Source organism: Notothenia rossii (assembly GCF_949606895.1).
Source record: "Notothenia rossii genome assembly, chromosome: 5".
Classification (NCBI taxonomy): Eukaryota; Metazoa; Chordata; class Actinopteri; order Perciformes; family Nototheniidae; genus Notothenia; species Notothenia rossii.
The window spans coordinates 70,673,939-70,816,390 of record NC_136903.1 but is presented as its reverse complement, the minus strand read 5'-3'; the positions used below and the strand labels follow the sequence as shown (position 1 = coordinate 70,816,390).

At 39.6% G+C, this 142,452-nt stretch overlaps 11 protein-coding genes across 15 annotated transcripts; 8 read left to right on the top strand and 3 right to left on the bottom strand.

Annotated features, from left to right (window-relative positions):
- Positions 1 to 2,187: 2,187 nt before the first annotated feature.
- avil (advillin) lies at positions 2,188 to 12,573 on the top strand. Its single transcript, XM_079680662.1, has 20 exons — positions 2,188 to 2,275; positions 2,559 to 2,668; positions 3,010 to 3,084; positions 3,549 to 3,745; positions 3,821 to 3,929; positions 4,088 to 4,198; positions 5,403 to 5,608; positions 5,714 to 5,792; positions 6,410 to 6,508; positions 6,659 to 6,812; positions 6,931 to 7,031; positions 7,570 to 7,707; positions 7,888 to 8,046; positions 8,152 to 8,331; positions 9,651 to 9,808; positions 9,928 to 10,072; positions 10,777 to 10,965; positions 11,051 to 11,119; positions 11,207 to 11,317; positions 11,693 to 12,573. Exons 2-20 carry the CDS (start codon positions 2,609 to 2,611, stop codon positions 11,804 to 11,806), a joined length of 2,454 nt encoding a protein of 817 aa, XP_079536788.1. The 5' UTR covers positions 2,188 to 2,275; positions 2,559 to 2,608; the 3' UTR covers positions 11,807 to 12,573.
- LOC307038979 (uncharacterized protein) lies at positions 12,567 to 18,068 on the bottom strand. Its single transcript, XM_079680663.1, has 6 exons — positions 17,822 to 18,068; positions 17,484 to 17,558; positions 16,529 to 16,567; positions 16,132 to 16,293; positions 15,889 to 15,972; positions 12,567 to 15,365 (listed from the first exon to the last, which is right to left on the bottom strand). Exons 1-6 carry the CDS (start codon positions 17,918 to 17,920, stop codon positions 14,865 to 14,867), a joined length of 960 nt encoding a protein of 319 aa, XP_079536789.1. The 5' UTR covers positions 17,921 to 18,068; the 3' UTR covers positions 12,567 to 14,864.
- Positions 18,069 to 20,449: 2,381 nt separating this feature from the next.
- gdf11 (growth differentiation factor 11) lies at positions 20,450 to 45,629 on the top strand. 2 transcript variants are annotated; one of them, XM_079685298.1, is made up of 3 exons: positions 20,450 to 21,377; positions 33,246 to 33,619; positions 42,284 to 45,629. In XM_079685298.1, exons 1-3 carry the CDS (start codon positions 20,963 to 20,965, stop codon positions 42,662 to 42,664), a joined length of 1,170 nt encoding a protein of 389 aa, XP_079541424.1. In that variant the 5' UTR covers positions 20,450 to 20,962; the 3' UTR covers positions 42,665 to 45,629. The 2 variants fall into 2 exon arrangements, with proteins under 2 accessions (XP_079541424.1, XP_079541425.1); XM_079685299.1 differs by having other exon boundaries at positions 20,454 to 21,377; positions 42,287 to 45,629.
- Positions 45,630 to 60,366: 14,737 nt separating this feature from the next.
- Positions 60,367 to 62,255, top strand: gpr25 (G protein-coupled receptor 25). The gene has a single exon (XM_079685385.1). It carries the CDS (start codon positions 60,402 to 60,404, stop codon positions 61,515 to 61,517), a length of 1,116 nt encoding a protein of 371 aa, XP_079541511.1. The 5' UTR covers positions 60,367 to 60,401; the 3' UTR covers positions 61,518 to 62,255.
- Positions 62,256 to 65,773: 3,518 nt separating this feature from the next.
- Positions 65,774 to 83,745, top strand: inavab (innate immunity activator b). Of its 2 annotated transcripts, none has more exons than XM_079680661.1 (10): positions 65,774 to 66,054; positions 72,874 to 72,988; positions 75,650 to 75,783; positions 77,553 to 77,675; positions 77,809 to 78,040; positions 78,206 to 78,259; positions 78,785 to 79,091; positions 80,289 to 80,417; positions 81,096 to 81,801; positions 82,087 to 83,745. In XM_079680661.1, exons 2-10 carry the CDS (start codon positions 72,934 to 72,936, stop codon positions 82,165 to 82,167), a joined length of 1,821 nt encoding a protein of 606 aa, XP_079536787.1. In that variant the 5' UTR covers positions 65,774 to 66,054; positions 72,874 to 72,933; the 3' UTR covers positions 82,168 to 83,745. The 2 variants fall into 2 exon arrangements, with proteins under 2 accessions (XP_079536787.1, XP_079536786.1); XM_079680660.1 differs by lacking the exon at positions 65,774 to 66,054 and adding an exon at positions 70,708 to 70,824.
- Positions 83,746 to 85,072: 1,327 nt separating this feature from the next.
- adipor1a (adiponectin receptor 1a) lies at positions 85,073 to 91,351 on the top strand. Of its 2 annotated transcripts, XM_079683389.1 has the most exons (8): positions 85,073 to 85,189; positions 86,742 to 86,957; positions 87,039 to 87,152; positions 88,766 to 88,937; positions 89,027 to 89,213; positions 89,821 to 90,008; positions 90,115 to 90,308; positions 90,978 to 91,351. In XM_079683389.1, the coding sequence occupies exons 2-8, from the start codon at positions 86,811 to 86,813 to the stop codon at positions 91,104 to 91,106; spliced, it is 1,131 nt and encodes a 376-aa protein (XP_079539515.1). In that variant the 5' UTR covers positions 85,073 to 85,189; positions 86,742 to 86,810; the 3' UTR covers positions 91,107 to 91,351. The 2 variants fall into 2 exon arrangements, with proteins under 2 accessions (XP_079539515.1, XP_079539514.1); XM_079683388.1 differs by having other exon boundaries at positions 86,742 to 87,152.
- A 2,680-nt stretch (positions 91,352 to 94,031) lies between these two features.
- On the top strand, positions 94,032 to 96,148 carry rabif (RAB interacting factor). The gene is made up of 3 exons (XM_079685435.1): positions 94,032 to 94,190; positions 94,683 to 94,828; positions 95,695 to 96,148. The coding sequence occupies exons 2-3, from the start codon at positions 94,685 to 94,687 to the stop codon at positions 95,941 to 95,943; spliced, it is 393 nt and encodes a 130-aa protein (XP_079541561.1). The 5' UTR covers positions 94,032 to 94,190; positions 94,683 to 94,684; the 3' UTR covers positions 95,944 to 96,148.
- A 2,002-nt stretch (positions 96,149 to 98,150) lies between these two features.
- kdm5ba (lysine demethylase 5Ba) lies at positions 98,151 to 118,273 on the top strand. 2 transcript variants are annotated; one of them, XM_079682130.1, is made up of 27 exons: positions 98,151 to 98,458; positions 103,071 to 103,148; positions 103,456 to 103,578; positions 104,733 to 104,903; positions 105,392 to 105,517; positions 105,789 to 105,882; positions 105,994 to 106,094; positions 106,232 to 106,390; positions 106,828 to 106,947; positions 107,456 to 107,614; positions 108,184 to 108,365; positions 108,533 to 108,695; positions 109,022 to 109,141; positions 109,498 to 109,692; positions 109,869 to 110,050; positions 110,634 to 110,758; positions 111,030 to 111,180; positions 111,501 to 111,621; positions 111,741 to 112,096; positions 112,564 to 112,702; positions 112,934 to 113,113; positions 113,205 to 113,366; positions 114,338 to 114,757; positions 115,347 to 115,437; positions 115,528 to 115,715; positions 116,370 to 116,717; positions 117,144 to 118,273. In XM_079682130.1, the coding sequence occupies exons 1-27, from the start codon at positions 98,306 to 98,308 to the stop codon at positions 117,279 to 117,281; spliced, it is 4,545 nt and encodes a 1,514-aa protein (XP_079538256.1). In that variant the 5' UTR covers positions 98,151 to 98,305; the 3' UTR covers positions 117,282 to 118,273. The 2 variants fall into 2 exon arrangements, with proteins under 2 accessions (XP_079538256.1, XP_079538255.1); XM_079682129.1 differs by having other exon boundaries at positions 105,350 to 105,517.
- An 801-nt stretch (positions 118,274 to 119,074) lies between these two features.
- nelfcd (negative elongation factor complex member C/D) lies at positions 119,075 to 125,576 on the top strand. The gene is made up of 15 exons (XM_079681586.1): positions 119,075 to 119,288; positions 120,301 to 120,407; positions 120,713 to 120,822; positions 120,944 to 121,053; positions 121,359 to 121,466; positions 121,939 to 122,091; positions 122,171 to 122,301; positions 122,391 to 122,556; positions 122,642 to 122,776; positions 123,351 to 123,490; positions 124,051 to 124,165; positions 124,244 to 124,339; positions 124,644 to 124,784; positions 124,900 to 125,029; positions 125,246 to 125,576. Exons 1-15 carry the CDS (start codon positions 119,226 to 119,228, stop codon positions 125,278 to 125,280), a joined length of 1,740 nt encoding a protein of 579 aa, XP_079537712.1. The 5' UTR covers positions 119,075 to 119,225; the 3' UTR covers positions 125,281 to 125,576.
- A 242-nt stretch (positions 125,577 to 125,818) lies between these two features.
- Positions 125,819 to 130,288, bottom strand: ctsz (cathepsin Z). Its single transcript, XM_079681587.1, has 6 exons — positions 130,005 to 130,288; positions 128,914 to 129,077; positions 128,533 to 128,712; positions 128,138 to 128,288; positions 127,078 to 127,240; positions 125,819 to 126,501 (listed from the first exon to the last, which is right to left on the bottom strand). The coding sequence occupies exons 1-6, from the start codon at positions 130,127 to 130,129 to the stop codon at positions 126,376 to 126,378; spliced, it is 909 nt and encodes a 302-aa protein (XP_079537713.1). The 5' UTR covers positions 130,130 to 130,288; the 3' UTR covers positions 125,819 to 126,375.
- Positions 130,289 to 131,554: 1,266 nt separating this feature from the next.
- Positions 131,555 to 140,934, bottom strand: npepl1 (aminopeptidase like 1). The gene is made up of 12 exons (XM_079680953.1): positions 140,718 to 140,934; positions 138,433 to 138,618; positions 135,533 to 135,703; positions 135,304 to 135,393; positions 135,116 to 135,197; positions 134,832 to 134,974; positions 134,450 to 134,527; positions 134,262 to 134,362; positions 133,941 to 134,064; positions 133,590 to 133,766; positions 133,003 to 133,113; positions 131,555 to 132,184 (listed from the first exon to the last, which is right to left on the bottom strand). Exons 1-12 carry the CDS (start codon positions 140,865 to 140,867, stop codon positions 132,026 to 132,028), a joined length of 1,572 nt encoding a protein of 523 aa, XP_079537079.1. The 5' UTR covers positions 140,868 to 140,934; the 3' UTR covers positions 131,555 to 132,025.
- Between the last annotated feature and the right edge of the window lie 1,518 nt (positions 140,935 to 142,452).

The following is a 142,452-nucleotide window of genomic DNA, read 5'->3' as shown; positions in this document are numbered from 1 at the left end:
TGTTTAAGTTTGCTGCAGGCATTGCTTTTGGTCCTTTATTCATGCTCTCATTATGTAAATTGTGGTAAATTGACTTTGCAAATCAAAACAGTATTATTTTTATTCTTAAAAAAATATGATGCAATAGTTTTGCATTCACATTTTCAGCATCCCTGCAGGATGTCTTTCAGCTCCTGCTCGCTCCTTTCAGCACACAGCCCATTGGCACTATTTTTAAAGCATGGTGGTTTGTTCTGTATCACTGATGCAATCAGAGCGGGAACTGTGACTCATAACATCTGCTCTCACCTCTCCAAAAACACACTCCTCTAGATGAAGAAATATATAAAAGCTTTAAGAAGTTAGAACGTTTCTGAAGCTTTGACATTACAGATATAAAGCTATATATATTTATTTAAAACAACATGAAGCCTTTATACATTAAGGGTTAACACGGGAGATCCACAGATATACAGTTGAATTCACAGAAGTCACACTCCACCTTTTTCTTAAATCATGTATAAAATAAGCGTGAGTGAGTCTTTAAAACTTTAAACATGACTACAATGACACTGTTCAAAAAAACATTCAAATCTGTTCATCAAATGTAACTGAACCAAGTTGACGTGTTTATAATCAGGCCACCTCAACTTCATACACAGGAATAAAAGCCCCTCTGATGATTCTGTTTGATGCTGCTACAACCAGACGTCCATTGTATTTGCCATCTTTTATAATATGGTAATTATTTTTCGTGGTATTGCATGGCACCTTTATGACTTCTTTACTCCACGCTGTGCCGTCATTGAATAAGGTTTGTTTGAACAAGGATTTGATTATTTGAATATACATCCTTTTTATCATTCATTTAGGTTTCATTACATTAACAGGTGGTTATGAAACAGTGTGTGTGTGTGTGTGTGTGTGTGTGTGTGTGTGTGTGTGTGTGTGTGTGTGTGTGTGTGTGTGTGTGTGTGTGTGTGTGTGTGTGTGTGTGTGTGTGTGTGTGTGTGTGTGTGTGTGTGTGTGTGGGTGGGTGGGTGGGTGGGTGGGTGGGTGTGGGTGTTGTTCATATGCTGTGTATGTAAATGATTCTGAGGAGTGACTGTGTGTTTTTAAGGATAACAAAACAAACACGTTGAAATTCTCTTGTGTGTTGACATGCACGCTATGAAGTAACTTACATATGATTAGTTATTGCATTGTTTATACATTAGGAACAATATATTTTCCTCATTCCTTTTCTCTGTCAAAGCCTGCCGCCTAAATAACCCACGATGCAGCTTGACCTCTTCTACGCTCACATCTGTCTAACTCCACAACCCCAGATTGTTTTCAAAGATGTACTCTTCAGACCTTCAGACTTTGGGCTGACCATTGTTTAGTCTACAGTAGTAGTCTTGTACTTACTTGAGTATTTCAATGTTTTGCCACTTTGTACTTCTACCCCACTACAAATCAGAGTTAAATGGTGTACTTTTATTCAACTACATTTACGCAGCTTTAGTTACTTTGCAGATTTGGATTAATGATGTGAACTATAATCAACTATTGAATCAGACTTTAGTTACACCTGGAGTACATTTACAAGCTACCCTGCAGTATTCAAAGTCATTAAAACTAGCTACACCTTTACCAGCTCTGATAACACTACATATAATATGTATTATTCTGAAATAGACCAATTTGCAGAATTAGTACTTTTTAATTTTGATACTTTAAGTATATTTTAATGCTAATACTTTTCTACTGTTACTTGAGTAACCTTTTGATTGCAGGAGTTTTACTTGTCACAAGAATATTCCTGCACCCTACTTCTACTTTTACTCATACCAGATCAGAGTACTTCTCCGACCTCTGCTTTTACAGTATATGTCGCCATAGAAACCCATCTCACTGTATATAAACCATTCTTCTCAAAGCCCATTAACACTAATGTATTATTTAAGAACATTATTTCCACTCATAGCTGTGCATTAGTTCATACCGTGGTGGTACAGGGCCGAGTGGGTTGTAAAATATACAGACAAGATGGCGGGGGTCAGAGTGACAGTGTGTGTTTGTTCATTTGAATATGAGTCAATCCTTTTTCTTTCAGAATATTTGCCTACAGGATTGTGTTCCTTCCTTAGTGATTGGATAGAATACCGTGTGAGGTCCTGAAAGATGCAAAACACAGGCAAATGATTTAAAGGCAGAGAGGGGAAGAGGATTGAGGGCTTTTGTTATCAGAGAGAAGATCAGCTGTTGGCACACCATACACGCGACAAGGGAAGTCATCAAACAAGAATACCAGGTATGTTTGATTATATATGAACTATAAGATTTAAACATGATGGCTTGATATTAGTTTGATAGAAATCTAGAGAAAATAGTTTAAAATATTGTTAACATTTGTCTTCTCAAGGAAATTGCATCCTTTAACATTTAATGTTCTTAAAGCAATGCTATAATCTGGTGCAAAGCATCTTATCTCTTTGAGATGTATGTTCTTTTTGTACCCTGACAAATAAACAAATACACTAAACTAAGGACCAAAACAGTTATGTTTTCATAACCATTTCCTCTTCCAATTTCAGAAAACAAAGCATCAAAAGTCTACATTGTCACTCGAGTGCATCCGAGCAACATGGAGTACACATTCAGGGCAGTAACTCGCAGCGCGGGGATTATAATCTGGAGAATTGAGGTAATTTGATTTTATGGTATATGGTTATGGTAATGGCCTTTAGTCTAACGTTTTTATCAGCGGTCAGGTTTCAAGGGGAAAAAAAGTCTGCTTCTCCGGGAGGAAATGACTAAAACAGCAGTGATGATGTGTAGAAAGATGGCTGGTAACTTCAGACCTGAAATGTAGATTTTTCCTCTCTCTCACTGTGTGTGTGTGTGTGTGTGTGTGTGTGTGTGTGTGTGTGTGTGTGTGTGTGTGTGTGTGTGTGTGTGTGTGTGTGTGTGTGTGTGTGTGTGTGTGTGTGTGTGTGTGTGTGTGTGTGTGTGCGTGTGCGTGTGTGTGTGTGCGTGTGCGCACAGAACATGGAGCTGGTACAAATCCCAGAGAAATCTTATGGAAACTTTTACGAGGGTGACTGCTACATACTTCTGTCTGTAAGTCTGAGAAGGTGTGGTTTTAGAAGATATGGCTGCTTGTTTGTTTAGTAAAGACTGCTGTTGTAATTGCAGACTTTTTACAGGAAGTACAGACAGATGTGCTTTTAATTAACCACTTTGAAATAGAGTAACTCAATACACATTACAATAATTGCAATAAACACGGTAAACCATTAGTATATTCTTATTTATTTAGTCTGAATAACTTTGCATTACTTTAAAAATAAGGATGCAGTCATAATGTGGGGTGCGGTTTCATAACAAAAAAAAAGGTAAATGTTTCTGTGTAATGATAAAATGTAGTATAAATCATAATTAAAAAACACATTTTAATTGTAAGCTGGGCTGATTATAGATACTCATTTTTGGTAATGTGATCATATATCCTGCTTAAATGTATTCTGTTACTAGCCCTGATAATCAGATAACGTCCTGGTCCACACACTGCTCTCTACCCACAGACTCAGAAAGTAGGCAGCTCTCTCGCTTATGACGTCCATTACTGGATCGGCTCTCAGTCCTCTCAGGATGAACAGGGTGCAGCTGCTATTTACACCATCCAGCTCGACGAGTTCCTGGGCTCCAATCCGGTCCAGCACCGTGAGGTTCAGAGCCACGAGTCTGATGCCTTCAAGGGCTACTTCAAACAAGGAGTAATGTAAGTCAGACTGCCAAAACAGGGGGTCAATGTTAAAAATAGAGTGAAATAAATCTCATCTTCTCTCTTGTCTAGCTATAAGAAAGGTGGAGTTGCATCAGGAATGAGGCACACTGAAACCAACAGCTACGATGTGAAGAGACTGCTTCATGTCAAAGGGAGGAAAAGAGTGATTGCAAGAGAGGTGGGCAGTTTCCTTACAGGGTTGCACATGTCATAATCTTAAGAATATGTTGTTCAAATAAACTAATGTGACAGACATTATGCATACATTTGTCATGAAAACTGATGCAAAGACTAATTCAATGCTGATGTATTGCTCTATGTTTTTATTGGTTTCAGGTGGAGATGAGCTGGACGAGCTTCAACCTTGGAGATTTGTTTTTGTTGGACATTGGGAAGACCATTGTTCAGTGGAACGGACCCAAGTGCAACAAACAGGAAAAGCTTAAAGTAAGATTTGTTTTTGGGTTCCTGTGTCGACTCTTTGGAGCGGATCCATAACGAAACACAGAAAGATACTGGAGCAGAAAATACACTAAAAGCATTCACTCAATATTTGTATTCTTAAATAAGATAAGATACAAATGTATTGTCCTTTCACATGAAAAGGTGTCTTGCATTAACAATGAACCAAATAGCATCAAGAAACCTCCAGCAACTATCATTAAGAGATGACGATATGCCTTAAACATGACAGAAATGCAGCTTATAAGTGAACACATTTGCAGCTATATTTTCCTAAGTACAGGAACAGAGTTGGAATTACGTAGAAAATCATTACTTACTCTTTGAGGTTTTCATTCCATCATATTTCTGGATATATATAATAAACATTTGTAGCACAGATGCTGAAACAAGTCTTTTTCCATGCTGGACTCTTCAGATCTAAATACCATCATTAGACCAGTATGGAAAGCTCTGGGAGGGTGACGTCAAAGCTCATTTCCTACTTCCTGTTAACAGGCCTGAGGGCTCTGAATGATGCATTCACTTCAAAACTTTTTAACAGCAAAGCAGTGTGGACTAAAACTTACAGCTAATTTATTCATATTCTAGGTGTTGACATCATTTTGTCAATACCACACACTTTTTTTGTAAATGTAGCTATTAGTTTACTCTTGGTTTTTGTGCAAATAGTATTACACATAACAGCTAGTTTGACACATACAGGTGGGGATTTAAAATACTACAACATGTAAGAACAGACAAGAACTAGAATATTAACAAAATGTGGCAAAACTAAAAACAAGTAAAATAAATACATTGTTTTAACCAGTTGGTGTTTCTAAGACTGTGAACATAAATGAATAATAATAAATATATTGTAATATGAGTAATGTTTTTATATGAAGCCAATATTTAGGTTACGCAGTTCTATAATTATAGTCGGATTTAAGAAAAAATGTTACATGTCCAAGAAAAGACGAACGAATAGAAAAGAACAATTCATATTTAATCATCTCAAAATTCTGTATGAAATGTATTTTTAATGGAAGTAAGACAAGTAAGACAGAAAGTTGACTGATACAATTTTTATTTTTATTAAATTATTGTTTTGTTAGATGTATTTGTTATCACAATGGTGTATCCGATATAAAGACAGTTTGAAGTCTGAGGTTTCTGCATTGTGTCATTTCTTTGAGTTGTGCTTCAGGGCATGTTGTTGGCCAAGGACATCCGGGACAGAGAGAGAGGAGGCCGGGCGGAGATCCGAGTGATCGAGGGGGACGCAGAGAGCGACTCCCCTCAGAACATGGAGGTCCTGGAGGGCGTTCTGGGCAAAAGAAGCTCCAAGCTGACGGATGGACCTCCAGATGAAACTGCTGACCAGGAACAGAGAGCAAAACTCACTCTTTACCAGTGAGCTGCTCCACCTCTGTGGCATCCCGTGTTCCATTCATGCTTTTCATTTTCAGGTAGAGAGTTGTGTCCTTCTTCTTTTTATCTGTTTTCAACTTTGTTTAGGGTGTCAGATGATGATGGAAAGATGAAGGTCACAGAAGTTGCTTCTAGACCTCTGGTTCAGGATCTCCTCAGCCATGAGGTGAGTTTGTCATCAAATAAAGGATACAAATGTTATATAATACGGCCACGCCCAGACGGGTGTCACTAGAGCAATAACAATTTGAATGGTTGTACAACAAGGGACAGAGGTTGTCAAAGTGGAAGGCGCCAGACTTTTTAGGGTGGGTGTTAGTAAATGGAATTGAATATGAAATGAAATATTCCATCAGATATCAAATGAGGATGACTTATAATAGCCTAAATGTGTGGGATTTAACAGAGAGATCTAAGAAATAGTATTTTAGGAAGTATTTAAAACTAGAAAGTGCAAAACTAAACATATCATAGGATACACCTCTTTTATGTATTTGGTGTAGTCTAAACTTACAACAAGCAGCAATATTAGGGCTAATTCGTCTCAATTCTCAGCTGCATTTCAATTAACCGACATAATCATTATGTTATAGTCATTCAGGAATTGAGTTGAAATAAAAGCAAGTAAACTAGGGGGGGGGGGTTAGGAGGCATTTTTCTAAGGTTAGTCTTAGGGGGTCTACTGTGACATTTCACCAAGTCCTGCACAGCTTAGGGCTTTAAACTCTACTGTTTGGACACAAATGATTTTGTCATGAATATTTATTGAAACTATCTGTTTAGGACTGCTTCATCCTGGATCAAGGAGGAACAAAGATCTTCGTATGGAAGGGGAAGAAAGCAGACAAAGCTGAGAGGCAGGTTGCCATGTCCAGAGCTTTGGTGAGTGACGTCCACTTAGATCCTTATCTTCTGTCTGGTTGCTCTTGTATACACTCAGTAATGTAGACACCTAGAATGCAGTATTATTACATAGCCCTGTAATCATTTCTTATTGACTGTATTTCTTATTAAGTTGTGTGGCTGTTACAGGAGTTCATCAAAGCGAAAAACTACCCTGTGACAATAAATGTGGAGACGGTGAATGACGGGGCGGAGTCAGCTCTGTTTAAGCAGCTGTTCCAGAGGTGGACTGTGAAGGACCAGACTCAAGGTCTGGGGAAAGTGCATTCAAGAGGGAATGTGGGTATGTGTGTTCTTAAATTAACCCAAACACAAGCACAGACTAAAATAACCTATTGCTTTTGATAGATAAACATATCAAGTCTCACGTTTTTTTTTATTTTGACCATACTTTGCTTTAGCTCACATCACACAGGAAAAGTTTGACGCCTCTGTGATGCACGCCATGCCAGAGGTGGCTGCACAGGAGCGCATGGTGGACAATGGCTCAGGTGAAGTGGAGGTATCTGTGGCACTTTAATCTTTTGCAAAAACGTATGATTGAATAATGTCAGCTTCAGCATTACAAGGTACAGATGCCCGGAGAGACCAGTGAGGAAAACCTTTTTCTAAGTCTGATCTGAATTGTTTTCTCTCCTGTGTTTATGATTAGGTAAAAATACATAGCAATAACATTACTTCACTTCCTCAGACGCAATACATGAATTTGTGTTTGGAATGCAATGTGAAATTCTATTTCAACTGGAAGAAACAATGAATGCTTTTAGTATTGTTTAGGATATTGGATAGTGGTGTACTTCATTACAACAGAAAACACTGATCCTGACTATTCCACAACAATGTTTGTTTCACAGCTTTGAACGTTTATTTCACTGTTTTACAGATGAGAAACATTTCAAATTAAATATGTTCCTCAACGTTGATAGACTGATAGACAAAATGAATGCTTTGTATTACTTAAGGTTTCTCCCTGTATGTAATAAACATGATCACATCATCGAATGCATCTCTGTGGTAATACACCTTTGTGATGTGTTCAGATGTGGAGAATTGAAGACCTGGAGCTAGTCCTCGTGGACCCTTCATGGCACGGATACTTTTATGGAGGAGACTGCTACCTGATCCTGTATACCTATCTGGTTAACAACAAGAAGAGTTACCTGCTCTATATGTGGCAGGTGAGAATTTGCTTTAACACCCAATGTCTTACACAATAAAAGTCGTTCCTGATCATACACTGACAATTTATCATTTCTTACAAAGCTCCATACAAGATGGCGGCCCTTTGCTGTCCTTGCATTAAATGTTCCTTTTATTACTGTATCAAATAATGAAACTACTACTACTTATTGTTTCAGGGGCGTCATGCAACACAGGATGAAATTGCAGCCTCAGCATTTCAGGCAGTAATCTTGGATCAGAAGTACGGTGACGAGCCAGTCCAAGTCAGAATAACAATGGGAAAGGAACCAAGACACTTTATGGCGATGTTCAAGGGCAAAATGGTCATATATGAGGTACAACTGCATTTAAATGATGTATTTAGATATATATATATATATATATATATATATATATAGTTTCTTATAACGATACAGAATAAAAACCTGTTTTGATGTTAGGGCGGCACATCTAGAAAAGGGGGCACTGACCCAGAGCCGCCCATCAGGTTGTTCCAGGTTCACGGTTCTGATCTTTCCAACACCAAAGCCATGGAGCTTCCTGCGCTGGCCAGCTCTCTCAACTCCAATGATGTGTTTCTACTAAAGAGCCAATCAGGAATCCACCTGTGGTGTGGAAAGGTAAGAAAAGAGGTGTTTAAAATCATATAACTGATCATTCACCGACATGCAGCAGCAGGGTGACCAAACATTCATGATGATACTTTTCATAACATTTGTCACTGTTTCTTGTATGTAATTTATTTGTTCACATTTGTATGTAGTTACATAAAGTTAACATATAACTACATTATTTGTAGATCTGCTACAAAATTGAATATGTTCTTTAATGGCGGCTGCTAAACATTCCACCAAGTGTAAGGAAAATTGGGTTAGTAATTTGTCTGTAATCCTGCTTTAAAACACATAACCCTTTCTGAAAACAAAACCACCTTTGTAAGGGAAACTTCTGAAGCAATGGAGAGTCAGGAGGACTCAGAGAGACACGAGGAGAGTTGGAGCTATGATGTCAAACACTGATGGTTTATTTGGAGTTATGGCCGGAGAGTTGACAAGACAGGTGGTGTGTCACGAGTTGACACAGCGGTTGCCAAACCAATTCTAAAGAACTCCTTCTGTAGCTCGAGGTTTTAACTAGTTCAGAGTGTAATAATCAACATTCTTCATCAGTGAGACTACACATTATGGACCCTGAATCTAACTAGAGCTCTCGTCCATAGAAAAGAATGCGCGCCAGGGAACCTTCGTCCCTGAACAGTTAACTACCTCATGGCGGCTTGTGCTCTGTCATAGACTGGCAACAACAATGCGCCCAAGCTGCCCCTCCTTAAAAGAGATAGCATTAATACCCAAGGCCGTAGACCTATGCCATGGGAAAGGAGACAGTGAGAGGAGAAAATGATGAACTGTGCCGAAGGTTGAATACCTAAGCAAATTATTTCTTTAACAACCTTGATAGAGGCAAAGATGCTAAGGCCAAAATGTTACAGTAAAGGTAAAAAATACATTATACGTCTGACGACAGTGTGCCTCCGACATTGTGCCAACAGTTAGAGGAGGCCCTTGTGCACAAAGTCAGGTCTGGAACTATAATGCAGACTGTGAGACGGGCCTTATCGCCCAACTCATGTAATCATTAATCCCTGCAGCCAGGTTAAACAATTTGTTTTAAAAGTCTAAGAATAATGGAGAATGTGAGAGGGGCCTTATTGCCCAAAATCATGCTATTGTGGCTGAATGGCAGAGAATCCCGGTAGCCAGGTCAAACAATGTATCTGAAAGTCTTAATTTAATGAAGAATGTTAGCATAGCTGCAGGTTAATATCCATTGTTTGAGTGATATAATCTAGAATCACATTTGGTTTTTAATAAAATGTGGATGTCCATATAATGTCAGCCATAAAGTGTATAGATCAAAGTAACCAAGAGTTTGTCACCAGGGATCCAGTGGAGACGAGAGAGCCATGGCTAAGGAGGTGAGCTCTGTGATTGGCCAGAAGTCAGGACAAGGCTCTGAGGAGATTGTGGCAGAGGGTCAGGAGCCCTTTGAATTCTGGGAGTTGCTTGGAGGGAAAGCTCCCTATGCTAATGACAAAAGGTGACGATGACACAAATACAGTACTGATATTTGCAAATGGATTCATGAAGGAATTGGGTGAAAAGCTTATTTCCTATTATATGACTTATATAAATATATGACAATATGATTTATTGTAGATTACAGCAGAGCGTTTTAGACCAACAGCCGCGCCTGTTTGAATGCTCCAATAAGACGGGACGCTTCATCGTGACTGAAGTGACCCAGTTCATGCAGGACGACCTCAACGAGGACGATGTCATGCTGTTGGACACATGGGACCAGGTGTGAGGCGACACTGTTCATGGCGGGGAAACTGACTTCATTTAGTGCCAATGTACTTTAGACATTAATCATGCAGCTTCCTAGTACAAAGAGTTCCTCCCAAAGAAACATATATTCATGATGTTTTCTAAGAAATGTCCTTACATTTTAGACAAAACCCTGTTAACGGTCAAAGTTATCTCCTTTGTTAAACGTCCTCCTATATGGAGGAGGACTTTAAAGAGCCTTAATAGTTTCTTAAGCAGAGAAGAAAATGACGGAAAGACAAATAGCTCAACTAATTAATTAATGGTAGAAACTAAAGCCACTACCAGCATGATAACTAATCATAAGCAAGTTAATATAACTCAACATGTGAATAGGCTACAGCGCAGCCTTTGTTTTCAAACATTTTGAAGGCCACTGTTAAGTATGCCTTACAATTTAGTCAACAGTTGTTTGTAACTTGAAATAGTATTCATAATTAGACATTGTATTAATAGACACTAAAGTCTATGATATGGCTGTTGATCAATGAATCCCATCTTTGTTTATAACAGATACATGTGTGTTATTGCTAGCAACAGGGTCCTTGCTCAGAGACATTTTCCATAACCACTCCAGAGTTAGGAGTCCGTGCTGCAACGTGTGCCCCCCCTAAGGTTGTTTTGTGCAATACTACTTAGGGAAATATAATATGTTTCTTTGCTCATCGTTGGCCTCAGGTGATTCTCTGGATCGGTAAAGAAGCCAATGAGGTGGAGCGTAAAGAAGCAGTGGTGACCAGCAGAGAGTACCTGCGCACACACCCCGGCGCCAGAGACCCAGACACCCCCATCGTCCTGATCAAGCAGGGCTTTGAGCCGCCCACCTTCACTGGGTGGTTCACAGCGTGGGACCCCTCCAAGTGGAGTGTGAGTGGTTCTGAACTGAAATGAAGCATCATAAATGCATGAGTTAAAAAAAACATACACTTAACATCAAATATCTTTCTTTTAGGGAGGAAAGAGCTATGAGGAGTTGAAGAAGGAGTTGGGAGATGAAGTATCACCTGTTAGTGTTGCATTGGTATGTACAATTTCTGTCTACCACCATCTGAGTGTATGACTGCAATTCATCTGTTAACCCTAACCTGAACCTTACTGTGAGTTTTAGGAGCAGAACTGTGTGGAAAGTGAGAAAAGCTTTCAGTGTTTTCCACCTGACGACTTGGTCAACAAGCTCACCAATGAGCTGCCCGAAGGTGTTGAACCAACCCAGAAAGAGGTATGTGTGTGTGTGTGTGTGTGTGTGTGTGTGTGTGTGTGTGTGTGTGTGTGTGTGTGTGTGTGTGTGTGTGTGTGTGTGTGTGTGTGTGTGTGTGTGTGTGTGTGTGTGTGTGTGTGTGTGTGTGTGTGTGTGTGTGTGTGTGTGTGTGTGTGTGTGTGCGCGCGCGTGCATGCGTGCGTGTGTGCGTGCGTGCGTGTGTAATAATAAAATCTTTAAGGGCCTTTTTCTTACAAAAAAAAGCAACTGCAATGTTTATTTATTATTTTATAAAGCACAAATGTACTCTTTAATAACAAAAGGTAATTTATGTCTGAGGCCTTTGCACCATAGACTGTTTGTGAGATGTAAACATGTACATTGTTGCTTTTTCAGAAATACCTGTCCGACTCTGACTTCAACAACATTTTTGGGATTAACAAAGATGAATTTGCCAGCATGCCACCGTGGAAACAACTGAAAATGAAGAAAGAAGTGGGGATGTTTTGATCAGATTCACATCTGTTTTGTGTCAGCCCCTCCTGATCTATAACTAGCAACGTTCCACTTTAGCTCAATCTGATTTCAGATTAAATGTAATGCATATATTCATCTTTTTATATTGTAATTCATTGTTCCAAATCAATGTAATACAATCTTCAGTACTTAATTGTATCCTGTGTTGATGTTGTAAAATCAACAGATGAATTATTTGTGAGATTAATTGAACTCTCAGTTTGTAAAACCTATCAACTGCGTTGCTTATTTATCTGTGTGTTACTGAAAACCTATAAGAAGAATTTCAGTACTGATGAAAACACAAGATAAGATGTAGACATAAAAACAGCACATTTCAATGTGGTTTACTTTTTTTTCCAAACAGATACTGCTAAGAACCTGAATAGTAAAAACGGAACTAAGTGGAATATGTTAACAGGTTCAAATTATCAACATCACCTACTGTAATAAAAAGAAAATGCTATCAATTGTATTAAATATGAGTTTCCCACTTAACAACAAATCATTTAATGTAAGGAGGCTCTGACTCCTACATTTAATAAAGGTCTGCTCTGCCATCTATTGGACAAATGTCCGGCGTCCACAATTCAGAGAGCAACATAAAAACATAATTTTAAAAGTTACTTCCAACCTGATGTGAATGTTTATCACTGCTGATAAGCTTGTGGCTTGTGTTGGAAAATAACTGAGTGAAAATGTGTGATCAGATTATCATGTCAAGAATATGTAAGTAAAAATAAATCAGCATCAGCATTGTTCACCTTTTTTATTTTTGACATGTCTCAAATGTGATTTCCAATACAGGTATACATTGTTGTAACTTATTGATACATTTGAACTTTAAATACAAAGCTCAGGTAAACAATATATAGAGCAATAAAATGCACCAAATTACAGTAAGAACATTTTGAGAAATTGTCACCAAAAGAGTCTGTTTGCCTACAATGCTGAACAGCGCTGTATAAGGAAATGAAGTTCATCATAAAAGATGATTGATCAGATTTAAAGTCAAAGTAACTTCACTTTACTGGTTTATTACAACAAACCAAGTCCTTTGACCTCCTAGACATAAATCATGACATAAAAGGAATTGTTGATGACAAAAACAACAAATGATTGTGTGTTCATGTAAAACCATCTGACCTGATCAAGAACTGACTACAGTGCCACCACACAGCAGCACCACAGTAACATCTGACTCCCATCTGAAAGCAGTTGTTTGTGCATCATGGCCGCCCAACATAACCAGTAATCAAGTATTCTCATGTGAGCCAGCATTATGTGATAACACTTTGTGATGAAAGTAGTACAAAAGATTAAATACAAATATTAAAAAACCCACAAAATGATAAAGCAGCTAAATTCTGAAAACATTCAACCCCCTTTTTGAAATGACAGTAAAAATGTTGTTCCCGTTTTGTTTTTCTTGTAACTCACATCAGATATGAAAATTGTGATTTTATTACATTGGTAGTGTCATGTAGTTCTCTCTCCCTTTAAGTAAACAATTTGTTAATTTTGCCTTTCACCATAGAAACTAAGAAATGACGAAGTGATACATTTGCAACAACACAAAGGTCCCTTCAAAATCTTTGCAGTATATACCTTAGATCAAAGTATGATTTAATATGTGTGTACTGCGTGCAAAAGTACTAATAAATGACGGATTAATTAATGTGCAGTTTGGAAATCGATATACATTCTTAGGTGCTCATGCAAATTATCACAAATGAGGTGAAAGGGTCCACTTAGATTTAAGCTTTTAAGGAATGTAACATCACATAAAAATTAAAAATTGCGTTTAAATACAAAGTGTTGACGGCAATCAGACATACAAAGAGACTAGTTTTCAGCAAGTTTCACTGCAAATGTGCAAATACAGTGTAACCATGCAGGCAGCCTGCCGCAGGTCAGCTGATCACTTCTCGCTGACAGGTTTGGTTGTTAAGGGAATGTTGCTTTAATGTAATCGGACACATGTATGCCACAAGAACTTTCGAAAGTGCAAATGCAGCCAAATCAATTTCCCTCATTTCAACGTAAAAACAGGAAAAAGGGACGTTTATATAAAAGATAAAAAAATAAATCTTCTTTTAAAGATTAGCAAGGCAGCAAAAAGATGGCATTTTCCCTTACTTTAATTTGTATCGTGTTAACCCTTCCAACAACTGCCTTGGATTACCTGTAGCCGCTCTTAGCTTCCAAAAATCGATAAACATGTCCTACACTTTCTTTACAGTGAGCTCTGCAGCTGGGGACAGAAACAACACATATCTTTACATGCATTGAATAACTGCGTGTGTCTTAAATGTCTCTCCAACTGGAATTACAAATGTGATGAACATGAACTGTCCCTGTCCAGTTCCTCAGAGCTCACTGTGTTTTGTCTACAGGTAAATCCTGATGTTGTGTCCTGGCAGCTGTTAGTATACAACATAGCTTATTTAAAGATTAAAAGAGGTAAAAAGGTCAAAGCAGCATGGACTTTTTTTCCATGTCTATCAATGTATAACAAAGAAAAGTTAAGACAGATATTAAAAATAAACTATTGGCAGATAGTATTAAGTAGTCATTAGTGGAGCTGGAGAAACACCTGAGTCCTTAGTTGTTTTGTTGTGAATTTAAAACGTACAGTGTATTACAACTAGGGCTGCCATTAACCATTATTCTCATTATCAATTAAGCTAAGGATTCATTCATTATTAAGTTGGAAAATTACAAAAACTGGTGGGAAACTACCTTTTGGTCTTTGGTGACGTTTTCAAACTCCCAAAGATATCTCTTTGACATTTTAGAATGTGAAACTAGCACTCGTTTTAGCAAAATGTCTGCCTGAGACAATGAATAGATTGTCTAATTAGTTACAGATACAGTTTCTATTGATCAACTAGTTAGTTATAACTTTTGAGGTACTTTTTAACTTTGAGGTTATCAAAGAACAAAACTATCGATGTTGGTAACTTTCAAATCAAAGAGCTCTTGAATCGCACCAAATGATTAATAATCAATAACCTTTGACCTTTTGCCCAGTAGTAGTAGATGAAACAGATTAAGACACAATGCAAGCTTCAGGGTTTTTGGGGTCTTGGGGATCCCCATTGACCGGAGCGTTGTTAGGAGAACTCTTTTCTGAATCGTGAGGCAGATCCAATTCGCCCTCCTCACCCGGAAACTCCCTGTCCTGCTCTGGAGTCTCGGCAGATGCATCCTCGTAGGCACTTGTGCTGTCGGAGTCTCTTCCTTCCTCCAACCCGGTTTCGTAAGACCTCTGCAGGACCCCGTCTGCGAACGAGTTGTCCACTGCGAGAGAGGGCATGTGGCCCAGGGGCTTATGGACAATGATACGCAGCTTCGTTTGAGGGCTCTCTTCCTCTTTCCCGCCGCTCTCTACCACTTCCTCTGACGCAATAGCTCTGGTTTCACACAGCGACGAGTCTTTCATCAACTCCTTTGAATCATTTTCCACCTCTTCACCTTGTCTTGTTATCTGGTCCACCTCGTCCACACCTTCATGTGTGTTTTCTGGAGCAGATGGCTTGTTATTCCTCTCCTGCAAACACACATTTCATTGGACATTAAATTAAGATTCTTTGAGTTAGAAACTAAATATGGTTCTATTTGCCATTTCTTATCAATATGGCAGCAAAGAAAAGCCATTCATTTATTAGTTTATAGGCGACTAAATACATGATTGTGAAATGTTATCTCTACTGGATACTTAATGAAAAACCAACATCACTGCTAAATAATTTCAGATTTATTTTCGTTATGCTAAATATATTTTTGTATGATCAAGATTAATACTGCATGACTTTAGTGTACCTTTACAGTACTTCATGCACTGCCATGGCTAGTAATACAGTCAGTAACTTGTACAAGTTGGTAGAAAAAGGGGATTACTATAAGATATCCACGGGGAATAAAAACATGCACCATTCCCCCTTATTTGTGTTAAATAAGAAATGATCTAACTCCAAAAAAACTGCAACATAACAAGTTCCATAAGACTTCAGATATTTACATTCAGAAACCTTGTGCTACTGTAAAGTTTGCAACATTAATTGTCCCATTACCTCTTTTAGTCTCTCCACCTCTTGCATCAGAGAGCTGACTGTGCTCTCCAGTTTCCTTTTGGCCTCCCTTTCTCGTCCCAACTCCTAAATAGAGGAAAAACGCTTTTAGATCTGATACAAGGAACAAAAAATAAACGTCTCATTAGATAGCATGGGATAGGGTGGAGCCATATATATTGTTGCTGTAGTCAAATGTTTTAATTGTTTTGAAGCTAAGCAACGTTTCAGAGTTATTGAGCGTACCGAACTAGCCTCCCCAGCCTCCCTGTGGGACTCAGCCAGCAGCTCCTCCACACCCTCCAGCGTGTCCTGCAGGACGTCCACCTGGAACAACAGAGTCTCTCTCTCCACCTCCAGCCCACGCAGCTCCTGCACCACCTCGTCATAGCTGGCCTGCAGCTCCAGCTACACCACAGACACACATACAGATCAGTGTGGGCAACTTTAGGGAACAAATGCCAGTCAGTGGGTGGACAAGTGTTTAATGAGCTCTCATAGCTATCAGTGGGAGGAATCCTCTGGAAGCACGACAATCCCTCAATATGTAACGGAAAAGGCAACACTGATCTAATCAACCTGATAGCACTTTACTTGAAATAGTAATATTGAAATAAATATACAAACAGTAAGAAATACTCACCATTTCTGGGAGTCCCATGTAGATGTCCTGGTCCGAGTGCTGAAAGGAAAACAAACTATTTAAAAATAGTTCATTTGTAAACAATGTTTTTATATTAAATTCATGCATGATCTCAAAAAGACCATATAGGATCTTCCTCTTTTGCTCCTCTAGTTTACACATAGAAACTATAATATGACCCGAACAATAAATAACAAAACAATTATGGCAACGTTTAAAGCTATCAGTCTGTTTTAAGTGCACTAACATTGCCTACCCTTTGTTTTATCTTTGTGTAGTTCATTCTCTAGTGTCACATAATCTGACAATTTATCACTGAAAAAGCAGCTATCAAAAGTTGTGACCTCTAAAAACTGCCCTGCACCATGTTAGATAACAGCTCTCAAAAAGTCAACATGGGATTAAGTATGATAAAAAAAAAAAAACATTAGCAATATAACTGACATTTCTATTCAGGTCATGCAATGTGATGGTGGACAGAATTGAGTCTAACACCAGCTTATGAGGATTTATATCCATCAAACTCATTGCCATCAATAATAGTTTACATCAGTACTGGTAAATGTATAAAACAGAAAAGAATGCCAAACTGAAAGACAACATTATCTTCAATGTTCAAGGACAATATTAAACTGATTTAAACTATCAGTTAAAATGTAATAAAGCAAAATTACCATTACATCCCTCTGAAATGTAGTGAAGTAAAGGCATAAAGTATCAAAAATAAAGATTATTAAAGTACTTCAAAACTACACTTTAGCACAGTGCTTACATTTTAAATATACTAAGTGACTTACATGTATTTATCATTATATTGCAATGCGAATGACACATGAGAGTCATACACTGTAGAAATCCAGGACAATGAAAGTGATTGCAGCTAGAGATCAATACACTATTTAACTCGAGGTGTTTTTGATCTGCCTGTCCCCTCTTCATGTGATACGGATCCTACCTGGCTGTCGGTTCTCCTCTTCAGGGTGCCTGCTCGGCTGTCGCTTCGTGTCAGACGCCTGGAGGAACTCTCGGTCTGAAAGAAAGGAAAACACACCTTAAGTCGGAGGAAGAGCCTAGCATCAGAACGTTAGTCAGAACCACAACAAGCTAATGTTAGCTAAGGAAGTGAAGTAAAGCTGGAGGCCTGACGGGTTATTTATGCCGTTGGATAGACGTCAGTGTTAAACCTTAAATAGATTCAAAACGTTGTTAACGGTATATGGTTTTTAAAAGTAAACTGACTGTCTAAAACAATAGCTCTGAACAAAGTTCGGTATCGTCGCCGTGATTTCTCACCTCTTTTATAATGCTTCGGAGAGACTCATCTTCGCTCAGTCCCCGCGATATTGTCCGTTTCCTTGGCGAACCATTGCTTTCCAGCGTTACTGAATGCATTTTTTTTTAATGTTTTAGATGAGGTTTACGTAAGAAACACCTCCGAGCTCTCAGTGGGTGAAGAGGTGTTTTGTTGTTTCCTACGCAGCAGCAGCAGTGAGTGAACTGCCGACGCCCAGGCCGTGATCTACGGAGAGCCGCTGGGACCAAACTCCCTTAAACAAAACGCCCTCACTCCGCCCACGGAGGAGTCAAAGGTTAGGCTTTTATAACTGTCGGTGGGCCGGCATTTTAATGTAAATTGTTTGATTTGAGGTAATCTCAGGCACCGTGGCGCTTGTCAAGTCCTGAAATAATTGATGACAACAAGGCTAAACTGTTTTCAGGAGAGCTTGATGGTGTATTAGTCTAGGTGTAATGTGTACAAACTTGAAGTAGCCTATCATAGATGAGGGAAGTGTGCATGGTTACAATAACAACACAAAAACTAATCTTCTTTTGTGCTAATCCTCATACATTTATAGTGTTATCAAAATCATAACAAAATCAAGTTGTACTGCCAAGCACTGCTCATACCCTGGACCCACCCCCAAAGATACCCAAGGCTGAAGATAAGATAAGATATAACTTTTGAACCTATTACTTTACTTTTCACTTATCTTACTTTTTGTGAAATAGTTAACAGTTTGATCTACAGACTTATTATTATTATTATTATTATTATTATTATTATTATTATTATTATCTACTAATTTGATCTAAATACAATTGAGCTAACAGTTAGACACAACTATGTGAAATAATATTGCTTGTAGGTGGAACAGAGACGTCTAATCTGTAGCAAGGGGCCCGAACACACACTACTTTTTTTGTCAGGGTGGACAACAACAGATACATCGAACTACTCTTTCAAACACACGCTACAGTGAGTACATCCACCACTGCTTGAGAGCTGTCAGTTTGATTGATTGTATTCAAGTGAAGAGCTTGGATGAACTGCTTCACATTTCTCTCCTTGTTCCATAGCATCATCATCATGGCCTGAGTTTCTTGGTAATTGTGGTTCGTGACAAAAGCTCAGCATCAGAGGTCAGAAAGTTAAGCGCCGCCTGATGCCTGAGTTGTTTATGTGCTGATGTGCATTTTGGTTAATATTCATACATATAAGCACATGTAAACATACTGTTCAATATACATACAGAAGTTGATGCTTATCATGTATACAATGCAAATCACAACTTAATATTTATTTTCCTTTGTAGAAGAGTGTATTCAATGAATGGCTATATTCATTATTTGAATACTCCAAAAATTACCATTTATTTCATGGTGTGGGCCAGGTGCTCTGGGTTGTGACTCTGCTAATGAGATTGTTGGAGAGAAAAATCTGGACCTGGATCTTCTGCCTGTCGCTGTCTTACATGTGTTGTACACTCAATGTAAAAAATATTTCAGCATCATGGGTAATACACATATTTAATTGCTTACTAATAGTAAGATTAGAAGAATGCTAGCCTACCACTGGTTTTCTGTTTGTAATATGCAACTTTTATTCTACAAAACTATTTAAATATTACCACCCTTTGCTGCAAAGATAACTCAAGTTGTTTTATTATTTTGCTCAAAGTGGATTTCATATATCCATTCACTTATATTCAGACAGTGGTGGAAGATTGCTCATAATATAACTCAAACATGATCAGTTCTGCAACTGCAACTGTGTTTTCCTCCAGCAGGTGACACTAGTGGGTCAGTAATGGTTCACTGAGGGCAGGATATAACCTTCTTATTATACATCCATGGAAATAACTGGTCCAGTGAAGTACATTAAGAAATCAGTTCCATCACAACTTTTATTTAGCAGATATAAATCCATGAATACAGCATCTCTTCATGGATGGTTGGGATACATTCTGGTCTGATCCTAAGGCATTCTGGCATGGATAAAGTGTGAGCCAAAAAAGAGTTATCTATTATTCACAATGAATTTGTTTTAATGTGTTACATTTTCGCAAGGATTATAACAACTATCAAATAATTGTCAACTAGCTATGTATACATTATAAAGACTTATAAAGTAGCCTAAGCAGACTTGCTGCTACTGAATGACTTTGATCAATATATTAATAATGACAGTTAGACGTATTTTTCACATTAGCATAAGAAGCAGCCTTTTTAAAAGCACACTTGAATTTTATAGGCCATGCTTTAGAATGAGGAGGCCAGTAATTACTTAACTGGTTTACACGAACACTCGGACGCTCAGTCATGCATCAGATAGGCACGTGCAACTTCTTAATAATTTGCATCTAGTATGGGTCTATGAACAATACCCATCAGTCGGTTTCTTGTTAAAATGCACCGTAAATATTAAGATGTGTGTGATTTACGAGAGGCTGTGCTGCATCCGTGTTGAATCCATTAAGCTTTTTCCCTAATTGTACACCATAATAAAGCTTTTTTAACAACAGGCGCAATGACCCATAGTTTTTGCCATCATCATAATAACCTAATTGGGCAGTATCTCTAATGTGAGACATTGTTTGTGCACTGTAAAAACATTTATACTCTCATAACAGTGCGTGCACCCTCCCTTCGCTCTGTCCCTCTTGACTTGGTGACAGACCTAAAAGCCTTTTGTTGCAATCTTAGCCAATGGAGACGGATTACGACACCGGGCAGCTGAGATATATAAAGAGCCCCTTTTTGACCGCACTTGCACATTTTTCAGTGACACTTCTGAACATACACACCTCCATGGACTAAATTGTACAGAAGAACCCAAAACAACAATTATACAACACGTGAGCGGGCTATGCATTTAACAAGCAGATAATTTGTTCACTTTCAATCAAGACAGCCTGCACCGAGACACACTGGGACGTACTTTTTTCTTTTTTTAAATTGATTGCAAAATCTTATTTATCGCAAAAACTTCGGGGTGATTGTATTGGATTAGATGCATGCCACTGATACCCTGCCTGTTGTAGGATAAGGCAAAGAGCGGCGTACATCCGAGAGAGGGGATATAACGGGATAAAGCGATTGAATAGACAAAAAAAGAAAGAAAAAAGTTGCATTGCCTGGTGTCCACGCATCGTCATGCCGAGGTACAACTTCATGCTGTGCTTGATGGTGCTCATCTCTCTGGGACAGTCGGGGAGCGATGAGCCCAATCTGCTGCTGCCTTCGGCCAGCGAGACGCCCACGGATGCCGGGCTGTCCCTGCTGGACGAGGACGCCGGTTCTCACGAGTGTTCCGCCTGTGTTTGGAGGGAGCAAAGCAAAGTGCTGAGACTAGAGACCATCAAGTCCCAGATCCTGAGCAAGCTGCGGCTGAAGCACGCGCCCAACATCAGCCGGGAGGTGGTCAATCAGCTGCTGCCCAAGGCGCCTCCGCTCCAGCAGCTGCTGGACCATCACGACTTCCAGGGAGACGCGTCGTCCCAGGATGAGTTTATGGAGGAGGATGAGTACCACGCCACTACGGAGTCCGTGATCACCATGGCCTCTGAGCGTGAGTAATAGTTTACAACCCAACAATATTGTCTCCAAATGCGTCATGCGCGTAATTGTGGAGAAGTTAGGCTCAAGTGACTCAGGCCTGCTGCGTGGACAGTGGAGCTGCTGGTGCTCATTCAAGTCATTGACCTACCCTACTTGTCTTTTTTGAGATTGGGGCTCTCTACGTTCCTAAATCAGAATGATGACATTAGACTAAAAACTGTGGTCAGCTGCTGGCCACGGCTGTCAAAATAGGGATTTCACGTGAAGCTGATAAATCAATAATCAGCAGCATATATGATGAACTTTTGTTTTCATGGTGATGATAGAGTCCTGTTGGAGCAGCAGTCTAATATGAAGCTTCTCAGTCCACCTGCTGTCATGTTCAAACTTTCCCTCTTTCGGATGATGTGTTTCTGAGTAAACGCATGACAGAGCCGTGTGAATGTCAAGTGCATTAATGATTAATGATAATGCAGCATTTGGCTAGCAGTTGCATCACTTTATCCTTTATGTCTTTATTTTGCATAAAGGCCCTAAATTCTGGAGTTATGATCACGTCGTGAGGCCCTCTGATTATTGCCCCTCTAACTATTTGCTCGCCCTCTTATAGTTCCCCATAAATCCACTGATAAACCGCAGGCAGGCCCCTTGGAGACATTTTATAAAATTACTGTTGAACCCTGGCAGCTGTGCTCTATCGGTCTTTTATAGGAGGCTCTACCGGTTTCCCTGCTGTTCATCGCAGTGAGAAAAAGTGTGTCCAAAAAGCTGCTATTGTTCCCCTCATGCAGCGGCCCCCCTCGGCCGCACTTGCCTTTTAAATGCGAAGTTTATGGGCGCAGCTCGGTTTTTTTTTTTTCACCACGGGTACACAAAGACAGAGAATCACTTAGGGTCGAGGGGAGTGTGTGACCTTTCCCTTGCGAATCGTGGGGTTCAGCCACATTAAAACACGTAATATATTCTGCAAAATGCGGATAAAACACACTCCTAATAATCAGTTTTTTTCTCTCAGAGTGAACAAAGATACGCCTGTGTGCAGGAGCCTTCGTCCTTATGTGCTGTTTGACATTATTAAATGCTCATTATTCTAGATATATATCTATACATCTACATCTATCTGTACATCTATACATATCTATACATCTATATCTCTGTTTATCTGTACATATCTACCTATACATCTATATATCTATCAATATGTTGACAGTCCCACCTATCGTTCTGATAACAGCAAATCAACCTGCACTTGACATAACAACTGCCAGCTCTTAATGTCATCTGAAAGTAATCTCATTTGCCACCACTCTTTATCTTAACTTTTCACTTTTAGTTTTGAAATACCACTTGCAAACATCTCTGTTCACCCTATTATTGTTTCCTCTGAGAGTTGTGTCTTCTTCCTGTAAACAATGCAGTTCATTCACTCTAATGGAGAATGGTGCACAGCTACATCTAACAGGTGAATTGAAGAGTCCTCGTAAAGCATTTGACATGTCATTTGTCAACCGTTTTCTTTACCTATAGGCTATTTTTGTGATATTTAAACAAAAAAAATGGTGTTAGTGCTTCAAGCTCTAATGCTGATCCTCATCTATATCTCCCTCTGTTCCTATTTTCATTACTTGCTGAAAAACACATAAATGTTATGCATGCTGACAATTGAGATAATGTATAATTTCTTATCTCTCTGATTTGCAGATTGACCCTACATAGAGTTATTCCGTCTCCACCTGTGCAGATACAATGAAACTGCATGCTTAACACACTTAATCTGCATATTACAAGATACACCTACCATCTCCTAAATGTGAATTATGCTCTTTGCTTCCCACACTCACACACAACACACCATGCAAAGTGATATGACACCATCTCAAGCCAGAAAAAGGCATTATGCATGACGCTGGCTAATTGCATATTTTCTAACGGCCTCATGCAGAGCCAGTGGAGCTAATGTCTGACATTACCGCTGTATCTGTCATGTTACAGCACTTCCTGTTCTGTATTGTTTGCCTCATCTCTTCACGTCAGCTGCAGTTTTTATCATCTGCTCCTTCTCTCCATCTCTCTCTCATTGCCACCCCTCCCTCCCTCCCTCTACCCCCCCACCTTCCTCTCTGTTAGCCCGCTCTCTCCTTCCTCTTCTTTTCCTCCGGTACTCATGGAAGAGTTGAGAGAATGAGTGCATCTCTTTTCGCCTGTGGCGCCTTAGTGATCCCACAGGATTAAAAGTGCCTTTTCTGTCTCTCTGATAGAAGGAGGACTTCAAACACTATTCCCTGCGCACCTCGAACCCAATCACCCTTTTCACGGTGGTGCACACTGCCTTTGATGGGCCATGTGGGTTCACACAGTACATACTGAACTGGACCTGTGCCAGAGTTGCTTCTTAGTATTCACTCAAGGTACGTGGGTGTCGCAGTGGGGGTTGAGAGGGTCCATGCTTCCTGGTCTCTAATTACTATGACATTTCATGGAAAAGTACAGCTATTTATATCATAGTGCAGCACTAAAACATCTCCCTCCATATGGTGTTGTGTAGGTAACCGCACCGCTTGCTGTACATACAAAACGAGTCAGTTTGGAGCAGTTCAACAGGGTTATTCTCCAGCGCAGCATTGTGAATGAGTGATGATTTTTATTAACACATGTTATTACATTTACATATGAGTCGTTTGTTTTACGTTGATTTGTGTGTGTTATTGTGCGTGCATATGTGTGTTCAGTTTTGCCTGAGGTGGGGTGACAATCTGACCCCAGTAGTCTCTCATTTGTCACCTGTCCACATTAAGCCCTTCCTCTCCCAACAGTGACCTTCTCCTTTTATTCTCCCTGTCTCTGTATGCATGTGGTGATGCTGATAAACTGACACCCACTATTCAACTGTTCTATTTAATACTAATAAGCAGGACAAATATGTTAAGAAAATACTTCTCATGGGTATGACTTAGTTTGGGTTGTCTTGGAAAAGCTTTATTTATTTTTGTATCATGTCTTCCCTTGAGAAAACGTATATGTGTGCTGTGACATAATGAGTAATGTTGAAACTGCCCAGTAAGAGAGAATCCAGCTGAGAGCAGCAGGCCCTCTGAGCCTTATTCCACGTTTACATTTATACATTGCATTGTGTGCAAAGCATATGAAATCAGTAATGATCTGCAAGAAACACTTTACCCTTTTAAAGGGTTGAAAAAGCAGTTTTAGATATAAAGAAGATCACGCGTGAAACATTTCTAATGACCAATCAGCTAATCTTCCTTTAAGCAATAACTTTATAACAAAATGTGTTATCTTTCCTTCATGATTTTATGTACACCAACATTAGGAGGGCTGTACTTGTTTCATTATGTAATGCTGTTGAGAAGAGGCTCTTTCAGCTTGAGCATAGGCTTAGACAACTCTTGAGTTGAAAAACGAACATCTACATGTAAAGGTACGAATGTACACATTTCCACATGTGCACACTTGTGAAGACACATGAGGATGCTCTCCCTCTCTCACATACACACTCTCACACACACACTCCAGAGAAAAGTTCTCCTATTGACAAAAAGGGTCACAGAGTTCACAGCTATGTGATATATTGGAAGAGGAGACTATTAACCTCATCGGGTCTCTTTCTTTGGCAGCAAAGACGAACCGGTAGTAACTTGAACACTTATCCCCCACCACACACTCACACACACACACACACACGCACACACACACACACACACACACACACACACACACACACACACACACACACACACACACACACACACACACACACACACACACACACACACACACACACACACACACACACACACACACACACACACACACACACACACACACACACACACACTCACTCATCCTCTAACCACTCCCACAAAAAAACAAGTCTTTTATAGTGTTGACCCTATAAAAGGGTCATTTCCTGAAGGTGCAGGAACCATAAAAATTAAGAGGGAGAGCGCTAAAAGGACAGACCAGCAGAAGCCGGACTGTCTTCAACTCACTGGCCAGTGTTTGCTAGAAGTTGATGACTATGTGAGGTTTTTATAGATTTATTTATTCCGTTGAGGTCTCAGTTTGACGATAACACCTGTTCTCCCTGTGTAGTTGCTGCCATCAGTTGAGGAAAAGTAAACTTTGTGTTGAATTGTTTGGACACTTGGGGGCACGAAAGATTTGTTTAAAAGAAGTAAAATCTTAAGAAAAAAAGGTCTGTAGAAATTGCACAACATACTGTCAACTTTATGGCTAATAAAATTTCAAAGGGACCAAAGTCTATTAATACGGGGACAAAATGTCCCCAGGACCTCAGGAATCTCACTCCTTCCCCTATTCCCACGCTCCTGTGTACCAGGCCCTGCAGCCGGTCTTCTCTCCTGCCATTTTAAAGTATGTTGCTGAAGAATTGTATGCGTGCCTAACCAAAATACAACCCTGAGAAGTTGAGATACTGGATGAAAGAGTGCACTGATGTCACTTTGGAGGCATGGCTTTGCATGAATATCTTCAGTTTTCCTATGTAAAAATAATATCTGCCTTCGCTGCCTGTGAGCTACTCGTTGCTTCTTTAAAGGACTTCAGAGAGAGATGGAGTTGGGTGCACCACGGCTCACACAGCGGGTATGAATGGGGGGGAGGGAGTCCGCAGGGAGCAAAAAGCATCCCAGTCCCATCCTAAAGGGACAGAAATCATGCAAGGGTTTTATAGGTACAATTAAAAAGACCTGAAACAGATGTTACTTTTCACTAATAAAGGAAATAATTACTTCACACCAGTAATTAAGCCCTGTGTAGGGACATGAATGATTAGGAGGAGGGGAGTGAAAAGATAAAATGGAGATCATTGAGGGGATTATTGTTGATGGATGCGCCAAGGCTCTGTGTGGTCGTGTGCGAGGAGCTGCTGAGGATCAGTTTATGAAAGAGTCCATTAACTCTAAGAGGCGTTTAAGCAAAGGAAATGCTGCATTGGCATAATGCTTGATCCCTCGAGGGAGCCACTGTGTCGGATAGAAGCACAATTAACGATGGATTACCTCTTGATTACCTACATGAAAATGTAATTAGCCTCTTTGCTGTGGCAAGGGAGAGCAGCTTCTCGCTGTATTTATCACCTGTGGTTGTGTTTCTGCTGCCATACTCGCATCACCCCAGGAAGTTCATTATGGAAAATGCACAGTCGAAGTGATTTCTTTAGGGACAGGAGCCAAGTTTGATTTACATGCTGTACAACGCGGCTCATTAAGGGAACGATATGTTCACTTTGCCTAGGAAATCTCAAGGAAGCAGTATAGAAGAGAAAGCTTCCTACGGGGAGGGTTGGTCACACTTCTGTTGTCTGCTGGCCCAGATCGGTCGTTTTGGAATACTTCAGGAATTGTGCTAAAATAGAAAGACGTCCAGGAAGAAATATGGCACTTTTTTTGCAATTAAAGTGATGAAAAAAATCATAATAGTCCACGTGTGTGTATTCATGTAAGAACAAAAATAATACACAAACGTTGGAGTTTGAGATTACTTTTGATTAAGAAACAGTAAATGCATTTCACTCCATAGTTAGGTGCATGTTTATGATTTCCTTTGCTGAATTCGAGGAATCGTTTTTCAAGTGAGCATGCTAGTTGCTCAGTAGTTCATTTAAACACCAATCATAAAAGAGGCGTGAAGACATTCATTACAGACACTCATTAATTGAAAGTAGGAAAATAGTGTCATGGTTGAAGGTGAGCAAATTGATATCGAATTGCTTTAAGAGGTGGACTTTATTGTCTTACATATTCTGGTAGTTACTTCCAGCTACATGGAGCATGGACATTTAATAAAAGACTACACCTGTTTAAAATGAACACTACTCACTAGAGAGAAACATGATCTCAAATTCGAACTTCAGTCCTTTTGAACTACAACAAAGTGATTCTACACTATGTCATGTGTGGCATGTGATACTGTAAGAGGATTTTAGATATGCAGTTTTCTGTTTCAAACAGTGAGCAGAATATCATCAGTCTTCCATTTTCAAATTCTGCCAAACGTTTTTTAGCAAAACTACTGAGATAAACAAACAAAGTGCAGAACCGGGTTTGTTTCTATATTGTTGTTGTTTTGTATTCTATAAATGTTGTTGAAGGGCTTTTGTGTTGGGTTAGCTGTGCTAGTTACTTCAAGCAATAGTTCATATGTAATAACTAGTAAGAGACCCAAAATGCATGCAGATTTCCTTGGTAACAACATGCCTTGTTTCTATCGTATGAAATGGTAAATGCAATGCTCTAATGTGATGATCAACACCATTGCATTTTCTATTAACAGTACCATGGTTATTTAAAGGCAGGTTGTGCAGATTTTGTGTCTCACAAGTGACTTTTCTCTCTGACCAATCAGTGGTCTGCAGTATTTTAACTCCTTCTTCTGGTATAAGCTCACCTCACTTGGATCCTCGACCAAGGGTAAAATGTTTGCTAGTTGAAAACCAATGCAGTGGACACGCACAGCATCTTCATGACCAGCAATAGGGGCAGGTTTTGTCTTCGATTTGATTAAATGTAATTGTGAAAAGATATATTGCACATTACCTTATTCTGTGACATATTTAGTGTGTTTTTAGTTTCTATCCTCTGAATGGCTGAAGTGTTTCCCACCTCTAAAGTGTTTACTCCCCTCCTTCCGTTTCCCATCAGTCACCTCTACGTCCCCGCGGAAGCCCTCGCCTCAGGCTGCAGTTGTTTCTGAAACAATAATCTCTCAAGGGTCACTGCCAAATTGAAAGCCATACACACTTGGGTATAGTTACACAACCTTAAGTCACCGCACATTTCAGTTGGAGTCCAAGGCTAAGAAATAGGTCTTGAAAAACACATTGTAGTTTGCAGTACGTTTTGGTCAACAAATTATCCCTGTTGACTAAAAGATTAAACCCGTTAAATGCAATATAATCTTTTTTGAAGATAATTTCCACTTCAGGGCTTCATCATACCACAATCAGCTTCTTTTACTTTGAATGATATACTAATATGTACTAATTTCAGTTTTATTTGTGCCTTATTAGTAAAAATACTTTCGCTGTGCTTATAAATATATGACATTGATAAACTGCAATGCATGGTGTGCATTATAGTTTGTTTACTGCTGTGTTGGATTGTCAACCTTGCAGTGGTGTTTACTTTAAAAACAGTAGCAAAAAACTCATAATCTGAAGCCTGTCATCAGTCCAAAGCAGCTGTAATAAAAACACATTAACAGTCTTTAGATATCTGCTAAATACAAAATGTGTAAAAACTAAGTTTGGATTTAACTTTTGGAAACATCCTTGTCCTTGAACGTTAACGTCTTACATGTATGTGTGGATGCACACAAACACAAGCGGTGAGACCCCAGCATGCTTCCTGCTGTCCAGCTGTCCATCTTATCGCAGTTCACTGCACGCTCAATCTTTTCATACTCCGGCCCCATACAACGTCCGCAGACATCCCCCTCATAATACTAACACATACAACCTCATCACCAAAAACAATAAGTCTGTATGCAAAAGATGGTCAGTTTGGAGCAATGTGTATGTGTTTTATGTGTAGTTGTGTGCTTATGTGAAGTTGAATGATTGTGTGTGTGTGTGCGTGCGTGTGTGTGTGTGTGTGTGTGTGTGTGTGTGTGTGTGTGTGTGCGTGTGTGTGTGTGTGTGTGTGTGTGTGTGTGTGTGTGTGTGTGTGTATGTGCGCGTGTGTGTGTGAGTTCACTGAGCTAGAACAGGGAGCATTAGGAGGTGTCTTTTGTTGCTCCTGGGGGGCTACTGTGCTCAGTCCTAATAGGAGTCTTGTGCCTACCGTTGTCTCAAGGGAGGGCTTCTGAATGAGGGGGTCTAACTTCACACACACACCCCCTCCTCTCTATCCCCAGCTCGAGCCAGGCCTCCCCCACCACCCTCTCCCGTCCCTTGGGACTGACCGAGAGACAAAGAGGGAGTGGGGCTGGGGTGGGATGGGATGTTTGAGGGGGTGCACTGTGGCCCCTGTCTTATTAGAAGGGTCGTGAACGTGTCACGATGATTAATATGCCGAGGTGCGTGGGGATACCCTAGAGTCACATTTATTCAACATGAGGGCTCCCAAACACACACTCACCACAAAATATCACATTTGCATTTCCCATTAAGAAAAAAATATATATGCAAATCAAACTCCTATCTAGGTTTATACCATTTTGCATTGTCCTTTTGGACATTAACAATATATGACCATTTCTTTCCCCACCTCATTTTAGCCACAGATTTTCACCTGATGGCACATGTTACATACTATGTACACAACATGCACACCGCCACCTTTCAAGAGTTTGCATGAGGAAGTGAACTCAAAAATACGTTTTTAATGAGAAAGGTGTAATTTTCTTTTTAATTCAGAAACATTTTGAGATGAAACAAGGTTTATTTATAAAGTCCTGCCAAACTGACACCATTCATTGTGAAATAGTTTACTTTTGTGCCTCACATTTAACAAAGAAAATCCTGTAATTTAGATTTCTTAAACTTTCTTTCTTGTATTTCTTGAGTATTTTATCATGTTATGTTTACTTTTTCTCTTCCTTGGTAATCAAAGATAGAACCATTTGACTAGAGTCTACCATGTAATACTGCCAACATAACATACAGCCCCCTCACTTGTAACATGTGTTAACTATTCAGTGAATAACTGCATCTTAACTCTCCCTCTCCATCTGTTTTTTAACTGTTTAACTGGTTCAACATTACTGCATTTGATTATTGAAAGCATTTAACTTTGAAACAGGCTACGGTCATATTAAAACGGGCAGATGGCATGCTGAATAAACCCTTATATGCTATATGTTTCCCCATAACATGCATGTATAGGAGGCTCGGGGCTCACTATGGGACACAGGTACCCAGGGAGCCCACCAGATGTTTGATAGGCTCACCTGCAGGCCTGCTGCGCGCTGGCAGTAAAATTAATGCGCTGCATATGCAGCAATTATACCACAGGGAAATAAGCGTCTGTAATAATGAAGTAGGCTGGAAACATGAGAAGGAAAAGCAAACAACCCTGTTTCCTTTGGAAAAACACAGCCTGTGTCCATACTTCACCTAACTTGTCTTTTGCTTTTAAAATAAAATAAGTTGTATTACTGTATAGGGACATCTGTCCCTCTGCATCTCCAGTTTGGCTAAGGAGAGAGGTGTCGTTGCTCCAGTAGGTGGTGCTGAATGCAAAATCAGAATTCATGTCCTTACTGCAGGACTGAAATCAGTTATGCACTGAAGGATAACTGAGCAAATGTTTCAGGAAATTAGCCATAAAAACAGTCCTGCAGTTGCAGTAAAAATATGAGCTCTCTAAGCAATATTGTGTTATGGCAGCAGGAGATGAGGTATTTCAGGTAGAAGCTTTAAATGTCCCACTGGTTTCTGATCTTTACAAGCTAGCTCTGCTCGTGTTGCAGAAGTGGAACGCTCTGCCAAGACGTGGGTGTAATTAAGCTGCAGGCATTCATCCTACATGGTTTGCCTCTTACTTGTAACTTACAGGATCTATAAAGGCCCAAATTGATTCCACCTATCAATGCAGTCATTGTTTAACATGACGTAGCTCACATGTTGTGCATGTGTGTTTAATAACCCAGGTCCTAACTGGATCACGGTGTATGGGCCGGGCTTCTCAGATTACTCCTTAAGAAAAGGCCTCTGCTTGTGAAGCTGAACCCTTTCAGCTCTGCTGTGTTTAGTGGTTTGTTTCTTTTATCCTCCTGGAAGCCCAACAAAAGCAGTACAAACTGTTTGCAAAGGAAGAGCTGGTGTGTGTCAGTCCCCATCTGCAGCGATTAAAAACAACAAAAAGTAGTAAACACCAAACAAACTGCAGAATGATTCATTCCCAGTTTTGTGCTGATGAGCAAACACAACACCATCCACGTTAATTGCTGTGACCCCAGCAACCCACCAAAAGGAACATTGACATATTGTTTGTCCAGCGTGAGACACTGTATAATTTACACTCGCTAATGACTGTCCCTGGAAATACAGGCTGAAGGACCACGTCTGTCTCCGGCTTGGCCCTTATTCAACGCTCGCCCTGGACTCTTCTAATGGATAGTCCATCTGTACCTCGGTGAATTCATATCCCTCAATGCATGACCATAATTCAATTACAACACTTGTTTGGTGTAAAAAAAACAAAAACAAAAAAACAGCCGGGTGCAGTGTTCTCTCTCGGTCAATTGAGGTTTGATAAACAAATCACTATTGGCTGGAGAATCTCCTCCCTAATCAAAACAAAAACAAACTGTTTCTGATTTTGCGTTGATGTATCTTTGGGATTTTGTTTTGTTTCTCTGGTTCGAAAAAAGGCTTTTTACAATTGCCATGGGGTCGACCTTGACCTTCAAACTCAATCTGGCTATTAGGGCTGCCCCTCCCCAGCACCCCTGAGATGTAAAGAGGCTGACGGTTTTGACCCCTGATCCCATTTCTTAACTAGGCTGAGGTGCCAAATAACCTTTTGACCCAGGAAGCATTTGCAGGTTGCCTGAGCAACCTCAGATTTAGCAATGATTGACAGGTCCGAACTGTTTTTTATCTGCTTTTTTCAGGAGGAGAAACAACTACACTCCTCTACAAGATTATTGACAAAAAAAGGTGAAATGTTTATTTTTGCACAAATCTAGATTTGTGATATGTCAAATATGCTCAGAGAAAATGGGCAGATTATATATTCTATTGTATTCAGTTGGCACATTATTGTGCCAGATAGATGCAGAATACATTTCCCTTCATAAATGAACGCTTTACATGGAAATTAATGTATGAATGCAATGGATGGATGTCATTATATCAGATGGAAGTATATGTAAATGAACCATGAGCAGATTTGACATGTGGTGCAAATCACAGAAACTCCAGAGCCGAGGATCATGACAGGAATAAATCTGCCTATTTTAGGAGAAGGCTAGTGTTCTTTGACATAACCCTTAATCCACACCCCAAATATATTTTCAGCAAGTGCGAGCCATTAAAAAAACGTCTTGCTAGTTGTGATGTGGGGTAGACCATTTCATTACGATTGACCCAGGGGAATCTAAGGTTACCATCTGGCCACTGGCCACCATTACTGATCCTTTTTTTAATATGCAAATAGAACTGTTCTCCAACTTTGATGTGATCACAAATGTAACTTGACTGAATGGACCAAACAACACCACCGTGTGCTCATCAGATAACGTAGCTAAAATCTGAAGTTAGACAGAGTATGGCAATCAAAAAGAAACTGTGAGTTGGGCATGTACGTTTATAATATTTAATACAACTACTTTGAACACTCCATGATTTGTGACTTGGAAATGTACATTGAGTGGGAGTGGATGAAAGAATATATATATATATATATATATATATAGATAGATAGGTAGATTCTTTATTGATCCCAAATTGGGAAATCATTTTGTTACAGCAGCAGTGTATTATGCCTTTGCTCTTCTAAACACAGTGCTTTGGACCCCTCTGACGCACAGTGTGATGGGCATGGATGGATTGGAAAAAGCACAGCCTGCTAAATTCCAAATTCAATCAACAGAAACTCTGGTGAAAACATTGAAGCCTTAATGTTTTTTACAGAAGAGCAAAACTACTTAATACAAATATGTTGGCACACACATTGAAACAAAATGCATGTTGTGATAAAGTTATTTGTAACATTCTTTTTGGGGGTGTTTGTATGCCTTTGAAAGAAGACATACGAAAGGAATTGAGAAGAGACAGAAATTGGGAATGACGTTATAGAAACAGTTCTCAGTGCTATTTCAATGTTGATGATCTTAATGATATATTATGAAGTATACTGCTTAAAGATGTTTACATGTGTCCTCTTGTCCACAGCGGAGCCCCTGGTGCAGGTGAATGGGAAGCCGAGCTGCTGCTTCTTCAAGTTCAGCCCCAAGCTGATGTTCACCAAGGTGCTGAAGGCCCAGCTGTGGGTCTACCTGCGGCCGCTGCAGCAGACCTCCACCGTCTACCTGCAGATCCTCCGGCTGAAGCCCGTCACGGATCAGGGCAGCCGCCACATCCGCATCCGCTCCCTGAAGATAGAGCTCAACTCCAGGGTCGGCCACTGGCAGAGTATTGACTTTAAGCACGTTCTGCAGAACTGGTTCAAACAGCCCCACACCAACTGGGGAATCGACATCAACGCCTTTGATGAGAGCGGCAATGACCTGGCCGTTACCTCGCTGCGACCCGGGGAGGAGGGGCTGGTAAGCACCATCAGACCTGTCCCAGGGGCAGGGGGGGGTTACTTCCCTTTAAGCTTAGATCAATGCAAATATATTGTCATGTTTTAACCAAAGGAGGACAACCAAAATTCTTCATGAAAAGAAAGAAAAATAGATCTAAAGACAAATGTGGTCCTGTGTTGATACCTGGACTGAACTAAAACTCACTTTAACAAATATTAATAGAAAATAGAATGATGGCATAACCTCACCTCCACATTTCTCTCAATAGCTTTTTCTTATTGTCTTTAAAAAAATAGGTTAGTTTTAATATTAGCTCAAAATTGCTAGCAGTCGCTCTCAAGTTATAATCCAATACACAGGATGCCGTACTGATATATACAACTATTTTCCTACAATATTCTTGCATGCCTTGTGGTTTTTCAGTAAAGTTAATAGATTCTGAAAAATATGATTCATTAATAAAACATATAGATGCAGTATATAACCTATACAACACACTAGATCAGGGGTCGGCAACCTTTTTTATATGAAGTGCCATTTAAAAAGAAAATTGTTATCAGCGTGCCGACAATCGAGAATGATCAACGGCGGGGGGGGAGGGGTTGAGGAGCTTGACGCTCGTGAACTATCAGCCGGAGGGCAGGGGGAGCCTCGCTGCGGGGAAGCAGTGTGTGGACCTGTCAACGAAACCTACACATTTACCACATTTAAATAATTGGTTTAAACGGCATGCTAATAATAAGGACAATCGTCCGTTCTGTGATTCTCCAGAACACACATGTTATGATATTAGGGTCATGCAGAGTGAGATGAGATCGCTGTCCCTTTAAGAGAGAGAGAGAGAGGTGTGGCTTGTGCATGTGTGTGTGTGGATGGCAGAGCGACAGTGAGGGGTGAACGTGTGTATGTTTCTGGGAGTGAAACGAGGCAGCAGAAAAACAGAGTTCTATGATGTATTTTGTGAAACAGAAGAACAACTAAATAAATGCAACGGCCTCCCAAGAAGAGCTCGCCTCTCTCCAGTCATTTAAGCTAAAGTGGGTTATTGAACCTTGTTGCTGCTGCCCTCCTCGACTACGGTCTGGGAGCCGACAGGAAAGTTCAACACACAGATGGCCAATCCGCCCCTTTGTAGCATATTATTTCGATGAGCAGATCGCCACTGGGCTTTCAACTAAAGACACAGCCACGCAAAAACTGCGGCATTTGTACAGCTCCTTATGGGTAGGCCTACTGCAATTTGTGAAGTGCTTTCCTCTGTGGTGAAACGATCAGCACTGCACCACGGAGGAAAGCGGCAGAAAGTCAGCGGGGCTGCGTTGCGTGCCGTGCATGGCTTCCTTCTGCAGGTAGACGCGCTCTGGCGGCGGTCTCGTTCAGGATCCGAAAATACAATTTAAATATTATTGCACATTTATTCCACTTATTCCTAGTGTGCCACTGGTTACGGTGCCGCTTGCCAATGCTGGCACGCGTGCCAGGGGTTGCCGACCCCTGCACTAGATAATGGAAACCCCAAAAAGCAGAGAACAGCTTCCCTCTTACTTATTGCGGAGGTTCACTTCAAACACAAACACAAGTGTGTTGTGTCAATTAAAAACCTTGATTGTAAATTTGGCATGAAACAGCTCAACTTGTTGAAGACTGGACTCAAACCCTTCATTTCCATAACTTCTGGGTTAATTGGTCTTTAAAAGACAAACCTTTAGTTTGTTGTTGCAAACTTAAGAGTTGAACATTCATTCTTTGGAAAAATTCCACCATCTGTAACAACCCAGCTGGACTTCAACTGCTTCCCAAGTGACAATATTACAATATAAGACAAGACATTTAAAAAAAAAGAAGCAAACTATACTGTCTACATATAGAAACAGGAACAGCTGTGATTTGTCATAATTGTGGATAATTTGTTTCTATCATATCCATATTACCAGATGGAGGATTTGACATTAAAATAAATACAACTTAAAATATAGTATTTATTAAGGCATCATGTACTTTTGACCCTAAATACGCCACCACTGCAGTCTTTGACATGTCAGTCATGACTATGCTATATTCAGTTCTGCTTTGTGTGGATGCAACCTCACCATTCACCATCCATCCATCTTCTAGCTTCACACCATTTACATATTCTTCATACTTTCCTTCCAGAGATTGACGAAAATTATAGCCACAATGGGAAATAGAAAAAGATGAATAGTTTAGACACTTCTTTTAAGATTTGTACCATGAACCATTGAGCTGAAGGACTCCTCTTGGCCCTAAAACCCTAAAAACAGGATTTTAATATATATTTATTTTTGATTTACTGTGTTTATGTCTATTGGAATAGACTCGTTTGCACATGAGTTCAAACTTCAGTCTGAAAGCAAACAAACACCCGTAAATCATTAATCTGGTTAGTAATCCCAGAGTTACTGCTACTGACAGAATGCAGATATATACTACATTTATGTTGAATTATGTAGGCCACTCACCCCCATTAAGCAACACCAAATATGTACCAAGTGGTCATTTGGGTCATGTCTTCACAAGACATATCAGAGGTCATTTCTGGTGTCTTGGCCAATAAATCCATGCCCTCTGATCGCACAGCAGTGTGCAATATTATTCTTACATTTCGAAAAAAAGGGAAAAGATCCAAAACCCAGGCAAGCGTACCAAAATAAAACAAAACACAACAAGCAAAGAAAGACTCAAACTCTGCTTCTCCCTGTTCTCTGGGTCTTTTTTCTACAACAAAAGCTTTAAAGGCCAAGCTGACATGGTCTCACCCCAACGGCCTTTCAGCTTATTTCCTCTTTTGAATGCGTCACAAAAACTGTGCTCGGGCCCAGCTGGAATCACTGTGGGGAGTAGAAGGCTTTGTAAAACAAACATGATGGAGTAAAATATTTGATCTGCTTGCTTTGCCCAAAGGTCAAGGTTATGGTAGCCTGCAGATGACCTCCTGGGTCATGGATCAAACCAGAGTCATCCATGGATGGTTTCTGTCAATGCTCTTTGAATCGCTGCTCAAATGTGGCATTGTGTTCGTACTTTAAAAAGACCAAATAATTCATATGGTCCTGTAAACCATCAGAGGATTAGTTTTATTTCATTTTAACCAGTTTGATATCCAATTCTTTGTCACTTTCAGCTTCTGATTCATATAATTTGTCCCTTTGGCTCTTTTCTGGGTGTCAAGTTTAAATATTTTTGTTTGGAGAAAAAAAGTAGGTATTAGCAACTGTTAGTTATGTTAGTGTAAATTAGATTAAGTACCTTTTATATTGTATCACGCTGTTTTAATGTTTATCTTGTAACGTCTTAGTTGGGGGTTTTACCACAGTTTGCAACACATGGCCTCTTTCCTGTTAACGGCCAGCTGTGTGCGTTGAGCAAACCAACTACAGATATGCATGTCGGTACTCAGGCATCTTAAATCAATACTTAAGTGTTTAACGCTGAACTATCAGAAGAAGTTTGTGGCTTGTAGTCCAATCTCTCTGAGTTTATAGAGTAGCTGACATATGGAATGACACGTCAAATGATTTTGTCTGAGTTTTCTTTGTCTTTGCTTGAGAAACTAACAAAACAACATTTACACTCTGCCTATTTTAATCCATAGGAACTTTACAAAGTTATTTGCCGTATTCAACCTGTCAAAGACATTATGTACTTAAGAATGAATTGAGTTGCAGAAAAAGCACAGACCGTTGTGCACGGTAGCTGTGAGCTACCGTGCACAACATTTCTTAAGAATCCTGTTCTCTCTTTCTTCTCACCCCAGATCACTATTCTTTAGATTATAAACCATTCAAATCTGTTAAAGAATTGTAATTGGTTTTACAGCTGCTACGTCAGGATTTAAAGGACTAATTCCTAATTTTTGGAAATCACACAAGAGATGAGAAGATCGATGCTACTCTGTGTGTTAAATATGAAGCAAAAGCTTGGAGGTGATTAGTTTAGCATTAGCATAACGTTTAGAAAGAGTAAAAACAGTTAGCCCAGCTCTGTTCAAAATCTGCCTGCCAGCACCATTTCAAAGCTCTTTGTTTGACCTGTGCACAAACAGAACTGTAAAAACGGGATTTTGAGGTCTTAAGGAGACTTGAATGCTGTAACAATTTATTTGCTAACAGCTGCAGGGAGCTGTTACTACCCAGAGGCTTGTGGTTGCTCTGAGGTTGCCAAGGGGGGGGGGGGGGGGGGGGGGGGGAATAGGCGTTTGTCCGTCAGGAAATAGTTACAGTAAGAACGTAACTCCCACTTTATACTTCAACTACCGGATCTCGACAGCGTCACAGATACCTGCCCCTCTCTGGACCCGCACTGTCAATCGTCTCAATCAACATCGAAGGTTTCTCCAGATGCAAGGCAGAGATATTGGCAACGATGGCCAATCGTTTTGACATACTCTGCATGCAGGTAACCCACATCGGCCCTTCACAACATCGACCTACCATCCCTGGAATGAAACTGGTCGCTGAGACCCGAAACAGACAGTATGGATCAGCTGTTTTCAGCAGACCAAACCTCAAGATTGAGGAAGTCTGGACCCACACTACGGAAGGAAACATGGAAACCATCACAGTTGCCCTCCCAAATGTCTCTGTCACATCAGTCTACAAACCACCCGCAACCCCTTTTCTGTACACAGAACTATCAGAAAGATGCAAGAGGAGGTTCTATATCAGCATCGGCGACTTCAATGCCCACAGTACATCATGGGGCTATGAGAACAACAACCAAGATGGAGATGAAGTTGAGACCTGGCTTGAGTCCAAGCACCTGACCCTAATCCATAATGCTAAACGACCCAAATCCTTCCACAGCGCCAGATGGAAACGAGGATACAACCCAGACCTTGCCTGTGTAAGCAGTGACATCACATCCAGAACTGAGAAGGAAGTCCTGGACCCTATCCCCCATACCCAGCACCGGCCAATTGCCATTACCGTTAGATCCGCTCTCCAAGCAACCACCGTCCCATTCCGCAGGAGGTTCAACCTACGGAAAGCCGACTGGTTGTCATTCCAACAGGAGATAGAGCATTCCATATCTAACATACCACCACTTCCCAATAACAACTCCAACTTCACAGACTTGGTAAAAAGGTCAGCTAGGCGCCACATACCCAGGGGATGCCAGACACAGTATATTCCTGGGCTATCAGAAACATCCAGCAACCTGCTGAAAGCCTACTATGAGGGATATAATAGGGACCCTTTCTCCCCCACCACCATGGAACTTGGAGAGACCCTGATCAGTGAAGTTGGGGAAGAACGAAGAGAACACCAATATGACAAATAACAGCAGGAAGGCCTGGGCTACAATCCGCCGTCTTGGCGAAGACCACACCACACCACCCATAATCACAACGGTCACAGCAAACTTGGTTGCATCACAGCTGGTGGCCAACGGCCGTAACCAACACCGCCGCCAACCCACAGGAGAACACCATTGCACAGGGGTATCAGACCAACCAAAACCAGCCAGCCCTCTCACCAAACCCTTCGACATAGAAGAACTCAAAACTGCAATGGGTAAGCTGAAACCCGGAAAAGCAGCAGGGATTGATGACATACTGGCAGAAATGATACAGCACCTGGGACCTAACGCAAAGACCTGGCTCCTGGAGATGCTGAACACATGTATGGCACAAAAAAACATCCCTCCTGTCTGGAGAAAGGCCAAAGTGGTTGCAATCCCCAAACCCGGCAAAGACCCATCATCCCCAAAGAGCTACCGACCCATTTCCCTCCTCTGCATCACTTACAAGCTCTACGAGAGGCTGCTACTCCAACGCCTCATGCCACTTATAGACACCAAGCTGACTAAAGACCAAGCTGGTTTCCGTCCTGGCCGCTCCTTTGCTGGACAGCTACTCAACCTCACCCAACACATTGAGGATGGGTTTGAAGGAAAACAAATAACTGGAGCAGCATTCATAGATCTTTCTGCTGCCTATGACACTGTCCAACACCGTACAATGGTCAGGAAACTACTGGACATGACTGGTGACCTGAATCTGTGTCAAGTCATCAAAAGCCTCCTCAATAACAGGCACTTCTGCGTCCAGTTAAATGACCAGAGGAGCTAATGGAAAGCCCAAAAGAACGGCCTCCCACAAGGTAGCGTACTGGCCCCCCTCCTGTTCAACATATACAAAAACGACCAGCCATTACCCCCAGAATGCCAGCGTTTCATCTACGCAGATGACCTCTGCATCACCACCCAACAAGTAGACCTCCAGAAGATTGAGCCTGTCCTTGAAAGTGCCCTCCAAGAAATGTCAAGCTACTACAATAACAACCACCTGAAACCCAACCCATCAAGAACCCAACTATGCAGCTTCCACCTGAGGAACCGAGACGCTAAAAAATAACTGAGCGTCACCTGGGATGGCCACAAACTGTCCAACCACACGCATCCCATGTATCTTGGTGTTACACTGGATAGGACACTCTCTTTTCAAGAATCACCTGGAGAACACCAAAGCCAAGGTCAACACCCGCAACAACATCCTGCGCAAACTAGTGAACTCCAAGTGGGGCGCAGATCCACCAACAATCCGTGCAACTGCCATGGCCCTGTGTTTCTCTACAGCAGAGTATGCCTGCTCAAGCTGGAGCAGATCACGTCACACCAAACTGGTCGACACAGCCTTGAATGACACGTGCCGCATCATCACGGGATGCGTTAAGACAACACCTGTCCCGTGCCTCTACGCGCTAGCCGGCATCTCTCCCCCGCACATCAGACGACTAGGTATCGCTCAAGATGAACGGAGAACACAGGAGACAGACATCAGACACCCCTTGCATGGCCACGTAGCACCCCCACCAGGCTCCGATCCAGAGCCAGTTTTCTGCAGACAGTCCTGCCCCTCCAGACAACCAAACAAGCAGCAAGGACCAACATCTGGGAAGATGAATGGCAAAGAAATTACACACAAGCTCTTGAATGGCTGGACAGAGGAATCACACCAACGGAAAGCCTCGCTAGTGGCTACGACCTTGGCTGGACAACCTGGAAGTCACTTAATAGACTGCGTGTGGAACAGGGGAGGTGCAAAGCACTGATGAAAGTGTGGAACTACACCACAGAAGACACATGCAGCTGTGGATCAGTGCAGACAATGTCCCGCCTACTGGAATGTGCCAATGCCCCCCGGTGCAGTCCAGAAGACCTGGCAGAACCTACCCCATCAGCTGTGGCCTGTGCCCGATACTGGCAGAACGACATCTGAGATTGCTACGGACTCGAAGAAGAAAAAAACTTCAACTACTTTAACCATTAATGTTCTATTCATGCTTTAATGTTCAAAAAAGCTCTTTATTTTTCTCATACTGCCTGTGCTGCAGCACCTTGTTTCACCCTCTGTCTGAAACCAGAGCCCAGTCTGCTCTGATTGGATAGCTGGCCGGCTCTGTTGTGATTGGTCAACCACTTAGAGATGTAGCCCACCACAATGTGTTGGAGCGCTAGTCAATAGAAGCACGAGTGCTACCTTGTGATGTCACTATGTCGCGGAAGTAAACAAAGGAGTCCAATGGAGGTGTTTCAGGCAGGGGGGGATTGCAGTTATATTGCTATATATATTGATACATCGCAGTTGACTTGACATAAGTTTGGAGCTTCCAGTAATCACTGCCAAATGGGCATTGGAAAACTAGCTCTTTCCTCCTACCTAAGCTAAGATAATAACCTCCCAACTCTAGGCTCTAATTGAAACACACTAATGGCGCATTTCCACTGCAGTGGGTAGCCCCGTTTAAGTATCCTTAATCGTCCTCAAGCGGCCAGGCCAGTTTTCGGTGGCCTTTCCATATAGCGTAGCACCGGCTAGCGGGTACTTTTTCCCTCTTTTTCCGGCCCCATAAAATCGTGGTTCTATCAGGGCAGGGCCAGGGCTGAACTAGTCAACACTCTCGACTGCTGATAGGTCAGAGAGAATCGTCACAAGATCGCGCGCAAGATCATGCCTAGCGTCGCATATATATCTAGAAGCAAGCTTGCAGCATTTTTATACACAGCATTTTTGTAAACGGAGGAGCTACAAAAATGGCAACGTCAAAGAAAAGCACACCGTGGTCGACCGAGGATGTAACGACGTTCCTACATCTCATTGGGGATGATAAAATCCAGCGGGAGCTCGACGGAACCACTCGAAATGATCCAGCCGATTGCCCCGCCTACACTGCGTTGCTACCCCAGGTCCTAAACTGTAATGGAAATGCGCCACGGCCTCGGACGGCCAGCAAAGCAGCCCGAGGCCTGAGCGAGGACGCTTAGGGACGCTTAAACGGGGCTACTCCGCTACAGTGAAAATGTGCCATTAGGGACACTTAAATGGGGCTACCCCGCTGCAGTGGAAATGTGCCATTAGGGACGCTTAAACAGGGCTGCCCCGCTGCAGTGGAAATGTGCCATAAGAGGTGTACAGATATTCTCATCTAACGCTTGAAAAACAGCTAATTAGTGTATGTCACTTTAATACATGAGGTGAACAGTGGCATTAAGTAGTGATGTCTTGTAGATGTTTTGTATTTGGGTTGCCCAGAATGTTAAAAAAAAATCTGTAACTTCTTGTCAAGTAAATGAATTTTCCTCAACTGCTATCAGCTGTGTTGTTGTTCTCTTATAACCACCTCTTTCTCTCTGTCCTGCCTCTCCTCCCCCTGATTCCAGCAGCCATTCCTGGAAGTGAAGGTTCTCGAGACGACCAAGCGCTCTCGGAGAAACCTCGGCCTGGACTGCGACGAGCACTCTACCGAGTCCCGCTGCTGCCGCTACCCTCTGACTGTGGATTTCGAGGCTTTCGGCTGGGACTGGATCATTGCCCCCAAACGCTACAAAGCCAATTATTGCTCAGGCCAGTGCGAGTATATGTTCATGCAGAAATACCCGCACACCCACCTGGTGCAGCACGCCAACCCCCGAGGCTCCGCAGGGCCCTGCTGCACCCCGACCAAGATGTCCCCCATTAACATGCTCTACTTCAATGACAAGCAGCAGATAATTCACGGCAAAATCCCGGGGATGGTGGTGGACAGATGTGGCTGCTCTTAGGCTGCAGGGGAGACACACACTTGTGTACAGCCACCATCGCTTCAAAACACCCAAAACCCTTATGGAGTCTCCCCTGGTACCAGAACCCACTCCTCGGAGCCAGATTTCACTTTTGCTCAGCAACAAAATCATCCCACTTGGTTTCCATGTTTCCAGTAATTAAATTGATTCAAGGTGTTGAAAAAAGGAAAAAAATTATAATTTAAACATGAATCAACAAAGGACTGAGTGATGGAAATACATCATGAATGATTTAAAGAGGTTGTCTTTGCGAAGCAGCTTCCGAAAACAGTAAATGAGACACAACTATGTTATAGAGTATGTGTTAGTTTTGTGGGTTTTTCAAAGTTGATTTTTTTAACGGCATCTTTGTGAAATGTCCAGGTTAGTGGGTGGAGTTGACAGGAGACATAAGCATATACAATATTTTTAAAGTAATTTCAGTCCTAAGGTGAGTTTGGAAGAAACTTAATTTTACAGATACATTTACTTGAGAATGAGAAAAATGTTTACAACGGGGCATGATCAGAATTATTTTGCAATCTTTCACTTTAACAAAGAGAACTAAATCCACACGTACGTGAGGAGGGTTTACCTATAGAAATACTGTTAGTATAAATCCAAAATCTTGTTTACAGATGTTTAGAAATGTGCTCTAGAGATTTAAGTGTTAAAGGAGATCCGAAACCAAACCTATACCCTCTATTAATGTATAACACCCCAGTGTGACATTCTCGAGTGTCCACAAAACCTTTCACAGTTACTTTGATCTTTTTTATTTGCAGTCTTGTAAAACTCAAAAAGAAAAGAGGGAGAAAACAGCTTGTGCTATTTTATCTCTATCTTTCAAAGTGAATACATGGAGCCAGTGTAGCTATTTCTGACATTCTGCCAAAGTAGATAAGACTTATTTAGGTTTTACTTCCACATTAAAGTCTCAAACTAAGAAGTGTAATGTAGGAACACTCAAGTTATTCGGCACTGCCTGGGAGAGGAGGAGGAGCAGGATCCCGCGGGATGACGAGAACCCGACACATTTTCTTTCTTCTATACGTGACAAAAGGAAAATACCAGTCACACCTTCAACTTTTGCCTGAATGAGATGCAAATGCACTATTTCATAACTTGCAGAGGCTTGAGAGTGAGAGTTATAAGACAAACAGAGGGCAAAGATCCTGAAATAAAAACACAGAGTGACTGTAATGTTCAGCCTGCTGTGAACTATTGAGCTGAAACATGATAACATAAATATCACTTGAACTTTTCACACTCATACTTGTTTGCATCCATTACACTTGATGTTAATTAACTTTTTCTCAATACTAGTTTCAAAAAAGATAAAAATGCAAAATCCTCTAACTCTAGTACTGTGCTCTGAAATAATAGCTTTTATCACAACAAACCACATAACACAAGGAAATCAAGAGAATGTAACTCAACCACAGACTTTAGATTAGAAAACATTTGATTGCATTTTAAAATGCCCGCCTCCACCTCAACTGTTTTGTCATCATCGTAAAATATTGTTAGTGCTTGAACACAGAGTAGATTAGAAATGCTAAAAGTCTGTCTTTGTCTCCTGGATGTCAAAGCAAAGATATCCTTTTGTTGTAAACGAAAGCACTATGCTGTTGGATAAAGGAAGAGCCTTCTGACATTATATATAAATGATATATGTATATATTAAAAAAGGGGTACAAAAACCTTTTTTGGGGCACTCTACCTTACCAACAATAAATTTTGCACTATGGAACGTTCATGGCTTGAGGAGGTAAAGTGTTGTTTGTGTTTTACCAAGCACAAGAGAGCTTGTCCAGTATAGCATAAAAAAGAAAAAAAATATTCAAGCTTCTGTTGATAAACCATGAACTAGAGAGGTTATCACTTCTTTTTGATACCATCACGCTTTCCTGACTTTTGTCTGAAGCGGGGGCCTGTCCATACACTCACACACTTTTATCCAATCTGGAACCTGGACGTAGCGTACCAGCGGCCTGAAAGGCCTCCTTTCCCACTTTGGGTGATAAGTCATGTGTATCTTAAGTGTCTGGATCAATAAAAATAGAATGCTTTAACTGGAAATGGCCCGCCCACAAACTTTAATTTGTTACCATGTTAGAGAGACTACGTCCTTTTGACTTAAACAATGTTTTAACGGTCTTGCATAGACATGTTTTTGCCTTTGTGTGTATTTTAAGTGAAAGCACCCATGCAAGAATGGGAGGAGTATCCAGGGATTGTTAGCCAAAGTAGAGGATGACATGTTGTGTGCTGTAACTTTTGTGATCGCAGGAATATGCTAGAACATTTCAAAGGGAGGAAAAAGCTGGTTTAGGGGCAGTGGTTGGAAATAATTCAACTGGTCAATTATCTATTTATTAATAATAATTACAATGCATTTCAAAGTCTGTCTACCTCACTCTAGCCTCCTAAAAACCTTGCTTTTTTAAATTTGTCATCAATTAATCTGTGCAGACATTTAACCTATAAGAAAGCCCCCAAAAATGTAGATGAAAACCACAGGGTCTCCTTGCTCTCAGGTTCAGATTGAGTTATTGACGGAGTGACTGATGGTAGCGGCTCTGGTAATGTGTGGTCAAAATAAATAATTAGCTGTGCCCACATCTATGGCTCGTTGAGAAGTTGCATTTTGAATTTTAGTGTTTGTATACTGGTATGTGTGAGAGTGTTTTCATATAAATATATGAGAGTAAGAAATCTCTATGTAAATACCTTCCCAAATGTTGACATTTATGATATTTTGGACAGGTTCGCCGCTTCTAATGTTTTTCTCACTTTCCCCCGTCATTCCTCCGTTCATTGTGTAGTTTAAAAAAAAGAAATCACCCCAACTTTGTAGTTTAATGGTTGTGCATATGAATAACTGTTCAATTGTTATTTTTGCCTTTTTGTTGTTTATTTACTGTCATTTTTCTTTTGTACAATAAATCATTTATTTAGCTTATGGGATTGGCTGTTTATTTATTTTTTTAATTGAAGACTGGTGAACAAAATGGAGTTTCTAAAAAAGTGTTGGGCTTACAAAATACGAGATTTAAGGACATCAACTTGGACTTTGAGAAACTGGGATGGGATAAAAAAAAATGTATTGAACAAAGGAAAAATATTTTGCAGTAAAACGAAATGTAAGCCTAATACTTGTGTTTCTCCATGGCTGCTGTACTGTAAAGTGTAGTAACTAAAATGTTATGCACACTTGTTTTTCCTGCTGTAACCCAAGGCAAGTTTATTTATATAGCACCTTTCAACACAACCCACAGGCAATTCAAAACGCTTTACAACATTTTTTAACATTAAGAGCATTAAGAAATATGGCACTTAAAAACAGTCATTAAAAAGCAAAGAGAATCAAATAAACAGAAACAGGGTCATATAGAATAACAAAGGCATACAATACAACAAGCCAGTTGAGTAACCCCTGGAAGTCACCAGGTGGAGTAGAAATAATACAAGTATGAAAATGATCACATTACATTACTGTATGTTCCCTTTATGACAATCTCAAATATGTCTGTTTTGTTACGACTGTCTTTGGCGACACCTATGGCAATAAGCAGTTATTGCAATTATTATTAGATCTCTCATCCCAGGGAGCACTGATTGGAATTTTCCTTGAGAATAATGCCCAGGTCATATTACTGATAATATTGCAATATTTCATCATAGGCTACATCATCATTGTCATCTCATGTGGCGATAGATTTGAAATTAGAAATGTGTAATAAATATTTCGATATCTGTGCAGATACTTTCTGTAAATCATAGTCTATCAACATAGGTGATGTTTTAAAACTTTCATTTTCTTATTTATTTAGTATGTTGTCCTTAAAGTAGTCAAATTCAAACAGTGAATCAATGGTTTCAGTTTTTGAAAATTAAATATTAATTTGTTTTTATTCAAGAATGTGAACTCCCCCCAGGTTGCTCTGACACCTTCAGAAGCACACACACACACACACACACACACACACACACACACACACACACACACACACACACACACACACACACACACACACACACACACACACACACACACACACACACACACACACACACACACACACACACACACACACACACACACACACACACACACACACACACACACACACACACCGGTGGCATCCTGATTCTTAGAAAACAGTAGCCTAACGGGCAGCAGAGGTGGCAGCAACCAGATGCACCGCGAGGCTAATTGGTGAAAGAGAGCGTTCAAGGGACAAAGGTTTAGTCTTGGGGTTCGGGTTGCCATTATTTGGATGTCATATAAGATCCAGCCTGACCCAATTAATATGCCACCTGATAGGAGGGCCTCTCATCAACCTAATTTAGAGAATCAATAGGGGACAAATGAGAGTGAGAACGAAGCTCTTTACGGATGCAAACACACAAAGACCACCCAGTACAAACTCGAGGAGACTGATGCCAACAATGACATAAACCTTTTGACAAATCCTCACTTGACATAAACAAACATTCACACAGTCCCCTGCCCCTCAAGTGCATCAATGTGCCGTACACATCATCAGTCATACCCGCCCTACATAGACAAGGGAGGACATTGATGGATGTTTTTATTGTTTTGGCACATAAGGAGTACAAGCTGGACATGAAGTGTTAGGGGCTGAATGCTGCACCCAAAGCTGTATGACTACTAACATGATGAACTCTGACCCAACTTCATAAAATAAAGACCACACTACGCAATGGAGGCACTTGTGGAAGAAAACAGTACAGAACAATGCTAATTATGGAAGATTTTACAAAGCCTTCAAGAAAGGCTGGCGGGGGCTGGCGGGATTTGGGAAGAGTTTTATGGCAATTATAGCCATAAAGTTAAGAAAGAAGGTGAATTGGGGGCAGCTCTCAATAGCTTAAATTGCTGGACACAGTCATCAGTAACACCTTTTTTTCAAGCTCAGTGACCGGCTATGTTTAGAGAGGGGACTCAGGGATGAAAGAATCTCACATGACAATAAAACAGGGGAGACACAAGATGTAAGTATTGAGAATCCAAATCCTCAACAAGGAATAATAGTGAAGCGTGTGGTTCATTGCATATTGAATTTCTGTTTCACTCTGTTGTACTTAAAAAAATCATATATTATGCGTTTATTCTACCTTCTCAAAGTAGACACAAAATCATGTTTTGGGGTAGTAAACACAACACTAATGTTACATTAGCTACTATTTCTTGAACAATGTCCGATTTGTTTCATTTACTTTTTTTTTTAAATGTTTTTTTATTCAAAACACTCAACAGACAACATGTTACAAGTATTGTTTTGTGTCTTCAGCTTAAAATCCAATTACATTTAACTGTGATTTAAAAAAGATTACATTTTACTCTGAGAAATCCTATTAATGTTGATCCATTTTCATTTTGTTCCACTCTGGTTAATCAGAAGGTGGAGTTCCCTGCAGAGTGTCACGGTCTCAGTGAATGACAGCTGTCACTCTTTTGTGCTCGCAGCGCACCATCTGGTTTGATGCTGACTCTGCTGTAGATGCTGTTGAGGGGCTGCATGTCTCTGAGCCGTCCCACAGATCTGAGAGTATACATGGGGACAGGATGCCCATCCCTACCCTGGAGGATTTCCTTTCTCACAGTCAGACCTTAATTATACTCATATCTATACATCCTGTTGTAGATTTACAATTTCGATTCTGTGGGGCATGCAACAACATTAAAGATTCACCAGTACAGTTGATACCCGTGATAGATGGACAACAGTGATGAATACACAGATTTGTTTCAAAGTAAGAGAGTGAAATCGTATCTGAGTGAAATCGTATACCTGAAAATAATTAAAGGGAAATTACATGACATACAGCACAGGAGCAGTGAATATTTGTCTACTGACTATAGTTTAATGAAATAATTTGTTCCTAGAAGTTATTCAAATCCTTACCGCAAAGGCCCAGGTTTGAATCTGACATCAAGACCGTTGCTGCATTTCCTCTCTGTCTACAGCTGCCCCATCCATTTTGACAGAAATGATGAAGAAATGGCAAAAAAACATAAAAAAGTCCCAATATGTTATTGATTTTATTTTATGAGTCTTAAAAAAGAAAGGAATGTATTTACGGTATGTATCTACAATTATATTCATATGTAAAGTAGATTTATTTTTTAATACAAATCATAATCCTTAGATGTTACAACTTATCCAAACTAAAACCCACAGAGGTCATGAAATTGAAACACCATATCAAAGAGAAAAATCTTTCATTCAGGATGTGAGCAATGAACTCTCTGCGTGTTTCGCACAGGTACAACATCTTAATGATGACTGAAAACACGAGGCCACTTTTCCTCTGCCAATACTCGGCAATCTGCACATTCCATCCACTTATTTTGAATGCTCCTCACAGCAGTGTGTGATTACTTGAAAGTCAGTCGGACATCTAACTTTTGGCAACAACAGGAATCAGCCTGAGAGTGAAAAACAAAACCTTTTGTCCCACGCTGTCGTCCTGCAGCCCGGTAATAATCCTAAATCTGACTTGTTTTTGGAACAACATCTTCAATCTGTAGCATATCACATGCAGTGCAGTTAATATTACAGATGTAGGGTGGGGACACAAAGGTAATGACAACCTACAAAAACATCAAGATGTTATTTCTCTCAAAAGTATTGTTAAAGCTGTTAATTCTCCTATTACATTTATGGGGATGATATAATACAAAAATTGAGAAGGTTATATGAGGACACAGCTGCACTCCCTCTCTCATGGGCAGGACACACTGAAATAATCCAGGTCACTGATCAAACCTCCAAAAACACAACCCTTGATCAAGTGAGTTTCACCCCCCCTTCACAGACATCAGTGTGATTCATGCAAGAAAATGACAAAAAACATTTAAAAAAGGAACAATTTACTGTGATTGTAACATGTGTACTTTAATGTTCCACAGAAACGTTGAGAAAAATAAAATATGACAATCTCATGTTAATAATATATTTTTTTTATTCAAACACGTTCATGAATTAATTTCTCTTTGTTGCTTGCTTGTCTAATTTTAGGAAGCTTTTATTTAGATTTTTCCATATTTGCATATCCATATTTGGTTTAAATACAAGATAAATTGCTACAAAAATATCAGGTACATTTATTATTTAGCATTAATGTGTTTGCATTTTCTCCCTCAAATATTTTCCTTTAGAAATGTTCTTTAAAATACTTTTTTTTCAGTTCATGTAAAGTATGAATTGTTCTGTTTGAATACATTTGCCTTTGCATACCCTAAAAGTTCAAATTATAAGGATGAGTGAAAGAGAAATGCAGAACTAATGCTCTATCGCTCACATTTATAGTTCATATTGTTTGTTCTGATTCACATGCCTCGCAGATTGTAGTCCCAGTTGTGCAGATTGTGAGGGTTTAATGCAACATGGCAGCAAAAACAGCAATAACTAGTTGCCAAAATATAGAGCTTGGGGCAGAGATGCTGTCGGTTACAGTGCTGGCCTATAAAAAGGGGCTGTACATTTCTTTGAGGCCTGAGCAGTCAGTGAAAGGCACTGTGGGGTCTCCATAGTTCACATGGCAAACTCTCAAACACCCACAGGGGGGGTTGCGCTCCCTCCCTCCCCTGTCATGCCTTAACTGAGGCTAGTGTTGACACAGTGCTGGCCAATCTAATTTTGATTGTCAGGAGCAAGGAATGGTGATCCTCCCCCCGCCCCCCTGAGATCATCAAGTTCATTTCTCTGGCTGCATAGGGATTTTTTTCCTTTCGGCCCCCCCTCCAGCTCCCCATCTCCCCACCACTAGAACAATATTCAGCCGTTCCTGGGCCTCTCAGAGTGAGCTCACTGGAGTTAATCTCTCAGGCCTCTCTCCTCTCTATTGCTGCCTCTCTCTCCCTCGCACTCTCTCCCTCTCTTTCTATTCAAAAAGCCATTCGAGAACAGCTTGAATTAGTGACAGTTATTATTCAGACTAATGAGTAAAATCTCAAAGGCAACAAAAGTGGACTGTGACATCAGCTATAACAGCATTCATAAATCATTCATTCTTGGCAAGAGGGATTTATTAATAAGTGGATGACAAATATAGTTTCTGTAACTTATAAGATTTTAATTGATCAAATACAACAGCGAAAACAGCAGAGATCTGTGTGTTTGAAGTGTGAAGTGTTTAGAGGGAAATCTGTGAAATGTCACGAGACCTTCATTGTTTTCCCAGATCTGTACCATCAGAAAAGACAGATGGCCCTCTGCACCTTTGTTTGTGGGTGCGTGTGTGTGTGTGTGTGTGTGTGTGCGTGCGTGCGTGTGTGTGTGTGTGTGTGTGTGTGTGTGTGTGTGTGTGTGTGTGTGTGTGGGGGGGGTGTGTGTGGGGTGTGTGTGTGTGTGTGGGGGGGGTGTGTGTGTGTGTGTGTGTGTGTGTGTGTGTGTGTGTGTGTGTGTGTGTGCATGCGTGCGTGCGTGCGTGCGTGCGTGCGTGCATGCGTGCGTGCGCGTGCGCGTGTGTGTGTGTGTGTGTGTGTGTGTGTGTGTGTGTGCGCGTCTCAGAGACCATGGGACTAAAGAAGGTCAGGCTTATTGGCAATATTAGTTCAAACTTAAAAGCTATTTATTATCTCGATCACACAATCCTTAATTTTTAGGCCAAAAATCATTGTTTATTTGGATGATAACAGACCATAGCTGTGATTTCATTCATTATTCATGCACTTTCTGATTTTGACACTCCTTTGGTTCAACGCTTTCCATCATTTTGGATTTAAGTATGCATGATGAGTTCATGCAATAAAGGGTAACTCAATGTCTTTTGTTGTGTGGTGCAGAACGAGGGGGAAACTGCCCGGTGACAAACTATGACATTTGGTGAGGGCCTCTGAGTCACAGTAATCAAATTCAAGCCGCCGCAGACACTAAGACAGACATTAATTTTCTCAATGAATTCCGAGCCAATGAGACACACTGACAGTCCAGCATTGTGTGGCTTTGTGCTGTAATTGAAACTGAGATGTAATAACAGAGAAGAAATTAGGGGACAGAGGATCAGTTGACATGAATGGATCAGTCAAGCTACCTGAATAAAAAGCCAGCATGGAAGAATAATTGAGATGATCAATCATAATAGTTTTAAGCATTTGCAAGGCATTGCGGGATGCTGACATTTAAATAATGGACATATTAGCTATCCATAAAACATATAACACAATTAAAATGAATATTTTTAATTGATATTTGCCTTTTTTACCACAGTAGTTCTCAATGTTGCACAAAGTATCAGGGATACAACTTTAACTGCGACTTGCATGAACTGTGCCTGTACATTTCTAATGCAATATGACAAGTTGGCCAGATGGGGGCACTACATCTAAAGGTCAAAGTTTAAATGTGTCCCAAACACTTTTTGCACCCTGACATCAAATCCCTAATGTTCAACTTTTTGAATTATCAGAAAATTAACAGATTTGTTTTGTGGACTAATGCTTCAGAAAAAATAACAGCAAAGCCCATCTCAGCCTTATCAATGATCCAAAACAGTTACAAAAGCTCATTCAAGATCAACATTGAGTTTGTGTACAAAAATATTCTAAATCAATCCCTGTGGTATTAATGAGCAACCGGGAAAAGCTTAACAGAGAGTTTACAGAGACATTTTTGAAAATAAAAAAATATGTTTTATTTGTATTTAAAAATGAAACAATTAAGTAAGGTTTAACAATGAAACTATTACTTCAAGTTTGACTTTACCTTTCACATGTTAGCAAGTATTAGACAAAAACGAAATGTTATTTTCAAAGTTTAATCTCGGTAAATATTTCCCTCTCAATAGCAATTTAAAACTAAAGTTCAAAACTCAAAATAACGCACAGGATCAGCTAAGGTTTTAAACATGCTTTTAAACATTGAAGCTCCAATTCCAAAACCTTCAGACTCCCGTTCTTGAAATTGGCAAATAATAATTTGCACTTGAGGGGGCACAACTGCAGCTTATCAGAACATAAGTAATCTTGACATTACAGAAAACAATTTCAAATCGATCAAAGATCAAAGGTGAAAGGTCGAAATTATTCTGTCAGGGGTGTTGGGTTCAGTGAGGGGGAAAACTGACCAAACCAGAGGGCCCCACATTAAAAAACCTACAAACACAAAACTAGATTAGATACACATGTATATCTCTAAAAAACAATTACACACAGCGCCTTAGGTAAATAAATGTATGCTTAAAAGCTAGAGACAGGGTGAGATTTAAAGAGGGGGCAGGGTGTGTTGGCGTAGGTGCATGATTTGCAAGCTGTCAGATGACAGCCTTGCGGATGAAGAGCAGTAGCCCCCCATTCTCTGTCCGGAGCCCGGTGCTCCCCACCCCCTCACTCAAACGCCTCTCCATACCCCATGGGAGGAGGTCTGTTGCGCTGCGGCCACACTAAATCAACATCGTCCTAATGAGGTGTCACACTTGACCCCCAGCAGCCTCAGCCCCTCACATGGGTGTCAGAGCCACAATGAGCAGCCCTCCATCTCCAGCGCCTGGCTGACACATTTTGATTCATGAGGGAGCCTGGGCCCTGTCAGGTCAAAATTACCCCTATCAAAATGCCACCATCAACACATTCATCACCCCTTCCTCTAAAGCCACCCCTTTTTGTTTCTCTTTTAAAAAACAAACAATCTTCTCTGAAAATCAACAATGCTTTCTTGCTCCTGCTCTGCATGCACAGTTCCCTCTGACCCACACACAATGTTACCTCTGAGCACCTTACAAACGAATGCATGTTCTCGCTGATGACCTCTTATTGCAGCCAGGAGTGATACGCCTGCCTGTCATTGGTTGGGGTTCAGCCTTTCTGCTCCTAATTGCTCTCTGAGCGATGAACTCTGTCCCCCAGGTGTTGGTAAGCCTGTCCTCTGACCTGCTGACCCAAAACACTCCTAATGTGAACAGGTCCTCACAGCTAATAACAAACTGAGAATGAAATCTGTGTGGGCAGCCCTACTGAGTCAACACAAAGTGAGAGGCTCACTCATAGCAAGAGGTGAGACATAGTCTTGACACATTTGGTTGTGTAGGCGGATCAATCAGCTTGTCGTAACCAAAGATGTGACAAGTAAACTGTTAGTGGTAACAGGGCCAAGAAATACAACCCTCAAAACACAGATACAACTATAAAGATGAGGATTGGCTTCAGAGGGGACCTGCGTGCCCCTCTCCCCCTGGAGATCAGGTCCCTCATTGTGAACACAGCTGAGACTTTCACCTTTCTGGGATCACCCCGGAACCAGATCATCTCCTGATCTCCTAATCAGCCCGGTGGTAGCAGATGCTCTTCTCAGCTGTAATGAGGAGGATCAATGTCAGCCACCAATCCCAGCCCGCTTTGTAGATCATGATGATTTTCATCATTCTTCGTTTACAGTTTCATACAACCTTGTTCTTCGCTTTACAAGGACAAGCCGTAACACAATGGCCCCTCGCTGAGAAGATCATTTACTGTCAGCTGACACTCAACGCTGCCCACTGAGGCAGCCATCTGCTCCAAAAACGTTCCCCTGGGAGACAAGGGCAGTCCAGTCACAGCAGAACACCTGACGGGTCGAGTCTGCAGCCTCTACAAATGTCCATGCTCTCCTTGTCGTTATCTTTTCAAAAAGAGGATGTCACTATTTATTACTCAAACTATCAACTAGCTTCTTAGGGTTAAACCAAAGTGTTTCAATTCATAACAAGTCTTGGTATTATTGGGTTGGGTTAACAAATTCTCTGCATCATAAAACAACTAGAAAATTAAAGCAATTGTATTGACTTTACATTATGCCTCTAATGAAGCTCAGATGTTAAGACTGGATTGTAGACTGTAATTGATGCAAATTGTTAGTGAAAGTGATAAAGCTGTCATTGTTACAACCCTACTCCCGTAAGTTAGTGTGTTAAAGCAAAAGTCTGTTGTGCCTCACAAGTGTCCAGATTTAGAAAGTTAATTGTAATGACATGATAATTAGGCCAATCTTTAATTTTTAACACATGTGTGGCATTTGAAACACAGAAAGTCTGGATTCTGGGATACGTCACAGTTCAATTTTAATCTAAATGAGGTATGTTTTTTTTAATGTGAGCTGATGGTATCTTTAGCTGAAAAACATCCCAGCAAAAAACATGCATGAAAACACAAAAGTGACAAACAGTGTTCATTTTGACAACCTATTTCATTAGGATATGTGACTGCATGCTAAGAGATATTGTTATTGTGGGTTAGGGATGTAGTAGACCTTTATTCTCTACGCTGACGTTTGAGCCTGGGCTGCAATTGTTCTACTTCCCCTGTGCTTGAATCAGGTCGGTTTGACCTTTTGTTTTTGTAATGTCATGACTAATGAATGGGCTGTTTTAATCAAGCTTTGAGCTAAGGCAGAAGAACGTGGAGCATGGACAGAGACGGTGCAGGTTCATGTAGAATCAAGCCTGATGTTTTGGGCCATGTTTTGACATCAGTGAATGTTATCTGGCTAACAAAGGCCCATTGTATCAGACTTAGTGCCATATAGCAGTGACGATGCAGATTGCAGTGTTGCTCCGCTTACCCCTCCCTGTCAGAACACCTCATAAGGCTTCAGGTAACCTAAAAACATGAATGGCCCTTGTTGAGCCAGAGTTTGGTTTCACTGAGGAACATGATGGCGCAAGATTGGTGAACCCCATGGAAGACGAATAGCTCCAATGTAGATACAAAGGGCTCATTCAGCAAAAGAAAACACATTTATTCATAATTTAAGAATATTATATTTTTGGTTTCTGTAAATACATTTCCCAAATCCTACACACTCCTACTTTAAGACGACTGCAAAAAGTTCCTCTTTAATAGCTGCAGAATGCAATTACTGCTATCTAACACAATTTGCGGCTTGAAAAACCTACTTTAGAAATGTAATATATGCAGGACAGTGTCATATCGCAAACATGCATTTTCAGATCATCCACCTCTTCCATGTATCAGCTTATGTTTCCTGGTCTTTCACGCTCCTGCCACCAGCTACCAGCAGTGCTAGTGCAATAATGATTTCCCTACTTAATGATTTAGCCATTATAGTCTCCCTTCCACACAAACCTGATCCCGCCGCAGGGCCAACAGGCTTCTCCTGTCTTCTCTCAAAGCTGCTCATTAAGTTCTCAGCAGCAGATGAAACATGACTCCTCTCTGAGTAGTTAAGCCGTGTTTACTAAATGCACTGACGGATAACCTGCACTCTGAGAGACACATTTAGACTGAAAGCCTCTAGTTTTTGTCACGAAAAGTTCAATTAGCAAATAATACATCAGATTCAAACAGCAAAACAAGAAAATGTGATATAAGTATGCAAGAAACAGGATTAGATCATTTAAAATTATATGGAAAACAAAAAGGCAAAATATTTTTAAAATCTAATCTTAGTAGCATAGTGAAAAGGATAGTTGATCTAAGTCACATTTTAATTGTTAATTTTATTCACTCAAGATGTAGTCAGTGGAACTTAGTGTTTTTGATATGGCGGAAGGATATCGTTCCCGGCTGTAAAATGTCCCATTACAATTAAACATAACAAAAAACTGAACACACATTTAACTGTGGGCAAAACAATTTTTCTCCTAATTTGCAATAACCATGCTTCAAAAATGTAAAGCTTATGAAGCAGTATAAAAGTTGTTGTAACGGCAAAAAGGGGACACGCCTGAGCATCTTTCACCGCATACCCACATAGTAGGCTATCCTAAAAACAAGACACTTATGCTCTCAGTTTCATTATGATGATCTTGCAATGTTCAAAGTTGAAATGTGTTGCACACTGGCATCCTGTTTTGACTTTCTTAGATGTGATTTCCAGCATAACAAAAACATTAACTATCTGTCTTCAGAACAAATAAAGAAATGTCAGCCATCAATTCCACAATGCAATGCATCCACTGCATGACTCGAAAGCAGTCAGTGATCATACAAATAACGATAATAAGTCCAGAATCTCAATGTAATGCTAAGTCAAAGTGAAAGAAGAACAAATGATTGAATTCAGGCATAAACCATCAAGTTAAAAACTAGTAAACACAAATCTAAGTGAGCCCCCAGAACAATTGAGTCAAATGGTTAACTTAATGAAGCCATGCCTGGATATCATCTTGAAAAGGTCATCAACCACCAATCAACTCAAATCTGAAAAATGCTCTCTCACTGATATCAATTTTCTAGCTTGGGCTATTTCTATCCTCAAATTGGACTTTGCCTATATGCTCAAACTGACAAACTGTGATAAATTCATCATAATATATATATATATTTTGAACTCTTTGTACTCCTATAGAACTTTTTTAATTGTGTGCTTTAGGCTTTTAGGTGCTGGTAAAATGCATCCATCATGTGATTTCTAATGAGAGAAAAATCCGTTGTGTGAAGGTTAAAGAAAGTGGGTTTAAAATATGAAGTTGTTTTTTTTAACAACAGGAACAGTTGAACGCCCCTCCTCACTTAAAATGACACATAATGGAGGCCTGAGGGTGCAATCCTTTGTGTTGAAGGAACTTTTGATTCAGTTAAACAGCTAAAACAAGAACCTTTCACACCCAAACAATGGACTCCGTTTTTAAACTTAGCACTCGACAAGTGAGGAGCAAATTGTACGTGTGTGTGTAGTGTGTGTGTTTATACGAGTGCGCACGTGTGTGCATGTGACCCCCCCTATGTCTAACAATCACCCTGACGCATACCACCCTTATTCTCCTCAAATAAAAACAGGGTCAAAGGAAAAGAGAAATCATCCACTGTTGAAGTACTTTACGAGATCCTCCTCTCAACAGAAAAAGGACTGAGTATCCATGGGAATCTTAGCACGTTAGGGAGGCCTTTCTCCCTTCCTCTCATCCGCTCTCCCCCGCTGCACCCATGGACCAATGCAATTGTTTATTTTCTCCTATTGAGGCTGCTCCATTCACTGGCTCTCACATTTACCCTGCTCAATTGGAGTGAGACAGCACTTATTCGAGGAGAGGAATGTAGTGTTCCACTGACAGGGCAGCAAGAATGCAGAAGAAATCATTAAAACTTGTTAAAGGAAAAAGGTACAGCTGAGCATGAGGGAGAACATCGTCAAACCGAACAAAGCGGGACTGACAGGATTTTCTGCCGTGATGAGTATATCGACCCATCACCTTGACACTACAAAGAGTGTTTGAATAACGCACAATGGCAGAAAGTGGAGCAGGGATTCTATAAGGAGGTCTTTCATTCGCTTTGCTTTCTTTACTGAAACTCTCCTGCAGAACAATAGGGCGTTCTCCGGCCTGTCCTCCAGCATCCTCAGCACAATAGCTGAGAGTTGGACTACAGAGTTAATGTCTCCTGAGGAGGTAGTCGTGATGACCGTTTCCTTCCCTGTAACAATGGCTGCGAAAGCCTTCTCTGTTATCTTTCACCAGGGTGAATCATAGAGGCATTGAGCAGCTGGTTGAATCATATCATCCATACGGAAACATTACATTACATTACATGCCATTTGTTAGATGCTTTTATCCAAAGCGACTAACATACATTCAGTACTGTGGACAAACCCCACAGGAGCAATTTGGGGTGAAGTGTCTTGCCCAGGGACACAACGACATGCTGACTCAAACTTGCTATCCCCTGATTCGAAGACCAGCACACTACCCACTGAGCCACAGCCACCCTGTGCACCAGTGCAGTATTTGATAAAGATTATCTGCTCATGCACAATGCCTCGTCAAGCAGTTTCAGGGTTCATCTTGGTTTGTGTGGTTGTGGCAGTACATCCCCGGCAGCTGATTAAAAACAACAGTTTTATCAGTAAGATCATGTTATCAAAAGACGCTGCCTGCTTCTTCAGATCAGGTTATAGTCCATTGTGCATGCAAATGATCTTTGATTTGTTTTGTCATTTTCAGGTTCAAGCAACATGGCTCTTTCCATGTATTTGGATAATCTGACAAAGATTACAATGGTAATATTAAACTATAGACAAACAAGATGAAATATATTAATCACCTTTTGACTTGTGCACAGCAGAAAGCAGTTTGCTATCTAATTGTTGGCAACAATCACACTTTCTCTAGACAATCATTTATGCTGAGTCAGTGCTAACTGGTCTCTACACGTAGTTGGTAACAGAGTGAACATGAAAACAAAACAGTTCAAATCGAGAAACTGAAAGTAAAAGTTTCAATAAGACCGTCTAGCTGCTTGTCCATGATCAGCATTTGACATTTGATTTCTGTATATTTAAAACGTCATCTTTAGTTCTGTTTTTGAGTAAAGGATATTGCTTGCTGTGTTTTTTTGTAATATGTTTTCTCTGTGTGTTTTGAAGGTGAGCTGCCAAGTGACTGCTGATGAATATTGGATTTGAACTAACCTTGTTTGTCTAATTTGTGTCTTCTTTTATAAAGTCTATATCTTTTGAAGGGACACTATAATGTTACCTTTAATCAGAACAACATGGTCATGATGAATGTAACGTTAATACAGTATGAAGTGATAACATTATGTGGATCTACAGTTTTGAGGGGCCTCACACACGAATAGTTGAGGGCACTTTCTCTGTAGCTTAAAAGGAAACACTAACGTAAGGTATTAAGGATTTAAAGTGAACGGAGCCTGCACATAATAATATTTGTTGAACATGTGTGAAATACTTTGATTTGAATAAAGAATAAAAGGAGGCGGATATATTATCTGACATTGATTCATCCTGCTTATTCACAGCTTGAACTGGAAGTGTCTTTTCACAAATAAAATGGAAATACGCAGTGAAACAAAAGATTTCTTGGGCAGAAGATCAGTAACATGGGCTTCTGAACCCAGGCCGGCAGGAGGTTGCCACACAGGAAACACAAGTAAATCTTACCTGCCCTCTACTGGTTACACACATCCAATACACCGTGATTAAAGACAAATACTTTATGTGGAAGGTAACTCACACTCATAGTATAAATAAACGTACTTAAACAGTAACAGTACATTTTTATGGTACTTTAACTTTATATAAGTATTTCCATTTTATGCTACTTTTGCGACTATCCAATAACATTTCAGAGGCTGTTGTAGTTTGTACTCCATTAAATGTATCTGACAGTTTAAGAAGATTAAGAAGATTCAGATTCAGAGATTCTACTTTTTTTACCAGCTGCAACTTTTAGTGATGATCATAATACATCAATACGTTTTATTCAATAATATGACATTTCATTACAACAACAAAAAATATGATATTCTTTTTTGATGCAAATACATTGTGCAGTTACTTGAGTAAAAGGCTTTTACTTGTATTTGCATAACTAGTAAAATAACAACTGTGATAGTACAAATTACCTTTAAAAAAAAAGAAAACTGATAACTTATTTCACCTCTGATCCTCCTCTGTATTAGGCAGATATGACATTTGAGGTGGACACACACACACACACACACACACACACACACACACACACACACACACACACACACACACACACACACACACACACACACACACACACACACACACACACACACACACACACACACACACACACACACACACACACACACACACACACACACACAATTTCTTCCTTTTAGCCAATCACATGTGGAAATGTAACAAAGAGGAAGTTATCACAGACAGACATTTTTCTCTGTGGTTTTTTTACAATCCCCAGTAGCTGCATGTTGCATAGACTAACCACCCTGCCACACAACAGCAGCTGCAGAGCCTCTCTGTGATCTCTCACGATGTACGCCTTCACCGAGTATTATGATTACTACAATTACAGTGAGAACTTTACTGACCTTGGGTTGTTTCTTTTCAATGCCACTGTGGATTGTCCCAGCTCACACATGAGTGGCTCCAACATCTTCCTGCCCATACTGTATTACATTATATTCCTTACAGGCTTCCTGGGCAACCTCTTTGTGATCTTGGTGGTGGGCAGCAAAGGTAGGAAAAGTGGGCGTCTGGTGGACACTTTTGTTGTCAACCTGGCCCTGGCAGACCTCGTCTTCGTCCTCACTCTGCCTCTGTGGGCCATCTCTGCAAGCCGCAGCGGCCACTGGGACTTTGGGGCAGCTGGAGACCTTCTGTGTAAACTCAGCAGCTTCATCATTGCTGTGAACCGCGTCTCCAACATCTTATTCCTTACCTGCATGAGTGTGGACCGCTACCTGGCGGTGGTGAAGCTGATGGACTCGAGGTACCTCAGGAGCAGCAGGTGCATCCGGGCGACATGTGCTGCTGTGTGGCTGAGTTCTCTGGTGCTGGGTATCCCATCTCTTCTGTATCGCAGAGTGGAGCCCTCAGGGGATGGATTCTCCTGTGTGGAAGAAAACCACTCGCCCTTTTTTCTGGGCCTGAGCCTCGCCATGGCTTTACTCACTTTTGTTATCCCTGTGTTGATCATCGTGCTCTGCTATGGCACCATAATAATGTATCTCAATCAGCACTGTGCTGCCAATCCTCGGGCTGAAGTGCGACACAGGCACTCCCTGAAGATGGTCCTCTCCATCATATTGGCCTTCGTGGTGTCCTGGCTCCCCTTTAACATCTTCAAAGTCATCGTTATCAGCGCGAAGCTCTCCGAAGCTGACCTGAGTTGTGAAGCTGAGTCTTGGCAGAGTAACGGGCTCCTCTTGTCGGGATGCCTGGCCTTCCTCAACAGCTGTGTGAATCCGGCCATTTACTTTTTCCTGGACAATCACTTCAGACGAAGTGCCCAGAACTTGTTCAAGAGGTTCACAGGGAAGCAGAAGTTCCTGCAGAGCCACCACTCTTCAGCCTCTTTCACCAATGTTGGCACTTCAGAGAGCTGTGGGGCAGTCAGTGGGAGAACTAAGCTCCAGATGTGTGAGTAGGAGGAGACGATATTTTAAATAATTTCACTTTTAAGGGAGAAAAGTGCTTTATGTCGTGCTGATCGTGATGATAAGAGACTTTGTGCACATTTTTCTCAAGGGGTGTTTGAATACAAAGTAAAACCAGACACATGGCAATACATTCAGTTTTGTGATTTTGCTTTGTCATATATCTTCTGTATCATATATCTTCTGTCTCATTTACAACAAATATGGAATATGCTGTTTATATCTGCTTATGGTGCACCATGCAGTAGTTTAGATTTAGGAGTCAGTAATTGATATTTTATTGTTTTATGAACAACCTTAAATTAATTTTTTTAACTAAAGTAGATGATTCAAATGTGTTTTAATTCAAGAGAGATGTCAGTCGCAAATTACATGTGAAGTCAATACAATGATGTTTAGTCCGAATATCTATAATTGAATCTAAAATTAATTAACAGAAATGTCAAGTTATTTTTATTTAAATAAATGCTGTCATTACTATTCAGTTGTAGTTGCTTGTTCTTAGATTCTCTAATACGAAATAACATGTTGTTTCCCTTTGTAAAGTAAACTATCTGTTGTTTTTTGCTATTTTAAATTATAACATGCAGAGCGTTGTACATTTTTTCTGCAGTTCCCTACTGAAATGTTTCTAAAATGCTGTTTTAAATGTTTTATTAATTGTACGTTTTAAAGCAATAATTCACAGATTATGCAGAAATTCGCAAAACAACTTCCTAATGTCCATGTGTTATAATGGACCAAACACGCATTAAAAGTCTTGTTTTGGTGTTTAATTGTAATAAAAAAAAAACATTGTACAGTAATTAATCTCTCGTTATAAGATTTTCTTTAGCGTCTGCCAACAAAGAAGAGTCCCTGAGGCACGGCCAAATGTTACTTCTCGTAAATCAAAGGTATTCACATGAGTGCTAAGGCCAGAGTCGGGTATATGAAAGTTCAAACGTTCATGTGTGCCCACTTGTTTTTCTATATGTGTAGTTTCAAAGTGTGAAAAAGTCGGTTGGTGCAAGCCACGGCGTCAGGAATTTTCCCTCAACAAAAAACTCATATGTATCTGGTATCAAGATAAACAGCAGAACACTACGTATTTTATTGCTGTAACACCGTTTATGCATACTTTGAAAAAACGACAGAACAGGATATATTCTAATGTGGCCAACAAATCAGACAATCTTTTTTAAATTGTATTTTCAATGTTTTTTGATTGGAATAAGAAAATTAAGAATTATTTGCCACAATGTACCTTTTGCTGTTTTCTTTAATTATAGGGTTGAGAGAAAATCCTACCGCATGACCATTACTTGGATGGATTTTGATCATCAATTCTTCATCCTAATTTCTGGCAGAAACAGAAATACATTTTAGTTCACTGAATTGATGGGATATAAAGTGCAATGATGTTAATAGGCACACGTTTTTTAAACCTATAGATGAATTCAATCCGCAACTGTAATATAACGGTTTTAATCTATTTATCTAAGTTGTAATGTCCCTTGGTGTGCTTAAAAATTCTACCTTTGATTTGTTAGAAGTGTAATGTGTTATTTCCTTTTGAAGATATAGTCTGGCATCAAAGTCCAGAATAGAAACCCTTTAATGAACTGAGTGACTTATTCTGCCAGTCTGGTACACACATAATGAAAGGTGTGATCTTGGCACAGTGGGCGAGCTGTCAGTCAGTTCCTGATCGCAGTCTGAGAGACTCTCAGTTCTCATAGCGCTGCTCCTTTTCTGTGATTGTGAGACTCTCATTGCAAAACTCATATTTTCAAAACTTCCGTCATGCAATTTGAAAAGTGAACTTTTCTTCAACTTGTCTAGTGAGTATGATTGCTGTTTCTGGGAAGATTAAATCCCCGTCAAATGTTACAATGATGATCAAAAACTATAATAGTAGGCTTTCATATAAAAATACAGGTTCATCTGGAGCTGGCTGGTGTATTGATGTAATAATATGAAAGCACTTCCAGTCTTTGCGCCCCCTTAAACGCTTTTACAAATACAAGTCAACATTCACCTATAAAGAGGCAGAGGCTGCCAAGGTGCCCCTTCCATTTAGAGACAAAGTACTTTAGCACAATGAACAAGATTTCACAGTTTAACCACAATAAGGCAGAACTTCAAACACAATTCAACAATGCAACTCTCAGGTCATGTGATTAACTGTGGGTTTCTTGTTCCTTAAAAAGTAATCTCAACATGAGCTCTACTTGATCTGTACAGAATCAGCTTTCTGAGAAAAACAGATGTTGTCTAGTGTTCTTATGTTTATGTTTATTAAGGATCCCTATTAGCTTTTGCTCTTGACAAAAGCTACTCTTCCTGGGGTCCGACACTTAAAACAGTACAACAATAATACAACAATAATACAACGACATTCATGATATAATTCCTGACATCATTAACAACATCACCAATATCATCAACATCATCAACAAATCTCATCCACTTTCAATATCAATCTCAGCCAATGATGAGTGCACAAGACACCCACCAGTACAAAGCATGAGATCAAATTAAATTAGGGTTCACAGCTCACAAGGGTACATGGTCATTAGTAGATGGCCCTTCAACCTCTTCTTGAAAGAGGCTCTGGACTCTATTTCAGCGAGGTAGTTTGGCAATGAGTTCCATTCCTTTATAGCTCTATAAGACACAGAAGATTTCAGGGGATTTTTCCTGGGTTTAGGTGCCAGTAGATGGCCTGATTTAGCTTGCCTAGTCTTATGGTCATGCTTGTCTCTTGTGTAAACTATTTGATCATAAAAATGCAGTGGTCTTTTGCTAAATAGGAAATTTTTTAGAAAAGTGATCACACGAGATTGCAGACGTTTCTCAACCGGAAACCATGATGGTTTCTATGCATAACTCCAATATGAGTGCGCTTCGAACAGTGGAGAGCTAGTCTGGCAGCCTTGTTTTGAGCTATTTGTAATTTCTGTATATGTGTTTTTGCTGCTGATGACCATATGACCGGACTCAAGATGTGACAAAACCAGAGACTGAATGATTTGTTTCAAAGTGGTTGGTGTTACATACTTTGTACATTTTCTCGTCACATCTATGCTCCTTCCCATTTTAGTTACAATACTGTCTTAATAGGCATTGACATGAACATATGATATCTGGTGACATGTAAACTGAGGATTTAACATTTATAACAACAAAGGATCATGGCTTTGGTTTGTACTGAAACGTCTCAATCTGGACAAACATGTAATTTATTGTTGAATCGGGTATTCAATAATATGCTATGCTTTTCCAAAGAACAATTCTTCATAACTTTAAAGATAAACAATGAAACAAATTAGAGAACCATGGTTTCATTTTTATTCACAGAAACGTGCATGGGAAAAGATAAAACCACTGAGACAGTTGTGTTTACATATTGTTGTTTTTGCAACAAAAACAAGTAGGCTACTGATATTGAAAAACGGACTTATATATCTGATATCTGATATATCACTTTTCCTCATCCATTATACAGGCACATTTGTATATATATCTTCAATAATTATAATGTGTGGTATCGGGGCTAGCTAAATCAGCTTTGATTGATTGCTTCATAACATATCAAGCTATACATCCTTGTCTTGTGTGTTCCCTTTCAGGCAATTAGCACAATTGATATGCTTAATCGTCCATTTTAGTGCATTACAAAAAATAAATAATGTTCTCCTCGGTTGTACACAACAATTGTTTGTTATACCGGATGAATTAGTAATGCCAGCTACATACCTATGCGGGTGACGTCAAAATCTGCGGAATAACATTACATTCCCATGAAAAGGTGGTGACTGCCGGTAAACCGCCCACAGAGGATGACCCATGAGGAGTTCACAAGCCCATTTTTTAGCTGGTAAATTCAAGACTTAAGTTGTAAGTATAAATTGCAGCCCTTTCAATGTCCAGGCACTTAATGAAAAATAAACCAATATTATGTCCCGACGAAATATTATTTTATAGTGTGGCTATTCATTCATATTAGCAATCAAGGGACAAAACGGCAGAGTGCGTGAACAAAACAATGACAGTAACCTTAAATAACGCCTTAAAGTAATAATTAATTCTACATATTGAGTTGTTTTGAGACCTTTCTTCATGATGTAAATGATCGTAGTTTGGTCACTTGATTTTAATTCCCGTTTGTAAGCTACCTTGTTTATCGAAAAAGCGGGTTACCATGGTAAACACAGTGTGTTGTTGCTTCGCTCGTGTTTTTTTCGATGGCACCTGAAGGCAGCACAGCTATGCTTTACTTCTCTGGTCTGTAGAAGTAGCCTCTCCAACAAAAGTTTAGTTTAGGGAATAACACTTTATTTTATCGTTTCTACTGTAATGCATTGACTCGTTTAGTTTAGAGAGACGTACATTTGAGGGCTCCGTGTTGTTCCCCTCTGTTCCTTACTCAGTGTAAATAGGAGATAAACTTCCAGCTCAAATCTGGGATACTGGGAGCCGATGGAGCGCAGTTTGTATGGATACAGATGAGGCACGATGCTAGGCTAACTAACTAGCTACTAAGGTAAGAGCAAAAAGCGATGAAGTTAGACGTTTTTTTGTACATTCTTTGCATGCATGTACGAAATGCATTATTTATCAAGGCTAACGAACTAATTGTTTCTTTGAAAAGTAACAATTTATGTGAATAAAATGTTTGGGAAATGCTCACAACTAAGCGTCTTTGGAAACTTTTGAGAAACTCTCTGCAGCTGAGGCCCTGCAGCTTTTTGAAGCTGAGTTAGCAGATGGAAAAACAAGATATCTTTATTTATTTATCCTTTCTACATATAGTTTCATATAACGTTACCTGACCTCATTTAAACCCATAAGATGTCCAGACTTAACTCAAGCTTATTTGTACAATTTGACGTTATTGTGTAAATCTACCTCCATTTATACTGTGTTGTGTTCAGATTGTCTTTACATATTTATTATGTCATTCTTATTCTTATTATTCTTATTCTTATTTTCCCAGTAGTTTTAGCTCAAATATGAAAGTAAACCTCTCAAACATTTTTGTAATTTCTAGTTACGCAATTTTGTGAGTTCATTTATATAATTGAATACATTCTTCCTAGTATAAGCCTGTATTTTATGAACAGTCAGTCCCAGGTATTTTATGAATGTGGCCATTTCTGTGTAAAAGAGAACCAACATGACACCATAAACCTGACTTCACTGACCAGCAGAGAAGTTATGCAACATCCTCTTTTAACAGAAACTCACATAATTGTAAAGAATGACAGGAACAATGACAATTATTGCTAGGGTATAAATGGAAATGTAATGATATATGTTTGTTTAAATCTTCTATAAAGCTGTTTTTCATCTTTTGAGCAGTCCCATTTGTTAGTGTTGTGATTTCTGTGCATTGAAACATTTCTGCTGCCTACACATTCCTGAGCATTGGCCCGGCGCGAGAGGACAAAGTGGCTTAACCCCTGGAACCTCAGTGACCTGCCGGTGGGACAGTCATTACAAACTTTAGCTGTGCTGCCAAACTTTGTAAAACAAATAATTATTTTTTTACATCTGAAGCACATTTAGTTTCATAATAAACCGAATAGGTCAGATAAAATATAGAGGAAAGTAGCATCAAAAGTTATCTAGAATATGTTAATTAAATGTAAGACAGCCATAGTAAACATATTGGCTTTTGGGTTATAATATTTCACTTTGTGTGTAACATCACTGTGCTTCAACAAAGAGCTTGAACTGGCTGATATGGAAAATGTAAACAGTATAAATTCACAGTTAAGTACTAACATAATATAATAGCCACTTAATGGGAGCTTTATGTATAAATGTCTGTCTCTGTGTCATAGTTTTTTGATGTGTTTAGGCTTGTTCACTCTCACAGTGTAGGGCTTGGCCAACATTTAGAATAGACCTTGATTTGCATTGTGGTGAACAAACTTCTAATTCAGCTATCCACAAAAGGCACACCCTATCTGCAGGCCTCCTCATTTGAGATATGCGTGGTATTTTTTCACATCTTTATTCCAGTCAATTAGAGCCTTTAGGCAACATAAAACTTGAAGCTGGCTGCAGGCAGGAAGAGGCAGGAGGGAACCCAGCAGCTCTAAGAGTCGCTTTGTTTGCCTTTTTCAAAGTTTAAAGGTTTGTGGTGCATTAGTGTAACTTGATTTTCTGAGCATCATTACAGCAAGATGACCTGTTTGCACCTGGGGAAATAGCGAAACTGCAATTTATTGAGGGGAAAAGGGGAAATCCCTGGCAGCTGATGGCTCCACACACTGGCAACGGTGGTCTAGCCGTACTCTTATAAAAGGACTCAAAAATATTTAAAGAATTTGTTTGGCCAGCTGCTGTGTTGCCTACACAAAGCTCTCTCTCTGTGTCTCTTGGGGACCCCTGGTTTATATAAACTACCCATGACATCCACCAACTGGCTACCTCTTCACAGGACGAGTGTCTGTGATGTACAGCAGTGTGAGGGAAGTTGTTAACTCGTCTTCACATCCAGCATGATGGACTTAACTGCACAGCTGTTGTTAATCCATTATTTAAAGAAGAGAAATTGTGATACAGCTGAATTCCTTACAACTCTTAAGTGTCACTTTTAGGAATGGAAAGATATGATCACTTAGTGTCACAATAATTCTAGTCAAAAAATTGCAATTCAGGATATTATCCCTAAATTTAAACATATTGGAATCCCTTTAGATTACATTTTGTAAAGAAAATAATATTTATAACGACGATACAACACCTATAGTTGCGTTAGTGAACTTCCTTTAAAAAAAAAGTTCCCTGCATAAATAAACAATGATACAACATAGATAAAAAAACGCAACATTGGGCGAGTCGTTTTTTTAATATTTATTTGAAACAAGGCTTTTTTTCACATCTCTACAACAATAGTGGATATTGTTGACTATCCAGATAAAGATAATTCACCATGATATACTTATTGTGAGTGTTTTACATTGGGAGACACAATAACATCCATTTTTCATGCCTTCCTTATTTACAATGCAAATCTGTTGCCAGAAGTGTTGCTATAACCTCTTATCTGTAGTTTCCCATGAACAGAGGAGATTGTTTTTCTTTTCTATGACATCACTTCCTTTATATCTGATTTTAGGTTATCAAACTGCTTGGTATGCTGCCTGTTTACACAAGACGCTGCTGCTTTTCTTTCATTATATTAACCATACAGGCGCTGGTAGTTTGTAGCAATCATACTTTCATGATCGTTGAACCAAGAAATGCACTGGGCAGGACATTAACAGTTGAAGATGAACATTTTCAATGATAATCTATCGGCCAACGTTCGTAACTAAAGGGTGGTGAACCCGATTTTTGCGGTTTGGATTTACACAAATGTGCCACATGATGGGTTTATGTCTACAAAAAAGAACAGACAGACAAGTCACAGCCACACACACAAGTTATGCATGCTAATGTGGAGGTTTTTCAGCATGAGTGGGAATAAAGCTTGCCATTTGCAGCATTCACAATTTAAAATAATAAATAAAAATGAAACTATGGAGGAACCTTGAAAACAAGATTTTGACAAAAAGAAGGTGGGTTTAACCAGGCGCAGTTATTGGTATTAAAGTTATTTACGAGTTAAAGTTGTATTATCAACATACAGAGTCAGAACATTTAAAAAAAATGTGTCGATTATAGTTTTATAGAGAAAACAATGAGTATAGATCAGACTTCAAAATCAGAACTGGTGATCAACTGCATTCAGTTCATCTCTCATTTTCCCTTCTCTTGATGGAGAAACTATACAATCGTTTCACTGTTTTTGTAATTCAATTTCATTTAATATATATAAATCCAACCTGGCCGATCTAGAGTCAAAGCTTTCTAGAACAAATGCGCTATAGGCTAGCTGGTATTTAGTTATAAGCTGCTGGTGCCTACAAAAATGTTGTCAACTTGTCATTGATCTGTGATAGGCCAGTCTAATATTTCACTACATTGTCAAAGCAAACGTGAAGGCATGTGTGAATTCCCCCTGCTTGAGTTCACACTATGAAACCTAAATGTAGAAGTTACCAAACCAAATATCTTCTGCTTTCCCCGGTGCCATGTCATTTGAGAACTGATTCTTCAGTGTCTGGGAATTGCTGGACCTTTTCTCAGCGGGTCTGAGCACCAACATTCCTGGAAAGCCAAAATGAATATTGAGATTCAGATGAATGTCAGCCATGCAGAAAGCGAGCAGGTGTCTCTGTAAATCATGCGGACTATCCCACCACCATGTGTTTCCCTCTTTTTTAAGTGACGGCAAAAATGTCAGGCCACAAAAGGGCTTCTGTATTAGTAGCCCGGAAGTTAGAAGATGAGTGGTGAAGGTTTGAAAGCTATTTGCAAATATAAGCTAGTACATTTGTAAGTTCATAATTTGTTATCCATTTTGAATGACCCCTTTAAACTTCCAGGAGATGGCAGTAGAAATGCACTGACCAGATATTTTTTGTACATGCAGAGCTGAACTGTAACAGTTTATTCTGAAAAAAAGGGACAAGGTCAAGAGTCATCAACAGTTAATTATCAAGTCATAAAGCCACCTTTTGCCGGTGATGAAATCTTGATATCTGGCTGTAGACGCATGCATGTTAAACCTGAACCGAGAGATTTACGGAGGTAAAACAGCTAAACAAGCCCTTTGACAGCATGTGTTTACGAACATCATGAGGATAAACTGACTAAGCCTGCAAACCTATGAATATTTGTATTAATTAATCTGTCAAATACAAAATACTTGGAAGGTGAGGTTTACAACCTTTACAGCTAGTGTTTTTGAAAAATCACAAAAGTTGTTATTTTGTTGAAAATCAACTAATTAATGAATTGACAAATCACTTCAGCTCTTAAACTGATGCTATACTTAAGTGCTTGTTGAGTGTTGTTGGTAGATTTATTTTATCTTGAGCACTTTGATGTCCCGTCTACTTTTGTATTGTAATGGTGCTTTTGTACTGGGACACATGTCAGGTTGCACCACCTTCATTAGACGCTGATAAGAGGGTAAAGCAAAGTGTAATTTATCTTTACCTCTGTCATTGTTCTTGACACAGTTTCAAGCTGAGACGGGAGCACTGACTAAGTTATATGATACTGACTCAAGTGTTCAGCCCTCTGTATGTGGCCACTCCTCTTCAGCAGGCAGCGCTTTCTTAGTGGGCGAGTCTCTCATTCCTGACCGGACTCCACTCAGCTCAGGTTTTCTGCATTTCCATTCAAGTCGGGAATACTGAGGGAAGGTTTTCACTCTTTGGATTTTTACAGTTTTTAAAAAGTTTTTCATAAAGTAAGTGGATTTTTAATATGTTGTCCAATTTCCCTGTACTGAATTCCTCTATTGTCCTCTTGGGGCTGTTATTTGGATTAATGTGACATAGCTGTCCTTCTCCTCCTAACTATTGTGGAGTTGATATTTCTATATGTGACATTGATGCTATCAGTATGTTGTAATTGTTTTTTCTTTAAAAAGTACACTGACACTTGAGTTAAAATAATGAGGAACACTGCCTTCAGCTACAGTTTTGTAGTTCAGTACGAGTTTTAGCACCTTCAAGGTAGGGACAACTCCTTACCTGTTTGTAAGTGTGTGTTTTTCTTTCTGCTAAATCTTTATCAAATAAATGCTACGTTTGTACTTGAGTTTGGCAATAGCAAACAACAGGATATGTCCAGCAAATAATTCAAATTGAAAAATGTAACAGATTGCTCTCTATATCAACATTTCATCATATTGTATATTTGACGGCGAGATACTGCATATCTACAGAGCATCAAAGTGCTTCAGTAGTTTTAGTTCCTTCTTTATGCGATTGTGGAATGAGATTCTGATGGTGTTTGTTTCAGGGAATGTCTTTAGTTGGCACACCTTTAACTAGTGATATGGAATCTGAAAATGTAAAACATTTAAAGACAGATGACTGGACGTCCCCAGATTTTAACTTCTTTTTGTCTTTTATTGGAAACAATGACTTAATTGATCGGTAAATTCAATCTCCTTCATGATTGAAAAACCCTTAAAGGTATCTTGATAATTGAAATCAAGAGAAAATTCAATCGTCAGATTTTGGACTGTAGGTGAGAAAAAAATCTACCATGGGGAAAAGATCAGTGGTTTCATCCCTTGTGGGTTTATTTCTCTAACTATTTGTTTTTTCGGGCTTCAAACTGCTGCAAATAGTTACGTATATATTCATTGTTTGCAATCTTGTTTTTTGTAGAGAACATTTCGGCTAAAATTAGCATGTTTAGATCTATTTTTGAAACAGCGCTGTAGGTCGTGTTGTGATTTAAGTGTCCTGTTTTAAGCTGTTCCGCCTTAATTCAGCAAACACAGCAGCCAATTGTTGGTTCTTTGGAGGAGCGAAGACTAGTCACAATCATGTGAGCTGTTTAGAGGCTGTCTCATGTTTATGTCATGTATAGGATTATAAGGGGATATATATTCTATGGATTGCTGAACGTCACCTTGAGGATGGACATAAAATATATTAGAAATAACTCTTGCATGTTGTCATGACTTCACCATATCTATTCCTTCCACAACTCAATGCCTGCTGGGAAGCTTACCCCCCCCAAGCTGTGACAAACCTCCCCTGTGTGTTGGTATGCACCCACCATATATTTTCTTAGTTAATATTCAAACCCACAAGTTTCATAGGTTTTTCTTTTTGATACCAGCCGAATTTATGGCTCATACGTCCTGAGTCTTATCTAAGGGAGAGAGATAAAGGCGATCATATGACATCACAGACTAACAAACAGGCAGTCGCACGAAACTGCCTAAACCTGGCAACATGCGTGTGTACTCATGCTGTGGGAGACTATGACTACACCTGACTGTAGGGTCAAGAAGGCCAGTCACACCTGAATCACTCAATCAACAGGTCATAGTATTAAGTAATGAGCCTCTGTTAAGGCTGTTTGGCTTAGACATGGGTTTACATTTTGACTCATCTAGTGCTTGTAGCCTAATCGCTTGTAGTCATTTTATTTGATATAATCAGTTGTATTTTCCCCTTATGGTCTCCCAGAGGTTTGCAGGCTTAAACACTGCGCTGATTTTTCTGGCTGAATTGTCACAGTTTGAATGTGTTCTGATTTTGTCTTTTGATTTTTACAAAAGACAATAAAACCAGAAATACAATGTGAAATATTACATGTTGTTTGTTCAGTCAAATTTCAGATTTTCCTAAGAGAATTTACCTTTTATTACACCAAACAGCCGTTCTAATGTTTGAACAATTACACAAATTATCCCTATTTTCTATTAAATCTAAGTTACACCTAAAACCTTGAAAATTGTGATGGATGCTAAAGCTGAAATGTTACTTCCTAGGAAATGGTGAGGGTCGACATTACCCAGTGAAGAATAGCAACAGTAAGTGGATCCACTGACATGGAGGGCAACGGAGAGATCAGTGACACTGACAGCGGCATCATCCTTCACTCAGGTAAAACATCTTGTCTTTTGTTTGTTGTAATCGGGAATCACACATTAACACAAAAGTCTAAATCATAAACATCTTTTCAGTAAATTAACGAATAAATTAACGAATGCAGTTTTTTAGACTATTCAATCGTGAAAGGTATACTGTCAAAATGGTGAAAGACTTGATTGATTTAAATTACAAATTGATTTATAAAGCAAAGAATCAATCTCTTTCAGCCAGAAGACCCTTTGCTCGAGGCAAACAAATGTAGAAACTGAGACACACCTTAGTTCAGCCCTTGGTAATCTTATCGCTGCACCTGCTTTTAAATGACCTAAAGATACATGAAAAATGTCAAATAACTTTCATGCTGATAGCTTTCTGCCAAAGAAACACTTTACTTCAAACTTGTTATGCTCTACTTCCTTGCTGTTAAATTGAGACTCGTTAGTAACATAAATCTTCTCCCGACACACCAGGTCACCTTTTTTATTACTAGGTCATTATTGGATACGTCACTCTTGTGCTTCACCAAATATTAAGCAACATGACTTCCTTTCAGAGAATAACACATAGCAGATTTCAAGGAGTTAACAACTAACGCTGTGGTTTTCTTGGTAGAAGACTCACTTTTGAATTCAATCAAATTTAATAAATATTCTTAAATCAACTCCACACTTTAGCAAACAGCAGATGTATATTTGGGGTGATTCCAGCAAGTTTAAAAACAAGTGCGTCTATGTTGTTCAAGAAAACAAGTTGTCATGTGAAAACTCGAGCAGGCATTAAAATGCATGAGGTACATTGTGAGTTTATATCAGATTAGTTTTTGCACAACAAGAAGGACGCATCGAAAGTGATCCACATTAAACTTCAAATAAAAAAATTGCCCTGTTGCATTGTCTATATATATATATGGATCATTTATTTGAAAGAAAATCGTATTTTTTATTCTATCCATTCTTCTTTATTTTTGAAAAACCTGAAGCCTAGATTGCCCACTGTGCAACTTGAGCTAATGTACCCTGGAGCTGCTAGCCTCTAGCAGAAGTGAAGAGCAGGTTACAGAAGTTTCATTCTTCATACCCAACTGAAGCTGCCTCAAATCAGATTTCACACAACTCCAGCATTTATTTCAAGCAAAAATTACAAAAATTCTCAAGCTCCAGCTTCTCAATCATGAGAAATGTTTGTGTTTTGTTTTATTCTCATTAAATTGAATATCTTTGCTTTTTGGAAAGTTACAGGACAAATCAATTTAAGCTCATGGTATTTTTGTTTTGCAGCAGTCAATAAGGAAGTCACCCAATATACTGTAGTCATCCAAATAGTTCCCTCAGTCCTATAAGGTAACAATAACAAAGAATTAACAGCAAACTTTGACAGTCTTGTTTTTGCTACGCCCAGCAGTGTCTACCGATTAGTAATGGCCTTTCTGACATTCCTTGCTGCTTAATTGAGCCACGTGATGTCTACCCTATACAATGAAAAAGGGTCAACCTACGAAGAATGGGGGGATTGTCACTCTAGGAAGAGAAATTCTTTTCCCTATTGTAGTGCTGTCACTTCTTTCCTGTCGCAGCTCTGATGTTTGTCAGTACCTGCAGGGATCCTGTTAATAATCTCTGTAGGTATGCAGCACTCAATGCCTTTGGCCTGAAGCCACTCCCACAGCCCTGAAACTAATCTTAATGTCATTAGTCACCGAGGCTACAGACAACACCAGTCGAACACTCAGACGTTGTTTATAGTTACAAAGCTCCAACCAGCCATTCTACATGCCAATAAACAAAACAACGATAATAACAAAAATTACGTTCTGTTGAATGGTGTCGTGTGTGGCATCCAGATTTAATTTGAAGCTGTAAAATAACATTGATGGTAGCATACTACAAGCAGGCCAGAATACTTACAAGGCAACAGAAAAACAAGTCAAGTATATAGATGCATTCAAATAGAACAGGCAACAGTATATGAACATGAAGACATGGAATATTGGAAATTAAATCAACATTTGATGACTTCATCTTTTAACTTTTAAGGAATTGTATTGCTATACATGACAAATAAAATGGAACAGACGACTGATACATTAACAAATGCTGTTTTAGCTGAGATATCACTCAGCTCGTGATTTTTAAATAGATTTATTATGTTCCTTTTCCGCTGCACATTTCTTCCTTTAATTTCATTGTGGCTAAAAAAACTAATTTGTTCTCACACATTTTGTGTTTTGGCTTTGCTTTGTATTGCATAACAAATGTGTCATGGCTTTTTAATCCGTTTCTACATTCAATAGCCACTTTTCTCTATCGGGTTGTTGGTTATGACACGCCTCTCTTTGCTTCCAAACAAACTTTGCGGAGATCGTTGTAACGTTGAATCACATCAGATTTATTCTTTGATCAAGGTGGCATACAAACATGAAGAAAAACGTCCTCTGAGTTGTGCTCCATTGTCATGCCATATATAGGCATATAGGCACGCACGTCATACCTGACTTAAATTAACATCTTTTAAAGCGTAGTGTGACTCACAAAAATAAATAGTTAAAAGTTTATTCTAAATCCTTATATTATTAAGCCAAACATTCAAACCATAATGATGAAAGGAAAATGGCTCTAACAAAATGTGTAAGTCTCATTATCTGAGATGTATAAAAGCGCTTCCTTCATTTCACAGGCTCTGACAGCCCAATGACACACATGAAGGATGTGACCACACATACACGGGCCATGAAGCTCAAACACCAGTCTCTCCAAGAACGACTGGAGATCTGCCTACTGGAGCTGAAGAAAGTCTGCATCCGAGAAGCTGTAAGTACAAGTTATCTGCAAATGAACTGGGGGTGGGGGAGAGATTTTTTATACAGTTTATACTGTATATCTGAATAAGTCAGTGGGATTGGAAAAAACTGGTCAAATCTTTTATTCTATTGGAGAAAACAGATTGCTATAATATTGTGATTATATTTTACTATGGGGCCTCTGGTGATTCCTACCCCTAACATCAGAAGGTTTAAACTGTTTCAAAACTAATGAGGCTGCAGATAGAACTATGTTAAAAACATGTCGCAGAATAAATGTCTCGTATAACCCTGAACTTCTAAGCTCATTCAATTTGGTTTAAAAAAAATTCTAGTACAACTAGTCTAATTCAAACTCAAGACAATTGTTACCTAATGAGACAAGCGGTCCTTTTTAATGAAGGATTTAGTAGGTGGGGTAGTTTTAGTACAGGATGTTAGATGACACATTTTATTGCAGGTGAACAAAGTAACCTGCAAGAGAGGACATTTCTGAGATGTGTTCAGCCATGTCAACACTAATGTGGATCTATTAGAAACACTGTTTGGGTCAGAAAGTTGTGTGTCCACACTTCTGATGCTATAAGGTCTTGTTCTTTTCAAGCCAAAATGTTAGTGGTTTAAAAACACTGACTTTGATGTCCGACAATTTGATACATCTTTTAAATGTGTCTGCCTCAGCTTCCCAATGTCACAGTCATGGACTACTGAGAGGGAACACAAGGTCTTTTTATCCGTCCTCCTTTATGAAATTATTATTCTGGCTCTTACCACTGAGCAGAATGCAAACATCATCCTTTTCCTTTCGGACAATGCCATGCGGCTGCAGTGAGATCTTTTTTAAATGTATCACTCCTTTGAAGAGGTATTCTGGTGGTTAAGTTGGCCAAAACTATTTCAATGTTCTCATGACAGCTTGGATTTAAATCCAGCATGAAATATTGCTCCCGTCACCTCTCCATTTTCAATATTTCTGCTTCTCTTTCTCTTTCTGCATTGGAAAATATCCAAATAAGAATATCAATTGCCACATCCAGTCGTTTCGAAACTGGACACATATTCCTTTGAAAGTTTCTCTGCCATATGTCAGTGCCGTGTGGTAAAATCCCAGAACAGATCATTCTTTCCTGTTGACACTTGGGCTGGGCACTCCTGTCGGGACATGCTCAGGTGAACTAATGGGAGCCATGATGCCTCTCCCTTCTTTTAGTGACAAAAGAACAGGCTTACGTGTTTGTCTGTCTGCAAAGGTGGCTGGTTAGGAGTGACTCAAAGCAACCATTTCTGTGACTCTTCGTTAATGAAATCAGTAATGGTGCGATGTCGTGCTCTGTGGTTGGTTGGGCACAGACACTCGATACAGTGAGAAAGTGAGACCTGAAGAATGTCTTGTGAAAGTAAATCTCTGCAAATGCAGAGATGAATTGTGCAACAGATTCCTTGAAACTATATGTGCCTCAACATGTAAAGAGAACTGAATGTGATACATCGTTTCAAAAGTGCCAAAGTTATGGTTCAATGGACTCTCAAGAGATGGTTTATCTTTATTTAAACAACTCAAATGAAAGGATAAAAAGCATTGATTAGCATCATTAAAAACACTTATTGATAATTATACTTTACTTGGACAACTCAACTGAAAGGATTTAATAGCATTTTTAAAAAGATGTCTTTATTTTGATAAACCAAGCCGGAGGATCTGTCATCATTCAAGTTTTCGTTTTATTCAAATGCATCTTTTTGGACATTTGTATTTGTAATATTTTTTGTGTGGTTTAGGAGTTGACAGGCCGGCTGTCAGATGATTACCCTCTGCTGCCAGGAGAGAAGCCTCCGCAGATCCGCAGACGTATTGGAGCTGCGTTCAAATTTGATGAACAAAGCTTCCCTCGAGGAGCAGAGGTAAAATCAGCATTTATAAAACGCAATACTAAATAATGTCATTTCAAAGAATACGTAAACATCAAGGACATGCAATGTTCAATTGTTCAATTCACACTTGTTGTCTCCCTCTCGTCATTCCCTCATTTCAAAGGATTCAGAACTGAGTTTTGTTGATGCTGAGTTGGCGCTTCAGATGAAGATATACGAGGCAGCGCGCAAGCTCTGCGAGGAGGTTCACCCGAGTAAGGCTGTTAAGAAGAGCCGCTTACAGCAGTGCAAGAGAGAAGAGAAAAAACTCAAACGCTTGCAAGAGACGGCCTTTCAGCTTCGTCTGGAGCACGGCCGTTCATCACCACTCCCTGCTTTTAATATTGCACAACACGGTGAGAACACAGACTAGAAGATAGTTTTCTGGAAAAATCTATTTCACTACACCTAAGCAGGGAGCTATTTGAATATGAATGATTTAAAGAGCTCTGGATTTTCATAGATTTGTAGAAATGTAATATTTTCACATGTGAATCAATGCATTTATTTCTGTTTTTCAGATCTGGGTACATCTGATGACAGCTCTCTGTCTGATTCTGTGGTGCAAGATGAAGGTAAGATTTACCTTTAGTGCTGCAACTAACAATTATTTTAACTTTTGATGAATCTTTTAGATTAATCAGTTGTTTCCCTATTTTAGAATGTTCGAATATAGTAAAAAAAGAAGTCCATCCCGGTTTTTTAAAGTCCAATAGAATGCTTTTTAATTTCTTGTTTTGTCCGTCCAAACCCCAGTCATGTTCAGTTTAGTATGAAATAAAACAGGGTAGCCGGAAATCTCTATATTTAGAAGTCTGAAAACAGCATTTTAAGATCTGTCAATGAGAATTAGAGCAAAACAAACTTTGTTGTGGTTTAAAAGCTGGTAGTCCCTACTTATCCATTACCTATAAAACATACAATTGTGAGCAGAGTCCACTAAATATTTTCTCAAATACTGCGGTCCTCATGGTGCATCTTAATCAAATATGTTTTTCAAAGCATACATAAAGAATCTATGGAGGAAATAAATTTGTATTAACACTTAATAGTTTTCTGCAGCTATAATACACTACATATTTTTCTTTGTTTCTTCCTAGAAGTGACAAGTCAGTCATCACAGCTGTCTTCAGGACTCCCTGACCCAGGAGAGACAAACCCGCCCCGGCTTCCCTCTGTGTCCTCACAATCCTTCTCAAAAGGCTCCTACATGTCTCCATCTGCGGCTCCACAAAACCTGCCGCAGACTCCAAGCCAGTCTCCCCATCCCAGCCTCACGTCTACGCCCAGTTTCAGCTCAAGCCCTGCAAGTGACCTTCCTCCCATCCAACACTCCCCGTGGACAGAGTCTAGTCTGGACCAACCTTACCAGAAGAACAGGAAGTCGCGCTCCTCCAACAAGTCGAGGTAACACCAACCATCCATCATGACTCCATTCTTGTTTATCAACTTTTTAGATTTGGGGAAAGCAAAGTGTGGTTTGTTTACTTGGTAAACTGTGTGAAATGCAGATTTTGTGGTTACTATTTGCATTAGCAAGCTTGTGAGTGAGGCGACTTTGGTTGGATTCTTTGGAAACTCTAGGGAAAAACCGAAGTTGATGAAGATGAAAATGAAAAAGAAACAAATCATTGTGCATCAACTGAAGAAGTCTGTTTTACCTCAAATAGGGATGGGCTGATATAGGATTATATTGCTAATCCAGTAAACAAAAAACATTCACAATAAATTCCTTGTGTTGAATTTCCATTATAGATATATTTGTGAATATGGGGCATAAAAAAGCTCCCTAGCTCGTAAAGTTGAAAAATACAGTTTGTTTATTTATTAATACAGTGGAATCTTAAAATGTATGATTGTGAACCTGATTTAAACGCGACAGATTATTCACTCAAAAAGATGTGTACTACATTTGAAGCAATGAAAATATCTGTTTCTTTAGAAAAAGGTTGATGATTATCTGGATTAAAGATAAAAACTTGAAGTGCAATTACAATGGCCCGAATAATCAGGATGTAAGTGTTTGATTTCGCTCCACGCCTAACCTCAAGGCTATGAGGGAACCCTGATTGGTGACTCCCTTGTTGCTAGTGTTCGTTCATGAGGGCAATATCCAGCAGCAAGAATACACTTGTCTTTTCTTTTCAACAATACTGGGCAAAAGCTCATTTAGAAATTGAATATCTTGTGCAAACTCATTTGTTCTTTTATAGCAGAGTAAATGACAGTGGTTCATATAAGAGCAACACTGCCATCTGCTTTTGCTCTGGTGCAAAAGCAGCCAAAGGGAGAAACTCATTTCTGTACATCCGGTTTCAAAATGACACATTGACAAAGAAGAGGAACCCTGGCTTTATTGCCCACTAGTAAATTCCTGTATTAAAAACTCCATATTATGATAATTGTATTCGTCTTTGTCAGGGTAATAGATAACTGTAGTCCTTCTACGGCTGAGGCAGAACAGCTGTAATACTACGAGACTCCACTTCATCCATTAGCTTTCTTTTCTTTATCTTTGGGATTTCTAATGTTGATGTCATTATGAAAAATATTTTTTGATAAACAAAGAAACTTAATATAATGTGTTTCTTGTGTGTTCAACAGTCCATTCAAAACGGAGTTGTTACCCCCGCTGGAGGCTGTTTTTGCTTCCCACCTGAAGCTGGGCCACAGCAAGTCCAACAGCCTGCCCTCCACACCAGAGATGAGAGTCCACAGACAGCTCTCCCTCAGGTAGCCCCCCCCCCCGTCATTCACCTCCACAGTACTGTATGTCTGCAGCACTATATTCAGTGCTGGCTGTAAACTAAAAACTAAAACGGTAAAATTACTATAACTATAATAATTGTATTGACTCGGATAGAAGAAGTACTCTTCTTAATAAGTGTAAAAAAGTATCTGGTAAAAAAACTGCTCACGTATTGAGTAACTTAATTACATGCAATTTATTACATCAATTATACGATCAGGCTTGTTCCAACAGGTAATAACAAAGCTTGGACACTGTTTTTGGGTGTGTTTTTGTGTGGGCTGCTTTTGTCTCTTGCTGTTGGACAATCCCTGTTGTGCGTGTGAGTTTAGCTGGATGGTAAAAGTAGCAAGAAGTGTGTAGCCCAATGTTATAACGTAGAAGTAGAAACATGTTGTTACTAATTTAATTAAGTAAGGATACAAATTATTCTGCAAAAAACAACTACCTCTTATAAGTACAATATAAAAAAAATGACTCGACTTATTTAATGCCCACTATCCACCACTGCCTAAGCTAAAGCTGTGATTTACTGCAAATGCTATTATTTACCTTGTTTTGCACATTACATTTATTATTATTTTAAATAGTGAGATGTTCATTTTTGAAGAAAAAAAACGTTTTCCTGGGTAGCCATATTAATGCACTTGCTCCTTTCACAGAATACCCAACCCTGAGTCTCCATTTGAAAGGGAGCGAGGTCGCACCAGAAGTGCAAGGAGGCGACTGACAGAATTTGCAATAACTTTACCGGATGCTCCTCTTCCTGCTGTGAACTACGCAAACTATGTCAACTCTGAGGATAGCAACTCTGAACACTCGTTTTCATCTTACAACAGCTCACCGTGTCAGGAGCTGCCCTGTGATTCACCCAAACAGTATCAGTCTGCATTCGTGCACTCTGGCCCCGGGGGCAGCTGTGGCCCTCAAGGCTTCCAGAGCACTGGCTTTTACCATAACCCCCGGCAACAGTCCAGCCCCGGGTTTCCTAAAGCCTATTACACTGAAGAAACAGCCTACCGACCTGAACTGGACTTGGCACGGGGCTATTACACCCAGCAGGCTCCCTGTCCTCCCAACAGATATGAGTATTACTATAAAGACCCTGCTGTGCTCCACAAGAGAGCACAGAGGCCTCTACCTCCTGATATCAGACTCTCCCCCTCCCCGGCTCAGTGGGAGCATCCGCAGTACCGCTCCAATGGCCTTCCAAAACAAGTAGTGAACGAGCAGCTGACCTCGTGGCACCGCCGCAGTCAGCTGAAGTCCCCCAGGTCCTGCTCTCTGGACAGACAGGGGGCCGTCAGAGTTAAAAACATTTCTGCTCGGGAGACCGCCTTTCACCAAAACCAGAAGTACCATGAGCAGGTAAGCAGACAAAAATATTTTGACACACATCTTACAATCTGTCAACATAGAAACATACAGACTGAAACAAGTAGTATTAACCAAATAATGAATCATTTAATAAGTTCTTCATGACAGGAAATAGTTTTTATTCACCTAATCACTACAATAAGAAATGTTGGCTTAAGAGGCATTTTGGTAAATGTGCCTGTTTGATCAGAAACCTGTGGGTGAACTCATGTTATAAAATAACATTGTTTCAATAATTTACTTATATTGTTTCTATTTTTGTTGTTGCTAACTCAGGTTATCCAGAGAAGGGCTCTTCAGAGAGAGGAGACTCGCTGGGTGGTAGATGACGGTTCTCACTTTATGAGTCAAGTTTAAACCAAGGACACCTTGGAACGCAAATTGAGAGGCCACTGCATTTATTACCAAATAACCAAAGTGGAGTCTTAAGAAAATCAAGTCAAATTTACTTTTTAAGCCCCCCAAAAAAAGTGTTTTTTTTCATGATTCTTGTTTATCTTTCTGCCTGCATTAAGGCATAATAACGAATGCATCTTACACTACAATCTGATTCAAAAATGATATGGCTACTAAAGTGACTGTAAATATAACCCCGGTTGCTTGTTTTTGTCCACTCTATATGAATTCAATGCTTGTTAAATGTTACTGAGAGCTGTTTGAACCTGCCACAGTTCAAAACTCATATTTAAGTTTATCAAACAAAACCACAGAGTTCTGCTTCTTTAAATACAGGGTTATTTTGATATGCGAATTGACTATCTATGATATAACGAAACGGAAATCGTCAGCCAATAGTTTGGAAGCTCTAACAGGGAAATGCCCAACACAGTTTAACATTGTTGTCAGATTGTGAAAAATGTATGTTTTTAAAAAGTAACATTTGACATTTAACTAGTTACATTAAGGTCCCTGTTGAAGGTAATCTCACAAGAACTAACATCAATTAATCATGTTTTACATGTCTATAACTGCTTAGTTATACAACAGAGTGCTGCATTAGATGTTGCAATCTGTAGCGAAATTATGCAACTTCAATTGAGGAAGTGTTCAAGACAGAGAAGTTTAATTGTTGCTGTGTGGTAGATGGGGTGCTCAATTCCTAGCTGTTGGAATGAAATCAATGAATTGTAAAATAATGTAAATCAGTAACATGTCCTTTTTTAGCTACATTTTGTGTTTAATGTTCCATGATTTTTTTTTCATCATGTTAATGAACTTGAGCTGCTTTAATGTAAGATCCCAGTTGTTTCTTCATAATCATGTACTTTTAGAGGACAATGCGTCTTGTTTTTCTACTTATTGTGTCTGTGGATCTGCCAGTTAGCTTGAATTACTTATAGACTTAATAAAGTAGTTGAAACTAAATATTAATTTACTCACATGGGCTGAAAGGCAGCAAATTTAACAAGTCTTGATGTTTGGCAGCTATTCAATTGTTCAAATCAAATTGAAATATCCCAAACTTTAACAGATATTTGTCAGTGTCTGTATTAGATCTGCTCTCAAACCACTGACAATGTGTGATTCACAATCATGTCTCACGATCAAACACGCTTTCAACGGTTCAAATGAAAGCAAATTCAACTACAGCTTCACACTCACCGGTCCCTCACAGTGATCTATGTATGTGTTTATTTATTGTGATATGCACCATTTGACTTATGGAAAGTCAGACTTGAAATAGAAAAAGACATGGACCTGAGTTTGCAAAATACAGCAGCAGAAAAGACTGTTTTGAGATGTATATAGAAAAAAACAGAACACAATCATGTAACCTTGTGTGCCTCTTGTTTACTGTATTTTTATTTTATTTATCAGTTAAAGTAGTTTATGTGAACCTAATAATAATGTGTTATGTTGCTGATGATAAATCTGTGAAGTGTTTACCCTGTGGAAGAAAAATAAAAAATAATGTTTGCATAGTGTTGAGAATAATTTCCTGTTTTATCTTGCTTTTTCCAAAGTAGAAATGTTGACATGTCATATTAGAAAAGCACAGGTGTAAATAAGAAAGATTTGTGAATACTAAATTATATTTTGTGCTAATATTCTTACTAATAAAAACCTTTTTCTTATATTATGAGTATTTTCTTAAGGAAGAGGACTTATGTAACCAGAGCCAGAATCCTTGTTGGTTGCAAGGGGCTCAAATACTTATTTCCAACAATTAAATGCAAATCAATTTATATCTCTTATATGATGTACATTTCTGGATAATCTTTTTGATATTCTGTCTCTCATTAGTAAAATAAACCTACCATTAAAAATTATAGACTGTTAATTTATTTGTAAGTCGGTAAACTTACAAAATCTACAAGGGTTCAAATACTTATTTCCTTCACTGTGTATAGGGAGTATTGTTCATTCTCAGCTCCAATGTTGGCATATCCATCTGGTCCAAATGTGTGCAAACCTGAGAGTGGTAAGTATTTATTCAAGCTTAAATAGCAATTATTTAAATGATGTATTAGTCTGTCCAATTTTTCTCTGTTAAGTATTGCCTATGAAAATAGAGAAATAGTTAAACTAATCTTCATCCCACTTTCTCAATGTCCAAGTGTATGTCTTTAAAAAAAGTGTCAGTCAAAGCATACACTTTAATAATACAGAAAAGCTGCATTTTGCATTTTGTTATACCTAATTGTTTAAGCAGTTAGATATTTCCATCTCAAACTAAACTTGCCTTGCGTTTGGTGAAAATAAAAGAAATATCTAAACAATATCTGTCGTTTTCTCATATTCATAAGAATGATGTATTGCTTGCAAACAGGAGCCTGCATTGGTGCCCTGGGAAGAGCACACAACGGCAGTAGAATGAGACCAATAACATGTAACTTACATGTCTTTATTGATTCCTTAATCATCCACAGAGCCCAGAAGGTGTTATGCAGAGAAACATATATAATTTGTAAGCACGATTTAAAAATACATGCTCTCATAATTATTATTATTATGTATTCACCAGTGAATGTTGGCATAGTTTATCACTTCTTTTTTTAAATACTTTATACTTATACTATATATATATATATAATTAAAAGTGCATGAATATAAAAAATGGAAGAACACAGGCTACATCCCCTTCTCTGCTGATTATAATATCCTTCTAAATGCATTTTATATAATAAAGATATATTTTTAACATCATTTCCTTGTTTACATTTTTTTAAATGCATCAACTGAAGTGACTGATTTGCAAAGTATGAAAATATATTAGTTTTTCTGGTTTTTCTACTTCTTCTTCGGGGCTTTTATTTTGGAAAAAAAACGGAGAGGGCTGCGGTTGGTTTTACGGAAGAGCTCTCAACTTCCGGAAAGGATTGTGTTTTCGCATATCGATAAATAATTCACCTTCCTGGTTTGAACATTACCTTGTCAGGTAACTTGTGTACATTGAATTCAATTGCAATAACGGATGTTAGTACAGTAGTCTATCTAGATCAGGGTATATGTTGTGTCGTCGTGAGGACTTTTACCTCGCCGCTGGTTCACGTTTATTCTCAAACCAGTGTCGCCTGCTCGACTGGTTAGCATCCGCTCGGCGCTAGCTTAAAGGTAACGTTAGCAACACTATATAAGCGACCCATGATCTGATACCTTATTCGCGTATCAGGTGGTTTATTAAAATGTCGTTCTGCTCCATGCCTTAAAGTGTTCACAACCGTATACTTATAATGGATCCACGTATGTTGGTCGGTGTTTTGCGGTTGTTTACATTTTGTACTCCATTTTCCGTCTGACGCCGCTAATCGCCAGGCTATGCTAAACGCTTTGTTTCTATTGACAACCGTGTATCAAATGTCAGTGTTCTGTATTATATATATGCAGTATTGTCACTACTACGTCTGTCGAGCGAAATGTGTTCTTGTTGACATTGATCTGAATAAGTTCATCCGGTCCTTTGTTCTGCCGTTGTCTGATCGATGTAACACGGATTTCACATGCGACCCAGATTAAATATCAGCCATTTTATTTCAGGATTTAGATACATGTTTATGTAAGTTAGGGATCTGCAGTATGCTATAATGCAAAAATAACCTTACTGCTTTATAATTCTTTGTCATTTACATAAAACAACATCGTGAGTACGTAACACCGTGTCAGTGTTGTATGTTGGGCTATGCAGACTGTATGTGCTGTACTGAATACATCAATATATGCTCACAGACCCCTCACTGTATACAGACTCATTTAGTAATGCTCCAATAAGTGATTTCCGGACCGACCCGTTTATTTAGGCCGAGGCCATGATATAAGATTAATCTTGCAATTACAGATAAGATAAGGACAAACATTTGGATTGCTCTGCTATATTGCCTTCCAAAGAAGGGATTGTAAACTCGCACGACCCAAACCCCTAAACTTTTTTTTCTTGAAAACATAGGCTAATACAGGTCAGACCGTATATTCTTACTGAAAAGCATGTATAGGCTATAGGTTGGCCTACAACAATACTATTGTTTCCCCTTACTTACAACTGATAGTGAAATCCCTTCTCTGCAGCTTAGTACAATTTCAAAAAGGTTGACATGGATGGATATTTCTTAATTATGGTCCAATTATGTATAGGCCACATTTATAACATGCATATCTACGTATTATCTATACAATACTTGTTAAATTGTGCTGTTTAAATGCACTTAAGGACACATTCTGTATATACAAAACATATAGTTAGTTGTATAGCTGTTTCTGTGAACATTCAGAGCACAACACACTGTATACAATTCCTTGTATTTGCATATACTTACTTGGCCATTAATTCTAATTGTGCCTGTGTGTAATTGTGATTTTGTTGGCTTATTTTTTATGTAGTTTTGTTTATTTTGTATGTTTAGCTCCATGTTTTTATTTGAATAGTTTTGACTCACATCTCTTCTTGTATATGTCAACAGTAGCCAGTAAAGCTGATTTTGGTTGTTGTTGCTCAGGAGGAAACTGAAGTGTACCTTCTGAAGCAGAATACAGAGGCTGTGAGTGGGTCATCAGGCAGTCTCCCTATGTCAGGCCGAAACGGGTCTGCAAGTGATGCAGACTGTCGGATCTCTGAGGACTGCCATGTCCCAGATGTGGAGCTGATGGAGCTCGGGCCACTGTTGGAGGAGGGAGGGGGGCGGCCTGCAGCATCGAATGGCGTCCACTCAGAGGTAAGGCTGTTCCACAAAGTTCCCCAGAGAATAGTTGTTATGACTCAATTGCTTCAGTATTCTCCTTTTATTTCATTAAAGGGAGCCACAATGCTTGCTGACGAGGAAGAGGAGGATGATGAGGTCGAAGAAGTCCTGACCTTACCACTTCAGGCCCACCATGCCATGGAGAAGATGGAGGAGTTTGTACATAAGGTATGATGTATTCTTTGTTTAATAAACAATACTCAATGGGTACCGATTCAGGTTACGGCACCAATCCATCAAGATCTCATCAAACCACACTGCCAGTCGAAAGTTTATACTAATGTTTGACACTTTGACTTTGTTCTGACCTAATAGGCAAACCCTTCCAGTCAGATGTTTTATTTTTTGAATAAATTGCACAAATCAAATCAAGCACCTTTGATTTTAAAGCTTGGAAATAAACCAACAACAAGTGTTACTGTTATAAATATATAAGTTACCTCTAGGTTCAACAATAGATTCAGCTCAATCGGAAAAACATGATTGTTCAATATTGTTTGGTAAACGTTCCTATGTGGCATAATAAGGCTAATTAAATATCTCATGACATTACGCAATATGTCTCCCCACATTAATATTGCAACAGCAACTTAAAAGGAGCTGAAACTCAACCCGCAGTTCATCTCAGAGCTGTATACCAGGTGTTGAACAATCTTCGTGAATACCTGAGGCCCCCTGAAACTTTCATAAAACCAGGACTTAAGACATTAATGTTAACTGCAGCTTTCCAAAAACTACATCATTTTTTGTAATATGTTGCTCCTCCTCCTACTTTCTTAATTCTTACTGCTCCTTTCTTTACTTTGGTCATGTTTTATTGTTGTTTAAATGTTTTATTAAATTCTTATTTCTAATATATTGAAAAATATAATTATTAGTTTGTCCCTCTAAAGCACTTGTAGAAATATGACTAGTTCCGCAGAGGTTCATGGGCACACGGTTGCCGATCTGGGTGAACAGCAACAACCAGGGATTAAGGTATAACTGCTGTGTAGTGAGTCATTAGTGTGTGTGTGTGGGGGGGGTTATTATTCAACGTCAGACACATGTTGTGTGTTGTATAAGACGCATACAAATCTCCGTTGGAGGCCAGTGTCGGCTTCCAACAAACAACATATTTGTCCATGAAATACCGTCAGTGGAGTACTTTGTGACCTCAGAGCGTGAACGCTGTGATCAGCTGTTTTAGTGCAGTTCTCCAGTGAAGGGGGGGAGTCTCCCTCCGCAGCCGGTTGGCGTAGTTTTGGCACAATTCCGTTGTACAGACCAACGTTAACAGCAGCCCTGTCTGTGCACACGGAGACCGACTCTGTCGTCCGGTGATCTAACCGCCTTCTGGAAAAGCTTCACAAGTACGTCGGTACGCAAATGCGCTTTGTGACAAAAAGTGACGGTACTCATTTCAGATTACGTACCAGTTATGTGCACCCCTGTACTACAGCAAAAGTATTCTCCGTCGGGACTTCCTGCAACAACACCACGCCGTTATCTTGATTCTGATTGGCCAGAAGACATTATCAAATATATTCTATTGAGAAGACGATCACTACGTCACAAAAGTTTTCAAAACCGTTTCTGGTCTTCGGTATTTTAACGCAATTAACTCAAAAAATGAATTACCACCGTTAACGCGATAATTTTGACAGCATAAATATATATATAAATAAACTACGTTTAAAGTATTGATCTGTTCCAAATTGTAGTCACTGCAGTATCCCCAATTGTGAGAGCCTCATAGTGAATGAATATGTCTCCGAGTGACACCTTTTCTAACTCTACAGGTTTGGGAGGGGCGCTGGAGGGTCATCCCTTTCCATGTGCTGCCAGAGTGGCTAAAGGACAACGATTACCTCCTGCATGGACATCGTCCCCCGATGCCCTCCTTCCGGGCGTGTTTTGGAAGCATCTTTAGAATTCACACTGAGACAGGAAACATCTGGACTCACCTGTTAGGTACGTTTAAAACACGCTGATAACATTACTAAAAGTGTGGTTTCTTCTCTTGGCAACTCTATGTAAAATTGGCCTCTTTTTTCCCTCAGGGCTGATCTTATTCATTTGTCTGGGCACGTTAACCATGCTGCGGCCCAACGTGTATTTTATGGCCCCTCTGCAAGAGAAAGTGGTGTTGGGGATGTTCTTCCTGGGAGCTGTGCTCTGCCTCAGCTTCTCCTGGCTTTTTCATACCGTTTACTGCCACTCTGAGAAAGTGTCCCGCACCTTCTCCAAGTAAGACCTCGCACCTCCTTACACGGCTTCTCACATTCTCACCTTGCATGTCTTAAGGGAATCATTTGTAACTGTCAAAGTGTTTTACTGTTTTAGACACACTGCTCTTGGTGTAAACAGGTTTCAAATGTCAGACATCCGTATGTTTCTTCATACTAGACCTACAGGACTTGCCAACAAGGGGGCACACCCAACACAATTATTTGAGTTTAAATTGTCCATAATTTTGTCAAAATCAATACGAAGGACAAAGGACACTAATGTACCTTAATCAACATGATAGAACTGTAAATGTACCCGAGTTAGCTTAAGGCTAGTTTTCCATTAGCCGTCCTTTTAGTCGGATTTGGCATCCTAGAGTAATAAGGATAATACAATATGTTTAATCGTTAAAAAACATACTTTTTTTGTAGGCGTTTATTTCAATACATCGTTCTCAACGAACACTGAGTACTACAACTTAGATATGTACCTTTTTACAATAAAGACCATATTGATGTCCCTCCCTTAAAAACAAAAACTCCACAGCAGAGTTTTAAAGAAATAAACATGTGTTTAGAAACATGAGAATCATCAGCTGTTGTCTCTTTGTCTCCCCTCTCTTCAGGCTTGACTACTCGGGCATCGCCCTGCTGATCATGGGCTCCTTCGTGCCCTGGCTGTATTACTCCTTCTATTGTTCCCCTCAGCCTCGACTTATCTACCTCACCATTGTTTGTGTCCTCGGCATCGCCGCCATCATAGTGGCCCAGTGGGAACGCTTCTCTACACCTCGCCACAGACCTACAAGAGCAGGTAACAACCACTTAAAGATATTGTACATTTGTATTAATGAGCTTTTTCTCTGCAATGTTTTTGTGGAGTTTTTATTGTAGGTAACTGGATTTCATGCTTCTATTAGGTGTGTTCATGGGTCTTGGATTAAGCGGCATTGTCCCCACCATGCACTTCACCATCGAGGAGGGCTTTGTGAAGGCCACCACAGTGGGCCAGATGGGCTGGTTCTACCTGATGGGCGCCATGTACATCACTGGGGCCGGCCTGTATGCAGCCAGGATCCCTGAACGCTACTTCCCTGGGAAGTGTGACATCTGGGTTAGTATTTGATGGTATTACATTATATTACAGAACTTTAAAAGTTGCACAAATATTTTTGTTTCCTGCCAACTAACTAAAATGATATTATACTTCATTCACCTTAACGTGGTGGAAATCTGCAATGTTTACACTTCCCTTTGCTTAAAATAAAGAATTTGACAATACCACAGTGTAAAATACATTCTAGTTTCCTGCAATTAAGATTCTACTTAAATAAATGTACTCAAGTATTGCTTGCAAAGTGTACGTTAAATGTGAAATCTAAAACTTCATCATTTTAAAAGTACATAATGACCTCACAAAAACTGCCAGTACATCCCTGAGTAAATCTTATCCGCTACATAAATGAAAACATCTATGAAGGTCCGTGGGGCCTTTAATTTATAAGAAAGCATCATTTTTCATTAGTTAATCATATAGTTTGCATGTAAAGAGTGTAAAGAAGTATAAAGTACAATAATTGGACATCCTAAAGTACAAGTACCCTAACATTAGTAGAGTACTTACACCTTGTTAGTTTGCACTGCTAGACATTTCTGCCCACAGACAAAGTGGCTGTTTCAGTCCCAACTGTGGTCAAAAGAGGTATTTTTCTTTTTCTTTGATCAAACAAGGGTGTTTGATTATAAATGAAACTGTTAAAAACATTTCTTCCTCTCCTTCTAGTTCCACTCTCATCAGATCTTTCACGTTCTGGTTGTGGCCGCGGCCTTTGTCCATTTCTACGGGGTTTCCAACCTGCAGGAGTTTCGCTACGGCCTCGAGGGAGGATGCACAGATGACACTCTACTCTGAGAGGCCTGACTGTGACTTCCTCATACTTTTCTTTATAGTCCCACACACACACACTCACACACACACACATGCACACAGACACAAAAACACACACAATCACTTAAAATGCTGCTGGAATTCAATATAGTCTCACTTGTTGCTCCTTCTGTACTTCTGATTTGCTAACATCTTGTTTGGGTTTTGGTGGTCTTCTTTCTGTTTGGCTCTTTTTTGCTCCAATAAAGTAGCATTACCTAGCCATTGAACTACGGAGGGAATCTTCAACAGGCACTACTTCTTCAATAATTATGAAACTTGAAGTCTACATTTTCAAGTAAGGTCAAAATGGGATTTTAACCAAAATCATATATATATATATATATATATTCCTGTAACTGATGGTCATTTCTTAGAAGCTCACTAGTACCCCAGCCTTTTCATAATCCGTTACGATTGCACAGAGGGCACAGAGAGTAAGATTTGTGCTGTAGCAGAGGGCACATACTGTAAACCATTCCTATCCTCCCTCCCAGTTTCCATGCAGGTCAGAGGATGAATGTACTGTCCACCAGGAGTGAGGTGTGGAGCAGTCCAGGCCCATTTATGTGCTTGAGGGTCTGCACTAGGAGGATAAAAGTATACACATAGTGTGTGTATGGATGCCACCAGGTGTTTTCTTACTGTGCTGACACTGATTGTGCGGCGGTGTGTCAAAACTCGGAGGAGTGCTACAAACCCACCCATGCCCACTCTGCAATAAAAAAAACGGTACTCTTAAGGCCAAGTCAATCTTACATTTTATAAATAAATAAAAACCGACATTATTTTGAAAGGAACATAGAAGCAAAATCCTAAAAACATGATGTATAGATGTGTCTAACACTAGGTTTGATGCTCATCAAAATTATTGCCAAAATGAAAGGAAAGAAATTACGATGTTAAAAACTGAGATTTTCCCTGATATTCTCTGCATTGTTATAATTGACTTAAGACCCAAGCAAATGCTTTTTCAAATGGTAGCATAGCATGATAAGCTGCAACTTTGCAAAAATCTATCTGCTCACTTGTATTTAGACTAAAATGCTTAAAATGTAGAAGTCGAAAGAACTTCCCTGCCATCAGTCAGACAATACAATTACTAATTTCTCAAATGATAGTTCCTGGGCGACGCACAATGTACAGATCTGGATCGGTCCAATTGTGTTTTTGTCTGCTAAAGATATTTCTTTTGTGCTAGATTCAAATGCAATGAAAGGTGTAAATATCTAATGCACCTTAGTGTATACTATTAAATTCAAAACTTTAAATCACCATATGGGATTTAAAATGTGTTATGTATGATTGATATAAACTTTTAGTATTCCTGTGCCTTAGGCCAACGGAAATGTTTTTAAATAAAACGGCCTATCTTAACAGTCAAAGGAGCTTCAAGGATTTCCAGATGTTGACTTTTCTTGTTTTCCTTGCCATATATACAATCGAATCATTATTGAACTTACAACTCCATGGATAGGTTGTATCAACTGCTGTTTAAGACTCCTTTTTCTAGATCAACTTATTCGAGCTTTATTACAACGACTAAAACAATGTGTATTCTTGACTTTGTGTAATGTCCTGTGTAGAAAGTGATAAATCATACATTTCACTGAAATGTAAACATAAATATTTATTAATGGTAATCTTGGAAAATTATTGTAATAAATTATTTTCCACATGTAAAAAAAACATGGTCTTCTATTGTCATTTGTTTCTCACAAAGTAGTCCTGTGACATTTGCAAATGTTATATCCGCAGTAAGTCAACTGTGAAGACAACAGGATTCATGGTCTAATGCTCAGTACATGTCTGGATACCACACAGTGTGTCTACATCAGAGTATCTAAAATACAGCTTTCTCTTAACAATTTTCCTCAATTATAGAGATCAAGAGTAACCATGTTTTAATCACATAAACCGTTGTTAAAAAAACTGCTTCTTGTTTGATTTCTTGGGATCCGCTGCTGGTTGGAGATCAATTAGAGCAGAGAGATGTGTGGGATGTGATCACAGCTGTAATAATGTCCATCACCAGCACATGCTTTCCTTTTTGGTTTAATAAATAGATCCATTATTGAATTTGATTATAAATAATGCCACACTATCAGGACAAAAAATAATTATTTGAAATCGATAGGTCATGCATGCCTCCCTCAAGGCGTCACAATTTCAATATTTTTCATTAAAATAGGGTGAAAAAATGTTCTTACTGGGCTTTATGCATATTATAGGAGCTTTATACAACAGTGCTTAATGCACGAACAAAGTATGTGTTTGCATCTTGTATTGCACTCATCTCCCATGCTCTGTTGATTGATATTTGTTCAGCCTCTCACTGTACTGTAGTGTCACAGTTGAGAGTTGTGGCTAATTTAGGTTTTTGCATATAGCCAAACAAGCATTCACCTCGCTCAAACTCCCGAAATGGCTGTAAACACATTAAGATTGAGTGTATGTGGCTACAGCATCAGTGTTGGAGAGCAATGTATGAAACAACACAGACTCCTCAAACTGGCAGCCAGGATGTGTTCATGTTTTGCTATTTCGTACTTCTATTTGACTAATTAATAGGCATATCATGTACCTTTTACATGTATTCTTCAACTATAATTCAATTAAAAGTTGTTTACAGAAAAGTATTGCATTGAAATTGTAACAATACTTACTCATTGACTTACATTGTTTTATTTACGTTTTTTATTATCCATGTCACTCTTTTCAATGTATCCTTTGAGTCAGTGCTTACTTCTTGTCTTAGGACAGTTACAATTAACCATGCTACCCTCAATTTCACTATTTCACTTATTTGCAAACGTCGTCACATTATTATGAACGGAAGTAGACACATTCTCTCGTAATTTAAAAGTTTTAAAACATATCAGAAATAGCAGGATATATCACGAAGGTTGTTTAATGAGGAACCAAAGAACAAACTTGTGTTTCTGAACGGGAGCTTTTAGTGGCTGGTACACTTCAGGAACAGCTAGAATGCTAGCCTAGTTTAAGCTAACCTGTCTTCTTTTACGATTTTATTGTAATACTTAACACTTTATTTACTTCAATATTGAGGTAAGGGCTGTTTCACTTTATTAAAGAGTGTGTCTTTTATATAGATATATAATGTGGTTATTTATTCTAAGTCTGTTGAATTCAGTGTTAGCATGGATGTTAGCATAAATGCCAGGGTGGGGTTTTCAGTTAACGTTTATTTGGACATTTATATAACAAGCGAATATCCAAATGGCCTTAACACATATATATTAGACTGGGGTTCAGCGTTATGACTGCTACAAAAATATTGTTGCATGATGACAAATGTAAATATTAGAGGGTTTCTTGCCACGGACTTCCTTACTACAGAGGTTCCGAGTATTGGTAGTTCCGGTCCACCGGGTGTAAGCCCCATCTTTTTTTCATAGCACTCTAAATTAAAATTAACCAATCACCACTTACGGTTAATTACAGTTACTGTTATCTTGGACAGTCCGGTGGGAGATACTGTGTCCCAGGCCTTTAGTGCATGTACATCAACGTGAATCTGCTGTTTGTTTTTACGGTCAGAGATGGAGAACAATCAAGAGTCCAAAGAAAGCACGGACCGGTCCGACCTCGTTTCTGAGGACGGCAAGAACATCAAGACTGTTGTGTGTCAGCGGTGCGGGTCCAAGGTGCTGTGCCCCGGGATGGCTGTGTTTGCAGAGAAGGAGGTAAGCTGTCTGAAATGAGGCGACTGATCACATCCTTGGGCTCTTATATTGCTTTTTGGGTGTTAAATCTGTACATAGGTTCACTTGTTAGGTACACACCTTGAGCTGAGCTTTTCTATTTCCGGTACAGTTTCAGTTAAAATACTGTGATAAATAATACATAATGGAGTGAAATAACACACCCTGAGAAACGTTCTGAGACTGGAGAATAGGGCCCATACAGCCTACTAAGACAATGCCATTTAACCATTGTCCTGGATATTGAATAAATACAAGATAATTAAAAACATCAACCATTAATACTGATGTCATCCATACACGTGTTGTAAAATCATGAAACAATACAAAAACACTCACCGTCACCGCAAATAACCAATTGTAACTACATATCAATTATGCAATTCAACTGGCAGACCGTTCCGTTACTTAATAAATGATAGCACTCACACCTGCCTTGAGGAACTTTAAAGGAATAAAAAGGACATAGGTGGCTTGTGACATTAGAGAACTGCAGGGTGTATACACTGAGAGCACAATATAACCAGAGGCCTTTAGAGCTTTAGGTACTAGGAAGCCTTTATATCTTCGTAAACCAGGAAGAGGATCTTGAAAAGCAACAGGTAGCCAGGGCAGCTGCAATAATTGGTCAGTTGATAAAATAACAATAGCAAACCTTTTTGGTATTCGTTGAGATCGTTGTTCATGCAAAAATGACAGATAAAGGTGATATCTCTGTGTTCAAACTAGGGGTAACTCTAAATAAAAGAGGAATACATGGCAGTCTTTTCATGTAAATACCATTTCCAAAACTCTGTTCCTTTGTTAGTGTTTTGATGTCAACTGAGGCCTTGTTTTCCCCCCAACAGCTGTTCCTCCCATCCATGCGGAAAAAGAGCGGCCTCAGCACCACAGAGGGCTCAGCGGACGGGGACACTCTGACCGCCCACTGGTTTGTGGACGACATGTACACTTTTGAGAATGTGGGCTTCACTAAGGACGTGGGGAGAATCAAGTATCTCATCTGTGCAGATTGTGAGATTGGACCAATCGGCTGGCACTCTTTGGATGACAAGAAAAGTTTCTACGTTGCATTGGAAAGGGTTAATAATGTATAGTCTGAACTACATGAACTTTAAAAATGTGCTGGCAAGCTATGCATCTTTCATGGATTTAATCCATTACACACACACTTATATACACTCGTATGTGTACATTGTTTATGATTACTGACGGTGACACTATCTTTCTTCTCAATCACACTGACAGTGTGGTTATCTTGTTCTAATAAAGGTGTTTTGGGGAAGCTGTTATTGAATCCCATCCTGCAGCAGTTTCTTGGATAACTTGATATATTGTCCTTTCAGTCTCTTTCAATCAAAGAAATCTCAGTTCCACTTTAATTTATGAGATTAAAATCCCTTCCAAACACAGGTTTGAAGATGTTCTGTAAACCTGTGATGGGAACTTTCTCCATTCTTTTTACATTTAAAATACATTCAATCCTTTTCGATATATTATTTATTAATTATTTAAAAATTATTTAAAGATTGCACTCAAATAAATATTAAACATTTGGCACTGGTGTATAAAGAGCTGCAACCTTATGATGGTTAACTTTACAGTAACCTGCACTGAAGAACTAGTTAACAGTTGACACATTGTGTTACATTGACCTTATTAAACCTCCATTACTTTAAAGGTGGGGTAGGTAATTCACTTCAGAAACACTTTTTGTTATATTCCATGGAATGCTCTTAACATCCCGATAGCAATGAATACATTAAATGATTTGACAATAAATACATTAAAAAAATTCATCTGTGGAAGCCGTGGCGCTGTAAAAAGCACGACCAATCATTTTTAGCCGGCCCGGATCAAATAACTGGATGGCCTACCTGCCTGTCAGCCTTCCATCTCGTGCACAAACTTATCTCGTGCCCTCATTGGTCATGTGCGCGTTCGTGTGTGTTAGAGGAGGGGCTCAGTAAGAAAGTCTGAAGGAAGGGGCAGATTTTTTTCGGCTGCGTACTAGCTGGTTTCTCCATTCTTATCTACCCTACCTTTAAGGTGTAGTTCTGCAGTTTGCCACTAGATGTCGTATGTAATATTTCATGGCACCCAGCGGATCTATGATGTTGTGATTGTTGTTTAGTGTGTGATGCACACCTACATATGGTTGTCGAGTATTATGTTTCGAATACTGTACTGGGCATTGACAACAAAAATATCCTGAATGTGTGTAAAGGTAGTTGAAACCATTGAGTTCAGGATGCCAGTAAGCAAATAATAGTTATTGCCTATTTTTTTTAATGTATTTCAAATCGATTATGTTATTTGTTGAAGCACTGTATTGTTGCTTATTCTTGGCAATTTCTCCGTTGTAAAAAAGACGTTTGATCCCAATCGGACAAACTTAAAGCTAAGTTTAAAATATATTTATATAACAGCACTTGTAATATAATTTTTTTGTGTGATCCTAATTACCTTTAAATATGTACACTTGACCTTGAAAGACACCTGTCATATGTGCCCATTATAGTCTGTCCAAAATCAACCAAGAGGAAGTTCAGACGAAATAGAGAACAGGGACATTCAAATCTGTGGTAGAGCATACTGTTATAAGCAGAAGAAACAACTGCTGCTCAAATAAAAACAATCTGGGAAGTGTAACTGAATCAATTAAAAATGTTTATGTTTAAAACATAAACAGCTGAAGTATTAACATATGACTGTCTTCTCTACCAATCAACGTGCTCCTCTAGACCATTTAAAAACGAAGTTCCGGTCGGCGCGCATCGATCTAGTGGGTGTGTTTGATTAGGGAACCCAATATACCGTCTGATACGTCTATTATTTCGGTTTAGCCGGGCGGGGTAGGGAAGGGCCGAATACGTATAATCCCTTCTTTTGTGAAACTCAACACAGTACACCTGCGTGCCAGCAGGGTGAAAGAATCAAACTCACCCAAAGGAGGGCAATCATCTGATAGGAGACCACGGAACCAATACACTACAATAATCCGTATTGTGCCCACAAAGTGTCTACTGTTAGAGAGCTAACTCTACCTAACTGTATTTAGGATGACATATAAGTACATTTAAATTACATTCAATGTGTTTTCTCAATAGTATATGACCTACATGCATTTTACTGGTTCCGACAGATATCCACAAGCTTTATTTGGGTAGTAAAAACAAATATGCACCTAATCAGCATTAGCATTAGTAATGGTGTATAAACACTATGTTTGCGTGCGATAAAACCACACACTGGGTGTACAATGACAGTAGAATTTGTGTGTCTACTTTTTTGAGCGGATGAACACAGTCTCCGGCTGTCACCTCTCGTCTCCAACTAGATAATTCGTCTTTGAGTTGAATGAGTGGACATGAACTGAAAGACTAGAAATTAATAGCGAGTATACATCAGGCGCTTTTTGAAAACATTTCAGCTTACATTCATAACAAAGATGCAACGATGACTCAACCACAGCTGAATGAGTTCATTCCCCCTCCGGAGTGCCCTGTTTTTGAGCCCAGCTGGGAGGAATTTGCCGACCCTTTTGCGTACATCAACAAAATACGACCCATTGCAGAGAAAACTGGCATCTGCAAAGTGCGCCCGCCACCGGTGAGTGTTTATACATGTTGACAGTTATTACACTTTTTCTGGCTTTGTGTTTTGCTCTCAGCTGCGGTGGATAATTTAGAAGGCAAAGTTGTGTTTTTAGACAGCTTTCAACATGGCGGATTGCGGCTCCGAGTTAACAGCTAGCCGGAGCTCGGACTGTTGTGTTTGAGACAACCATAGTGAGGCACTCTCATACTAATAATTTGGATTAAGTTTTTAACCCACGAGAAGACAGACATGTGTTTAGTAAAACAGCCGTCTTTCTGGGCACTATTTGTAAAAAATAAATTAAAACGTTGAAGTTTGGTGTATGTAAATATAATGGAAAGTGTTTACGTTGGTATCAAACGCTTCCTGGACTGGGCGCACGGAAATCGGCTCACCAAGATTCAAACTAATAACGTATACACTGCTTTTGAACAGTTTGTTGAATGTAAAGCACAACTTTACCAACAGGATTTAATGGATTTAGCCAGTATGAGGTGACCTAGCGATCGTTAATCAGGCCTCTTATAAAGCTGCAGTTGTCAACGTCACGTACGTGCACGGTGACCCTCTGTGTATGGAGAGACGCGTTGGGCTCCACGGACACTCCAGTTCTTTTAGCTTTATCCCGTCAGAAACACACTTAAATACGGTTATTTTACACTATTGACAACGTTGTTTTGGTAGATAACTTTCCGAATAACATCATATGATGAAACAACTCCCGGACTTTTTATATGTATGTATTTTTTCTCCAAATTGAAGCATTATTTTTGCTACATCTCCCTTAAACGAGTGTAATTTTTTGCAAGACAGATAAAGTCATTTCCACAATTTACAGAATTTAAATGATCTCCTTATTTCTGATATTGATGGAACAGGGAAGATGCTTATTCAAGGGTGTGTCCAAGCTTCCACGCAAATTAGATAAAGGGCAAATTATACTGAATTAAATTATATAACAGATAATACCTTATTGTTTAATTGTGTCTTTGGTTTGATTGTACAAAGTATGTCCTTTACGATATTAAACATGCATATCTAGTCAAAATAAATGTACATGAAAATACAATACACAATAGAAATATTTTTTAAATGAGCACAATGTAATTGCCATGACTGATATCATATTGGCTGGCAATGTTTCAGTTTAAAAACATGAGGGTCCTGTTTGTATGTAGTCTGCCATCAGATAACATTAGGCTCATCTTTATATAATGAAGTAGCTGTAAAAACTCATTTTGCAGAGTTAAACTGAAATACAACCCACAAAAGGATAGATGAGGGGACTGCTAGGTGTTTGCTTGGAAAACTTGCATTTAAATTGATGGCTGAAAGTGTGCAGCTAATGTAAACAAAAGAAGGCTTTGAGCAAAGATTGGAGCTGATAGTCGCTTCACATGGGATAGACGGGGGGGGGGGGGGGGTGCTGGTTTCCTATTTACGGCACTGTTTGGACTAGTGCAAAATGTCTTTATAAATAAATGTTTGTATTTTGTAAATTGTGCAATTTTTCTTTTTAATTTTTTTCTTTTTAATACTTTTAAATACATGCTTCTTGGGTAATATTAAGCTGTCTTTGGCTCTTTTCTTGCCGTATCAAATGTACATATCTCCTCCGTGGGACGAATAAAGGTATTTATATTGTGATTATCATGAAGAGGTATTTGAGTGGCGGAGTTATAGCCTACTACTCTAGCCTGAAAAGCTTTACAGCCATCACGGCAAGCCGTTTGTGTTCAATGGCATCTTTATGAGGGGTTTTAAAATTAAGATTTTAAACTAAATACTATGGTAAAAAAGCAGCATGGCCCAAAAGTTCAAACAAGAGGCCTGCTGCTTCTTCTCCTTCTTCTTGAGTGTTTATACTGGTATTAAAAAAAAAAAAAAAAAAAAAAAAACTTGTATCAAAAGAAGAGAAAAGAAAATTTAAAATCTAACTCCACCATTTGTCCCACACTGTGTAAGCACCTTTGTCTGCAGCCCCATGTCATGCACCAGCATTTTCTACTGAACATCCAGACCAACATTTGGCTGCAGGGTGGTGTGTGGGCCAAACAAAACCAATAAACGATCTTAAATCCTTCAGCAATGTGCATCTGGGTGCATGAGTGTATTTCTACTAAAGCACATTTGTAGGTGTTTTGAGTTTGTTTTGTGTTTTTATAAAGAGGACGCTGGAGGCTTGTACGGAAAGGTTCACACAGTGTAAATATAACATCCTCTGTGTTTTAGAATTGATCTTGCCTGAGATCTCATTTTCTTTGTTTCCTTTTTCTCTAGCATAAACAAAAATAGTTTTTTTTTTTTAAAGGGAAGAAGCCATTACACCACAACCTGTCTTTGATCAGTGATTTCTGTGCACTCAGAAAGTGCACAGTATTTCCTCCACGGTTTGCACGGGTCACATTTTGACTGTAGATGTTAGTAGCAAATATGCACATGTTTTTGTTTTTTTATCTTAGAGCTGTTTGTGGTTCTCTACACACCAACAACAAAATTGCAATTACACTTTTAACTAGTGTGGTTATGCTTATATTTGAAGAACAGTAAAAAAAAAGAAAAAAAAAAAGCATTTCCACATGTTTTAAAGTGATTTTTTTTTTTTTTGTGCCAGGGCATTTGTGGTTCTAATCCAGCTTTGTCAACAGACGATAAGGTTGTGTTAATGCGGCCATTGTTGCTCCTACTTTGACCAGTGTTTCCATCGTAAGAAAAAGAGCCTGACCAGACCAGCCAAGTAAATCTTGTGTGCAACATTTTAGGCTGCTAATCCCACAGTAACTTGGCATGCAGCAGGTGGTCAGTTATAAGAACATGTTGAGTTTAAACAAAAATAACTATATGCTTCTGTTCCCATTAAGATTTACTGTGATGGTTAAAGTCTGAGTGAGATTCAGAGCTGTAGCCCCCTGATTTTGAGGCCACCTCAGTCACATGATCAGTTTAAACATCTTGCATGCCAATTTGGCTCGTTCACTTTTCAACACAATGTAATGCCAATTGGAGTCTGGCTCTAAAATGTGAGCTTGGTGATTTGAATGAAAACTTAATAACATTACTCGGTTACTATACACATGTAATAACACGTTAATGAATCCCCTTCAATGACACTGAACTAAGAGTAAATGCTTTAAAATGTAATATAATAAAAGTTATTTCTAATAAACATTGTAGATAAAGGTTTTAGTAATTGCTTTTGAGAAATAATCTAATGGAAAAGATGTACCTTGCCAACATTGCGGATACGAGCCACTTCAGGTCATCTTATTTGGATTGGTATTTACGATGTGGCCTGGTTTTTTTAAATACACCTTCCTGAGCCCAGAATCTGAGCCATTAAATAACCAAACATCCAGTGGAAGGCCATTTAGCCTATTTAGACTTTGGTGTTTTTCAAAACATCTGAAACGGTGTGAAACTGGCGAATGCACCGTCAGCTGAGAATGATTCTTACATGCTGTTTGAAGGGTGAATCCGAAACCTTAAACTTATCTCGGAGATTAACATTTCTGTGTGTGCCACAGTGTCAGAAACGACTGTGTGATGTTGGGGATCTTTGAAGAAATAGCTGGATTATTCAGATTTAACATGATTAGAGTTGTGTTAATACGAATAGCAACTCTTTAGCTACCAAAGGAAATAACTAGGTCACCATATACCATTTTCAACTTCCTGACAAGGACACATCTTCTCAGGTTGTTTTGAATTCTTCTGTAAATACTCTCTCTGCTGACCCATCAGCAGGAATGTGGTATCACACATTCTATGATGTAAAACTGAGATGATCTTGCGGCCTCTCAGGGCCCCCATGCTCTCTAGTGTCGCAGGATGTTGTGGAGTCTAGTGTGAGTTGGTTTGTTTTGATATATTGTGCAAGTATTTTAACATCAGACCTGTTGGTGTTTAGTCTGTCAGTACGACAGATGACGGGGTTACGTTGGTGCAGTTAGCTCCTTTTCATAAGACAGTCGGCAACAAAAGAATATATATTATTATATGTTTCATGGAATTGCATTCTGTTGACAATTATGTGTATTTATTGACAAATAGGAAAGTTTCATTTAAATGCTTTGCCTCTAGTTTTATGTGTGCAATCTAATTGTCAACATTTAATCAACCATTATTAGATTATCCATATTGCCCAGCATGGTTCCCTGTGCACAGCGTGTTTGCACCGACGACACGCTACGACTTCCTGTACGTCTGCCTTTAATACCAGTCTGTTGGTTTACTAGCTAACTGCACTCTCTTGGATGTGCACTGTGGGTATCGTCTGTTAAGTATTAGATTTTTAAGATTTTTACAAATATAAAATTAAAGCAACAGCTCAAATATATATATTTTAAATAAAAAGAAAAGCCTAGTTCTCTGAATAGTTTTATATTTATTTAAGGAAAGGTGTTTTCATGGGATTGTTTAATAAAAACAAATAACTATAATAATACCAGCCTTATCTCTGAAGTAGGTTTGTTTTGAGTGATTGTATTTAAACTACTCATCATCTCCTTGGGGCCTTGTATATATACTGTTGATGAACAAATGAAATTACAAATAATTCTGTTTAAAGATTTGATGTCATCTTTTTGCTTAATAAAATGTTGTTTATCTTTTTGTTTTCTCCCAGCAATGGCAGCCACCATTTGCCTGTGATGTTGACAGACTGAAATTCACACCACGGATACAAAGACTTAATGAATTGGAGGTAAATACATTTTTTATATAATAAATGTCATGATATCCACAAAATGCAAACCATTGAATTTGGAGTGAATAAAACATTTCTGTCATTTTTTCAATTGTATTCTTTCACTTTACATTTGAAGTCATTTCAACAATGTTTCACTCGTTGTATTACATTTACCTTGTTTAGGAATGTACAAACAATATACAGCTTGCAAATATCTTATAAATATTTGTTATGCTGTATAGATTGTGTGTTGTCCTTGTTGAGAACTAAATAAGAACATGTTCAATACGCAAGCTTAACTTTTCTTTCTCTCTGCTTTTAGGCTCAGACCAGAGTAAAGCTCAACTTCCTGGATCAAATAGCGAAGTTCTGGGAGCTTCAGGGATGCACCCTGAAAATCCCTCATGTGGAGAGAAAGATTTTGGATCTTTACCAGCTGAATAGGGTGCGTGAAAAGTTAGGCTGGCTTTGAAATCAGAGGCCTGTACGACAAAGCTGGTTCAACCTAACCTGGATATGTTTGAGTTAGCTGGTTGGCCTAATCCAAAACATACGTGCTCTCGCTAAACGGTACTACGACGCGGGTTATCAAGTGGATCGCTCAAGCCAGCCGTGCCCCATCTAGTTAGGTGTGCGTTCACATGAAAGGGGTGGTATTTGGAGCATTCAACCAATCACAAACATGGAGAAGCGTACTGACAGCGCAGCGTCATACTTCCTGAATGAAAAGTCAACTATAATATTAGTCAAATATGAAGACGTTAAACTTTAAACATCCATGACTTAAACACTTTATCCAGGAAGAAAAACGACATAGCTGCACAGGTCTGCAAGGTGAATACAGCTGGTAAAAGAAAAAGTGTTTGAATGCGTACATTAACAGGTTTATGATATCACTGCCCCGTCTAAGACACGAGTGGATCTGACTTTAATTACATTTGTCTCGAGTGTTTCGTCAACTTAATGTGTTGCTTAAAATAATACTTCTGCATACAGTATGTGACACTGTAAGTGTTGCACGGCCAGATGCCGCGGACTGTACTGTAATGTTACTCTGATCCGGTTACTTATGTTGTGGCAGATATTTAAGTAAGATTTCTTAACGCTAATGTTTTAATAGTCAGATTGCTCTGAAGATGGGAGGTGATATTCTATTACTGTTCACGTTCACACAGTCGGTGATTTTTGCCGGCCGTCTTTCCTGCAACGGCAGCTTTTCTGTATTTCCTTTCTCCTGTAATATGACTTGATCGCTTTAAACTCCGCACACTGAGCTCTGATTGGTCAGCAGGCAGTGCTTTCACTGAGTTGAGCACTTAGCCTGCAACCTAACCTGCTCCGGGGCAGGTTAGCCGCACAGCATAAGTTACCATGGAGATCTAGCCTGCTAAAAAGAGAACCAGCTTCGTAGGACCGGAAACCCCGAGTTTTCCCTGAAGCTAGCCGGCTAAGCGAAAATCCTGCTTCGTAGTATACCCCCCAGGACTCTATAAAGGTGTATTTGTGTATGCAATCACAATGAAGTGTCTGTTTACATGTGGATATAAAACCACCCCTCCCGCATGGAGACTAAATGGGTCATTTCTCTTTTTTTCATAGCTGGTAAATGAGGAGGGAGGCTTCGATGCCGTCTGCAGAGAGCGGCGCTGGACTAAGATATCCGTCAAGATGGGCTTTGCTCCGGGGAAGGCTATTGGCTCTCACCTGCGGGCCCACTATGAGAGGATCCTCTACCCATACAACCTGTTCCAGACTGGAGACAATCAGCCTGTACGTCCCATTTCTCTTAACTATTCATCCCCGACTCTTTCTCTACCAGCGCAATACTCTCAGTATTGGTCAATTCGACATAATTATACAACATTTCAATCAATCTAGACTAGCCGAAACATCAACAAGATTGTGCACCCAAAGCACAGCTATGGGGAAAAATATTGTAGTTGTTGTTTTACATTTTTTAAACTACATTTTATTCTTGTTTTATTTCATTAACATTGATATTTTAAAATAGTTGTCTTATCTTAATCATGGTAAATAAGAAATATCACAAATATATTTGGTCATAGTTTTTATAACACTGTTTCACAAAGATGCTCGACACTTCCACTTAGCATTCTTGCTTTAATGTGTATTTAAGGAAATGGTGGGAGGATATGATATTGGTACCTATTATATGTTTCTCAGTGTGCCATTTTTTTTTTCGTTGAACTTAACAGCAGGTTGAAAGAAGTTTCACATCAACCTTTTCCTCCTTGCAGAGAGCCACCCTGACCAACGACACTAAGGATAAGGAGTACACCCCTCACGACCTGCCGCAGCGGCAGTCGGTGCAGCCCCAGGAGACCTGCAGCATCGCTCGCAGAGCCAAACGCATGAAATCAGAAGTGAGTCCCATCTCTCTCTGACACTGTAACTTATGCCGTGCATATAATTGTATGTGTATGATATGCAAATGTGTGTACATCTAGATGTTTAGACACATTTCGTATTCAAATGCAACCCACACACGGGTAACTTTAATAGTCAAACCTCTTGTTTTCACACCAGTTGTATAGTCTAAACTAGTATCCCTCATATCTTAAAGATCCTGTAATTAGTGCAAATGTTGTTCTCTCTGTCTGTGTTTCTCTCTGACTCTCACTGTGACTCCGACAGAGAGGCTGTGTGAAAACCGAACCAGGGGAAGTTTGTGAGAATCGTCCAAATCTCAGGAGGAGGATGGGAACATATGCTGGCAAACATGAACCTGGTAAGAACAAAGCAAGCTGCAAAGCTCGGTGTATAGAGGAAAAGAGGTTATTTCTGACAGACTGTATGGGAGAATCTTAAAGCCTTCATTAATCCGTCGTCTGTGTTTCAGTGCGGATGGCAGTCCCAGAGGTGAAACGGGAGCCCATTAAATATGAGGATCCAACAGTTTATGGAGAAACTGTATTAGACCAGAAACCTCCTTCCAGTAAAGTAAGTGCATCGTTTTGCATTTAAGTGTTAGCTTACACTCCGACAAATGTGTTGCACTCTGCTGTAAAGCAAACACATCAAATGCAATTGCACATCACACAATTAAAGCTTTGATCTCAATTGTGCGGTCTCCTCAGGTGGACCAGTACATGTGCATGGTTTGTGGCAACGATACTGCTGAGGACCGGCTGCTGCTGTGTGACGGCTGCGATGACAGCTATCACATCTTCTGTCTGATCCCCCCCCTCCACGACGTTCCCAAAGGAGACTGGCGATGCCCCAAGTGCTTGGCTCAGGTGAGCTGCAGCGCAGGGGGAACTCAATCCTGGCAGAGATGCTCCTAATTGGAACCAAGAGAATAGTCATCTGCGAGTTCTTCCCGAATTGTACACAACTCCCGAGTGTTGTTATGCTTTCCAGTTGTCTGTAAGCCCTGTTCTTGTGAAGGTGATATCTCAGGAACATCTGGAGGGATTTCTCTCATATTTGGGCTCAAGGAAGAACTGATTAGACTTTAGTGGATACATGTCCCCGCACATTAGTGATCTCACATAATACAATTGTGACCATAACTAATTTGTTCATATTGTGACAATTTAAAATAAATGACTAGCAGTGATAACATTTTGAAAAGACGAGGATGTGAACTGACTGTTTGGCGAAGGCATACCACCATAATGCAGTAATTATAGTTTAACTTTATTGTTCATCTTCTTCTTCTTTTCTTTTTCAGGAATGTGGCAAGCCTGCTGTCGCTTTTGGCTTCGAGCAGGCCAGCAGGAGCTACACCCTCCAGTCTTTTGGAGACATGGCAGATTCCTTCAAGTCGGATTATTTCAACATGCCAGTTCATGTGAGTTTGCATCACTGGTTAATTCACATCCAATTGATTTAAATTCTTCTAGTAATTTATAAGGCAGATTGCGGGAGGTCTTTGAGGGAAAAAAGTCCTCAATACTCTCTCACACACACACACACACACACACACACACACACACACACACACACACACACACACACACACACACACACACACACACACACACACACACACACACACACACACACATCCTGTGAACAACCCTAACCTAACCCTAGGGGAGGAAAGTCAGTGAGCAACAAGTTTAAGTAGATTATTTTTCCAGCCAAACTCCTGAATACAACACCAAACTCTTAAAGTTCAACATAAGATGAAAAACATTCAGACTGCTTGGTGAAAAAGATGACATTCTTGTCTCATCAGATGTATTCTGACGTGTTGATAACACAGGAACACTTCTCTTGATTTCTCTGATCTTGTGATGAGCTCTGGTTTCTGGACTAGTGCTCACTACCACACCATGTCTCCCGGTGTGTTTCAGATGGTTCCCACTGAGCTGGTGGAGAAAGAGTTCTGGCGTCTAGTCAGCACCATCGAGGACGATGTGACTGTGGAGTACGGAGCAGACATCGCCTCCAAGGAGTTTGGGAGTGGTTTCCCTTTGACCACCAGCCATTTCGAAGTCTCTCCTGAGGATAAGGTACAATCTGTCTGCTGCTATAGACATGATGATGATGATGATAAGTGCTTTTAGGTCAGAAAATATTAATGGTTCATATTTTGGTGTCTTTAACTAAATTCATTGAACATTACTGGAAATGAAAAACATTGTTATTGGGTTATAGAGGGGAACGTTTGTATAAAATAGACATGCCTATCCCCGATCAGTGGTCGACTGTAACTTACATTTGTAAGTTAATAATAAATTATATTTATATAGGTTAAGCTTCTTTTGGTACTTTAACTATATTTGGTTTGAATACCTTTGTAATTTTACTTTAGTAAGTTTTGAAATGGACTACTTAAACTTCTGAGTATTTTTGAATGGAAGACAATGATTGGAATATTTCTCCAACACTGCCTACACAAATATTGATAATCAAAGCAAAAATAACATTGGAATGTTGTTGGGTTTTTCTTGTCTGGTTGCTGGGAAACTTAACAACAATATGACCCGTTTTACCAGTGTAATCACTATAATGCCCGCTGGGGAAAGCTTCATTTAAATAAGAATTGAAGTGGATATTGAGACCTGGGTGTGACCTGCAGCATTACCTGAGCAGCGGCTGGAACCTGAACAACATGCCGGTGCTGGATTCCTCCGTGCTGACTCACATTACAGCCGACATCTGTGGCATGAAGTTGCCCTGGCTGTATGTGGGCATGTGCTTCTCCTCCTTCTGCTGGCACATAGAGGACCACTGGAGCTACTCCATCAACTACCTCCACTGGTAGAGTGCACTCTATTGTAGTCATTTTAAAGTAGAAGTTCTCTCTTGGGGAGTAATTTGATACTTTAACAATAAATTCAGTCGTGTAGATTTAATCATTCTTCCAATAAATGTGTGTGTCTATGCTTTTGAACTGTTTTTACTGAGCGTTTTGACCATATTTGCAGGGGGGAGCCGAAGACGTGGTATGGGGCTCCAGGTTACGCCGCAGAGCACCTGGAGTCTGTCATGAAGAACCTGGCACCGGAGCTGTTTGAGTCGCAGCCCGACCTCCTTCACCAGCTGGTCACCATCATGAACCCCAACACGCTGATGAACAACGGCGTCCCGGTAACCTGCTCTCACTCTCACTCATTTATTATTCATAGCATTTAACTGTCTGAAACAAAGCAAGATCTTTACCTACTAAGTGTGTTGACGGTTACTATAAACCAAATATAATGCTCCTCTTGTATCAACAATGTAAATATGTTGCAATGTCTTACCACTTGTTATTCAAATCTTATATTAATACATTATCAAATCAAACTACCGTATAGAGGTTATAGGATTCAACGTGGTCTCTGTTTCATCCTAAATACTAAGGATAATTTAAACACGTGGACTGTCAAACCCTTACGTCTTTTCTTTTCTTTTCTTACTCTTCCCATTACTAGATCTATCGCACAAACCAATGTGCAGGAGAGTTTGTCATCACTTTCCCCAGAGCTTACCACAGTGGGTTCAACCAGGGCTTCAACTTCGCTGAAGCTGTTAACTTCTGCACCAATGACTGGGTAAAAAAACTCACTGGAAAAAGATTTCTGTTTTCACAATATCAGATCTATTGTTTATACTTCTGCAAAGTCATGGTGATTAATCATATTGAATGCTTTTAGTTGTTTTTTTTAAAGAAATATGTATTTCCTCTTGCAGTAATATAAAAGTATGCTAATAAGGGTTGAAAACCAAAGTGGTGAAAAAGCTGTCAATTGTTGTTTTTATTTGTGTAGCACCTTCCCTGTCAAGATGCAGCCTAAAGGGCTTGAAATAACTAAATAATTACAAACTATTTATAGACACAGATCATATTGGATAAACATCAGATTTTGAAGTTCAGACTAAATTTACTCGTCTCTATATACCCTGACAGATGCCCATCGGCCGCGAGTGTGTGTCTCACTATCGCGACCTGAGCAGGTACTGCGTCTTCTCGCATGACGAGATGGTTTGTAACATGGCGTGTAAAGCGGACACGATGGATGTGGAGCTGGCGTCAGCGGTGCAGAAGGAGATGACCGTGATGGTCCGAGAGGAAGAACAACTCAGAGGGAAGATTGACAAGATGGTAAGAAGTTTATTTCTATGTCCACCCATTCTTACAGTTGAAAAATAGATATTCAAAAGGATCCATTTGAGAAAGCCTTACACTTCTGATGGAGATTTCCTTTTGTCTGCACAGCTGTCTCGTGTAGTTCCTCTGTGTGCTCTGCAGCTCTAACGACTGTGATCTGTTTTCCCCAGGGTGTGGTACAATCTCAACAGGTGGATTATGAAGTGCTCCCAGACGAGGAGCGGCAGTGCTGCAAGTGTCGGACCACCTGCTACCTGTCTGGCATCACGTGTGCCTGCAGTCCTGGCAAGATGGTCTGTCTGCACCACGCCCGGCACCTCTGTGGCTGTCCTCATAGCAACATGATACTCCAGTGAGTCTCCAGTAACCACAACAACTAAACACACCGCTGCTGAATTGATCTTGTGTGTGTTATTACTACTTTTATGAATGATCTGCATCAATTAAAGCTAAGTCTTGAATGCTAAATGCTACTTGTATCAGGTTATTTCCAAATGTATTCCTTAAAGTAACTTTTTGTTTTGTTCTTTTCTGTACATTTAAATTAATTAATTCAGGGGAAAAAATCGAACCGAATAACAGTTGCTTTATATTTCTGACAATTGTTGTTAAATAAATCATCAACCTCAACATTATTAAAAAAATCCAACTTGAAATGGGCAGCTTTGCTGAGATGGTGTTGATAAAGGCTAAAATAATGTAACTTTAAACTGAGGCACTTACTATGTATCAGCAAAAACCAGCCAGACTTTGAATGTTTGACTGCAATGCAAATTATTCTATCACTGATTTAAAGAGAAAATAATTGTTCCATGAAACCAAATGGGCATCTTTATTACACTTTAATCTAAATATAAGATTTAAAACAACCTTATCCCGATAGCTCTTACAGTACAAATTGTGTTTTCTAAATCACGTTTTGTCTTTCCGTGCAGTTACAAGTTCAAAATGGATGAGCTGTACTCTATGATGGCATCAGTGACGCAGCGCGCAGAGTCCTATAAAGAGTGGCTCTGTAGTGTGCAGGACATCCTGGAGAACAAAGGAGACAAGAAAAGAGGTAAGACAAAGTATTAAATATTCCGTTATACAAAGCTCAGTTATCCAGAGTATATCCATCTCATTTTAAAAGTATTATTGGCTACATTTCCAATTCAAAATCTCTAAAAACGACATGACCTATATTATATATATTTTTAGAATTGTGTATTAAAATGATCTCAAATGCTTCACACCATTGTATTAAACCTACTGTGAGCCAGCCACACTGTATTATAGGACTGCACCTTATATTTGATATTATTTAAAAGTTTGTATTGCTTTCTGGTTAGGTTTGGAAGAGCTTCACGGCCTGGTGGAGCAGGCAGAGACGAAGGCGTTCCCACAGATCAGCCTCGTGGATCAGCTGCGTGTCATCGCCTCAGAAGCTGATAAAGTTGCTGCGATGGCCCAACAGCTTCTCAATGGAAAGAGACAGACAAGGTGCCACATGGAGAGGCTTGACATTCTTTTCATAATGCATCACATCCACGTTGTTTAATCGAATATTGATGAACCAGTAGAGTGATCTTTTTAAGTTAAGGTACTTCTCTGTCTTTGTGTTTTTAAATTACTTTATAATTGTAAATACTCTCTCCAATCATTGTATGAGGTTTTCGGTGTTATTTTTACTGTATTTTAAGGTTCCACCATTGTAGTTTGAGGATATTATGTTTTTTTTTTATTTCAGCTGTTGAAGATAATCATGTCATTTTGATGATGGTTTTATAGATTTGTTAAAAAAATTCTTTTTTTTACGTCAGGTATCGTTCAGGAGGAGGAAAGTCTCAAAGCCAAAACGAGTTAACTGTTGAGGAGCTGAGGTCCTTTGTCCGACAGTTCGAAAGCCTGCCCTGCAACATCCGACAGGCTCCTTTACTGAAGGTGAGTAAACTTGGAGTGTGTGCATGGCTGCCTGAATCTTAAATATCTCTGATGTTGAATTGAGGCTAGTCTAAGCAGTCATATGTCCGTCTCTGATGCCTCTTGAATGTGACTTCCAGGACCTGTTGACCCGGGTGGATGACTTCCAGCAGCGCAGCGAGGGTCTCCTCTCTGATGAGGCTCCCAGCCCGGCGGAGCTGCAGGACCTGCTGGACGTGAGCCTGGGCCTGGACGTGGAGCTGCCCCAGCTGCCCCTCCTCAGGGAGAGGCTGGAGCAGGCCCGCTGGCTGGAGGCCGTGCAGACAGCCAGCAGCCGGACAGAAAGCCTCTGCCTGGACACCATGAGGAGGCTGATAGACCAGGGGGTGGGCCTGGCCCCTCACAGCTCCGTGGAGAGAGCCATGGCTCGTCTGCAGGAGCTGCTGACCGTGTCGGAGCAGTGGGAGGAGCGGGTGCTCGGCCTCATGGAAGCCAGGTGAGGACAAAGAGGGGGACCGGGTGAAGCCCATAAACATTGTGAAAATAGCAGAATAAGACACATTTAAAATCAGCACAGATTCAAACATTTTCACACACTTCTATTGGATCTTAAGTGACAATAAGAGGAACTTGAAGTTGCTACACATTTTGTTTCCGATTGACTTAAAATAATGGCGTCAGACCTCAAGTGAAACATGAGGTAAGCTTTAATGCGGTGAATTAAAGAGCATCATGGTGTTGTGACGGTGCTTGACCCACACAGACATTTTGTATGGAACCAGACTCGGGCATAGCAAGCAAGCAACTCATATGATCTGGTACTTGATCTGTATACAAACCCTTAAAAGATGCCCTTTTTTTTTATAACTAAGAATCAAAACTGCAACACAGAATACAAATGATGTGACACTCGAACATTAGATATTGTAAAGAACCTGAACATGTGCTCATGTCTCTTCACAGACCATGTCACAGCTTAGAAACGCTCGAGGATGCCCTACAAGAAGTAGAAAACATCCCTGCGTATCTGCCCAACTGTCTGCAGCTGAAGGACGTCGTCACCAAGGCCAGGAAATGGCTCAATGAAGCCGAAGCACTTCAGGTAAAATATACTTCAAAATACCCTTCACTCATAAATGGGCGGTGAGGCCAAACTGAAAAAGTAGAGTAGAGAACTTTGGTAGGAAACCCATGTTAAACAAAATATAAATGATAGCAGTATTATAAGATAGCCTTTGGATGCCCGTTGAACTTGATCAGTGCTGAATGTACTCAGAACTTGGCCTAAGATGGTTGAGTTTGGATCATAAATCTTATGTGTGCACGCTAACAGCTCGGGGGTCGTATTCCTGTGGTGGACAGCCTCTCTGAGCTGCTCCTCCGAGCGGAGGGCATCCCAGCGAGGCTCAACCCGCTGAGTCGGCTGGAGGCCCTCGTCACTGACGTTCAGACCTGGAAGGAGAGCGCAGCCAAGACATTCCTACTGAAGAACTCGCCTTTCTCTCTCCTTGAGGTATAAACAGATGTTAATATTTTTTCTCATTTCAAATCTGTGTCCCAATTCTAACAGGACTAATTAATATTGTATGCTTTTATGTTTCCAGGTGCTTTGTCCGAGGTTTGATGTAGGAACCGTACATCCAAAGTCGAGGACAAAAAAAGTAGCAAAAGAAGCTACACCGATCAGTAAAAAATCTTCAACAAAACTGGAGTCCCTTTGTGACGTGGAGAGAGCGCTCTGTGAGAGCAAGGACTCTGCCTCTGCTGTGAGTGGAGCTGTCGTTGTTCTCAGTACAGCTGTGTGACTGTTAGATTAACTGAATATTAAGATTTCTCATAATAAATGCAACTGCATCCTGATACTAACTGTACCCTTTTGGGTTAAAAGTGTTCTAAATTTGCAAGCAACCTTACCATCTTAATATTCTTACTCTATTATGCTGATAAAAGATGACTTGAACTGAAGAAGTTCAGGTGACCTAGAGTCTGCTCACTGAAAAGCCTACCACACTTCAGTTAGACTTTCACACTTAATACAGCGGCTTCAATTATTGTATTAATCCAAAATGACCCTCAATGACCTTTATATGGGATATTTCTCTCTGGGGCAGAGAGTTTACAGCTTAATGTTACCGGTTCAATCCCTTCCCCCTCCTCTCTCTCTAGTACTATTAAATTCAAGCTTTGAAGATAAGATTTGAGTCTAATATTTATAGTAATAAAAAAAAAAAGACTGAGAAAGTAGTGACAAAGCTGTCCTGTTTTGCTGCCTGTCAGACAAAATCTACTCCCCCCAAAAACGACCAAACAGCCTCTGGGGTGAGCAGTCACTTTTTGTTTACCATTATGCCCGCCACATAGCAACGAAGGGCAGGATGGATTCCTCAGAAGTGAACAGTTAAACAGGATTGTTTTATTTTAAATAATTGAAACTAATCCAACACAGTGTGGTGATATAACCTTGAGAGCCTTTCCTTATTTTCTCAGTTTCATATCTTATTACACTGAATATCTTTGGGTTGGAGACTTGCCAACAAGATATTTAAAGACATGTATAGTCTTTGAGTAAATGGGATGGACTGTTTTTACTATTTTTTATGGCCTTTTTATGCGAACAATCTTAAAGATAACTTGAAAATCAATCGTTGATGAATGATATTGTTGGTTGTGGTCTAGTCATGAGTGTAATGTGCCATAAGTGATTTGTTTGAATGAGTTGCCTTTGGTTTCTTGACAGATGGCCACTCTTGCTGATGTTCGCCAGAGGGAGATGGAGATCTTGTTGTCTCTGCGTACTTCCAATGAGTTCAAGTTCGTTCCTGCTGAAAACTGTAGTGCACTTAGTGTTTGCATCTGCCAAAAGGCCCCTTCAGGTGCCATGATGCAGTGTGAGCTTTGTCGAGAAGTTTTCCACTGCGGCTGCGTCACAACACCCCCCGACCTCGAGTACGGCCAGGCCTGGCTCTGCCCGCTCTGCCAGCGGTCGAGGAAACCCCCGCTGGACAAAGTGCTGCCGCTGCTGGCCTCGCTGCAGAGGATCCGGGTCCGGCTGCCAGAAGGGGACGCCCTGCGCTTCCTCATCGAGAGGACGGTGCGATGGCAGCACCGAGTTCAGCAGGCCTGCACCGAGGGGGCGCTGGAGAAAGTGTCTAAGACGGTCAGTACTCTTATATTTGAATAGAAGAATGTCTTGATTGTTGTTGATTTATATAATTCAGCATCAGAGTAGAAGTGGAAATCATCAGACGCCCAGCCTTACAATATCATCATAATACTTAACTTTATGATATTTTTGGGGTGTATACATTTTGCAATATGCTGAATATTGTGATAACATGGAGATTCATTCAATGTTCAACCGCCAAATTTGCAGTTTGTCAATGTCTGCTTTTGTAATAAGTTATTGTTTTTGTTACGCTTCTGATTAGTTTCTGTGGTCTCCATCTTTGTTTTAACTTTCTTCCTGCCTATCCAGCTGACCTCATCTGAAAAGACTAGCACCTAGTTGACTAAAAAAAGCAATTATAACTAAAGAGATTAATTTGTATTTGCAAACCATATCCTTCACATAATAAAATATATACTTGGCGTTCGTTTAATGTTACAATATTGTCAAACTATGTCATATTGATTTTCCCCCACCTCTTCCTCAGAGGGTCGGTTTGATTTATTAATGACATCACCATGCAGACCCACCTGTCACCCCTCACTGTTGGCATACTAAAGATGATTGTTTTGTGTTTCAGGGGAGAGTTGGACCTGCACTATCTTCACATCTGACTCAGGAAATAAACGGTTCATTTCTCCACACGGATCACCAGTCTGTCCCACTCCAGGGTCAGTGTTAAAGCTTCAAGCCCTTTCCATCTTTGTATTCTTTAATTATTTTGTTAATTTCACCTCTAAACTCTCCGACCTTTGCCACAGGTCTTGGTCCGGAGCTGGAGGAGCTGATGGTGGAGGGGTTCCTGCTGCAGGTCACTCTGCCTGAAACCGAGCAGCTGTACAGATACCTGCTGTACAAACTGGCCCCCCCGCCCTCACACAGCTCCCCCTGTGGGACCAACACAGAACCGGACCAACCGCCTCAGAGAGGGAGCCCCCAACACAACAAGGTAACGACCAAACACAGCAGTTGTTCTGAATCACACAGTAATTTTTGTGATATTTATCCGGATGAGACTTGGATTAAAAAAGGTTTTTTATATTTTGATTTGATTAAAATAGGATGTAAGAAACGTATCACAAAGAATGATTACCTCAATAATGTAATATATATATATTTTATTTTATTTCCCTATATATTTCTAATTAAATCTTTCTCGTTAAAGGAAAATCTGACAGCTCAGTATCTGGCTCTTCCTCAAAATCCTGACTGCGTTACTCAGTGCTCAGTTCCCTTAAGAGGACTATTGTTAATAGTTATTATTACTGGAAAAAGAGAAAGACCACAACCCACTGTCTGCCGCAAATCACATGGCTAAAATACACTTTAACATGTATAACATACTCTCAACAATTTAAATAAATAATAATAATAAATAATAACATCTCTACTAAGAACAGGAACGATATATCTTTCTTCATTAAATAGACCAATTAGTCCCCCCCCTCCCCCCACTGTATTAAAAAGGCAGAAGATGCGTTCTGTTGGCCCCTTACCGATGTGTGTTGCTCTACAAATGTAAAAACAAACAACTGCATGCATTGTGTTTAGATGCAGGCCTTAGTGTTGTTCAGAGTCTCATCATTTTTATGTTTTCACACAGAATGGAGTTTCCAGTGTAAAAAAGGAGCTGTTGAACGGTCAGAACAAAAGGACCAAGCGACGTAAGGAGAGCTCCGACTCACAGCACAGCGAGAAGGCCAAGAAGTTCCGCAAAAAGAAATCCAAGAAGAGCAAAGAGAGGAGCGAAGAGAAGAGCGAAGAGAAGAGCGACGAGAGGAGCATAGAGAAGAGCGACGAGAGGAGTGAGGAGAGGAGCGACGAGAAGAGCGAAGAAACCAAGCGAACGTGTTCTCCGTCACACACGATGTCCGACCACGGCGCTTCAGACTCGGATGAGGACTTCTCGCTGTGCGCTGCACCGTGGTGCAGAGAGCCAGAGGGAGACGAGGTTTGTTTTATTTCAGTCAGCTACATATACTACAAGCACGTAGACCTTTCACAAGTTTATGGTATTGACTTATTGTACAATATATAGAGATGACCGTGATCATTTTTGCTGACCTTAATATTGCCTGTTGTGGTAACATGTGTGTTTTCTTACATATGAGTCATTATTTAGGCCAACATGATGCTGTACAAAGAGCAGGGTTTTCCTTCAATCATATGACTTGGGCATTGCGCAGACATTGCGTTTTTGGCATAAAATCTTCTAAAAGTGACAATGTTGTTTATCTCAATTATGTGTCCGAACAACTTTATCTATTGGGACCGGCCCACATACATACTACTACCACTACTACATTAATGGTCGGAGTCTTTAACTGATTTATGTTGTTGTTTTGTTGATGTTTCTTTCTCATTATTTTGCTTTTAGGTGAACTGGGTCCAGTGTGACGGCAACTGCAATCAGTGGTTCCACCAAGTTTGTGTTGGAGTTTCTGCTGACCGAGCAGAGAAAGAGGACTATGTTTGCATAAGCTGCACACAGCCAGGTTTCGACAGAGGGAAATGAAGACCAAAAAGTGACTTTGAAGGATCAGCATTTTTTGTTGCAAGCCGCAGCACTTAACGTGCACACCTGAACTCTGTGTGCTCCTGTTGCTTCTCCCCCTTTACCTTCTGGCTTGCCCTTAATGAACTTAGTGAACCTGGTGCTATTTACTGTTTTTATTTTCTCCAGAGTTACAAAAGACTTCTATCACTGTTTTTCTTCACATGGCTGATTTTTCAGCCAATCAACGAATCCTTTCTGCAACTTTCCAAGACTCGATGCAGATGTACAAAACAACAAAATGTTTCAACAGCGCAGGGATTTTTCAACCAAAAACAAAATGACAATTTGACGTCACATTTTAGAACTGCTTTTTTTATTTTACATACATCTGAACAATGTGAAACTTATCTTTCTCTTGTAGAGTAAATATTATTTATCCAAGCAATAACTGAACTGATGAATTGAGGTTCAGTTTTCACCAGAGGTATATTTGTGCTCAGAAATTCTTTGAGAGAATGCCTTCTTGAAGCAAAACCCCTGAAGAATTCACTTTATGAATCCTATGATATTACACAGTTCAATTTAAATGTATGAACAGAACTTGTATCAGAAACCAGAGCATCTGTTTGTCTGAGATTGTTTATATAATACTTTCAAAAGTATGCACCTAATATTTGCCCATATCCCTTAACAAATCATTGACTTGACCATAAAGTCTGATTCCCTATTGCGCTGTCTGCAGAGGGAAACAAGAGTCTTGTCGCCGGGTGAGCCTGCGATTATGTTCACAAAATAATAATGAACTGTCCGACATCAGAGGAATGTACATTTTGTTTTAGGGTGGATTTTCCCTTTTATGGTTTAGATGAAAATATTGTGTTGACTTAGTTTTAACACACTGTGTGATTAATTGCCACGGGTATCTGACCTTTTTCTGCTCCTTTCGGTAAATAATATAATTAATATGTTGCAGTTTGCATTATAAAATAAAAAAAATATTTGTTCCCATATGCCTGGACTCGTTCATCGCCTTGAATGTCTTCAAATGTGAATGTAAAATGTTTGGCCTGCCGGAGATCTTTGTGATTTGATTTTGAATACCTCTGAGAAACTCACAGTATCTTTAAAAGGGAGAATGCTTTACTTCAGGACCTTGAAACAACTGTCAGTAGCCTGTGTGTATGAGGAAATACATGTTGTCTTTATCAGTTAATACCATTGGGAAAAACATATGATTTAAAAAAACAAACACATTTTGGACAAAACATACTCATAATAAAATATAAAACAATGCATTCTGTAAGGTGTTTATATAGATACAAATATAATATATTTATTGTTATGCTTTCCATCGCATAAAACCAATAAAACTCACTTTTAAAGACACCATGTGCAGTTTTCTTAAACAGACAAAATATCTACATTTTAGGCGTTATCAAGGTGTATTGTACATATTGTGTGTGTTTTGTAATTGTATACATACTACTGGTACCTGTAAATGGAAAAGGAAAAAGAGACACAGCACTTCACATTGAAGAAAATGCCTCGACCCTATGCAAAAAATATAATCCTCCTATTGTTTTACTTACTTTTATGCCTCGTCCTAATACACTGTTTAATGTCTAAACTGTACACTTTTGGCTTTAATAATGTATGGTTGTATTGTGTTTTTTTTTTAAATCCTGATTTAAAGGTTTGCCCTAACAAGTTGGATAGTTCATGTGAAATTGTTTGATATAAACAAAAGCGTTTAGCCTGAGGTGCCTTACAGACTGAACTCAGGGAAGAAAACACAGTGTACAGCAGGGGGCGTGGCCTGTTGCTCACTCACTCGCCATTTTCCTCCTGTTGTTGTTAGCTTGCTAGCTAAACAAGCTAGCATCATCCACGGTAAAATAAAGTCTGGAAGAATTTACAGCTGGGTTATTGTAGCTAGTTAAACGCTACTCCTCCCCCGCCAGCATGGACGAGGAATACTACAGCGGCGGCGGCCGAGACTGGGAGGGCACGGGGGAGGCTCCCATGGTGAGACTTGTTGCTGACCAGAGAGCACAGTTACTAAGCTAACATTATCTTAGCAGCATTAGCTTCTCTGCAGCTGCACAAGCTACTGGTTTGTTGTGACAACGCCACATTACCGGTCAGCTAACACACAAGTGATGTGTAAAAATATATGACAACACAGATGCACTCATTAGATGTTCTCCATTTTTTTAGCCGGCTACAGGCTAACTAACTTTTGAAAAATGGCATCTAAAGTTGCACGTTAATTGTTGTTCAGATCATTTATCATGTTCCTTACTACATTTATACTATTGTGCGTAACCTTAAATGGTATTAGGGTTGTACAGATTAACATTTGAAAGCCTACGGTAAAAGCTTAATTCAAATCTAATTGTTGCAGCTCTACATTAAACATAGCAATTTGTAATTGTGCAAACATTTCCAAATTCACAGTTAGAATTTGTTATGTTTAATGTAGAGCTGCATCAATTATATATTATCATTAGAATAATCACCTACTATTTTTGATCTGTTATTAGTTATTTTTCATTCGAAAAGGCAGTTTTCATCCTGATTTTCCTCCAATATTTACTGCTTTTATCTTTTTAACACAACATAAAGCTGAATATATATATATAAAGACATCCCCTTGGAGTATGAGATACTGGGATGGAGATTTTTCACTATTTTCTGACGTTTTAGAGTGCAAACGATTTATAAAGTAAATCCATGTCAGATTCATCGATAATGAAAATATTGTTCAGTTGCTGCCTCTGTTTAATGTTGCACCTGCACATTGAACAGTAAAAGATAAAGAACAACATGAAGCACCCCATAATTGTTGACAATCCCTTTTTGTTTGTGGACGTTAAGTAAACGTTCACCCTGTCAATACATAATGTATAACGTTTTTTTATGCGGCACTAATCAAACTTCCTCTGACATCTCAATATTGTTACCGATTTAAATGTTTCTGTAAGCACAAGAGCCAATATTGAAGCATAAACTCATGTATCGATTTTAATTTGTGAAGGAATATGTGGAAGGGGAAAATGATGGGAAAATCCAGGAAGATTGCCTGCAGAATTTCTCCAGTAGGGATTACATCATGGAGCCTGCCGTCTTCAACACGCTCAAAACGTAAGCACCGTTGCACATATTATATAGTGTTTTTCTTCTATCAAGTTTGATTCTTGATTTTTTTTAAATGCTTTAAATATTCAATTTTTTTCTACTTTCTTTTTTCATTTAAAGCTCAAATACTGAGGCTTCCTGGCTGTATAAACCAGATTCTAACCTACCTCAAAACACCTTTTAAACTGAAAACGAGAACCCAAAATAACTGAACATTGCACAGGAGTACTTCTGTGTTGGCCAATGTAAGATCAAACGACAACCCTAAAGACCCACTGAGACTATAACGATTGAAATCATATTCTTTTCAGATATTTCCAGTCCGGAGGCTCTCCAGAACACGTCATCGCGCTTCTCTCTGAAAACTACTCTGCTGTGGCTCAGACCGTCAACCTGCTGGCAGAGTGGCTCATCCAGATGGGTAGGTGTCAGGCTACATGGTCCTGCAGAGTCTTCTGGGAAATAACTTCCTCCTCTGATTGTTACTTTCTTTGTCAATGATTGCCATTCATTAATATGTCATTCCTTTATTTTGACTGCAGGTGTAGAGCCAGCTCAGGTCCAAGAGCGAGTAGAAAATCACCTCAAGAGTCTCCTGATAAAACACTTTGACCCCCAGAAAGCTGATTCTATTTTCACTGTCGAGGGAGAGGTGAGATTTCTCAAGTGATCACACATCCTGAAGATGTTGTGTGCAAAGTGTTTCCTAATTTGTTCTTGTGTATTTGCATCAAAATATTGTCACTTGTGTTCTGTTCTGTTTTTTGTTTGTTTGCTGTATTTATCACATCTTAACATCTAGGTTGTAAATAAGCATTTTTTGCAAACTCCGACATGTTTACATCTGGTATTTTTATACACTTAGTAATTAACATGCTCTGTTGCTAACACATAGATAAACAGTACATATCAGTTCAGCTTTAATGAACCAAACCAATCCACTGTGTTGTGTTCCAGACCCCTGCTTGGCTGGAGCAGATGATAGCTCACACCACGTGGAGAGATCTGTTCTATAAGCTGGCAGAGGCTCACCCTGACTGCCTGATGCTTAACTTCACTGTCAAGGTACGACCATATGAGGGGTAATACTTTGAGTATCACTGAAGCAGTTTCTGGCCCTGTTGCTTTTGTTGCTTTTCCTCATCAGATAAATGGAAATTAATGTTTGGTGCCAAAAATGTGTGGATCATTTAATTAAATCTTCCAGAATTATGCTTAATCTAAAGTTTTGCTCAACATATTATCACCATAAATGTTTTTGAAAAATATACAAATGGAAGATTTGTATGCTTGCAGCTTTAGATGAATACTGGTAAATGATGTTGTCCTTCTGCTGATTAAACTATAGTTGAATGAATAAATACAATGACTTGATATTTCAACGCTATAAAGACTCAATATGTTCAGCTGCTAAAGTCACTGTGTCGTTGCCTCTTATTAATGTTGGACCATTGTTTGTTTTGTTATTTTTTACATTCTTATGCCTAAAAACACTTTTCAGAAGCATCAGTATGTGACATGATGTGTTTGTGTTTAGCTCATCTCAGACGCAGGCTATCAGGGTGAGATCACCAGTGTGTCCACAGCCTGCCAGCAGCTGGAGGTTTTCTCCCGGGTGTTGAGGACATCTTTGGCCACGCTGATGGACGGAGGAGAAGAAAACCTGGAGAAGAACCTGCCAGAATTTGCTGTGAGGCTGCTAAGTCTAATCTCCTCTGTTTGCTGCTTGTGATGGTCTTTGCTGAGTTTCTCCCTCCTCTCTCCTGCAGAAGATGGTTTGTCACGGCGAACACACCTACCTGTTCGCCCAGGCCATGATGTCCATCCTCTCTCAGGAGGAGCAGGGCGGGTCAGCTATTCGTAGGATCGGACAGGAGGTGCAGAAGTCGGCACATGAGCGGTAACTTCAACTGTTTTCTATTGTTTCAGGGTAACAATGTTTTCCTCTCAAATCTGGAAACTTATTCTAAGTTTGTGTTTATGTTACAGAGGTCACGATGCCAGTCAGATAACCCTCGCGCTCGGCACAGCGGCAGCCTACCCTCGGGCCTGCCAGGCGCTGGGGGCCATGCTGTCTAAAGGAGCCCTGAACCCTGCAGATATCACCGTTCTGTTCAAGATGTTCAGCAGCATGGACCCGCCTCCTGTGGAGCTGGTGAGGACGGAGTTTGTTTTTACCCTAACTGTTTCCTCTACATGCTCTTTAAGGGGCTGACATGTTTATTCTTCCTCGTCTATAGATCAGAGTGCCTGCCTTTCTGGACCTGTTCATGCAGTCACTGTTTAAACCTGGATCAAAGATCAACCAAGACCACAAACACAAATACATCCACATCCTGGCCTACGCTGCCAGTGTGGTGGAAACGTGGAAAAAGGTACAGAGAACAGCTGCTGATGTGTCTGTGTTGTTAGAGCTTGTTGAACTACGTTCGGACTGAAGGCTAAAGTGGCTTTTGTATAATTAAATCAGATCCGTTCTATCATGTCATCTATTGATAACAAATTCAATCTGATCTTTACACGTTTATATGAGTTCCTAATAATAAGATCCAGGTTTTCTTTTTTTGCAATGCAACCTCAGTTTGAGCATGTAACTTTCACATCACTCTGGATCCACGTCAGTTACAATGCTGCACTTGTGGGAGTCTTGTGGAGAGGAACTGACACGTAGTATAAAAAAGTAAAGCGGTCTCCATGTTTATCTTTGAGATAAACATGCATGTTCTCTATCTTTATTTTAGATTTGTTTTGAACATGCTGCTTAGTTCAGGGCTGTGACCACTTTACAGTGGAATCTGATATTGGTCACATTTGAAAAAAATTGTCAACAGAGAAACAACCGTTTCTTGCTTTCTTTAGATTAACTGGCTAAGGTTGTTCATCGTAAGTTACTTATTTCCTTTAAAAAGTCTCATCTATTTTCTTTTTGAACATTCTGTTTAACTACAGAACAAACGAGTGAACATCAATAAAGATGAGCTGAAGTCGTCTTCTAAAGCCATCGAGACCGTGCACAACCTGTGCTGCAACGAGAACAAAGGAGCCACGGAGCTGGTGGCTGAACTGGGCACGCTGTACCAGTGCATCCGGTGAGAAGACCACGGAAACCCTGCAACGTGTTATTATTGTAGAAGAGGGAGGGAGGGGTTGTATAAGAGACGAAACACACTTATAATGATCGCTTTGGGGGAAGAAATATTTATAAAAGGAGAATTTCAGTAGTTGGGTAAATAAATGAAAGATTGAAGTTCACAAGGGACTGAATGAGAACAAATGTAAGATGTTTGTGATAATCCCCCAGATATTATGAAAGGATTTGGTTCCTCATCGCAACAGGCTTAGTATAATAACAAAAAAATCTGATATGAGTTTTGGTCCCATTTCCAAAACTGTCTCTATTTAAATACTTGAGTATAAACATGTTACTTGTAAAACCAGTTTTCTATCTTTTGAAAAATGAGACGGCTGGGCAGGAAGTTCGCCTAAAAAAAAAAAAAACAGTATGATTTAAATCAGGGAACTAAGATCAAGCATTCAGTGACAGCTTTTACCCCAGCTTCTAGATGCTTATCACTACAGAAGTGTTTTCATTTGTATAAAAAATGTATTAATACATATTGGCCTTCTCACTTCTTGTTTATGTGTTCAGGTTTCCAGTGGTTGCTATGGGGGTTTTGAAATGGGTGGACTGGACGGTGTCCGAGCCGCGGTACTTCCAGCTGCAGACAGACCACACTCCAGTGCATTTAGCCTTACTGGACGAGGTACAGCATCACTACCATACACACACCTAAACATGTTATCTTTCAGTAAGCAGCTAAATGAATGCTTCCTCCACACAGATCTGCACGTGTCACCAGCTGCTGCACCCGCAGGTCCTCCAGCTGCTCATCAAGCTCTTTGAGACGGAGCACTCTCAGCTGGACGTCATGGAGCAGGTCAGTTAGTGTTACTGCAACGGTGATGAAGTAAACCAAAACTAAACCAAGCAGTGAAAACATATTATCATAAAACAATGTCCTTTTAGTGAAACTTCCCGTATTGTGTCTATATGCTATATCACAACAGAAAATAGGAGACAGCATGACTTTCTGGTAAATCACTATAAATCACAGTAATCCAAAAATACTTTACATTCCAAGAGATGCTGCAATCTCTTCACTATTAATCTCTATTTTGTTTTGGGGTTGTCAGTGCTTCTTACTGCAGTATGTTGTAACTGTGAATGTCCCCCCCCCCCAGCTGGAGTTGAAGAAGACACTGCTGGACCGAATGGTTCACCTGCTGAGTCGTGGCTACGTGCTGCCTGTGGTGGGTTACATCCGCAAATGTCTGGAGAAGCTCAACACGGACATCTCCCTCATTAGATATTTTGTCACCGAGGTAACGACTGCTTCTGATCTCCATTAGTGTCTTTAAATGAAACGTTTGCACCATTTTAAAGAATCTTTGCGTTCAAACAAACCAACGGATGGTACTGAAATGTTTCTCTCTGCAGGTGCTGGATGTGATCGCGCCTCCCTACACGTCAGACTTCGTTCAGCTCTTCCTGCCCATCCTGGAGAACGACAGCATCGCAGGGACAATCCGCATCGAGGGGGAGCACGACCCCGTGGCAGAGTTCATATGTAAGTGACCTGCTAACATTTTAACTCAAGGATAATCTGATGAAGTGAGGACGCCATGGTCAACAAACAAGAGCTTTGCACGTACTCAAAAATAAGGTGGTGGTTTTCACACAAACGGTAAAGACTGGGAAAATAACATGTTTTTAAATGTGTTAACTTATTACTGTATAAGCAAAGATATGTTCATGAATATAATGTAAACTCCCTGTTTTTCAGCTCATTGCAAATCAAACTTCATCATGATAAACTGATGGGGAGAGGACACTGGAGCAGAAAGACCAAACGGGGAGACGATCTGTTTTCACCTAACGCTCTGCTGGAGGTTGAAGCACAAAGCTCAGAGACTGACTGTTCAGTGTTTCCAGGAGAACGATTTCTTTTTTATCGGGGCAACAACCAGGAAAATGGCACTGAGCTGATGGAGAACAGACCGGTCGAAGGAGAAGCCTCTGAAGATGCAGCTAAACATTTTCTTTCACCTGTATATTTGATTTTTCTATATTTTATGTTGCCTCAAGTAGTTTTAAAATAAAAACTTAAATATGTACTTTCTTTCATTACTTTTTTCTTCAGTCTTATAATTAACGTAACATTTGGAAACCCATAAGTAGAGCTGAAGACAGACAAGAGTAATAGTTGCACAGCAGTAAAACCTTTGGTATGGATTATGGCTCCACACGTTAAGAGGACAAATAAAGACAGTTAATGACATCTATGCAGTAAACTGTGTAATCAGTCACCACAGGACATATTTTACAGACATGTTTGAATCGGGTAAAGAGAGGAACATCAGCTTAAAAGTTGTGTTTTATTGGCAGTTTAAAAAAAAAAAAAAAACTTTTCCTTTTTTTTATATGTTTAGATTGTGTGAAAAGAAAATGATATCAACATCTTAACTGCCAGTGCATGTAAGGCACACTTTAAAACACCACACACTAAAAACATTCATTGTTGGAGCAGTGCAGGACAAATGATAAGCTGTGTTCTTTGGCTGAGTCAGCTTGCATTATCTTATCTAAAAAAAAAACCCGAAGAATGTCTTGCATCTTTCCCCTCTCTAATATGGCTTTTCAGCAGGCTGAGCATGAATTTAGCAGAAATTAGCAATGCTGTGTTTCAGCCCTTCTGATAAATGTATATTTGTAATCACTATCTGTGGTACGTTGATTCAAGCAGGTCTGAGATCCAGCTGGAAGACCATGGCACTGAACTTTGATCCTCTGATAACAAGTGTAGAAAATAGACCTCGTGGAAAAAAATCTGAACATATTCCCTTTTCAACTTTTACACATAAAAGCCATCCCTCTACCAGAAACAGGAAGATGTGTGAAGTGACGCTGGTTCATCTACAGATATCCCTTGGGGACCACTGGGTCTCCGTACATGCAGTCCTCCTCCAGCGCCAGGTTGTAGGTGCTTCCACTTCCTCCCTTGTAGGCGCTGGTCACGATCCTGAGCCAGCCCTTCTCCCCCTGTGGAGAGGGGGGGGGGGGGGGGGGTGAAACAGACACAATTTTGGATTATTGGTCAATCATCATTATACTTTTTCAAGTAAAAATGCTTAAGATTTTTTGCTTGTCAATTGTGAGGCTGTGCTGGTTAGTGGTAATAACTTTACCAAAAAATATGTAATTGTCTGCCACTGCGGGTCTCAGTCAAATCAATAACAAAAGAGAGAGTTTGGTGACATAGTGTGGGGCCATTTGAGTTTTTACAAATGATATATCTTTAATAAATATTAGTTTTGTTAGTTTAACAGCAATGAATTTAAAGATATCAACACAAATTTGGAAAATTACACTACAAAAAGGCCAATTTGTATTTTCTTGACATTTTATGGACAAAACAGCCGTCAGAGTTTAGCTAAAGGAAGCCCAGGATCAGGCAACATCCACACAGTCTCAATGTAGCTGATAAACTGCGCTTCCTGTTAATCTCTTAATAACTAAAACATGTTCTTTTATTTGTTCTTGAATTGACAATATTTTCAGGGTTTGAAGTGACATCCTATTGCACTGTATGAAGTTCTTCATTAGATCAACACTTACCCATGGCTCTCCCCAGGAGTTGCGTACAATCCAGTATTCCACACCGTTCTCCACCCCCCACCCTGCCACTGACACGATGTGGTTGATGGAAGGATCCTCCTGATATTCCATGTACAGACCTCCGGTGTATGCATCCAACGTGTCTGTGGCCATTATCCCACAGCTGGGGGAAACAAACAGAGCAGATTTAAATATAAAAACAGAAAGATGTTGAAATACTGCACAACGAAACCAAGCACACAAAAAAAAGGATGAGGCCAACGCCATAATGTTTACCAAATGTTACGACCCTGGGTCGTTATTTCATTTGTGTGTAGATATGTTTCCCTCCTGTGTGTGAGTGTGTGTGAGTGAGTGAGCAAGCAGGTGGTGCCCGTTAGCTGATTGGCTACCTTCGACCTGCTGATTGGTCCACCTGAAGAAGAGGGGAGCATTTAAGCTGCAGCCATGCAGTTCCTCTGTTGCTCGCAACTTCTCCTAATCCGCATGTGTTGAAATCGCTGTCCTGTTGTGCACCCACACTTTACCGTATACCGGTCCTTCTCTTCTGCTGTGGGACCGTAGGAAGAAAAGCTGCTAAACCTTTCTTTGTAGACACGATTTATTTTCTCAGGAGTGCAAAACCCTTTTTCTTTTGGATTATTCGTTTTCTCCTGTTTTACGTTAGAGTAGGTAAGAAGCCTGTACGTTTATTCTTCTCATTTGTTAGGTAAGATATTTGTGTTAAAGCCTTAAAGGTTCATTCGTTTTGTGGTTTTGTTACTCCTGTTTGTTATATTTGTAAAAAGACTTTCAGCATGTTTTTGTGAAAGTATTTTTGGATTCTGATTTGATATTAAATTACCAAACGCTTTCTCTGCCTTGGTGTCCATGTTCTTGGGAGTGGGAAAAGTGGGGAGAGTGCAACTTTGTGCTGTGCCTAGGTTCGCCTGGGCGCAACATAATTGGGGGCTCGTCCGTCCGGTCCTTCCGTTCTTCTCGTCGTGTCGGGTAAGCATTGCTATCTATTTTTTTTTTCCTTGTACATTCTGGGCGTAACACAAAATGAAACGTTTCAAACCTGACGGGTCCTCTGGCGTAGATCTCGGCCATCATCTTCTCCCTCCCGCTGACAGCTCCAAAATCGTCCACTTTCCACAGGGTGTAGTTCTTCACAATGTTGCACACTCCAAAGGTGGTGCAGGTGCCACACTCATTGAAGGGTTTGCACGCTATAGAAAGAAACACAGAACATGTTACAGCTCAGACTTTGGAGGTTAGTGTTGTCAACATTACTCTGTGCACCAAAAGACAATTGAGAATCACCCTCATTGGCCCAGAAAGTGTCTTAATATGGAATTACTAATGTAATAGGCTGCTTTTAGACATAATGATTTGGTAATATTCATATTGACTTTGAATACTTACATTTTAAGAGAAACAGTGTCTAATTTATTAAAATATAAAGTTATTTACTCTGGTCTTTAGCTTGGTAGTTGTTGCAGGTCTCATCTGGGATGCCATGTTTGTTCGCATACTCCCACACTCCACTGTGGTCTCCTCCGTGGCAGCTGCCGGCGTCCCCACAGTCCACCACATTCTGGACTGAGAGATAAGCAGAGGGCCACACTCCTTTCCTCTTGATGTTAATACGATCTGGTGGCACAGCAAACACAGAGAAATGAGAATTACTGAAAACCAGAGCAGTTTCTGTTAATCATTTCTGTGCAAAGAGGAAGTGGCACTCCGATGCTATATTCCGATGTGTCTGAAGAGTCATGTGAGGAGCTGCTATTTTACACCTGCTACAACCCAAAATAATTGAGCCCCTGATCCGAAAAGCTATTTGATTTGTACCTGCCATGGCGCTTGTGCTGCCATGGGCCCAGCAGGAGCCGCAGTACTGGGGGATGTGCTGGTTGCGGGTCGTGCTCACAAAGTTGGTGCCACTGATGTTCCTCCAGTCCCAGGATTTTGGCAGTTCAGAAATGTTTAAATACTCATGAGGACGAGGAGCAGTCCTGTGAATAGAAAAGTGGTTAGATACATTAGATCTGTAGCAGCAACACACATTTAGGACTGCAAATAAGATTAATATTTGTACTAATCTACAGATTATTATTATCACAATTAATTGTTTGGTGGATGATATTCAAAAATACAATTCCAAAACAGTTGTCTAATGTCCAAGGTGGTGTCATTTTAAATCTGCAATTTTGGGATTTATTTTTATTTTTACTTTGGCTATTTCCTGGCGCATATTGACATAACATGATGTCTGGAATAATGGAACTGATTTGTACGGAAGAGGACTAGGACCACATGATTTATTTTTAGGATGTGACCAAAAGTTGTTTAAAAAAATGTCAGTTCTGAAAACAGTCAGAATTCTGAGCTTGAATACAGAAATCATTTTTGTTTTACTTTTGGTCATATCCCAAATCATTTCTCATGTGACCCTAATCCTCTTCCGTATATTTGTGCCATTTGACCTTGCATTTCCTCCTTAAGATTGAGAATGATACTGCTTTGGTTGAACTGCAGGGAAGGGAGCATGCTAACTTCCTCAACCTGTGATTCAGTATAACTCGTGATTTGCCGAAAATGAAAGTCACTTACAATCATTTTTTGATTTCGTTTAATTGTACTTGCAAGTAATGATACTTAGAGAAAAACAAGAATGATAGTAAACAAAAACTACCCATTTGAATCGAAATAACTCTCCAGCTACTTTTGTTTATTTCCCTACACCCAAGTATTTGCATGACATAACGTTAGATAAAGAGTCCCTCTGCAGGGGCTTGTTGACATGAAGTTCCCTTATCTTTATGAAGCAACTAACAGCTATTTCTAGCAAACGTTAGCTAGCCAGCTACATACATTACCGTGTAACACCCCTACATAACCCCTAACTAACTTGTTATAAATATGTCTTAGTTTGAACTCACTTCAGCCCGAAGTCGTGTTTCCTCGGGGAGCGGACATAACACGGCTGCTTCTGGTTGAAAAACACTCCGGCGCTCACACAGGACAAAACGACCGAAAACAGGAGGACTAAACCGGTCAGAGCCATATTTACACCGAGCAGCGGCCGGCGGTCGTTAAGCTTCTGTTACCGGGGAGAGGAGGCTTTCAGATGTCGCTAGTAGAGACCGAAGCCGGTGAGTGAGTCTGTGGAGGAACTATGTGCTGATAATTCATGTGATAAACCGCTACCGAAACTGCAGTCATGTGACCAGTAAATCACATCCCACATGCTTTACGAGGAAGTTGTTTTTTTTTGTTGCAAGAAGGATCTTGTATATTACAAGAAGGGGAATTAATATAAAGATACTGCTACAAAACAGTTGTACATAAACAATAAGCACTAGAAAATTAGGGCAGAATTATATGTTGTTGAAGAAGAGTGCGAGTATATTAAATAATATTAAATCAATTAAATCCAATAAGAGTTGCATCCTAATTCGCTGCATTTATTTGGTATATCCTTATTTTTGCTCCAGTTCGATTCACTGGGTCACGTGACATTGAAACAATTTAATATATTTCAATAAAAAAACTGCGGATTTTTTTAATACATTTTCATATAAAGTATAAAAGCAATAAAACACACATAAAAGGAGTGCGTCCTATTTGTCCAGTGTAGTTGTCAACGATTCCGCATTGTTATATGGAGTCATTTGGTCACATGCTATGGAAACTATTTAAATCAAGACAAAGAAATTGCTGAAAGGCAAAACCCTTTTTCTTACTTTGCAAGGCAAAAATATACTTCTGTTATGTAAAATATAGTAGACATTCAGTTTATTGCAAACTTTATGTCAGCAGTTTGAGTCAACCACTTTTATGCCCTTACTTTGTTCACACCTGTTCTTTGAAATTCACCATTATAAAGATTTGTATCCCCAACTGTAAAATGTTGAGGTCTTCAAACCAGTCATCACAAAAATACCGGCAGAAAACTCTCAGAACTAAGACTTGCACATAAAGTTGATGCCAATTGTTTGTTTTGGAGTCAATATATTTAAAAACAAATTACTAACAAAATTGACATTGACAGATGGTCTAATAAAGATAGGATTTCAGCAAAACTGAGAGGAAACTGACAAGTTATTTTGAAGAATAAACTTGAGGTGAGGAGTGCTTTAAATGTAATCTCTTAGCAAAATAAGTTTTCCTAAAAGCTTGCATGCACAATATATTTGTGTCAGCATTTAGGTGAATTTTACTTCACAAGCAGAGGTCAGCCTTTATTGAAGGAAAACATGATTGTCACATGGGTGGAAAAACCTACTTTTGCTTGAGTTTGTTGAATACTTACTTAAAGTTAACTTCTTGTTTTTGCATTTTGTGCTGACAAAGCACGTGTGAATAACTCCTCCGACACAGTTAACACTCACTCCTCAAATTGGTCTAGACTCTAGACATTACACAACCCAATTATCAGCAGGGCGAATATGAATTTCAGTGGTTACCAAAAAAGAGAAACCAAGCAATGTTTCACAAGAACATGTAAACCTTTAATTCTTGATTGTATTAAAGTATCAACACCAATGCCTACTGATGAAGTGGATAGCAAAAACAAGGTGTATGTTTTACAAGGTAAAACTTTACAGTAAAAGATGGACATTTACAAAATACTCTGCTGAAAAACAATTAAGATTTATTTATTCTTTCATGAAGATTTTATAATCAATGCAATTTTATCAAGAGCAATTGAAAAATCAAGAAGCTATAGAGCTGATCAGTGCAGCAAGTGCTAAGTAATGAGGACAAATACCAGTAAGGGCCTGCTTTTTATCATGTATTACATACACACCCAATTTACTGATGGTTTACCAAACTTTTCAGTGAATTGTCAAACAAAGGAAGTTGAATCAGTTTTTAAATGATTTAACTCTAACTGTATGGTATGTTATGTTATATGGTGTGTCATGATCAGGGTTGGTGGAGTTGGCCGCTGTTTGTTCTACACCAGTCTTCGCCTCTTGCAGTCACGCTCCATCTTGTCTTCAGACGTGTTGGTGGCTGCACCCAGAGGAGACACTTGGTTCAGCATGGAGTCATCTGAAGCCTGACCAAACAGGGCCATCAGCAAAGCAACGCCAAATCCTGTTGCACGCTCCCCCTGCAGAGACAACAGACAGACAAATCATGGTTCAGGTTTCAGCGTCTTTACTGTAAACTTACCCTGAAGTTATCTTCTTAATGGGTTAATGTGACTGAGACATCCGACCTTGTTACATTCAACGAAAATAATGAGCTGCTGATAAGAACATCTACTGCAGGCTTAACTACAGTACATGTGATGAGTCTTATTGTTTACAAGCTAAATCACAAGACCAGGACAGCGTTGGATCACTATTACAACCTTCAAGGAGGTTTGTCTGTCAGCAGGATTACAGGTAAAACATCTTGGCCCATGCTAGTAAAACAACTGGCACAGTCCAAAGAAGAACCCATTACATTACATGCATTATGTTTTGCTTTGGTTACACTCGGGTCATAAAAAGTGATAGCCCAGATAAAGTCAGTATAGTGTGTCACAAATGTCCCAGAAGCGTTTAGAAAGGCCATGAAAAAGTAATATTATAGTAGACTACACTGACTTTTGTTAAGGACCTCGCACATTGGCTAGAGGTTTTATATCAGAAGTTGGGTAAACGTGACCCTGTAGGTCTATGTGCACATCAAAATCTGGCACAGAATACCAGCAGCTCAAGTCAGACAACGTTTGAACAATATTTACAGACTCCAAAGTTACAGAGCAACATGTAAATCGGTTTGTCACTCCTGTTCTGCTGCGGTGAATGATTCAGCTTAAGAAATATCTTGTCAGGCCAGTTGAAGGCAGCAGAGAACAAGCATCCAAACAAGGTACAAAATAAATAAATCCCTAACTAATGGCCCAATATCAGCCCAGCACACCAAAGCATGGTTACTCACAGCATGGACGGGGGAGGCGATGTCCACATGGACCCAGACACCTGGCCAATCAAAGCCCAGGTGGGAGCCGATGAAAAGTCCGGCACAGGAGCTCTGGGCGTTCTCCCGGTCCTGACAAAACAAGAAAAGGAACATCATCAATACATGATTACATCAAATGAATATATGCAACTAGACACAACAATTAGTCCACCTATAGTTAGGAAACCATTTTGATAATCGATTAAACCATACATTAAGTTTTCATACCATAATTGCGGACAATACTGTTTTCAGCTGCTAAATATGGAATAATTCAAAAATAGCAATTTTTCCTGCTATAATAATCTACACTGAACCATTCTAATGGAACATTTCCAAAGATCTGCAAGATGAATTTAGGTTTGAAGGTTTTTTTGTTGCCCTTAAAGTAGAGTTTCCACCACAAAATATTCCAGAATGGCTCTGATATGGCCACAGAAAAACATTGTTGTAGGCTTTATTTGTACTAAACAAGCAGCGAAAGCCGGTAGAGAGGGTAAACAAAACTTAGCAAAAGATAAGGAGGTGAGCTTCAAAAACCTTGGAGCAAGTATGTTGTGACTTACTGCCACAGAGTTTTTCATGTCAGCCATGGCAGAGGTGAACTCGCTGAAGTGCAGCTCGGGGCAGTAGACCAGAGGGTGGGCCAAATCTCCGCTGCTGCGGCCGGCGCGCACGCATGCAACCTCCCACTTCTCACTGTTAGTCATCACCGCAGCATGGTACTTCCCTGTGGAGATCCCCTGCAGGTAAAAACAAACAAACAACAAAGCTTATTAGAAGGTCAAGTTGATTTGATGGTTTTCGTCTTTTCAGGAGCTGTGTTGGTTAACATGTTTGATATCTATTCTCCTGTTATAGGGGTTGAATCGCCTGTTCATACTTGCCATGTAAGGTTGAACAAAACTATCACCCACCTGTGCCCCAGTCAGTGTGGCCATGTCCAGAATAATATCAGCAGAGAGGTCTTTTCTGGCATACACCACTCCATCAGCCAGCACCAGCCTGCCCTCTGCATCAGTGTTATTGATCTCCACGGTCCTTGAAAATAAAAACACACTTTCCTTAAATACCAGAGCCCATATTTATTCCTGTTGATTTGTTATAGCTTGTAAAATAATATCCCTCATGGTGTAAAAGACTGATGAGTCACAAGACTAATCCGTGCAGTCATACTGTGACAGCACTTTCAAATCAAATCATGTCATTTGATACATTAGTATTAAAGAGAGTCTCACTTTCCAGAGTAGAGAGTATGGATATCATCAGGCCGTGTGGCAGTAGGTCCAACTGCATTCTCTGCGAGGCAAAACACTGCATGGAGGTTGTCTTTAAAGCCCTGGAGCAAAGAGACGATATTCTGATTAAAACAACTCAAGAGCTGCAGAGTGACAGAACAGTTGGGACAGATGATCCGAAAGCTCACCTGTTTGATAGTAGCTCTGTAAGCTCCCAAAATGGCAGCCGCTCCACCACAGTCTCTCTTCATTCCTGGCATTGAGGTCTACAAGAAAAACATTTATTTATGAGGAAAAGAGAATTTAATTTTGGATTTTAAAAAGGCTGCACTTCTAGCATTTATTGACCAGAAAAGGACCCAGCAGAGTCAGAAAAACTTATCAGAAAACCATATCCCTGCAAATTAAGTAAGCTCAAGTGTTCTATTTGCATAAGGCACTACATAAACTGGTGTATGCCAGAGCAACTATGTGCAAACAGATCACTGATACAAGAAGAAAAGCTGAACACGTTGGCGTTTCACAGTGTCTGAGGTTTGTATCACTTCTCCAGAGGAAAAACAGGATTACCTTTCCCTTGATGCTGAGTCCTCCGGTGTCGTACACGATGCCCTTGCCCACCCATGCAATGGTTTGGGTCGCACCTACTGGAGTGTGGCTCAGGACCGCCAGTGCAGGAGGATGCTCTGCTGCCTTTCCCACTCCATAGATACCTACAAGGTAGAGAGAAAGAAAACAGAGACATCTAAATGTATATTTACAACAAAAAACATTGAGATAAAAAGGCCAGATACAGTAAATCAGTTTTTCCAGATGTCAGATGTCCTGTTATAAGATGATCACAGACAATGTACCTCCAAATCCTCTGTGTTTCAGCTCTTCTCCACGAATGATCACTGGAGTTATTCCAAGCTCAGCTCCAACAGCTTTGATCTCCTGAAACAGAAATGAATGTTTGTAGCGGGGGCAGCTGAAGCTAAATAAAAATAACCATGTTGTTGTTCAAGGGTCAACATTTCCAAAAGAGATGCAGTTTACTTACATCCAAGAAGTGATCTGTATTCATCTCATTGCATGGTGTGTCCACAATACGAGCTGCCATCCGCACTCCATGAGCAGCGTCAGCGAGACACTGAAAAGAAAAAAACAAGTCTTAAGCTATGGCAGGCTGCAGTTCTAAAACATGCTATTTCTAAGTATACAGTAGTAGTCACATTTTAAGGACTTCAAAAGATTGTGTTAAAAAAAAAAGGACTATCATCAAGAAGTACCTCAAGTTGTCCGACATCCAGAGCACTGTTCTCCTCCCCGACAATCATAATCTCCACGGTGACGTGTTTCTTCTCAGCCCTGCGTGAAGAAGTGGTGCGGCGAGAGAAAATGGGGAAGGCCCTGGCGATTGCACAGGAGGACGCAAACACATCTGAACGCTCACACACCATCTGGAGAGGGAGGTGACACTCATATCAGACACAAGTCACACAAGCTGCCCTTACACTGGATGAGACGGATTCAGGTGAGGGAGTTTTAGGCCCCTTCACAAACGCACTGCAATCCTGAAATGGTCAAAACAAGGGAAAAACTGTATGCAATCAATCATCAAAACATAATCTGTCTGTGTAATGTACTGAAAAGAAAATAGAGCCACGTGTACTCTGGGCATTCATCACGAGGGAGTGGGCAGGTTGATGACCTTTCTATCATGGATGGCGTAAAGCCAAGAAGAAATCAAACATCCAAAAGTCAAGAATGTTGATTTACTTGGATGGAAACTGGAATGTCTAACTGGAGAAACAAAGAGATTTGGAAACTTGTCTCAGTAAGGGTTAAGCATTTGGTCAGACAAATTTAAGGAGCCGCATGAGACCTGGTTGTTTATGGTGACTATGTGTGCGTGGGGCCGATGTGGACCTGGTTCTCCGGAACTCATATGAGAAAACGGCTATAAAAAAGGATGGTACCCAGTAGGCCTGTCGAGATAATCATTAAATTGACTTATCGTACGATAAATAAAAATGGACTCGATAACTTTTCTGAGCTCGATAAATTGCCGTTTACATGCGTGTTTCTTTGCATAAGGATGTGACCAGCATTTTAGCCAGGAGCGCTATGGCTGCTGTCCTGACACACAGCCAGGTCAGGACACTCCGCGTGCAGCAGTGTAGCAGCCAAATGAATAATATAGAGACAAGCAGGAGACAACGTGTGACTTACTCGAGGGGTATTTTAACTTAAATGGAATTGGTTGCAAAACCTAATACCACATCTCCGGTGTGGGAATATTTAGGATTTAAGCCAAATCAACGAGGCGAACCGACGGACTTGAATGAGCCGGGCGGTGTGTTGCCTTTGTTTTAAAAAGGTAGCAACAAAAGCTAGCAATACGACCAACCTTAAACTGCACCTGAAACACAACCTACCCATTCCGTTTTCCCAGCTGGGAGCAACCACGGCAGCTGGGGAGCCCCCACCTTCCCTACAGTTTCAAAGATGCATTTGCCCGACAATGCAAACATGTTGGTGTTCCTTGCTCTAAATCTTTGAAATACTGTGCAGATTTGGATATGGCCTGTTGAGGCATCTGGGTCTTTGTATGGACAGTGGACTGTACACTTGACTGTACACTTGACTGTTGTTTTAAGGAGGGTTTTTTTGCTTGTGACACAATGTGTGCTCCTCTGCTCTATCGAAATCAGTCGCATTGACCCGAAGACACATTTTGAGTTGTATACACTGTTGGAAAGAGGATATTCCAAGCTTTATGATGACATCAGGATTGTTTTTGTACTCCAAATATTAAGCGAAATATGTCACATTATATAATGACTGTCACCGAGTCATCATTTTGAGAAAAAGACCTTCAAAGTTTTCTCTTCTCTGGAATCCATCGATCTGATTGATTATTAGCGGAGCAAATGATCAAAATACTACAGAGGGAAGATATTTCCGTTTGGATTACTGGTCTGGGAGAAGCTTGCGAGTGTGTGTGTGTGTTTGTGTAATTTTGCGTTTATGTGTATTGCGTTTGTTTCCCGGAGAAAACCCTCACGAGAAAACCCTCACGAGAAACACCGGCTGTTGTTATGCCTGCTGTGACGTAAAGTTACTCCGTTCTCCGCTTGTAATTATGCCGTTACAAGCTTCAAAGTTGTATTTATCATCTGAATTTGCCGAAACAAGTTTAATATTCTGAAAGCCAAGACTTTGTTTATTTGAAATCAGATGAAAACAAACTGTAACGGACCCTGCCATGTTATTTATGATTACTCTATGCTTACATTCATAATGTCAGCCGGAGGGAGGGGGGGCGGCGCTGCGGAAGAGCAGATTGCCTGTCATCTTCCCTTTACAAGCTTAAAGAATGTATTTACCTTGTGAGTTTGGAAATAAAAGTTTAGTATTCTGAAAGACAAGACTTTGTTTGTTTAAAATCAAACAAAACACCCGAATCCCGAAAAAATAGTTTTTTACGCAAATCCACATTTATTTTGAAATGAGCCGTTGCGACTTCCGACTGATTTCAATAGAGTGGGTCACATATTTATTTATATATATTAGGTCTGTCAGTCGATTAAAATATTTAATCGCATGATTGTCCATAGTTAATTGCGTGCGTGCGTGCGTGCGATGGATCGTTGGAGCTATGTGCAACTCAAGGCATATGCTCGAACGGGAGCTGCCTGGACGCTGCAATCATGTTGCACTATCCGTGCTGAGTGTGCTGACTTTTCGTACAATGTCCCTCTGTCTGGCTGCCTGCATAAAGTCAAGTGATCGGCGCAGTTGTGGCGAAATGTCGCTCCTCTGTTTTCCAGCCTGAGTCTATTTAATTGATTGTTTTGGTTGTGTGTGATTTTAATTAATTTGTTATAATTAAATGTATTTATTTTATAAGGATAAGGAAAGGATGTACTTGAATTATTATTATATATTATCATTATGTCAGTGGTCTAAAATGGTCTTACACTGGTGCAGACAATATTATTCGTTTATCGCAATAATTTCCAGGAAAATGTATCGTCCAACAAAATGAATTATCGTGACAGGCCTAGCACCCAGTTGATCCAGCCTAAAGTCCTCCCTGACGTCTTGGGTGAGCTGAGAAAAGGAAAACAAACCCTCATCCTATAAGGTTACAGGCAAGAACAAATACAATTCCTTAGATACTGACCACAATACAGCGGTTGTTTCCTCCAGGCAGGCTGGAGCGAACCAGGCGGGACACAAAGTTGGCAGAGGACTGGCTGTTGTGCCTGCTGACACGTGGAGGCAGGGCAGCCACCGCAGCATGATTCAGGTACAGAGGGCAGCTGTCCGTGGGGTTCGGGGTCAAACCACTGAGAGCCGCCTGCCAGATCTGAGAAAAGAGACAGTGGAGCAGAAATACATTAGTTGACTAAAGGATTGTTTCAGAGTAAACTTAAACTTGAAAAGGCAAATATGGACCACTAATATAGAAAAGAAAGAGATAAGTAGAACATTGTATTAGTCATTCATGGCTTTCTTTTGGCTTTGGACAAATGTTTGGGGCAATTAAACATTTTTTGTGGAATAAACAGCGCATCTAAAAATAACTGGCACACTGATTTATATTTAAAAATAATATATAAAAAAAAATAAAAAATAGTACCATTCGTTATAAACCATGTGAGGCTGTGGTCATAATCAGTGTGTCGAAGTGTGTGTATGTGCAGCTTGGAGGGTCTGAAGACTCATCACTTCAATATTAGGGAGAACGGTTAATTTGATCAAAAACATAATAATAATAATAATAATAATAATAATAATAATAGAAGATGAGTTTTAAAACCGACAGGCTTCAAAGAGTCCAGCCTGTGTCACAATTGCCAGCTTAAGTATGGCATAGCACCTCTGCCCCCCTGGAAGATCAAAAAGCAGAACTATAATGTTGGTGAATCATTGTCAGAGGAAATTGAGAAGAACAGACACTCTCTTTAGACTTTATAGACTGGCTGTCACCTTTGAACAATTACCTTTGGAGGACTTTGCACAGGGTCTAGACCTGTCAGTGCCACCCAAAACAAGCGTTAACTCATTGTACATTTGTTGATGGAGTTGTTCTTTACCTGAGTACATTTCTTAACATGTAATGCTACTTTTTACTTATACGCCACTATGTTTTAGATGCAAATATGAAATAATTTCAATTATTTTATACCTGTTTACAAGTTGCTTGGTACATTTTGATTATTTATTAATATAAATGCATCATTAGGCATTAATGTTAGGCTACCAAGCAGTATACAAAGTAATTAAAATTGGTGAAGAAAATGTAGGAGACTGTGCACATAAAATGTGTGCAAAAAATGTGCAATAAGAATTTGAATTCAGTAATATTATATATAAAAATATAAATCTGAAATAAACTTAACTCGAATAATATTACAATCTGAAACCAGATTTACAAGATAATAAGTAGCCTACTTACTTTCGGTTCTCCAAATACATTTTGATCCTTCCACTTTTGCAGAGTGTGTAATAATAATAATAATAATAATAATAATAGAAGATGAGTTTTAAAACCGACAGGCTTCAAAGAGTCCAGCCTGTGTCACAATTGCCAGCTTAAGTATGGCATAGCACTTCTGCCCCCCTGGAAGATCAAAAAGCAGAACTATAATGTTGGTGAATCATTGTCAGAGGAAATTGAGAAGAACAGACACTCTCTTTAGACTTTATAGACTGGCTGTCACCTTTGAACAATTACCTTTGGAGGACTTTGCACAGGGTCTAGACCTGTCAGTGCCACCCAAAACAAGCGTTAACTCATTGTACATTTGTTGATGTAGTTGTTCTTTACCTGAGTACATTTCTTAACATGTAATGCTACTTTTTACTTATACGCCACTATGTTTTAGATGCAAATATGAAATAATTTCAATTATTTTATACCCGTTTACAAGTTGCTTGGTACATTTTGATTATTTATTATTTATTTATATAAATGCATCATTAGGCATTAATGTTAGGCTACCAAGCAGTATACAAAGTAATTAAAATTGGTGAAGAAAATGTAGGAGACTGCACATAAAATGTGTGCAAAAAATGTGCAACAAGAATTTGAATTCAGTAATATTTTATATAAAAATATAAATCTGAAATAAACTTAACTAGAATAATATTACAATCTGAAACCAGATTTACAAGATAATAAGTAGCCTACTTACTTTCGGTTCTCCAAATACATTTTGATCCTTCCACTTTTGCAGAGTGTGTATGCATTTAAATGTAGTAATTGGTACTTTTAAAGTAAAATGTCTTCTTTCATCTTCCACCACTGCTTGTTGTTATATCTAATTGTCTAAATACCTGGTTCACTCGTGTTATAATACCTGGGACTAGTTAACCTAGCGTGTTGTTCACGTTACATTCATTAAACTAGATTAGCATAGCGCTAACATTAGCTGTCACCAAACCAATCTCCTTCATTGATACCTCTTTGCTAACGACCGGCTGGAGTTTCCCTTTGATTTGGCTCCAGGAGACCTTCTGCAGGTTGCTCTGCTGTCCGATGATGAGCACCGGGCGGCTCTGGGGCTCGGAGTCCCCGGCTGAAGCCTTAAACTCCAGCACCACGTTCGCCATCTTTAGTAGCTAGCTGATGGTAAAGAAGACCTGCGGTTCATTGTGCAGCGGACCGGTGACGGCGGCCGGGAGAGGACAGTTTCATTTATAGAGGCTGAGCGTTTCTGCAATCTTTATCTACCTCTACCGGCAACAAGAAGCAACTACATCAAGATATAAATGAAGCAAAACCCCTCTACAGTATTAGAATCAAGAATCTGGTTTATTGCCACAGTTTCTCACATAGCCTACATGGAATTTGATTCAGTGTCTTGGTGCATTACTACCTGAATGTGTACTTCTGTAAATTGTGATCATTTTGTATTTAAAAAATACTATGTGCATGCCTTTTTTTAATATAGTGTTTTATTTTCTTCGTCTCTATACTTTGCTCTTACAACGTAAATGTCCCTTTTGTGGGACGAATGAAGGAATTCCGATTCTGATAACATAAACAAAGTAAGATAATTTAAAAATGGAATAACAATGACAAATAATGGATTCAAGCAAGAAATGTAATTTTCCAAAAACTACTGTACAAATATGTACAGGTAAGATTAACATAACAAAAGAAAATACAATTTAAAAAAAAGGATACATTAATTTGAACAGTATTAAAAGTTGAATTAAAGGTTCAGGAGCTGTGCACTATCAAACTTCATTGTGAAGAAACTTGCAAAGGTCCAAAGCACAAACTTAATTTTTGCAGGACTACGTTCCGCTGTAAAGAATCTGATGTTTTCATGTATTATTTATTTGTATTGCAAGTTAAGAACTAAACCAGTTTTGTTTACCAGATGAATTTAGAATCTACCGGTACTCTGATTATTAGTTTGATCTTAGCCATAGTCATATGTAAAACTGGGCGTGCATTCAGAGGAATGTGGGTTTTAGGAAATATTTACACGCGTATTGATATAAAATGGCCCATGTGTAAGCCACTAATCTGTTCATCCTGCAGCAAAACGTTATGCTAAACACTATTAGAACCTGTCTCAATCAGACAAACTCAATTATCATATAGCTACAGTGGGGAAAAAAGTATTTAGTCAGCCACCAATTGTGCAAGTTATCCCACTTAAAAAGATGAGAGAGGCCTGTAATTTTCATCCTGGGTATACCTCAACTATGAGAGACAAAATGACAAAAAAAAAAATCCAGAAAATCACATTGTCTGATTTTTAAAGAATTTATTTGCAAATTATGGTGGAAAATAAGTATTTGGTCACCTACAAACAAACAAAATTTCTGGCTTTCACAGACCTGTAACTTCTTCTTTAAGAGCCTCATCTGTCCTCCACTTGTTAACTTTATTAATGGCACCTGTTTCAACTCGTTATCAGTATAAAAGACACCTATCCACAACCTCAAACAGTCACACTCCAAACTCCACTATGGCCAAGACCAAAGAGCTGTCAAAGGACACCAGAAACAAAATTGTAGACCTGCACCAGGCCGGGAAGACTGAATCTGCAATAGGTAAGCAGCTTGGTGTGAAGAAATCAACTGTGGCAGCAATTATTAGAAAATGGAAGACATACAAGACCACTGATAATCTCCCTCGATCTGGGGCTCCACGCAAGATCTCACCCCGTGGGGTCAAAAT

Coding starts and splice junctions, on each gene's coding strand:
- avil (XM_079680662.1), top strand. CDS start 2,609: ATGGAGTACACATTCAGGGCAGTAACTCGCAGCGCGGGGATTATAATC. Junction 7,708..7,887: donor ACCTGCTCTATATGTGGCAG/GTGAGAATTTGC, acceptor TTATTGTTTCAG/GGGCGTCATGCAACACAGGA. Junction 9,809..9,927: donor CCCTATGCTAATGACAAAAG/GTGACGATGACA, acceptor GATTTATTGTAG/ATTACAGCAGAGCGTTTTAG.
- LOC307038979 (XM_079680663.1), bottom strand. CDS start 17,920: ATGCATTCAGTAACGCTGGAAAGCAATGGTTCGCCAAGGAAACGGACA. Junction 15,973..16,131: donor AGGCTGGGGAGGCTAGTTCG/GTACGCTCAATA, acceptor TCCTCTATTTAG/GAGTTGGGACGAGAAAGGGA. Junction 15,366..15,888: donor AGGTGGAGAGACTAAAAGAG/GTAATGGGACAA, acceptor GTGTGTTTGCAG/GAGAGGAATAACAAGCCATC.
- gdf11 (XM_079685298.1), top strand. CDS start 20,963: ATGCCGAGGTACAACTTCATGCTGTGCTTGATGGTGCTCATCTCTCTG. Junction 21,378..33,245: donor GATCACCATGGCCTCTGAGC/GTGAGTAATAGT, acceptor TCTTGTCCACAG/CGGAGCCCCTGGTGCAGGTG. Junction 33,620..42,283: donor GACCCGGGGAGGAGGGGCTG/GTAAGCACCATC, acceptor CCCTGATTCCAG/CAGCCATTCCTGGAAGTGAA.
- gpr25 (XM_079685385.1), top strand. CDS start 60,402: ATGTACGCCTTCACCGAGTATTATGATTACTACAATTACAGTGAGAAC.
- inavab (XM_079680661.1), top strand. CDS start 72,934: ATGGAGGGCAACGGAGAGATCAGTGACACTGACAGCGGCATCATCCTT. Junction 78,041..78,205: donor TTTTAATATTGCACAACACG/GTGAGAACACAG, acceptor TCTGTTTTTCAG/ATCTGGGTACATCTGATGAC. Junction 80,418..81,095: donor CACAGACAGCTCTCCCTCAG/GTAGCCCCCCCC, acceptor CTCCTTTCACAG/AATACCCAACCCTGAGTCTC.
- adipor1a (XM_079683388.1), top strand. CDS start 86,811: ATGTCAGGCCGAAACGGGTCTGCAAGTGATGCAGACTGTCGGATCTCT. Junction 88,938..89,026: donor CATCTGGACTCACCTGTTAG/GTACGTTTAAAA, acceptor TTTTTCCCTCAG/GGCTGATCTTATTCATTTGT. Junction 89,214..89,820: donor GTGTCCCGCACCTTCTCCAA/GTAAGACCTCGC, acceptor CCCTCTCTTCAG/GCTTGACTACTCGGGCATCG.
- rabif (XM_079685435.1), top strand. CDS start 94,685: ATGGAGAACAATCAAGAGTCCAAAGAAAGCACGGACCGGTCCGACCTC. Junction 94,829..95,694: donor CTGTGTTTGCAGAGAAGGAG/GTAAGCTGTCTG, acceptor TCCCCCCAACAG/CTGTTCCTCCCATCCATGCG.
- kdm5ba (XM_079682129.1), top strand. CDS start 98,306: ATGACTCAACCACAGCTGAATGAGTTCATTCCCCCTCCGGAGTGCCCT. Junction 111,622..111,740: donor GACAGGCTCCTTTACTGAAG/GTGAGTAAACTT, acceptor TGTGACTTCCAG/GACCTGTTGACCCGGGTGGA. Junction 112,097..112,563: donor CTCGGCCTCATGGAAGCCAG/GTGAGGACAAAG, acceptor GTCTCTTCACAG/ACCATGTCACAGCTTAGAAA.
- nelfcd (XM_079681586.1), top strand. CDS start 119,226: ATGGACGAGGAATACTACAGCGGCGGCGGCCGAGACTGGGAGGGCACG. Junction 122,557..122,641: donor ACCCGCCTCCTGTGGAGCTG/GTGAGGACGGAG, acceptor CCTCGTCTATAG/ATCAGAGTGCCTGCCTTTCT. Junction 124,785..124,899: donor TTAGATATTTTGTCACCGAG/GTAACGACTGCT, acceptor TTCTCTCTGCAG/GTGCTGGATGTGATCGCGCC.
- ctsz (XM_079681587.1), bottom strand. CDS start 130,129: ATGGCTCTGACCGGTTTAGTCCTCCTGTTTTCGGTCGTTTTGTCCTGT. Junction 128,289..128,532: donor CTACCAAGCTAAAGACCAGA/GTAAATAACTTT, acceptor TTCTTTCTATAG/CGTGCAAACCCTTCAATGAG. Junction 127,241..128,137: donor TACGCCAGAGGACCCGTCAG/GTTTGAAACGTT, acceptor TGTTTCCCCCAG/CTGTGGGATAATGGCCACAG.
- npepl1 (XM_079680953.1), bottom strand. CDS start 140,867: ATGGCGAACGTGGTGCTGGAGTTTAAGGCTTCAGCCGGGGACTCCGAG. Junction 135,198..135,303: donor ATACAGATCACTTCTTGGAT/GTAAGTAAACTG, acceptor TTTCTGTTTCAG/GAGATCAAAGCTGTTGGAGC. Junction 134,363..134,449: donor ACAGAGCTACTATCAAACAG/GTGAGCTTTCGG, acceptor TCTTTGCTCCAG/GGCTTTAAAGACAACCTCCA.